The sequence below is a fragment of the Anolis sagrei genome, chromosome 1 (assembly GCF_037176765.1).
Source record: "Anolis sagrei isolate rAnoSag1 chromosome 1, rAnoSag1.mat, whole genome shotgun sequence".
Classification (NCBI taxonomy): Eukaryota; Metazoa; Chordata; class Lepidosauria; order Squamata; family Dactyloidae; genus Anolis; species Anolis sagrei.
In genome coordinates this window covers 340583489-340727667 of record NC_090021.1, presented here as the reverse complement: position 1 = coordinate 340727667, position 144179 = coordinate 340583489, and the positions used below count along the sequence as shown (strand labels likewise).

The 144179-nt window shown below is 44.3% G+C and overlaps 5 protein-coding genes across 6 annotated transcripts in view; 3 read left to right on the top strand and 2 right to left on the bottom strand.

Moving 5' to 3' along the window:
* The first annotated feature begins 56771 nt into the window (after positions 1-56771).
* On the top strand, positions 56772-59164 carry LOC137095845 (small ribosomal subunit protein uS14). The gene is made up of 3 exons (XM_067463146.1): positions 56772-56950; positions 57057-57156; positions 58645-59164. Exons 1-3 carry the CDS (start codon positions 56889-56891, stop codon positions 58651-58653), a joined length of 171 nt encoding a protein of 56 aa, XP_067319247.1. The 5' UTR covers positions 56772-56888; the 3' UTR covers positions 58654-59164.
* Positions 59165-63803: 4639 nt separating this feature from the next.
* LOC132783223 (small ribosomal subunit protein uS14) lies at positions 63804-67016 on the bottom strand. The gene is made up of 3 exons (XM_060788357.2): positions 66863-67016; positions 66670-66769; positions 63804-63938 (listed from the first exon to the last, which is right to left on the bottom strand). The coding sequence occupies exons 1-3, from the start codon at positions 66922-66924 to the stop codon at positions 63930-63932; spliced, it is 171 nt and encodes a 56-aa protein (XP_060644340.1). The 5' UTR covers positions 66925-67016; the 3' UTR covers positions 63804-63929.
* Positions 67017-73020: 6004 nt separating this feature from the next.
* On the bottom strand, positions 73021-97539 carry KLHDC1 (kelch domain containing 1). 2 transcript variants are annotated; one of them, XM_060788472.2, is made up of 13 exons: positions 97396-97539; positions 95282-95352; positions 94395-94512; positions 92274-92392; positions 91527-91605; positions 89574-89657; positions 89282-89365; positions 88908-88966; positions 87023-87135; positions 85454-85526; positions 78819-78903; positions 74431-74483; positions 73021-73452 (listed from the first exon to the last, which is right to left on the bottom strand). In XM_060788472.2, the coding sequence occupies exons 1-13, from the start codon at positions 97510-97512 to the stop codon at positions 73278-73280; spliced, it is 1230 nt and encodes a 409-aa protein (XP_060644455.2). In that variant the 5' UTR covers positions 97513-97539; the 3' UTR covers positions 73021-73277. The 2 variants fall into 2 exon arrangements, with proteins under 2 accessions (XP_060644455.2, XP_060644505.2); XM_060788522.2 differs by lacking the exon at positions 89574-89657.
* A 5744-nt stretch (positions 97540-103283) lies between these two features.
* Positions 103284-139523, top strand: POLE2 (DNA polymerase epsilon 2, accessory subunit). The gene is made up of 19 exons (XM_060752714.2): positions 103284-103386; positions 105087-105187; positions 105367-105442; positions 109982-110059; positions 111544-111637; positions 116555-116629; positions 116742-116825; positions 117028-117084; positions 118648-118696; positions 120755-120827; positions 122083-122255; positions 126487-126576; positions 126969-127023; positions 128082-128141; positions 128225-128302; positions 128454-128562; positions 133010-133186; positions 137048-137115; positions 138740-139523. Exons 1-19 carry the CDS (start codon positions 103319-103321, stop codon positions 138756-138758), a joined length of 1584 nt encoding a protein of 527 aa, XP_060608697.2. The 5' UTR covers positions 103284-103318; the 3' UTR covers positions 138759-139523.
* Positions 139524-143011: 3488 nt separating this feature from the next.
* The window catches only part of DNAAF2 (dynein axonemal assembly factor 2), a 31166-nt gene continuing 29998 nt past the window's right edge, over positions 143012-144179 (top strand). The window contains exon 1 of the mRNA XM_067463145.1: positions 143012-144179. This exon is cut by the window's right edge and continues 2205 nt beyond it. Coding sequence (XP_067319246.1) covers positions 143088-144179 — 1092 coding nt within the window. The 5' untranslated portion in view covers positions 143012-143087.

Genomic DNA, 144179 nt, shown 5'->3' with positions numbered 1-144179 from the left:
GGAAGAGAAGAAAGGAAGGAGAGAAAGAGTGAGGGAAGGAAGGAGAAGAGAAAGAAAGAAGGAGACAAAGAGGGAGGTTGGCCACAGCAATGTGTGGCAGGTACAGCTAGTCTCTTTATAAACCTCCTTCTATGCATTGTTGACTTAGTAGAAAATTTCTGCCTGTGTGCTTGTGACTATCAAAGCCACGAAATCGGTTGCTAAATGGGAAATCAACACTGATTAAGTCCCATCGATTCTTTAGTTAGAACTCCCCTCTGGTTTAATACCAGCAATTGAAGCTAGGCCTCCATAAGACCAAAGCAAAAAAAAAAAAAACCCATCTGAACAAATCCAGACAGCCCCGGAAATTCTTAAGAAATGAAGCTTTTCTGCAGGTGAAGCTGGTCTACATCCTATAGCTTAGTTTCCTTCTATAAGACTGAACTAAAAATGGCTCCCTCTCCTCCCCAGATCCCTGGGGAAAGGGGCAGAACCAAACACAACCATGATAGACAGGTGGCTAGCCCTATAACTGCAAACCAAGGGAAGTCACCTTTTTGCAAAACCCCTGAAATTTTGGAATGCATGCAAACATTAAATAGAAAGAAAATGAAGTTGGAGCTCCTGGTACAGCCGCACCAGCACACTGTGAGTTTGGTGAGGCGCCAGAACTCTTTGGCAAAGATGGCTAAGGACCTTGCAAAACTGCAGATCCCATGATTCCATAGCACTATATGCATGGCAGTGAAAGTGGTGCATTAATTCTACAGTCTGGATGAACCACCGGAGAACTGGGCTGCTTTGGACTATGCAGAAGGTAAAACTGACTAGCTGCGTGCGTTACCACTGCTGCAATCTTATTGTTATCTCTCCCTTCCACACCCAGCTGCATTGCTGGAGCGTTATACTTCTCCGTGTTGTGCCCTGAAGCATTTGCAGGTACATTAAACCCGCTCCGAGTGGGCCTTCTCTCTGCATGAGAACGCAACGTGTGTTTTGCCTGATACGACTATTAACGGTGTTGCTCTCGGCGCAGAAGGGGCCTGTCATTAAGCTTCATCACCGCTCATGGCGGCCTGCCTGAATTTACTTCACCTCCTAAGATCTAATTATGGAAAGTAAGCCTTGCTATCATTAGAGGCAGCAGGAGATTGGAACCAGGGCAGGGATGAGGATCCGGTTAGGGGTGCAGGGAGGCTCCCAAATGAGCGCATGCCCGCTTCTCATTGGCAAAGCTGTCAAGAAGATATGGTTCTACTCCTGCTTGCAGTGTTGTGGCTACATGTTGGTGTTCCTTTTGGGAAGATCCTCTACCAGGTTTGTGGGGTATATATTTCTCCTCAGGAGTTATACATCCACTGTTGTACCCCAGAGCAGGAACACCTCTGTACTGAATCACCACACCAGTAAAATCAGCAAGCAGTTTATTGAAGGAAATATGTAAGCAAAGCAGTAAAAATGGTAAAAACAGTATAGTCCAAAACAGTATAATCCAAAGATAATAGCTAATCCATGAGCTTCAAGGTTTGTTGTTGTTCATTCGTCAGTCACTTCCGACTCTTCGTGACCTCCTGGACCAGTCCACGGCAGAGCTCCCTGTCGGCCATCACCACCCCCAGCTCCTTCAAGGTCAAGCCAGTCCCTTCAAGGATGCCATCCATCCATCTTGCCTTTGGTCGGCCCCTCTTCCTTTTTCCTTCCTTTTTCCCCAGCATAATTGTCTTCTCTAAGCTTTCCTGTCTTCTCCTTATTTGGCCAAGGCTTCAAAGTACAAAAGTAAAAACACAAGATCCAAGGATGCAAAATCCACAAAAACAAGACAACATGAAAATCCAATACACAGAACAGGAACTTGGCAAAACTTGAAAAATGGAACTGGAAATCCACTTAGAAACAAGATGTTCATGAAACTCCAGGGTTGCCCAGACTGATCTGAAATCCTTTCCCCGTCTCATACAAAGCTTTTCCTGTCTCGTGAAGCGAAAGGAAAATATTCTGTTTACCTTTACAACCACATAGGCAACTCTTTTCTCTCTTTTCTGATAAATGGACGGACCTTTGGCGAGCTTGCAAACTCTCTCTTAGTTTACAAAAGTCTTGCCTTCCATCTTCTATCTCATTAACATCTGCACCTGACAATTCATCCTCAGAAGGCAATTCCCCAAAGAAAGGCTGCTGTGGGCCCCTTTCAGGAATTTGACCTTCTGAATCTAGAGGAGAAACATTCTGTTCATTTCCAAGTTGTGAAACCTCAGGCCTTTCAGCAAGGCCAGAACCAGGCCTTCCAGAAAATCCAGGACTTGAAAGTTCAGGCCCAGGAAAAACATCCAACCATCATCCCCGTTGACATCAGACACAATCACAGGCTGAACTATAATAGCCCTTGTGTTTAGAGGCGGTGCTATGCAACTCAACCCAGACACACACAACTGAGAAATAAGTGACCTCCTCGCAAGAATCCTTGCAAACCACCTTCTACCTATTTCAGAGGACACCCTCCTAGAATCCCAGAATGCCTTCCCTTCAGAGGAACAGTGGACATGATCTTCACTGCACGACAGCTCCAAGAAAAATGCAGGGAACAAAACCAACCTCTGAACATGGCATTCATTGACCTCGCAAAGGTATTCAACACAGTGAATCACAGTGCTCTCTGGACCGTCCTCCAAAAAATCAGGTGCCCTGACAAATTTATGAACGTCCTGCAGCTGCTCCACAATGACATGATGACAATAGTCTTGGACAGCAATGGCTCCCAAAAGCGACCTATTTAAGGTGGAATCAAGTGTCAAACAGTGATGCGTTATTGTCCCAACCTTATTCTCTGTCCTCATTGATATGGTACTGCCTGGCAGGAAAAGCACGAAGTACACCCAACAGATGGCCATCCAGCCTTTGTAATGATGATAATGGTGGTGATGATGGTGATGATGGTGATAATGGCTGGTGGTAATGATGATGGTGATGGTGGTGCTGATGGTGATGGTGATGGTGATGATGGTGATGATGGTGATGATGATGATGATGATGGTGATGATGGTGATGTTGGTGGTGATGATGATTGTGATGTTGATGGTGGTGGTGGTGATGGTGGTGGTCGTGATGATGGCGATTGTGATGATGATGATGGTGATGGTGGTGATGGCGGTGATGGTGATGGTGGTGATGGTGATGATGATGATGATGGTGATGATGGTGATGTTGATGGTGGTGATGATGATGGTGATGATGATGGTGGTGGTGGTGGTGGTGGTGGTGGTGGTGATGGTGGTGGTCGTGATGATGGTGATGGTGGTGATGATGATGCTGATGATGCTGATGCTTTTTTTTTTGTCGTGTCAGGAGCAACCGCTCCTGTTGTGAGAGAATTGGCCATCTGCAAGGACGTTGCCCAGGGGATGCCTGGATGATTTTTGATGTTTTTATCATCCTTGTGAGAGGCTTCTCTCATGTCCCCATATGAGGAGCTGGAGCTAATAGAGGGAGCTCATCCACCTCTCCCCGGATTCGAACATGCGACCTGTCGGTCTTCAGTCCTGCCGGCACAGTGCTTTAACCCACTGCGCCACCGGGGGCTCCTATGCTGATGCTGATGATGATGGTGATGATGATAGGAGCAACCCCTAAGGGCTCCTCAGAGAACAGTTTGAGAACCGCTGTTATAGACCATATAATACGGTTTCAAACATCATTATATGGCATTATAGTTGGAGTCTATGTCAATGTTCATATGGCAGCCCCAACTTCAGAAGATAAGAACATCAGCACAAGCTCATGAATAATCAAAACCTGCGAATGTGAATCCTGTGAAAGTGGAGAGTCAACTCTATTTCATCCTCCCCAACTCTTCCCACTGACTTTAGGTTTTAGGACCATTCCAGGATGATGGGAGAAAACCGTATTTTGATTCAGCCAGCACTGATCACTCCCATCAACGCTTATGCATTTTGTCTTTATTGTGAACCATTAGAGACCAACAAAATGGGATCTCACATCTGGACCGAAACCTCATTACTGTCGCAAGCTTCTGGGGAGAGGAGGGCTTTGGCTCCCGGCCAACTCCCAGCCGCGTTCGTCTTCCTGATTTACTCTCTTTTTGACCCACAGTCGATTGTGGGAGACCTCATTATCCACAGTTCAAATGCATCTGGTGAGGATGCGGATTTTGCGGGGTGGCTGTTGCGGCGGCTTCCCAAATAGATCTGTCTCGGCGGGGAGCAGAACGATTCATACAAGCTTTCCATGGGGGGGTCCCTCTTGCATGATAAGCAGCAGGCAGCTGGGCGAGGTTTGCACAAGTGCCAGGGACCGATAGGGGTGATCCATTCTGGTTTCTGGGGCGCCTCTGCTAATTTATCACACTTAGGCCGGACTCACGGCTGGCGTATCATTCCTTACACATTGCAAGAGTTTCAGCAAAAAGGTTTGCATGCAACCGCAGGCTTTTCTTCTTTTTTTTTCTTTTCACTGCTAAATCCACCAATTTCTTGAGCTCCGTCATTGCAGATGGGAAAACCGGATTCAAATCCCACCAATCTCTAAAGCTAGATGGGATTTCGCTTCACTAAGAACATCGAAATGGCTTGGCTAAACATCAATCCAGCCCAATGCAGTTATCACTTTCCAGGTGCTGCAAGTATAATACATCTGAAACAAAGAACCGCCTGCTGTTTTAGCGAAATCAGCACATTAACTGCCCCCTTAAATGCATGTATTAAAAAAATTCAATCAAATCTTATATCATGGGAATCAAAACTAAATGCTTTTATTAAAATATGTCTATCCCAGCTTATACTTACTTAGGCGATCCCTGGTAGTCCGAGGATGATGGTCCTGGGGGTGGGTTTGTAGGTGGCTGTGGAGCCCTATTTTTGACCTGCATGTTCTCCCACAGTGAGGGCATCGGTTTCCAGGTGGAAGGCAGTCCTGGTCAGGGTTGGCTTGATGTGCTTTCCTCTTGGCACATTTCTCTCTTTCACCCTCCATTCGTGCCTCTTCAAATTCTGCAGCACTGCTAGTCAAAACTGACTGCCAACTGGAGCACCTCCAACTGGAGCAGCAATGCCATCAGCCAACAACAAAAACAAAGCCAGCGGACCTGATGGGATCCCTGCTGAAATCTTTAAAGAGGGAGGACCTGAGCTGATATACCAACTCCACCAGCTCATTGAAAAAGTGTGGGTGACTGAGAAAATCCTGTTTCTCTCTTTCACCCTCCATTCGTGCCTCTTCAAATTCTGCAGCACTGCTGGTCACAGCTGACCGCCAACAGGAGCACCTCCAACTGGAGCAGCTCCAATGTGACCGAAGAGGTTGTCTCACAAATCCCACAACAACAAACCAGAGATGAGCTTGCAGCACTGCCTAGTTTGAAAGAAGTCAGCAATGCTATCAGCCACCAAAAAATAACAAAGCCAGTGGACCTGATGGGATCCCTGCTGAAATCTTTAAAGAGGGAGGACCTGAGCTGATATACCAACTCCACCAGCTCATTGAAAAAGTGTGGGTGACTGAGAAAATCCTGTTTCTCTCTTTCACCCTCCATTCGTGCCTCTTCAAATTCTGCAGCACTGCTGGTCACAGCTGACCGCCAACAGGAGTACCTCCAACTGGAGCAGCTCCAATGTGGCCGAAGAGGTTCTCTCACAAATCCCGCAACAACAATTCAGGGATAAACTTGCAGCACTGCCTAGTTTGGAAGAAGTCAGCAATGCCATCAGCCACCAAAAAAATAACAAAGCCAGCGGACCTGATGGGATCCCTGCTGAAATCTTTAAAAAGGGAGGACCTAAGCTTAACACATCAACTCCACCAGCTCATTGAAAAAGTGTGGGTGACCGAGAAAATCCCAGAGAGTTTTGTAATTGTAGTTCACCTACAACCAGAGAGCAATGTGGACTCAAGCAATGATAGATGTGGACCAAATTTGGCATGAATACTCAATATGCTGAAACGTGAACACTGGTGGAGTTTGGGGGAAATAAGCCTTGACATTTGGGAGTTGTAGTTGCTTGGATTTATAGTTCACCTACAATCAAAGAGCACCCTGAACCCTATCAATGATAAAATTGGGCCAAACTTCCCACACAGAACCCCCATGCCTTGAAGGGACTTGCTGGCATGAGCCTCCCTCAGGCCTCGCATGCTCTCCCTTATGTACACATGAGCACCATGCTGCCATGCGCGGAGCACACCTAGAATCATAGAATCATAGAGTTGGAAGAGACCTCATGGGCCATCCATTCCAACCCCATTCTGCCAAGAAGCAGGAATTTAAAGCACCCCTGACAGATGACCATCCAGCCTCTGTTTAAAAGCCTCCAAAGAAGGAGCCTCCACCACACTCTGGGGCAGAGAGTTCCACTGCTGAACAGCTCTCTCACCTGCTCTCCCGTCCCCACTTGGAGGCTGAGAATGGGAAGCAAAGGATGTTAGATCCATGCTCGTATCGCCACTGAAATATATAAAAAAGAAATATATGTTTTCTGATGGTCTTTGGTGACCCCTCTGAAACCCCCTCATGACACCCCCCCCCCCCCCAGGGTCCCAGCCCTCAGGTTGAGAAACCCTGGTTTAAACATATTCAGTATTTATTTATTTTTAAATGCAAACAAATGTAAATAAACAAGTTAAAATACTTTGAATGAAATGCATGTATTAAAAATATGCTTAAAAAGGTAAAGGTAGTCCCCTGACATTAAGTCCAGTCATGTCTGACTCTGGGGTGTGGTGCTCATCTCCATTTCTAAGCCGAAGAGCCGGCGTTGTCCGTAGACACCTCCAAGGTCATGTGGCCAGCATGACTGCATGGAGCGCCGTTACCTCCCCTTATATCATGGGATTTCGGGACAGCTTACAGGTTGGATCTGTTTAAACCTATTCAGAATTTGAAATATTTAAAAAAATAATACTTGGCACAAATACAAATAAACAACTCCAAATACTGTAAATTTAAATGCATTTATTTCAAATATGTCTATCACAGGATCTTGGGCAGCTTACAAGTTGGATCTGTTTAGACTGCTTAAACCTATTCAGAATTTAAAATGATATTTACGATAATGGCTTCAGGCAAAAGTAATGGGTATAAATAAACAAGTTAAAATAAGTTAACATTATGAGCCTGTGCCATGGAAATTGAGAGCCAGCCTAAGTGCAAATGATTGAGATTCCATCGGAACATGAGGAAGAACTTCCTGACTGTGAGAGAGAGCTGTTCAGCAATGGAACTCTCTGCCCCAGAGTGTGGTGGAGGCTCCATCTTTGGAGGCTTTTAAACAGAGGTTGGATGGCCATCCGACGCGGGTGCTTTGAATGCGATTTTCCTGCTTCTTGGCAGAATAGGGTTGGACTGGATGGCAGGAGGTCTCTTCCAACTCTATGATTTTATGTGAGATCTGTTCAGCAGTGGAACTCTCTGCCCTGGAGTGTGGTGGAGGCTCCTTCTTTGGAGGCTTTTACACAGAGGCTGGATGGCCATCTGTCAGGGGTGCTTTGAATGCGATTTCCTGCTTCTTGGCAGAATGTGCTTGGACTGGATGGCCCACCAGGTCTCTTCCAACACTAGGATTCTGTGATTCTATCTCCTTCTCTGGAGGTTTGTAAACAGAAGTGGATGTGCATCTGTCGGGAAGGCTTGGATGGTAGAAAGGGAATGGACTGAGTGTCCCTTGTGATCTTTTCCAGCTCTATGATGCTCAACTTTCAAGATGAAATTATCCAAATTGGACTGGATGTGGTTGACTCTCCATCTTTAGATATTTTTAAATAGAGTTTGGATGGGCATCTGTCGGGAGGGCTTTGATTGTGTCCTCCTGCCCTTGGGGTCTCTTCCATCTCTATGAAACTATGTGTTATGGCTGAGCTATTTTCTGACGATGAGGATGATGGGATTCAGATTCCTGCTGGATTTCAGCTTCCTCGCTCTTTCTTTGTGCTTCAAATCTCTGAGCCTGCTTCTGAGGCTCTCACAGACAGTACAGTGCCAACACAGCCGTTTTCACCAGAAAGGAATTTTAACGGAGGAGATAGCGAGCAGGTGCCTTCCCACGATGATACCGAAAGTGTAGATAGTGACTCGACCCGAGAAGCTCACCTTGATCTCCAGGTCAAGCGGAGTTCGCGCCTGGCAAACAGACGAGAAGCCAGCTCGGTGAAAGGTCGTCGCAATGCTTTTATGATGCTGAGAGCCTAATGTTTTGATGTGAGAAAGGTATATTTAGGCCTCTTGGAAACTCTGTGAAAACATCAGTTCAACGTAGCTTACTAGCCTGAAAGCTTCATGGAATAATCTTAGCCTGGAAAGCAGTACGCTTGGGATTTGTTGCATGGTGGATTCATGGGACAATTGTTTCATTGTTTGAACTTTGCCAATAGGATTATGTCTCCTGTTTTTGCCTGAAGATCTTTGGAACTATATTCTGCTTTTAACCTTAATCTTTGGACTTTTGCAATGCCTATTCTTTATTTTGACTTGGATTTTCTCCTCAATAAACTATTTATTTTATTTATTTATCGAGTCATCAGCAACCAGTCATTTATATTACATTTCTAACAGAACAAAGCAAACAAACAGACAAGATACAAAAATACAAAATACAGAATACAAAATGTATGAGTTTGGTAGTTGATTAAATGTCCTTTGACCAGTCTCTGGCCCCTTGGAGTGCTTCTGGTGTTGTTGCAAGAAGGTCCTCCCTTGTGCATGTGGCAGGGCTCAGGGTGCATTGCAGCAGGTGGTCAGTGGTTTGCTCTTCTCCACACTCGCATGTCGAGGATTCCACTTTGTAGCCCCATTTCTGAAGGTTGGCTCTGCATCTCGTGGTGCCAGAGCGCAGTCTGTTCAGCGTCTTCCAAGTTGCCCAGTCCTCTGTGTGCCCAGGGGGGAGTCTCTCACTGGTATCAGCCATTTGTTGAGGTTCTGGGTTTGAGCCTGCCACTTTTGGACTCTCGCTTGCTGATGTGTTCCAGCGAGTGTCAATAAACTATAAAGCTACAGCTCTTGTGTGGTGGTGTTTGGAAGCAAGGTGAAGCTTACTCTGAGTTGCAACACTATGGACCTTGCACTAAATGCATACATTGCTCTCTGGACAAAATGCCCAATGGAAGAGGAACTTCAGAGATGCCAAAAACTACTAATAGGCTCCCAGCCACCACATGCGATCCATCACCCATCACCAAATTGGGAGGGATAGCCAATAGTCCAGAGGACAGGAGCAGAATTCAAAACGATTTTGACAGATTAGAGAGATGGGCCAAAACTAACAAAATGAAGTTCAACAGTGACAAATGCAAGATACTCCACTTTGGCAGAAAAAATGAAATGCAAAGATACAGAATGGGGGACAATGCCTGGCTCGAGAGCAGTACGTGTGAAAAAGATCTTGGAGTCCTCGTGGACAACAAGTTAAACATGAGCAAGGAATGTGATGTGGCAGCAAAAAAAGCCAATGGGATTTTGGCCTGCATCAATAGGAGCCTAGTGTCTACATCCAGGGAAGTAATGCTACCCATGCTCTATTCTGCTTTGGTTAGACCACACCTGGAATATTGTGTCCAATTCTGGGCACCACAATTCAGGAGAGATATTGACAAGCTGGAATGTGTCCAGAGGAGGGCGACTAAAATGATCAAGGGTCTGGAGAACAAGCCCTATGAGGAGCGGCTTGGGGAACTGGACATGTTTAGCCTGAAGAAGAGAAGGCTGAGAGGAGATATGATAGCCATGTATAAATATGTGAGAGGAAGCCACAGGTAGGAGGAGGGAGCAAGCTTGTTTTCTGCTTCCTTGGAGACTAGGACGCAGAACAATGGCTTCAAACTACAAGAGAGGAGATTCCATCTGAACATGAGGAAGAACTTCCTGACTGTGAGAGCCGTTCAGCAGTGGAACTCTCTGCCCCGGAGTGTGGTGGAGGCTCCTTCTTTGGAAGCTTTTAAGCAGAGGCTGGATGGCCATCTGTCAGGGGTGATTTGAATGCAATATTCCTGCTTCTTGGCAGAATGGGGTTGGACTGGATGGCCCAGGAGGTCTCTTCCAACTCTTTGATTCTATGATTCTATGATTCTATGATTCTATTGCAAGGAATTGGACACGCTAAATAAGAAGAGACAGCGGCAGTCAATCAGGATAGAAAGGATTATGTTGTGTTCCTTTCCCTCTTTCTTTTCCTTAATTGATTGTGACAAAAATGTAAAGTGAGATTTGCATAATAAACATTAAGGAATTATATAATAACCTCCGCCGGCAAGGAATCGTCGCCCATCTTCCCCCCTGGAAAAAAGGGATCAAGTTGACATCTTTATGATTCCAGAAATGGGGAGTCCGAGGCTTTACCTTTCCATCTGGGGTGGGGGGAAAAAAATATGCAGAAATATTTCCATAATCGCCATCTTCTAAGATGTTTATTATTGTTCGCTGCGAATAAAGAACGATATTATAGCATTACAAAGAAAAGAACGGAAAAGCCGCCGCAGGAGATGTTTAATGGATCTATGTATCAGGTCTTAAGGGACCGAGCAATGTGGTTATTTGGGTGTTAGGCTGGGATTCTGGGAGATCTGGGCTCGAATCGCATTCTCTCAGCCTTGAAGGAAGGCAATGGCAAACCACCGCTGCAGAAATCCTGCTCCAAAAAACTCCCAGGATGGTTGTAAATCGGCATCAACTGGCATATGAAAACAAAGGCTCCGGAGAGGCATGTGTGCACTAAATTATTTACTAAAAAGAGGATAAATATACAGCTCGAGATGAATATGCTCATGGTTACGAGGTTTCAAGGCTTTGTGGTGACGGTTTTATGCTTAATCTATATAAATAAAAATGTCATGTTCGTTTGTGGGATTAACAGAACTCAAAAACCACTGGACGAATTGACACCAAATTTGGACACAAGACACCTCTCAGGCCAACGAGTGACCATCACTCATAAAAACAATGAAAAACACAACAGAAGGAACTTAAAAAGCAAAAAAGCGAAAAGACGCTACAGCGCATGCGCAAAATGACTCCCCCCTGGCAAACAACACACACAATAGCACATCCGCACACTCTTTCGGACTACAGCTCCCACCATTCCCTAGACCTGGCCCTTTAGGAGAGGAGGATGATCCAAATGCACTCCTTCCAAGATGCAAGCTTTCTTCTCCTTGGATTCCTTTGAGAGCATCCCAATTCCTGCATATTTCCATTTTCCTATTCCTGGACTGCAACTCCCAGCAATCCTCCAGATAGATAAGATAAGAAGGTAGGTAGGTAGACTGATCAGGAGGACTGATGGGAGTTGCAGTCCAAGAATAGGTAGAGAAGGAAGAAAGGAAAGAAAGAGGAAGGGAAAGAAATGGGGGAAGGGAGGAAAGAGGAAGAGAAGGAAGGAAGGAGAGAAGAGGAAAAAGGAAGGAAGGAAGGAAGGAAGGAAGGAAGGAAGGAAGGAAGGAAGGAGGGAGGGAGGGAGGGAGGGAGGAAGGGAGGAAGGAAGGAAGGAAGGAAGGAAAGAGGGAAGGAAGGAAGGAAGGAAGGAAGGAAGGAAAAGAAAGAAAGAGGGAAGGAAGGAAGGAAGGAAGGAAGGAAGGAAGGAAGGAAGGAAGGAAGGAAGAAAGCAGGAGAGAAAGAGGGTGGAAGTTTGGCCACAGCAACGTGTGGTGGATACAGGTAGTCTATATAAATAAAAATGTAATGTTCATTTGTGGGATTAATATAACTAAAAAACCACTGGGTGAATTGACATGAAATTTGGACACTACACCCCTAACAGACCAACGAGTGGTCATCACTCACAAGTCCTTCCCAAAAACAATGGAAAGGACTTTAAAAACCCCAAAAATCTAAAGGACGATAAAGCGCATGTGCGAAAATGACAACTCCCAGCATTCCCTAGACGAGGAGTTTTAGGGGAGGGGGATGATCCAAATGCACTGCTTCCAAGCTGCAAGCTTGCTTCTCCTTGGATTTCTTTTAGAGCAACGATTCTCAACCTGGGGGTCGTAACCCCCACAGGGTCACCTGGCCATTTTGGAGGGGTCGCGAAGCCGCCTCCGTTGGCCCCGCCCCAAGCCCGCTTCACCTGCCGCACACTCTCACCATCCGGCGTGGGCGCGATGCGGGCGAGGGGTCCTTGGCGCGAAGCCTGGCCTCATGCAAAGCCCCCTCGCCTGCTTTGCACTTTCGCCATTCAGCATGGGTGCAAGGCGGGCGAGAGGATCTCAGCGCAAGACCTGGCCTCGTCCAAAGCTCCCTCGCTCACCTTCCGCTTTTGCCATTCGGTGTGGGCACGAGGCGGGTGAGGGGTCCTCGCCGTGAGGCTTGGCCTCACGCAAAGCCCCCTTGCCCACCTCGCACTTTCACCATTCAGTGTGGGCGCAAAGTGGGCGAGGAGATCTTGGCGCGTGGCCTGGCCTCGCACAAAGCCCCCTCGCCCAGCTCGCGCCCACGCCCAAAACTCCATCTGTGTTTATATTTGGGCATATGGAGTATTCGTGCCAAGTTTGGTCCAGATCCATCATTGTTTGAGTCCACAGTGCTCTCTGGATGTAGGTGAACTACAACTCCAAAACCCAAGGTCAATGCCCACCAAACCCTTCTAGTGTTTTTTATTGGTCAGGGGAGTTCTGTGTGCCACGTTTAGTTCAATTTCATCATTAGTGGAGTTCAGAATGCTCTTTGATTTTAGGTGAACTATAAATCTCATCAACTACAACTCCGGAATGACAATTTGTGCCAAATTTGGTTCAATGAATTAAAATACAACCTGCATATCAGATACTGACATTACAATTCATAACAGGAGCAACATTACATGTATGAAGTAGCAATGAAAATAATTTTGTGGTTGGGGGTCACCACAACATGAGGAACTCTATTAAGGGGTCACAGCATAAGGAAGGTTGAGAAACACTGTTTTAGAGCATCCCAATCCCTACATATTTCCTATTTCCTATTCCTGGACTACAACTCCCAGCAATCCTCTAGATAGATAAGATATATAGATTAGCTAGAGATAGATAGTAGACAGGTGGACCAATCAGAAGGACTGCTGGGAGTTACAGTCCAAGATTAGGTAGAGAAGCCCTCTTTGGTCTTGTAAAACTACTGATCACAGGATTCTATAACATTGAGCCATTGCAGTTCAAGGGGTGTCAAACTGTGTTAATTCTGCAGTGTAGATACATCCAGAAGTGGGGAAAGTGCAAGTTTACCCTTCCCACTGAGTCACTGAACTACATAGTAGATGGGAGCAGACAGATGGTGTGCTGTCACGCGCTGGGCCTATAGCAGTTGGCTTTTGAACAGGATGTGCTCTTTGTGCCCAGCGGGAAGCTGGGGTGCCTCGAGTGAGAGGCCCTAAGGATTTTCCTATACAGAGTCTTTAGAAGCTTGAAAGGTTTAACAAAGTCCTTTATTATTGCTTAAGTCTTCAACAAACAATCAAATACTTCTTAGATCTTCAACAAATTAAACAAATGCTTCTTAACTTGTCTACAAAGGACAGGCACCTTGCTTGGAGAACTATTTCTTTCTTTAAGAGGAAAACCCTTTTTGACCCCTCCCGGGCAATCTGTTTTCTAAACTTTGCTGGTGTGGGCCCTACTCCCGGCTCCAAACTGCTTCTTGGGTCCCGAGTAGACCTACCAGTCAAGGCTTTGTAGATTTTCCCGCTGGAGTCCTTTTGGATTTTCTCCACGAATGGTGTGGATCTATGTCTTTAACCCAAACAAGGGTTGTGCTGTAAAATTGTTTTCCTTACAAGCTTTAGGGCTGTTTCCCCCGGATGTTGTGAGAAATGAAGCTTCTCTACAGGTGGGGAAAGCTCACGTCGTGTAACTGGGCGTCCAAAACTGAAAGATGGCCTGAAGTCTTTCTTTTCCCTCCCAGAGCCCTGGGGAAAGGGGCGGAACTAAAGAACATAATGATGATTGACGGGCCATTGGCCCTATAATTGCAAACCAAGGGAAGCCACCTTATTGCAAAATACATGGAACCTTGGAATACATGCAAACACTCAATAGAAAGAAAATGAAGTTGGAGTTCCTGGTACAGCTGTACCAGCACAGATTCGGAGGCCTCTTCTCTTGTTTTAGAGCAAACGATGGGACCAGGGTCTACTAAGCAAACACCCACATGATTCCTGTGCTCAGTTTAGGGCCACAAAGGACGAACGTCAACGTGCAATTATTCGTGGCAAGTCCATTTGCCGCTCATTCGGATATGTTCTAACTCATCCTCATGCCTTCCTTCCTTTCTTCCCCATCTGATTAATCTGAAGCTGTTCATCAGCTGTCGCCCAATTTTTATGGGGAAATTAGCTCTTTGAACGGCCGTATATCTGCCGAAGAGATGAAGAGAAGCTGCCTGACGTATCATCGAGCCGCGCTCATTCTTCCGGGCTCCGGATATAAAAGCAGAAATCAGTCTGCCAGGCAGTTTGGCCAAAAATATGGCGCTGTTAATTTGATCTAGCGCCTCCCTTCCGTCTGCTGCTCGGTGGAGGAGCAAGAGGAAAGCAAAAGGCCTCCGTCCCAAAAGGGGTCGGGAGAAGTCTCTACAGAATGGTTTTGGGAAATTGTATGCTTCCATTTCTTGCGAATCTCATATCTGCGACCACTGAGCACTTTGAAACAGTTGAAATCCAACTTACTAATGCCTTGAACAATCTCTCCAATTATTGCAAAGATAACCGCCTGATGCCTAACCCTGCCAAGACACAAGTGTGTGCTTTCCACCTGCTGAACTGTGAAGCCAACAGGAAACTGGAAGTCACCTGGGAAGGTCAAGAGCTTGAACACTGTTTCCATCCTAAATATCTCGGTGTCACCTTAGATCGAACACTAGCATATAGGAAACACTGCTAGAACGGCAAGCACAAAGTAGCTGCACGCAATAACATCCTGCGGAAACATACTGGCAGCACATGGGGTGCAGACCCAAAATTAGTAAGAGCATCAGCCCTGGTCTTAGAATCATAGAATCATAGAATCAAAGAGTTGGAAGAGACCTCATGGGCCATCCAGTCCAACCCCATTCTGCCAAGAAGCAGGAATATTGCATCCAAATCACCCCTGACAGATGGCCATCCAGCCTCTGTTTAAAGGTCAGAAGGCCGTTGGGAATCATAGAATCATAGAATCAAAGAGTTGGAAGAGACCTCATGGGCCATCCAGTCCAACCCCATTCTGCCAAGAAGCAGGAATATTGCATCCAAATCACCCCTGACAGATGGCCATCCAGCCTCTGTTTAAAGGTCAGAAGGCCGTTAGGAATCATAGAATCATAGAATCAAAGAGTTGGAAGAGACCTCATGGGCCATCCAGTCCAACCCCATTCTGCCAAGAAGCAGGAATATTGCATTCAAATCACCCCTGACAGATGGCCATCCAGCCTCTGTTTAAAAGCTTCCAAAGAAGGAGCCTCCACCACACTCCGGGGCAGAGAGTTCCACTGCTGAACGGCTCTCACAGTCAGGAAGTTCTTCCTCATGTTCAGATGGAATCTCCTCTCTTGTAGTGTGAAGCCATTGTTCCATTGCGTCCTAGTCTCCAAGGAAGCAGAAAACAAGCTCCCTCCCTCCTCCTCCCTGTGGCTTCCTCTCACATATTTATACATGGCTATCATATCTCCTCTCAGCCTTCTCTTCTTCAGGCTAAACATGCCCAGTTCCCTAAGCCGCTCCTCATAGGGCTTGTTCTCCAGACCCTTGATCATTTGAGTCGCCCTCCTCTGGACACATTCCAGCTTGTCAATATCTCTCTTGAATTGTGGTGCCCAGAATTGGACACAATATTCCAGATGTGGTCTAACCAAGGCAGAATAGAGCATGGGGAGCATGACTTCCCTGGACCTAGACACTATGCTCCTCTTGATGCAGGCCAAAATCCCATTGGCTTTTTTTGCTGCCACATCACATTGTTGGCTCATGTTTAACTTGTTGTCCACGAGGACTCCAAGATCTTTTTCACACGTACTGCTCTCGAGCCAGGCCTCATCGTCCCCCATTCTGTATTTTTGCATTTCATTTTTTCTGCCAAAGTGGAGTATCTTGCATTTGTCACTGTTGAACTTCATTTTGTTAGTTTTGGCCCATCTCTCTAATCTGTCAAGATCGTTTTGAATTCTGCTCCTGTCCTCTGGACTATTGGCTATCCCTCCCAATTTGGTGTTGTCTGCAAACTTGATGATCATGCCTTCTAGCCCTTCATCTAAGTCATTAATAAAGATGTTGAACAGGACCGGGCCCAGGACGGAACCCTGCGGCACTCCGCTCGTCACTTCTTTCCAAGATGAAGAGGAAGCATTAGTGAGCACTCTCTGTGTTCGTCCACTTAACCAATTACAGATCCACCTCACCGTAGTTTTGCCTAGCCCACATTGGACTAGTTTCCTTGCCAGAAGGTCATGGGGGACCTTGTCAAAGAAGGCCTTCCTGAAATCCAGGTACGCCACATCCAAGAGGCAACCAATCCACACTCCATTGTTACCAGGAAGTGGGATCAGAACGCCGCTCTGGGCAACGGCAGCCATTCATAAACTGGGAAGCAAAAACCCGCGAAACAGCGAGTCCGTTAAAAGCGAACCGCGAAGTAGAGAGGGAACACTGTAGTTTGGAATTGTACAGGTTTTGAACAATGTAAAAGCACAGGAAGTTTGTTTGTTTGTTTGTTTACTGCATTTCTATGCCGCCTTTTTTAGCCTGAAGGCGACTTAAGGTGGCTTACCCTGGGATGATTCGATGTCACCATGAACATAAACAAAATTAAAAACATTTAACACACATTATAAAAACCCTGTAAAAAAACATTAAAAGCATCAGACATCAGTAGCTTCCTATTAGCTCATTTTCCAAAGACATTGTCAAGCTGTTCCATGTTTATTCTTTCCTTGGTTCCATATTCATCCATCCAAAAGCTTGTTCAAAAGGCCAGGTTTTTAATTTTTTTCGGAATGTCAGGAGGGAGGGGGGATTTAATATTCCAAGGGAGAGAATTCCATAGCCGAGGAGCCACCACTGAGAAGGCCCTGTCTCCCGCATTTCCAACATTTGTTGGAGCAATCATACATCTTAGCTAGTCTCCCTGGAGAGAGATACCATCACAGGTGTATTTTATAAACATTTCATGCAACAAACACTTGTAAATGTATGTCTACTTAAATAGCCGAGGAGCCACCACTGAGAAAGCCCTGTCTCCCGCATTTCCAACATTTGTTGGAGCAATCATACACCTTAGCTAGTCTCCCTGGAGAGAGATACCATCGCAGGTGTATTTTATAAACATTTCATGCAACAAACACTTGTAAATGTATGTCTACTTAAATAGCCGAGGAGCCACCACTGAGAAAGCCCTGTCTCCCGCATTTCCAACATTTGTTGGAGCAATCATACACCTTAGCTAGTCTCCCTGGAGAGAGATACCATCGCAGGTGTATTTTATAAACATTTCATGCAACAAACACTTGTAAATGTATGTCTACTTAAATAGCCGAGGAGCCACCACTGAGAAAGCCCTGTCTCTCGCATTTCCAACATTTGTTGGAGCAATCATACATCTTAGCTAGTCTCCCTGGAGAGAGGTACCATCGCAGGTGTATTTTATAAACATTTCATGCAACAAACACTTGTAAATGTATGTCTACTTAAATAGCCGAGGAGCCACCACTGAGAAAGCCCTGTCTCTCGCATTTCCAACATTTGTTGGAGCAATCATACATCTTAGCTAGTCTCTCTGGAGAGAGATACCGTCGCAGGTGTATTTTATAAACATTTCATGCAACAAACACTTGTAAATGTATGTCTACTTAAATAGCCGAGGAGCCACCACTGAGAAAGCCCTGTCTCTCGCATTTCCAACATTTGTTGGAGCAATCATACATCTTAGCTAGTCTCTCTGGAGAGAGATACCATCGCAGGTGTATTTTATAAACATTTCATGCAACTAACACTTGTAAATGTATGTCTACTTAAATAGCCGAGGAGCCACCACTGAGAAAGCCCTGTCTCCCGCATTTCCAACATTTGTTGGCGCAATCATACATCTTAGCTAGTCTCCCTGGAGAGAGATACCATCACAGGTGTATTTTATAAACATTTCATGCAACAAACACTTGTAAATGTATGTCTACTTAAATAGCCGAGGAGCCACCACTGAGAAAGCCCTGTCTCCCGCATTTCCAACATTTGTTGGAGCAATCATACATCTTAGCTAGTCTCTCTGGAGAGAGATACCATCGCAGGTGTATTTTATAAACATTTCATGCAACAAACACTTGTAAATGTATGTCTACTTAAATAGCCGAGGAGCCACCACTGAGAAAGCCCTGTCTCCCGCATTTCCAACATTTGTTGGCGCAATCATACATCTTAGCTAGTCTCCCTGGAGAGAGATACCATCACAGGTGTATTTTATAAACATTTCATGCAACAAACACTTGTAAATGTATGTCTACTTAAATAGCCGAGGAGCCACCACTGAGAAAGCCCTGTCTCCCGCATTTCCAACATTTGTTGGAGCAATCATACATCTTAGCTAGTCTCCCTGGAGAGAGATACCATCGCAGGTGTATTTTATAAACATTTCATGCAACAAACACTTGTAAATGTATGTCTACTTAAATAGCCGAGGAGCCACCACTGAGAAAGCCCTGTCTCCCGCATTTCCAACATTTGTTGGAGCAATCATACATCTTAGCTAGTCTCTCTGGAGAGAGATACCATCGCAGGTGTATTTTATAAACATTTCATGCAACTAACACTTGTAAATGTATGTCTACTTAAATAGCCGAGGAGCCACCAGTGAGAAGGCCCTGACTCTCACCCCTGCCAGGTGCACCTGCAACGAAGGCAGGATCGAGAGCAGGGCCTCCCCAGAAGATCTTGAATTCCTAGCTGATTCAGGTAGGCTAGGCCGGAACCATTTAGGCCTTTATAGGCTAAAGCCAGCACTTTGAATTGAAGTTCTGCAGAAGGCGGTGTGTTGCAGCCCAATAACACCTGGAAGGGCGCCTTCTGCTTCTTCGTCCCTTTTCTCGTCCAACGCTTGTTTTCAAAACAGAAAGGAGGGGAGGAAGGAGCCCGCGGCGAATGTGTCCAAGGTAGCTTTAAATAGTTTGTTGCCTTAAAATAAATTGAATTTGACATTCCCATTATCCCGGATTAGCAATGACCATTGATGTTAACAGGCATTTGTCATTTCAGTGATGGCTCATTTACGGGAGGGCGCCATGCTGAGGGAGCCCTTTAGAATTGATTTGCTTTCCTAACGAGAGTTTTAAATGCATCAACAAAAGTGAGCCATTTTTGAAAGACGGAGGAGGAGGAAGAGGCAGGAGGAATATTAATAGGAGGAGAGCTTTGCGGCTCCATGATCTGCTTGGACAAACGCTCCTGATGAGGATAGAACAATTGAGTCCCATCGTTTTCTGCCAGGATAGGACTCAATTGTTGACGTTTCTGTTGTGTGTCTTCGCTTCCAACTTAGAGAGACTGTAAGGCAATCCTAAATCTATCATAAGTTTTTCCTGGCAGAAAAAACGAAATGCAAAGATACAGAATGGGGGACGATGCCTGGCTCGAGAGCAGTACGTGTGAAAAAGATCTTGGAGTCCTCATGGACAACAAGTTAAACATGAGCCAGGAATGTGATGTGGTGGCAAAAAAAGCCAATGGGATTTTGGCCTGCATCAATAGGAGCCTAGTGTCTAGATCTAAGGAAGTAATGCTCCCCATGCTCTATTCCGCTTTGGTTAGACCACACCTGGAATATTGTGTCTGTAATGTATATTTCCTTTACCCCTTTGAAAATTCCAACTTATTGCCTTAAAGGAATAACTCTTTGTGAACAATAAAACCTATTTTGAGTTATCTACAGTGTTTTGGTCCTTGGGAGTTCCAGTTCCCTAAAGGAAGGCAAGAAGCAATCCCTTGGGGGAAAGATGTCATGTCTATGTCTCTTTCACTAAGAGTGTTATAGCCCCCAGGCGCGATGGCATACTTACTATATTGTATATGTGTGTACTGGTATGCAGTTTTACTTTAACTCTTTGTGGTGAGAGGGGCTTCAGACCATGTGATCAGGTCTGGGCTCGTTCAGGACTCAGATTCCATTTTAGAACAGTTTGCTTTCAGATGCCAGCAGGAACAGTATGCTTAGACTTCAATAGAAACAGATGTATTCTTTTAGAAGTTAGTTGTAACAGACTACAGAGACTCTATTGGACTAGGTTGCTGTACATTTTTTGGGCTGTATGGCCAAGTTCCAGAAACATTATCTCCTGACGTTTCACCTGAATCTGTGGCAGACATCCTCAGAGGTTGCGAGGTCTACATGTTTAAAAGCCTTCAAAGAGGCAGCCTCCACCACATTCTGGGGCAGAGAGTTCCACTGCTGAACATCTCTCACCATTAGGAAGCTCTTCCCAATGTTTAGGTGGAATCTCCATTCTTTCCTGTAGTTTGAAGTCATTGTTCCATTGCGTCCTAGTCTCCAGGGCAGCAGAAAACAAGCCTGCTCCCTCCTCCCTATGACATATTTGCTTCACCTCTTGATCCATAGCCTTAATCATGTCTCCTCTCAGCCTTCTCTTCTGCAGGCTAAACATGCCCAGCTCTTCAAGCCGCTCCTCATTGGGCTTGTTCTCCAGACCCTTGATCCTTGGAGTCTCCCTCCTCTGGACACATTCCAGCTTAGTTGAGGAAGCAAGAAGCCATTTTGTTCCCTTCTACTTCAGGTAAGCCTTGTCTTAGAGGGCACTAGGAATCTGAGTGAGTGTTTAAAATTAGCTGCTTTGAGTGCTGCTTTGTTTGAGAGGTGGGGTGAGGCTACATTTTTTAGCCAGCAGTGCAGGCCAGCAATTAGTGGCTCATTGTTCTGCTTCCTGTTTACCCTCTATAAAGAGACATAGGGAAGTAATGCTACCTCTCTATTCCGCTTTGGTTAGACCACACCTGGAATATTGTGTCCAATTCTGGGCACCACAATATATTCCTGCTTCTTGGCAGGGGGTTGGACTGGATGGCCCACGAGGTCTCTTCCAACTCTTTGATTCTATGATTCTTAGAGTCAACATCTCCCTTCAATTGCGGTGGCCAGAATGGGACACCATGTAACTCCAAATGTTGTCTGACCAAGGCGAAATAGAGGGGTAGCATGACTTCCCTGGACCTAGGCACTAGGCTTCTGTTGATGCAGCCAAAATCCCATTTTGGCCTGCATGACATTGATGGCTCATGTTCACCTCCCTGTCCACAAGGACTTCAAGATCTTTTCTGCATGTCTTACTCTTGAGCCAGGTCTCATCCCCCATTCTGTCTCTTTACATTTCAGTTTTTTTCTACCTAAATGGAGTATCTTGCATTTGTCCCTATTGAATTTCATTTTGCGAGTTCTGACCAATCATCTCTCTCATCTGTGAAGACCATTTTGAATTCTGCTCCTGTCTTCTGGAGTATTGGTTCTCCCCAATTTGGTCCTGTCTGCAAACTTGATGATCATGCCTTCTAACCCTTCATCTAAGTCATTAGTAATGATGTCTTAGATGGCAGTGTTGTGAATCCACTATTTATTTTAATCTAAACCTTCTAGGTGTTCTGCAGGGTGCTGAGCCAGATCCCCAAAATAGGTTCATTCTTTTCAAATTTGGATCAAAACATGTGTAAGATCCAGCAGTTCCGACACTGCAGCACTCTATTAAGTTAGAATTAAGCAAATAACTGTAACTACTAAGCCTTAAAACCCTGGAACCATAAGCTTCTTCACACAAACTAATCTCGACCTGCTTGCTTATCTCCTGTTTGTAATCAATCACTTGTAATGTACACAGGAGTCTCTTGGGAGGCTTCAAGAGGACGCCGGCTCACAGCAATCCTCTTCGAGGGTTTTCTTGGCAGGGTTTCTGCAGAAGAGCTTTGCCATTGCTTTCCTCTTGAGCAAAGAATACGCTTTGCCCAAAGGCAGTCGGAGACTTCTGTGGCTGAGAAGGGATTTGGACCATTTGGGTGGCAGTGCATTTGGAATTTCTTCTCCTTGGATTTCTTTGAGAGCATCCCCATCCCTGCATATTTCCAATTTCCTATTCCTGGACTGCAACTCCCAGCAATCCTCCAGATAGATAAGATAGGATAGATTAGATAGAGATAGATAGGTATATCTATCCCTGTTATACGCCTGCGAAATATGGACTGTCTACAGACGTCACATGCAACTCCTGGAACGATTCCATCAGCGTTGCCTCTGGAAAATCCTGCAAATCTTTTGGGAAGACAAGCAGGCAAATGTCAGTGTGTTGGCAGAAGCAAAGACCACCAGCATTGAAACGATGGTCCTCCACCATCAACTCCGCTGGACCGGCCACGTTGTCCGGATGCCCGAGCGCCGTCTCCCAAAGCAGTTGCTCTACTCCGAACTCAAGACCGGAAAACGGAATGTTGGTGGGCAGGAAAAGAGATTTAAAGATGGGCTCAAAGCCAACCTTAAAAACTCTGGCATAGACACTGAGAACTGGGAAACCCTTGCCCTTGAGCGCTCCAGCTGGAGGTCAGCTGTGACCAGCAATGCTGCAGAATTTGAAGAGGCATGAACTACGAGGGATCGCCTAAGTAAGTAAGTAAGTAAAATAGGTAGATAGGTAGGTAGCTAGATTGGTCAGAAGGACTGCTTGGAGTTGCAGTCCAAGAATAGGTAGAGAAGAAAGAAAGGGGGAAAAGAGGAAGGGAAAGAAAAGGGAAGGAAGAGAAGGAAGGGAGAGAAGGAAGGAAGGAAGGAAGGAAGGAAGGAAGGAAGGAAGGAAGGAAGGAAGGAAAGAGGGAAGGAAGGAGGGAGGGAGAGAAAGAAAGAAAGAAAAAGAAAGAAAGAAAGAAAGGAGGAAAGAAAGAAGGAGAGAGGGTTGACCACAGCAATACATGGCAGGGTACAGCTAGTGTGTGTGTGTGTGTGTGTGTGTGGGGATCGCCTAAGTAAGTAAATAAGTAAAATAGGAAGATAGGTAGGTAGCTAGATTGGTCAGAAGGACTGCTTGGAGTTGCAGTCCAAGAATAGGTAGAGAAGAAAGAAAGGGGGAAAAGAGGAAGGGAAAGAAAAGGGAAGGAAGAGAAGGAAGGGAGAGAAGGAAGGAAGGAAGGAAGGAAGGAAGGAAGGAAGGAAGGAAGGAAGGAAGGAAGGAGGGAAGGAAGGAAAGAGGGAAGGAAGGAGGGAGGGAGAGAAAGAAAGAAAGAAAAAGAAAGAAAGAAAGAAAGAAAGAAAGGAGGAAAGAAAGAAGGAGAGAGGGTTGACCACAGCAATACATGGCAGGGTACAGCTAGTGTGTGTGTGTGTGTGTGTGTGTGTGTGTGTATACACATACACACACACACAGAGACATACAGAGAGAGAGAGAGACATACAGAGAGAGAGAGAGAGAGAGAGAGAGACATACAGAGAGAGAGAGAGAGAGAGAGAGAGTAGATGGGCATATAGTGGCTTTAAAGATGGAGAGGCCACATCCAAATTGTCCTTTGGAGACCTCCTTTTGGATATCTCCTCCTTTCTCTGAATCCATGCTTGTTCAAAGTCATCCATCACCCTGCTCTCTCCTGCTCCCCATTCCCCAAAAAGGCCTTCCATGAGAGCACCTGTGGATCATATACCTGAAAAATATGTCGGCCAGGGACCCATTTCAGCCAACGTCCAGGCGATAAATCCATGCATCAGAGGCAGAAACCTTGCTCTCTGCAAGAGTCATATCTCTTTGCAGCTTCCTCTTTACTGCTCCAAACCCTCAGGGCCATAAATCTACACCTTGCAACCTTTTATTATTTCTCGCCATGATTCTATATCAGCCATGGGCCAACTTGGGCCCTCCAGGTGTTTTGGACTTCAACTCCCACAATTCCTAACAGCCTACCGGCTGTTAGGAATTGTGGGAGTTGAAGTCCAAAACACCTGGAGGGCCCAAGTTGGCCCATAGCCAACATGGCCAAAATTTTCCCCAAAATTATGGCCAGCAAGAGTTTCCATAGGCATTCTCTCCTGATGTTCCACCTGCATCTGTGGCAAGCATCCTCAGAGGTTGTAAGACTTCTAGTACATGGCCATACTGCCTGAAAAAACCTTCAACAACTCAGTAATTCCAGCCATGAAATCCTTTGACATTACAAGGAGAGTCCTGATTTACCCCAAAATTATGGTGTTGCCATTTTCCAAAAGTTTGTGGAGATTTCTACATGGGATCATCCAGAGTTGTGGAGTTCGATGCCATCTGTATGCAGATGACGTCCAACTCTATCACTCCTTTCCACTAGATGCAAAGGAGGCTGTCCAAGTCCTGATGCGGTGCCTGGCCACTGTGATGGTCTGGATGAGGGCGAGCAAATTGAAGTTGAATCCAGACAAGACAGAGGTCCTCCTGGTAAGTCGCAAGGCCAAACAGGGTATAGGATCACAACCTGTGCTGGACGGGGTCACACTCCCTTTGAAGGCACAGGTTCGCAGCTTGGGGGTCCTCCTGGACTCATCACTGAGCCTGGAATCCCAGGTTGTGTGCCAGCTGTGCCTGTACCAAGTCAGACTTGGCCACGGTGGTCCAGGCTCTCATTACATCTAGGATAGACTCCTGCAACACACTCTACGTGGGGTTGCCTTTGAAGACTTCTCGGAAGCTTCAAATAGTCCAATGAGAGGCAGCCAGGTTAATAACTAGGGCGGCATACAAGGAGCACACCACTCCCATGTTACGCCAGCTCCACTGGCTGCCAGTTTGCTACTGGACACAATTCAAAGTGCTGGCCTTGCCCTATAAAGCCCTAAACGGCCCCGGCCCAAATTACCTGTCCAAACGTATCTCTCCCTATCCTTTCCTTTAGGCGATCCCTCACTTTCCGAGGATGATTGTCTTCCAATATTCTTGTGGGTCCGTATGTGGCTGTGGAGCCCTATTCTTGCTCTGCATCTTCTCCCGCAGTGAGGGCATTGGTTTCCAGGTGGAAGGCGGTCCCGGTGGGGGTTGGCTTGACGCGCTTTCCTCCTGGCACGTTTCTCTCTTTCACCCTCCACTCGTGCCTCTTCAAATTCTGCAGCACTGCTGGTCACAGCTGACCTACAGCTGGAGCGGTCAAGGGCCAGGGCTTCTCAGTTCTCAGTGTCTATGCCAGAGTTTTTAAGGTTGGCTTTGAGCCCATCTTTCAATCTCTTTTCCTCTCCTCCAACATTCCGTTTTCCGTTCTTGAGTTCGGAGTAGAGCAACTGCTTTGGGAGACGGCGGTCGGGCATCCGGACAACGTGGCCGGTCCAGCGGAGTTGGTGGCAGAGGACCATCGCTTCAATGCTGGTGGCCTTTGCTTCTTCCAGCACGCTGACGTTTGTCCGCTTGTCTTCCCAAGAGATTTGCAGGATTCTCCGGAGGCAGCGTCGATGGAATCGTTCCAGGAGTTGCATGTGACGTCTGTAGACAGTCCACGTCTCACAAGCATAGAGCAGGGTTGGGAGGACAATAGCTTTATAGACAAGCACCTTGGTATCCCTACAGATGTCCCGGTCCTCAAACACTCTCTGCTTCATTCGGGAAAATGCTGCACTCGCAGAGCTCAGGCGGTGTTCTATTTTGGTGTCGATGTTGACTTTGGTGGAGAGGTGGCTGCCAAGGGAGCGGAAATGGTCAACATTTTTTAATGTTACACCATTAAGCTGTATCTCTGGCATTGGAGAGGGATTGGCTGGTGACTGCTGGTGACTGAACCATCGTGGAGATTAAGATCCTCTGGGGAGGCCCTGGTTTCTGTCCCGGGAGAGGGAGAAGGTAAAAAGAAACCGTGCTTGCTTTGATAGACCTCAATGGAGGCCAGAATGCTGACCCCCCCCCCCCCAATCCGACTTCCCCTGTGGAATCTGTCGCGGCACAGGATTTCTAGACACCCTGTATATGTTTTCCCCCTTTTTAAATGATCGGAGTTGCTCATAAATGCAATTTCCTGGACTTAAGAGCCGGGCGCAGAATTCCCGTTAACAGTTAATATTTCTAATGTCATTCGCAGGAGATGATTTACAAGCGAGGAGGAGGAGGCAAAGCTGTATTTTCGGATTATAGAGAACCCAAAAGTTGTCATATTCCTTTTAGTAAGTCATAGGAACGCTCCAGCTGTGCTCCTTGAGCCAAGCCTGTAAGTCGGGCGATGGCTATAATGATCAATTTTCTCCTTCGCGTTTGCGTGCCAGTTTCCTTGGATTCCTTTTTTTTTTTAAGCCTTGGATTCATTGATCCATAATTTACGGTCTAGCGGTCAATCAGTCACGCAAGGCTGGATGCTCAACTGGACAGAACTGAGCTGATCTGAGCTCATCCGTATTGAAGGCAATGCAATACGGAGGCCTCTCCACTGCTCAGAGAGTGTCATCGTCTGACTTCTAATGGATTCGGTTCTCTTTTTAAGCTCCTAAAATAGGACGTAATGTGTATTTTCTTGGACCGGAGATCCTGTGCATTAGTGCACATAATGATCACTCTCAGGTGATTGGGGTGAAGTCCTAGATACCTTTAAAGGTACAGAATGAGGTGCAACATGTATTCCAAATGGTCTATTTCAAATTCTCTGGCTGAGATCCTGCATCAAGGAAACGGAGTATAATTTTACGCTCATGGAGTGGAATACTTCCTCATTAACTGAGAGAAATATAAGGTAATACACAGGCGTTGTGTGTTTTGCCATGCTCTAGCATCAATTTCTCCTGACGTTTTGTCTGCATCTGTGGCTAATGGCACCTTAGTTAGTTAGTTAGTTAGTTAGGCGATCCCTCGTCGTCCGTGGATGATGGTCTTCCAATGTCGGTGTTCTTGCGGTGGGTCCATAATGACTGTGGAGTAGGGCTGGGTAACCACGGAAAAAATTGTTTCTAAACTCGTTTCGTTTTTAGGGTGTCCATTGCGTTTCGTTTTTTTAAAGAATTCCGAATTTTTTCTTTAAAAACGTTCGAAATTTATGAAATTTCATAAATTTCGAATTGATTGGTTAATGGCGGACGCGATTGCGCAATATGCTAAAAAAACCTCCAAATGGGACAGGGGGAACTTCTGAAGCTTCCCTCTCCCTCTGTTGTTGACTGTTGGTGTGATAAAACAAATTATATTATATTATATTATATTATATTATATTATATTATAATTATATTATTATATTATATTATAATTATATTATTATATTATATTATTATAATATTATTATGTTATATATTATTATATTGTATTATATATATTATATTATTATATATTATTATATATTATATTATTATAATATTATAATATTATATATTATTATATTATATATTATTATATTATATATTATTATATTATAATATATCATATTATATATTATTATATTATATTATTATAATATTATTATAATATATTATATTATATATATTATATTATATATTATTATGTATTATATTATTATAATATTATAATATTATATATTATTATATTATATATTATTATATTATGTTATATTATATATTATATTATTATAATATTATTATATTATATTATTGTATATTATATTATTATAATATATTATATTATATATATTATATTATATATTATTATATTATATTATTATTATATTATTATATTATATATTATTATGTTATATTATATATATTATATTATTATATTATTATATTATATTATTGTATATTATATTATTATAATATATATTATTATATATTATATATTATTATATTATATTACGAAATAATTACGAAAATTGGAAAAATTGTTTCGATTCTTAATTACTCCTCACAGAATGGCTCAATATCGCATCGTAAGCTAATTTTAATACGAATTAATAACGAATTATGAAATTAACGAACGAAACTGCCCAGCCCTACTGTGGAGTCCTATTCTTGACCTGCTTCTTCTCCCGCAGTGAGGGCATCGGTTTCCAGGTGAAAGGCGGTCCCGGTCGGGGTTGGCTTGATGCGCCTTCCTCTTGGCATGTTTCTCTCTTTCACCCTCCATTAGTGCCTCTTCAAATTCTGCAGCACTGCTGGTCACAGCTGACCTCCAGCTGGAGCACTCAAGGGCCAGGGCTTCCCACTTCTCAGTGTCTATGCCAGAGTTTTTGAGGTTGGCTTTGAGCCCGTCTTTCAATCTCTTTTCCTGTCCACCAACATCTCGCTTTCCGTTCTTGAGTTTGGAGAAGAGCAACTGCTTTGGGACCCTGTCCTCCCTTCCTGAATCAGAATGCACCTGGCTCTCTGTAGTTTCATTATCAACAGCATCATCCTTGCTGTGGGAAACAACTGAACTTGTGTACCCTGCTGTTCCTTGTCTATCACAGGGACATTGCTTTGCACCTGACTGAATCTGAATCCATCATCCCCATCAGAATCATTGACACTATCACTCTGAGATTCCAGCTGACTCGCAATACACAACATATATAGACAGGCACACAGAGGCTATTTAACATTCCAGCTTTTTCATGAGGGTATTCTGGCCACCAGGGGAGCTGTCGCTTCACCGTCCATTTGTGACACTGATGAAGTACTTTCTCATTCTTTGCATGCTTGCTGGAGATTTTTATGGTGTCCTAAATTAGCCTCCCCGCATAAGCGGTACCTAAGTTTCCTACCTGACAGATGCAACTGTCTTTCAGGCTGCAAAGGTCGACAGCAAGCTACACAATTGGTCGGAAGCTCACTCCAACCCGGGCTGGCTCCTAACTCATGACCTTTCGGTCAGTAGTGATCTTAATGCAGCTGACTCCCATCCAGTTGCGCCACAGTCCCAGCACAGCTAGATAGGATTGGACTAGATGGCCCTTTGAATCCCTTCCAAATCTAGCATTCTATGATGCATCCAAAATGTGATGCAGCATCTAAAAAAGCCAATGAGATTGTGCTTTTCCTGCCTGGCAGAATGGGATTGAACTGGATGGCACTTCAAATAGTATTCTATGACTGTATAGCGCTATCAAGGTTAAGGCTTCCCTGCACACGTAGAAATTGATACTAGTCAACCCTAGTGTAGGATATTTTATTTCATGGTCTCAATATGTGCTTCCTTTGTATGTATATGTGTGTGTGTATGGGGGATGCAAAGCCTGCTCTAAGCACTCATAGAATCACAGAGTTGGAAGAGACCCCCAAGGGCCATCCAGTACAACCCCATTCCACTAGGCAGGAAGTCACCATCAAAGCTCTCCTGACAGATGGCCATTCAACAAGGTAGCCCATCATCCCAGCTATGGAGCCCCCGGTAGCGCAGTGGGTTAAACCCCTGTGCCGGCAGGACTGAAGACCGACAAGTCGCAGGTTCGAATCTGGGGAGAGCGCGGATGAGCTCCCTCTGTCAGCTCCAGCTCCTCACGCGGGGACATGAGAGAAGCCTCCCACAAGGATGATCAAAACATCAAAACATCCAGGCGTCCGCTGGGCAACGTCCTTGCAGGCGGCCAATTCTCTCACACCAGACGCGACTTGCAGTTTCTCAAGTTGCTCCTGACACGACAAAAAATAAATCCCAGCCATGTTGGCCTTTCCTAGCCCATTACCTGCCCTTCTATGATTGCATGCACCTGGACACAGAGAAAGAGCCGGCAAACCGTGACCTGGAAATGATGCCCGAGGGATCACTAAGCAGCTTGTGGAATGATTTTGGTGACACGGAAAGAATGAGCCAAGCAAACCACAATATTTCAGAGCAATAAGCCTGAAAGCGCCAAATGTCTCCCTCCGGAAGGAAACCAATTCCCCTGAAAGGCAATTCCGTAAATTCATGTGGCCTGGACTCCTGCAAGTGACTGGCACACATGGGAGTTTCCTGGCATTTTGGGGCATTTTTGCGAGATGCAGGAGGAGTCCGCAATGATTTGAAGGTGAAGGTTGTGGAAGCAAAACTCCATTGTGTGTGCAAGCACACCATCCGCATTGCAACGTTCCGTTTTACGCCAATTTGCAGCTTAGGTTGTGCAGCATTGCAATTCAGCCGGTTGTTTGTTTTGGTTAATCTCTGCCTGCATACTGGCAGAGCCCTGGCAACGTGACAATAAGAATGAATGGGGCCATGAGGTGATCTCCAGCAGAGCTCCAGATTATTGCAAATGTGGACCAACTTGGGCTGAATAGCTGAGCCAGGGTGCGTATGTGTGGAGGGAGTTGGGGCTAACGAAGTTGTGGGATCTGCTGCTGGTCCCGGGAGGCTCAAGGGGGGCAGTAGGGATGGTGACCATTGCAGTTCATTTGGCCCTCCGTCCTTGGGGAATTTCCTTGGAGACTAGGACGCGGAACAATGGCTTCAAACTACAAGAGAGGAGACTCCATCTGAACACGAGGAAGAACTTCCTGACTGTGAGACTGTTCAGCAGTGGAACTCTCTGCCCTGGAGTGTGGCGGAGGCTCCTTCTTTGGAAGCTTTTAAGCAGAGGCTGGATGGCCATCTGTCAGGGGAGATTTGAATGCAATATTCCTGCTTCTTGGCAGAATGGGGTTGGACTGGATGGCCCATGAGGTCTCTTCCAACTCTTTGATTCTATGATTCTATGATTCACAATCACCTGGACTAGGCCAGAACACATTCCCCAAATGAAGTTCTATATACAGTTAATGCATGACTCAGCATTCCCAATAGAAGCCTATTAGCAGTGCATGACTCAGCTATATTACATTGCAATACATTGTAAAACCTGACAGTTCACGAAGCCAGTTGCCTGTCCCTTGTGGACAAGATTAAGAAAGCCACCAGTTGATTCAAAGCCTTGAAGTATTTGTTTGACCTGTTGAAGATCTGAGAAGCATTTGATTGTTTGTTGAAGACCTAAGCAATAAAAAAAGGACCTTGTTAAACTTTTCAAGCTTCTAAAGCAGTGGTTCTCAACCTTCCTAATGCCGTGACCCCTTAGTACAGGTCCTCATGTGGTGGTGACTCCCAACCATAATATTATTTTCGTTGCTACTTCACAACTGTAATTTTGCTACTGTTATGAATGGTAATCTAAATATCTGATATGCAGGATGTATTTTCAGTCACTGGACCAAATTTGGCACAAATACCCAATACGCCCAATTTGAATACTGGTGAGGTTGGGGGTGATTGAGTTTGTCATTTGGTAATGCTGTAGTTGCTGGGATTTATAGTTCACCTAAAATCAAAGAGTCTTCTGAACTCCGCCAATGATGGAATTGAATCAAACTGGGCACACAGAATTCCCATGACCAAGAGAAAATACTGGGAAGGTCTGGTGGACATTGACCTTGAGTTTTTTGGAGTTGTAGTTCACCTACATCCAGAGAACACTGTGGACTCAAGCAATGATGGATGTGGATCAAACTTGGCACAAATACTCAATATGCCCATATGTGAGCACTGCTGGAGTTTGGGGATCATACACTTTAACATTTGGGAGTTGTAGTTGCTGGGATTTATAGTTCACCTACAATCAAAGAGCATTCTGAACTCCACCAACGATGGAATTGAACCAAACTTGGCACACAGAACTCCCACGACCAAGAGAAAATACTGGAAGGGTTTGGTGGGCGTTGACCTTTTAATTTTGGAGTTGTAGTTCATCTACATCCAGAGACAACTGTGGACTCAATGAAGGATCTGGACCAAACTTGGCACGGATACTCAGTATGCCCAAATGTGAACACTGGTAGAGTTTGGAGAAAATAGGCCTTGCCATTTGGGAGTTGCAATTGTTGGGATTTATAGTTCACCCACAATAAAATAGCATTCTGAACCCCACCAATGATAGAATTGGACCAAACTTTCCACACAGAACCTCCATGACCAACAGAACCTCCATGACCAGGTTGAGAAACACTGTTCTAAAGACTTTGTATAGGAAAATCCTTAGGGCCTCTCAGCTGAGGCACCCCGGCACGTCCTGTTCAAAAGCCAATTGCTATGAGCCCAGCATGTGACAGCACAGTTGTAGTTTTACAAGGTCTTTAGCCTACCTTGCCAAAGAGCGTTGGTGCCTCAGGATCACCTAGCATTGAACCGTGGCATCTGAAGTAGGTCAAACTGCAGTCATTCTACAATGTAGACTAGGCTTGGGCAAACTTGGGCCCTCCAGGAGTTTTGGACTTCAACTCCCACAATTCCTAACAGCCGGTAGGCTGTTAGGAATTGTGGGAGTTGAAGTCCAAAACTCCTGGAGGGCCCAAGTTTGCCCATGAATGGTGTATGTTGATTCCTTGTCTCTGCTACCTGTGGACCAATCTTTCCGCCGTTCTCCGTTCTTTTGACTGATGGGTTTTCAAACACCATTTTAATTGCGGCTTCCCTACATTTTTAATTTGATTCCAATTCATAAGACACCGCTTTGGGAAGCGGCTGTCTAAAAAAGCAAGACGGGAATTGAAGGAAGGAAATGTTAAATAATAATGTAAAGGACATCGGTCTCTGACGCTGGGGACGTGTTTCTTGTTTGCCGGCTTTGTTTTGAAACCGGGAGTTCTCCTTTCTCTAAATATCACTTCCCATTGTGGCAATACGAAAGCCTTTTGGAAGAAAAACCCCTTAACATTGCAATCCTTATGTTGCGTGATTCCAGCTACCGCTAAGTCGTGGGTCCGTGAGCCCGGCGTGTCACGCTGCCAGAAGGTCGAATGAGACGCAGATGGGAGTGAAGGCAAAATCGGAAGTCTTTGATCTCAGTGGCCAAAGTGGTTATCAGTACATCTAGTGCTCAGAATATTGATATACAGTATTGGGAAATAAAGATTATTATTATTATTTGAAGCACAATAAGTCTGACTTGGCCACGGTGGTCCACGCTCTGGTTACACCCCGTATAGACTACTGCAACGCTCTCTATGTGGGGCTGCCTCTGAAGACTGCCCGGAAGCTTCAACTAGTCCAACGTGCGGCAGCAAGATTACTAACAGGAGTGGGGTACAGGGAGCATACTACTCCTCTGTTGCGCCAGCTCCACTGGCTGCCAATTAGCTTCCGAGCACAATTCAAAGTGCTGGTGTTGACCTACAAAACCCTAAATGGTTCCGGCCCAGTTTACCTGTCCAAACGGATTCTCCCCTATGAACCATCAAGGTTGTTAAGATCTTCTGGAGGGGCCCTGCTCTCGGTCCCACCACTTTCATAACACATCTGGTGGGGACGAGGGACAGGGCCTTCTTGGTGGTGGCCCCTCGGTTGTGGAACTCTCTCTTGATAGAAATTAGATCTGCCCCTTCCCTCCTGACCTTCAGAAAGCTAGTGAAATGCTCTGGGATATAGCATTCTCAGAATGATTGGGAAGTTCAGCAATTAGCTAACAACTACTGACCACACTGGCAGATTGAGATGAACGTGGTTTTATCTTGGCGACTTGGTTTGTGTATTTATTCTGTTGTATTTAACTTTTTGATGTGATTATGTTTTTAATTATATTTGTGTACTAATTTATGCTGTAAGCCGGCCAGAGTCCCTCTATAGAAGTTGAGAAGACCGGGGTATAAAAGTTTTAAATAAATAAATAAAATGAGTCCACAGCAGACACTCTGCTGGCTGTTGTATTGGATCACACGTCGGACACTTCCCAAGTGTCTAGGACTGTGTGATGTATCGGCAAATAATGCGTGCAGATCCCACTAAGGTGGCCTTTTGCAGCTGGCAGATGGTGATTATGTCAGCACCGATTGTGTTTAAGTGCAGGCCAAGGTCTTTAGGCACTGCACCCAGTGTGCCAATCACCACTGGGACCACCTTTACTGGTTTGTGCCAGCGTCTTTGCAGTTCGATCTTTAAATCCTCATATCGTGTCAACTTCTCCAGTTGTTTCTCTGCAATCCTGCTGTCACCTGGGATTGCGACATCGACAATCCATACTTTATTTTTTAACATGACGTGAAGTCAGGAATCTTGTGCTCCAAAACTCTGTCTGTCTGAATCCGGAAGTCCCAGAGGAGTGTTGTGCTCCAGAGCAGGGAACGAGGCCCTAAGATAACTATCCACCACACTTGACTGTGAAAAACAATCCTTTTTATTGAAGAAAAATGATTACAAAATAAAGGAAAAATGCAAGTCAAAAGCCACAGCAAAATCAGCAAACATGAATTTAAATGGACAAAGCAAAACCAAAAGCCTCTCTGGGAAATACTGGAACCTGTTAGCAATCCACTAACCGTACTTGATATCCTAGAAATATTTCAATACCATGGCCAGGGAAACCGGGAGAACTGCCAAGGTCTTCATCAATTCTGAAACGATGCCTGAACTGAGAAAATCAGCCCGGCGGAAGGCAATTAAAGCCCAAGAATTGGTTCCGTGAACCGCCCTTCTGCTTTGAAGCCAATGTTTTTAATTCTTTAATTCGCGAAGACCTTTGCAAACTGAGTGATTTATCTCTTTCTTGCCAGATCTGGCCCCTTCTGTTGTCATTACAGTTACCAGGTGCAGAAGTGAGAAAAAGGTCAAGGCTTCCCTCTGAAGCATTCTCATGAACACTGGTACTTTCATTTTCCAAATCTACAGAAGTTCCTTCCTCACTAATTTCAGGAACATTGGCATTTTCCTAACCTACAGCAGTTTCTTCCTCACTAATTTCAGGAACATTGGCATTTTCCAAACCTACAGCAGTTCCTTCCTCACTAATTTCAGGAGCATTGGCATTTTCCAAACCTACAGCAGTTCCTTCCTCACTAATTTCAGGAACATTGGCATTTTCCAAACCTACAGCAGTTCCTTCCTCACTAATTTCAGGAACATTGGCATTTTCCAAACCTACAGCAGTTCCTTCCTCACTAATTTCAGGAACATTGGCATTTTCCAAACCTACAGCAGTTCCTTCCTCACTAATTTCAGGAGCATTGGCATTTTCCAAACCTACAGCAGTTCCTTCCTCACTAATTTCAGGAACATTGGCATTTTCCAAACCTACAGCAGTTCCTTCCTCACTAATTTCAGGAACATTGGCATTTTCCAAATCTACAGAAGTTCCTTCCTCACTAATTTCAGGAGCATTGGCATTTTCCAAACCTACAGCAGTTTCTTCCTCACTAATTTCAGGAACATTGGCATTTTCCAAACCTACAGCAGTTCCTTCCTCACTAATTTCAGGAACATTGGCATTTTCCAAACCTACAGAAGTTCCTTCCTCACTAATTTCAGGAACATTGGCATTTTCCAAACCTACAGAAGTTCCTTCCTCACTAATTTCAGGAACATTGGCATTTTCCAAACCTACAGCAGTTCCTTCCTCACTAATTTCAAGAACATTGGCATTTTCCAAACCTACAGCAGTTTCTTCCTCACTAATTTCAGGAGCATTGGCATCAAGAGGTACATTTTCATTAGCATCAGTAAACATATTTTCATTAGCATCAGGAGGAACAAAGAGAGAATCAGGTTCAAGTTCAAACTCAGGCTGAACCCCAACAAGGAGTTTGGCGTGTTTATTCTCTGTAACTTTTTCCAGCTTGTGGTCCCACCAGTTCTTTGTCGCAGGCAGATGGCATTTGTGGCACAAGTTCCAATGACTCATCTGAGCAACAGTGTTGTGCCTCTGCTTGTAGTCTGTCTGCGCGATCTTCTTGCAGCAGCTGAGGATGGGATCTATTGTTTCATCTGTTTCCTTGCAGAGTCTACACATGGGATCTGTTGTTGTTGTTATTATTATTATTCCAGACATTTGTATCCCGTCCTATCTCAACCTCCACAAAGGGACTCAGGGCGTCTTACAACCTGCACACCATGGTTGTTGTACAGAGCGTGTTTTAGCCAGGTCCAATTGCAAAAGACACACAAGCAAGAGGAAAAAGGAACAGAAAAACTTTACTCTTATTAGCAGAGGTAATAAACTTGCAGTGTTGCATACGTGTGTGTGCGTGTTTCTATAACATCCACATCCTTGAAATGCAATACATTGCTAATATGTTATTTGAACTATTAACCCAGCAATTATTTTCAATCCTTTATGTTTTCGAGTACAGCAGTGGTTCTCAACCTGGGGTCCCCAGATGTTTTTGGCCTACAACTCCCAGAAATCCCGGCCAGTTTACCAGCTCTTAGGATTTCTGGGAGTTGAAGGCCAAAAACATCTGGGTACCCCAGGTTGAGAACCACTGGAGTACAGAATACAATCCTACCGGCTGTTAGGAATTGTGGGAGTTGAAGTCCAAAACACCTGGAGGGCCAAATTTACCCAGGCTTGGGGTAGATGCACGCTTAGATTTAGAGAAAAGTTAATCAAAGAATCATAGAATCAAAGAACTGGAAGAGACCTCATGGGCCTTCATCCAGTCCAACCCCATTCTGCCAAGAAGCAGGAATATTGCATTCAAAGCACCCCTGACAGATGGCCATCCAGCCTCTGTTTCAAAGCTTTCAAAGAAGGAGCCTGAACATCCAACTGAAGTTGGTGGGATTTAAATAGCAGTAGCAAATTCCCAACTTCATTCGTGACTTCATTGATTTTAATTAGTTTGTTCCTATCAGCGGCTGTGTGTGTGTGTGTGTGTGTGTGTACATTACAGAGCAGGTTGTCCCCCAAGGCCTGCAAGCATTGCAATGCTGCTTATTATGTGCGGAGCCACGTCCGGGAGAAACAAGGCTCCGTTTGCAACGGAACAAGAAGACAACCGAAGTACAACAGAACGAGAATGTTCCATTTGTTGTTGTTTTAAAAGGGAACAAGATTAAGTCGGGAAATGCCTTGCGGCTTCAGATAATGGCTGATGGGGAAACCAGAGAGAGAATCCTCTTGTACAGGTTGAGTGTCCTCTATCCAAAATGCATTGTGTTCTGTTGCGCGCTGGGCCTGTAAATAGTTGTCTTTAAAACAGGACGTGCAACCTTTGCCCAATGGGAAGCCAGGGGGCCCAAGGAGAAGTTCTCAGCGGTTTCCACCACAAACAGTCTTTAGATGGCTTGAGAAGTACAACAAAGTATTTTATTAATGAACAATCAAACAGAAACTTCTCTTGTCTTCAGTAAAGTTAAGCAAATGATTCCAAGCTTTTAGGCAACTGGTGAATTCCTAATCTTGCCCACGAAGGACAGGCAACTGTCTTCAATAACTTCTTCTTTAAAGGAAAATCCCCTTTTTTTAACTTCTCCCAGGCTGGCTGTAATCTAACCCTTACTGATGTGGGCTCCGCTACTGGGTCGAACTGCGTCTCGAACGCCGAGTGGACCTACTAGCAAGGCAGTAGATGTTCTCCAGTTGGAGTTCTTTAGTCTTTAGGGCTGTTTTCCTGGAAATTCTCAAAGCTGTGGGGATGCTTTCCTGGAAATTCTTTCCCTGGAAATTCTTAGGAGACTCTTAAAGCCGTTCTCCCCTGGGAATTCTTAAAGGTTGAAGCTTTTGTACAGGGGAAGTTTACACACATCCTGTACATTGGCTTTCCTTGCTTGCTGAGACTAACTAAAAAATGGCTCCCTTCCCTTCCCAATTGCCCTGAGCAAGGGGCGGGACCAAAACCTAATGATGATGGACAGGTGACTTGCCCTATGACTGCAGCCAAAAGAAGCCACCTATCTGCAGAGTCCCTGAAACCTAGGACTGCAATCAAACATTTAATACAAAGCAAACAAATTTGGAGCTCCTGGTACAGCTGTACCAGAACACATTGGATTGCAGAAAACTTACAATTCTGGAATACCTGTATTTGTGTGGTGTGTGTGTGTGTGGATGTGCAGACACATACACACACACACACACACACACACATATATATATACGCACTATGTGTGTAAATATAAGTGTGTGTATGTGTGCTGGCACGGCAGTGCCAGGAGATTTGAATTCCTTTTCTTCCACTGCTAGTTTGCATGAATCTATTTAAGCCATGCATTTTGCAATAAGGTAGCTTCCCTCAGGTTGCAATCATAGGGCCAACAACTTGGCAATCATGGTTAGAATATTTAAACCCGCCCCCTTTCCCAGGGTTTTGGAGGCAAAGGAAGAACTTTGTTCAGTCTCACTGTTTGAAGCCTAACAGCAGGATGTGTGGGATTCTCTTTTCCCCTGCACAAAAGCTTCACTTCTCACAGTTCTGCTGGGGGAGTAAAGGAATTTCCACAGCTTTTGCTGGGAGAATACAGCCAGCTTTTGCTGGGGGTTAAAGAAATAGACCCACAGCTTTGCTGGGGAGTAAAGAAATAGTTCCTACAGCCTTCGTGGAGAAACTAAAGGACACCTTTCAAATATAAGTGTGTGTGTGTGTGCTGGCACAGCAATGCCAGGAGATTTTAATTCCTTTTCTTACACTGCTAGTTTGCATGAATCTATTTAAGCCATGCATTTTGCAATAAGGTAGCTTCCCTCAGGTTGCAATGATAGGGCCAGCAACTTGGCAATCATCATTAGAATCTTTAGACCCGCCCCTTTTCCCAGGGTTTTGGAGGCAAAGGAAGAACTTTGTTCAGTCTCACTGTTTGAAGCCTGACAGCAGGATGTGTGGGATTCTCTTTTCCCCCTGCACAAAAGCTTCACTTCTCACAGCTCTGCTGGAGGAGTAAAGGAATTTCCACAGCTTTTGCTGGGGGTTAAAGAAAAAGACCCACAGCTCTGCTGGGGAGTAAAGAAATAGTTCCTACAGCCTTCGTGGAGAAACTAAAGGACACCTTTTCAGCTTTGCAGATCTATAGGAACCTTGCCTGGTAAGGGACTACTCGGGCTATTCATAAAGCAGCGTGGAGCCGGGAGTAGGGGCCTCACGCCAGCAAGGTAAAGAGAGATTGCCCAGGGAGGGGTCAAAGGATTTCCCTAAGGAAGAAAGGAACAGTTTACCACCAGTTGCCTGCCCTTGCTAGCAGATTGAGGAAGCTACCGGTTTTCCAAGGTTATAAAGCGTTTAATTCATTTGTTTGAAGATTTAAGCCCAAATAAAGAACTTTGTTGAACTTATTCTGAGCCTCAATAGAACTTTGTGTTGGGAAATCTAAGGGGCCCTTCAGCTGAGGCACCCCGGCGTCCCGTTGGGCATACAGAAGGCACGTCCTGTAAACAGACATTATTTCAGGCCCAGCGTGTGACAGTACAGTATGTGTGTGTGTGTGTGTGTGTAGGGGCTATATATAGCTATATATATAGCTATATATATAGTATATATGGGGGGGGGGCGGTGGCGCAGTGGGTTAAAGCACTGAGCTGCTGAGCTTGTTGACCTAAAGGTCGCAGGTTCGATTCCAGGGAGCTGCGTGAGCTTCCGCTGTCAGCCCTAGCTTCCGCCAACCTAGCAGTTCGAAAACATGCAAATGTGAGTAGATCAATAGGTACCGCTCCGGCGGGAAGGTAACAGCGCTCCATGCAGTCATGCCGGCCACATGACCTTGGAGGTGTCTATGGACAACGCCGGCTCTTCGGCTTAGAAATGGAGATGAGCACCACACCCCAGAGTCAGATATGACTGGACTTAATGTCAGGGGACAACCTTTACCTATATAGCTATAGATATATATGTATACCTATGTATATGCATACCAATAGATAGTTAGATAGTAGGCTCACTTGATCCAAAAAAAATGGTTCAAAACTCGTTTTGGATGTAGGGGGTGCTGGTGGTTCAATTCTAAAGTCAATTCCAATTTTCACACAAAAAAATGTTCAAAACTTTTCGAAACTTCCGAGACTTCCGAATCCTTCCTTAATTGTTTGAAAGTGTTATTTCCTGTTTCCTTAGGTGGTCTTTACTTTGAAAGTAGTTGTTTTTCTCCAGAAGCGGAGGGGGGAGGAGCAAAGGGAGGAAATTCATCCACTCTGATTATGTTAGAGACCCTAAATTGGGTCTTTTTAGGTCCACGTCGCGGGAGCACGGAAGGAAGGAGACAGTCCCAATGAAAGATCAAAAAAACAAGGTTTTATTTTAGTTTCTTCATGAAGAAGACGGACAGCCTGATAGCATACGCAGATGCTATCCTTCAAGTGACTGCCGTCCCGTCTTGGCTTTTGACCACTTCAAGTAAACAAGAACATTTTTTGTCATGGAAAAGTACTCTCTTTCCAGCCCCCTCTCTTGACCTTTTGATGGAAAGTACCTTCTTGTACACGTGGCCTCTGTGCTTCAAAAACAACATTTGAAGTTAACCACAAGCATCCTGTGTAAGAAGTACCTTCTTTTTCTTTTTTTTAAATTTTTTGTTGTTGAAGTTTTCCAAATATAAATAGCACACATACAAATACATATAAATAGCACACTTATAAATACCTTGGTTACTTACAAAAGTAGGACTACAACCACCGATCTTGTCTTCCTCGCTTACAATTCTTGATTATCGATTGTCGATACATTTAGTTACATATATAGCTTAGATGTTATACATATTCACTAGTGGTTCCCAGTCCCTCTTGTATCCTCCTCTACTGTGGCCTATTATCACCTTCTAAATGTCACATCTTGTTTCTTCTGTGGTGCTCTACAGAGAAAGGGTATATCTCTCTTTTGCTGTTAATTTAATTCAAAGCCCCTTACTTAGTATTTGCAAATTTCTCTCAAAGACCCTTTCAGTTTAAAATGGCTTCTCAGGCTTGAGACAGAAGCGGGGGGAGAGGAAAGTGAGGAAATTCGTCATCATCATCCTCATTGGAGGAGTCTCACCTCCACTGGATCCCGTTTTCCCTTCTCTTGCAAGCAAAAAAGGATTATCCCTGCACACAGCAATCTCTACCCTGAACCAGGAGGATAACTGATGTTCGGGGCGGGATGGAAGGATTTCTGACATGTGTTTGATGTTCGTGGGATCAGGCCAAACGAATGGATTGTGGTGAAGTGCACAGACGTCGTCGGGATAAAAGCCATCGCTGAATGACAGCTCAGAGCAAGGCTGCGTCTTCCCACTTGCTTTTGCGCAGGAGGCTGACTTCAACCTGACAAGTCGTTCTGAGCCACAGGAAAGTCTAAAACGAAAAGGGAGGGAAAGCTAAATGAAGATGTCTATAGGAACGGCCCAGCAAGGGGGAAATGTTGCCTGTTGCTTTGAAATGGAAGGTGCAAAGAAACAGGAAAACATCACCAGGCGAGGCTGATCCAAGCTGAAAATAAGATATCATCCGCGGCAACTGGGGACTTACATGTTAATGGTGATTCCTCTCTGGGATTTAGTGCACCACCCAAAAAGCTGGGAAGTGCACCAAAAATACTAACACTATCTAACAAAATACGAACAATTTTCTGTTCCTACTTAAAAAGTGTTGTTTCCTGTTTAATTGTGCGGTACTGGAAACAGTTGTTCTACTCCAGGAACTTTGTTTTTTTGGCTGCCACAAACTAGGTTGAATTGGTGGAGACTCTGATGATGAGATATTCATTGCAACGCTAGAGCAAAACGTGCTGCAGGGTATCCCACAAAAACAAAGTTTTTGCATTCCAGGAAGCTTTTATGGCCAGACTCACTGGGTTGTTGTGAGTTTTCTGGGCTGTCTGGACATGTTCCAGAAGCAGGCTCTCCTGACGTTTCGCCTGCATCTATGGCAAGCATCCTCAGAGGTTGTGGGGTCTGTTGGAACTAGGAAAATTGGGTTTATATATCTGTGGGATCTAGAGAAGACAATTATGCTGGGGAAAGTGGAAGGCAAAAGGAAGAGGGGCCGACCAAGGGCAAGATGGATGGATGGCATCCTTGAAGTGACTGGACTGAACTTGAGGAAGCTGGGGGTGGTAACGGCCGACAGGGAGCTCTGGCGTGGGCTGGTCCATGAGGTCACGAAGAGTCGGAGACGACTGAACGAATGAACAACAACATCTGTGGGATGTCCTGGGTGGGAGAAAGAACTTTTGTCTGCTTGAGGCAAGTGTGAGGGTTTCAATTGGCCACCTTGATTAGCATTTAATGGCCTAGGTCTGGCTTCTTACTGCTTGGGGGACTTTGTTGAGAGGCCAGATTTTGTTCATTTCCATGGTTTCCTCCTTTTTATTGAAATTGTCAACATGCTTGTGGCTTTCAATGGCTTCCCTGTGCAGTCTGACATGGTGGTTGTGAGAATAGTCCAGCATTTCTGTGTTCCATTTCCGTGTGCGCATATCTACTTGTTACTCTAACATGGATTAGGGCCAGCTAATCATCTCCCAACAAAGGATTCCTCTAGGCAATAAGAAACCATACCTTAAAACTTCTAGGCCATTAAATGCCAATCAAGGTGGCCAATAGGCTTGTTTGATCCAAAAAAAAAAAAAGTTGAAAACTCATTTTGGATGTAGTTCAATTCTAAAGTCAATTCCAATTTTCACCGGAAAAAAATGTTCAAAACTTTCCGAAACTTCCAAGACTTCTGAATCCTTTCGTTGATGGTTTGAAAGTGTTATTTCGCAAGTTCGCAGCTTGGGAGTGATCCTGGACTCATCGCTGAGCCTGAAACCTCAGGTCTCAGCAGTGGCCAGGGGAGCTTTTGCACAGTTAAAGCTTGTGCGCCAGCTGCACCCGTACCTTGGGAAGTCTGACTTGGTGGTGCATTTGGTTGGACAATGTTGTCGCAACTCAGGGTAGTTTTCACCTTGCTCAAGACACCACCACACACCGAGGCTGTAGGTTTTGTAGTTTATTGAGAAAAAGCAAAATCAAAACAGAGAAATAAAGATGCAACAGATCAATAGGAAAAACAGAGTCTTAAATGAAAAGGCAAAGTTTCCAAGATCCAAAGGCAAGTAACATGAAGCATAATCCCTTAGCAATGGTCAAACAAGAGTCCGTGGTAGACAGGTAACATCAGGATCAAAATCCAAGTCTCAAAGAAGCCAGAAGCGTTCTGCAAGAGCTAAGGTAATTCCACAGAAGTTAGCCAGGAAAGAACAACATTGGACTGACAGGAAATGCCTGTCGGTGTTGCAACTCACCTTGCTCCCAAACACCACCACACAAGAGCTGTAATTTTATAGTTTATTGAGGAAGAAATCCAAGTCAAAATAAAGAATAAGCATTGCAAAGTTCCAAAGATTAAATGCAGAATATAGTTCCAAAGATCTTCAGGTAAAAGCAGGAGACACAATCCTATTGGCAAAGTTCAAACCAGAGTACAAGCAATGAAACAATTGCCCCATGAATCACAATGCAAGAAATCCCAAGCGTACTGCTTTCCAGGCTAAGAATATTCCATGAAGCTTTCAGGCTAATAAGCTACGTTGAACTGACACTTTCCCTTGGTTTGCAAGAAGCCTAAATACCTTTCTAACAAGAAAACATTGCATGAAATCATTGCGATGACCTTTCACCGAGCTGGCCTCTTGTCTACTGGCCAGGCGAAAACTCCGCCTGACCCAGAGATCAAAACGAGCCTGCTGGGTCAGGTCACTGTCAAGGCTTTCAGTATTTTCAGTATCAGCGTGGGAAGGAGGCGAATGCCTCCCCACCTGTTCACTATCTCCTTCGTTAAAATTCCTTTCTCTTAGGAACCGCTGTGTTGATGTTGACTCTGCACTGTCTGTGCTGTCTGTGGGAGCCGCAGGCCCAGGGATCTGAGGCCCAGAGATCTGAGGCACAGAAAAAGAGCCAGGAATCCGAATCCCATCATCCTCATCATCACAGAACATCTCAGCCACAACAGTCGGCTTCATCATTAAATAAGTTTCCTTGACATGAAAGCATTGCGTTGACCTTTGGCTTCACGCTTGCTGGCAAGGCGTGTGCTTCTGCGAACTCTTAATTGTAAATGATCCTGTCTACTCATTAATTCACTATTATCTTCAAGGCTGGTCAACTCATTATCTCGGCCCAGCTGGGCCTGATCACCCTGGGAACCAAAAGGAGTCTCCACCTGCAGTTGTGGAGTTTCACTATCTTTATCTAAAGGCACATTCCTTTCTCCAAGGAACAGACTTGCTGTTTCTTTCTCAGAAGCCACACTATCAGCCCCGTCTGGAACATGTACAGAAATCTGTAACCCATCAGCCTCCTCATCATCCTGCAGAAAGTCAGGCTCAGAAGGCCCAGAAGGCCCAGCATAAGGCCCAGACAGTTCAGTCTCAGGCTCAGACTGAGCCACAAAAAACGTTGACATTCGGCACAAGAGATATGTAGTGCAACTACTGTGAGAATAGCTGTGCAAACGACACAATCTTGATGAAGGGTCAGTGCTCAATATTGCGCATGACTCCAGAAGCAGAGGTTGCATTTGTCCATCGGAGCAAAGGAAACATCCCAAAAAGAGCAGCAAAGATATCTCGGCATGCAAATCCACCCCTTTTTTTCCCCTCCAGTGTCTTTTGGCCCCGGGAATTTTATTACATCAATTGAATTTCAAGTTTGTTTAAAGACAATTTGAGTCTCCAACAAGTAAACATTTATATAAAGTGAGCGAAGGGTTTCTCGGTGTAATCAAGGAGAGGCATCCAGTAGCAGCGTCCATAAATATTCAGTTATGGAAATGGCGCGATTTAAGTAGATTTCCTTGCCTGCCATAAATAAACATTGTTGGAGATGAATACATCCTTTCAAACAACCCACGAGGACAAAGAGGGATTCAATGATGTCTGCTGACAATCCAAACACAAGGCAACGTTTCCATTGAGAGGCGCATTTGGCATTATTACCCCCCGAAGAGCCTAAGTCGGATGGTGAATGCTGATTTGCACCTTGTGTTGATGGAGCTTCGGAGGCGGAGGACAGGTTGATGTCCTCTTTCATCCAGAGAGACCCTCCACCTGCACCAAGGTGAGCTTACCTGCAGCAAGGCAGGACCCGGATTGACAGGTCTTTGGCCCAAGTTTGGGAAAGAGAAATAAATCCAGGCGTTCCTGGTAGACACTGATTATCTAGATCTGCCACAGTCTGGCTTTAGGCCCGGACATGGGACTGAGACAGCCTTGGTTACCTTGGTAGATGACCTGCACTGGGAACTGGACAGGGGGAGTGTGTCCCTGTTGGTTCTGCTGGACCTCTCAGCGGCCTTCAATACCATTGACCACGGTATCCTTCTGGGACACCTCGCAGGAATGGGCTCCGGTCCTTTCTCGAGAGACAGTCTCAGAAGGTGTTACTGGGTGACATCTGTTCGGCCCCACAACCAATAATTTGTGCAGTCCCACAGGGTTCAATACAGTGCCAGGAGATTTGAATTTCTTTTGCTTGCACTGCTAGTTTGCATGAGTTTATTTAGCCATGCATTTTGCAATAAGGTAGCTTCCCTCAGGTTGCAATCATAGGGCCAACAACCTATCAATCATCGTTAGAGCCTTTAGATCCACCCCTTTCTTCAGGTTTGGAGGGAAAAGGTTGTGCTCCTTCAGGTTTTTAATACTAATTGAATGTTGATGGACAAGAAAAGAGATTGAAAGATGGGCTTAAAGCCAACCTTAAAACTGTGGCAGAGACACCGAGAGTGATCTGGGAAGCACTCCAGAACAGGAAATAGCCCCTCTGACTATAAACACACAACACGTTGAGTGAAGGAACAATCCTTTTTATTAAAGCTTAGCAAAAAAAAAAAAAAACCAGTCGAAATAAATGCTTGTAAAAATAGATAAGGTTTGAAAAAGCAACAAAGCTGTTGCAATCCAGAGCAGGGAACGAGGCCCCAAGATAACTATCCACCACACTTGGCTGTGAAAAACAATCCTTTTGTATTGAAGAAAAATGGTTACAAAATAAAGGAAAAATGCAAGTCAAAAGCCACAGCAAAATCAGCAAACATGAATTTAAATGGACAAAGCAAAACCAAAAGCCTCACTGGGAAATACTGGAACCTGTTAGAAATCCACTAACCGTACTTGATATCCTAGAAATCTTCCCAAACTATGGCCAGGGAACCGGGAGAACTGCCAAGGTCTTCATCAATTCTGAAACGATGCCTGAACTGAGACAATCAGCCCGGCGTATTGCAATTTAAACTCAAGAATCGGTTCCATGAACCGCCCTTCTGTTTTGAAGCCAATGTTTTTAATTCTTGAATTCGGGAGGATCGACGCAAACTGAGTGTTTTACTTCTGTCTTCCCAAATTTGGCCCCTTCTGTTGTCATTACAGTTAACAGGTGCAGAAGGGAGGGAAAGTTCAAGGTCTCCCTCTGAAACATTCTCATGAACACTGGTACTTTCATTTTCCAAATCTACAGAAGTTCCTTCCTCACTAATTTCAGGAACATTGGCATTTTCCAAACCTACAGCAGTTTCTTCCTCACTAATTTCAGGAGCATTGGCACCAAAAGGTACATTTCCACTAGCATCAGTAAATATACTTTCATTAGCATCAGGAGGAACAAACAGAGAATCAGGTTCAAGTTCAAACTCAGGCTGAACCCCAACAAAAGCATTCAAAGGCAGCCAGATAAAACAGTGTCTAAACGTAGCAATCCAAAACCATATCCAGAAAACATGAACATATAAGCTAAGGCATTGATATTCAGACAGGAATCAAACAAGGAGCAAGAACAAAGCAGACGCTGCTAGTCACCTTGAAAAGGTAGAAAAATCCATGAAAATCCACTTGAACAGGGATTCCATAAGTCTATTCTTGGTTTCCAAACGATACCTGATCTGACAAGGATTTTCTACAGGCAAACCTTAAATCCCAAAAACCGGTTTCGTTTTCCACCAATCTTTGACTTTAGTTGATGAATTCTTTCGGATCTACGTAAACATTGGGCCTCTTGTTGATTATGGCCAATCTCCAGCCGACAACTTGGCTTATCTGACTCATCATTAACTTTAGCAGGAGTTAGACTGCTTTCCAAACTAGAATCTGGAGGGCTCACAGACACAGTAAACCTTTCTCCCAAGACCTGACAGAAGCATTCTCATGAGAATCTGCCCTTTGCACTGAAGCCTCTCTGTCAGTGTCTGCATGAAACTCTTTAACCAAAGTGTCTCCGTCTTGCACCTCAGAGTCCGGCCCAGCATCCCCCTACATCAGAATCAACACGGGACTGATTTCCTTCCTCATTACCCAGATCAGACACAGAAACATCAGGAGACTATTTATTTATTGTGTCAGGTGCAACCAGACCATTGTATTACATTTCTAACAGAACAAAAGAAACAAACAGATTAAAAAACCCACAAAGTTTGCAAGCTTGGTAGTTGATTAAATGTCCTTTGACCAATATCTGGCCACTTGGAGTGCCTCTGGTGTTGCTGCAAGGAGGTCCTCCCTTGTGCATCATGTGGCAGGGCTCAGGTTGCATTGCAGCAGGTGGTCAGTGGTTTCCTCTCCTCCACACTCGCATGTCGTGGATTCCACTTTGTAGCCCCATTTCTTAAGGTTGGCAAAGCATATCGTGTAAATGTTGTGTAAATGTTGAACATGGATGGAGAAAGCACGCTCCCCTGAGGCAGGCCATTCTTCTGTTTCTGCCATCTGCTTCTCTGGCCCTGGAACTCAACAAAAAAGCTCCTGTTTTGTAGCAGGTTTCTTATGAGGCGGGTGAGGTCAGAGGAGACCCTAGGTAGTTTTCAATAGTAAGCAAACAGTATTTTGGCGTCCCGCCCCCCAACCAATCATTGATATATATTTTCTGTTCGTCGTGGGAGTTCTGTGTGCCATATTTGGTTCAATTCCATCATTGGTGGAGTTCAGAATGCTCTTTGATTGTAGGTGAACTATACATCCCAGTAACTACACTTGCCGCACTTGCTCCCTTGCCTGGCCCGCTTTGGGTCCGGAGGTGTGCCTGAAGAACCCGGCGCGTGCACCAAAAGTCACCTCTTCTCCTGACTTTCTCCTCAGCCATTGGGACCAAGAGAGAGAGAGAGAGACCATCTGTCAGGGGTGATTTGAATGCAATATTCCTGCTTCTTGGCAGGGGGTTGGACTAGATGGCCCGTGAGGTCTCTTCCAACTCTTTGATTCTATGATTCTAGGTGGAGATGCCCACCTTTCCTGAAGGTAGGCGCAAAAACAAAGGAGGGAGCGGTGGTGGGAGATACCTCCAGCCGGAGGGGCGCTCTCTCTCTCTCTCTTTCTCTTGGTCCCAATGGCTGAAGAGAAAGTCAGGAGAAGAGGCATCTTTTGGTACACATGCTGGGGTCTTCAGACACACCTCTGGACCCAAAGCGGGCCAGGCGCGGCGGCTCCGCCCCTTGGCCCACCCGCGGATTGGGGAGAGGAGAGGAGACGGATGGAGCGCTGGGGGATCGGGAAAGGGAGCCGGTCATGGGGAAGGGATCGAACGTGGAGAACGATTGAGCGCCGGCTCTGCTCGCGCACCCGGTGGCCGGGTGGAGCAGGAACGAGAGGGGCTAGGCGAGGCTCAAGGGTCCCTTTGGGAAGAGGATTGCCCGGCAGCGAGGCAAGAAAGCCGAGGCTCCCCCCGGACTGCTAGGGCTGTTGTGAGCTGAGGGGGCGCTCCTCAAGTGGTGGTCGAGGGGCATTTACAGAGGCGCCTCTGCGCCCCTGGCAAAAAAAAAGGTGTTCTGCGACCGCTTACTTCACATAATGGATGAACCGCCCCTGGGTGAGCTGGTAGTCCTTTGTGATATTATACATTTTTCTCAGGAGGAGGCGGTGGTTCACAGTATCATAAGCCGCTGACAGGTCTATGAAGACAGCTCCTGTGATCTGCTGCCTTTCAAAGCCATCTTCTATGTGCTGAGTCAGGTTCAGCACTTGCAATGTGCAGCTTTTGCCTTTCCTGAAGCCAGCTTGCTGTGGAATCAGACAGGGGTCTATTTTTTCGCTAAATCAGGAGATAAAACACATTCGCAGGTTCAAGCACAGGCTCAGGTACATCAATCACAGGCTGAGTCCCAATACCTGGTTGCTGGGAGTTGGAGTCAGAGACACCTGGAGGACTACAGATTTTGCACGCTTGATGTTATCCATTTTCAAAAAGCAATGTAGATGCTCCTTCTTCCTAAAACACACCAATCCACATGACCATGGTGCCACCTAGCTTCCAAAGGCGACGAGAAATACAAGATTCAAGGAACTGTTTCTTCTGAGCCAAACGCATTTGATTCTAGCCCAGCAAACAATTAACCCAGCACACGTCGCCAAGTGCCGAATATTTATTGCAGGGGATAATAGATCTCCCCTTCTCCCACGTCCCCCTCCCGCTTTAAATTAAAATAGCGGTTTGACCATTAGCCCGCCGTTCATATTTCCCCTGCGCGGAATACTGATGCCGCTCTCAAAACTAATTCACAAACCACACCACATTGAGAGATCGCAGGTCTAGCAGGGCTTAAAAGGCTGAGTACAGAGTTCAAGGTGTAGCAGGACTCCTCCTTGGAGTGGACAACGCCAGATTTTAGCAGGTGGTCGAATCCGCCCTGGAATGTAGTCCAAACTCTAAAGCAGGTCTGGGCCAACTTGTGCCCTCCGGGTGTTTTGGACTTCAACTCCCACAATTCCTAACAGCCTACCGGCTGTTAGGAATTGTGGGAGTTGAAGTCCAAAACACCCGGAGGGCCAAAGTCGGCCCATGTCTACACTAAAGGCACCAAATCCCATCTGAGTTCAACCATTGGATCACACAGTTTACAGAAAACCTACTTACTTACATAGGCAATCCCTTGTAGTCCGAGGATGATGGTCCTCCAAGTGTAGTGTCGTGGCGGTGGGTCCATAGGTCACTGTGGAGCCCTATTCTTGACCTGCATGTTCTCCCGCAGTGAGGGCATCGGTTTCCAGGTGGAAGGCAGTCCCGGTCGAGGTTGGCTTGACGCGCCTTCACCTTGGCACGTTTCTCTTTCGCCCTCCATTCGTGTCTTTTCAAATTCTGCAGCATTGCTAGTCACAGCTGACCTCCAGCTGGAGTGCTCAAGGGCCAGGGCTTCCCAGTTCTCAGTGTCTATGACACAGTTATTAAGGTTGGCTTTGAGCCCATCTTTAAATCTCTTTTCCTCTCCTCCAACATTCTGTTTTCCATTCTTGAGTTCGGAATAGAGCAACTGCTTTGGGAGATGGTGGTCGGGCATCCGGACAACGTGGCCGGTTCAGCGGAGTTGATGGTGGAGGACCATTGCTTCAATGCTGGTGGTCTTTGCTTCTTCCAGCACACTGACGTTTGTCCACCTGTCTTCCCAAGAGATTTGCAGGATTTTCCGGAGGCAGCGCTGATGGAATTGTTCCAGGAGTTGCATGTGACGTCTGTAGACTGTCCACGTCTCGCAGGCATAGAGCAGGGTTGGGAGGACAATGGCTTTATAAACAAGCACCTTGGTCTCCCTATGGATGTCCCGGTCCTCAAACACTCTCTGCTTCATTCGGAAAAATGCTGCACTCGCAGAGCTCAGGCGATATTGAATTTCAGTGTTAATGTTGACTTTTCTGGAGAGATGGTCAACATTTCCTACACACATTGATAGATCCTGATGGGAATTGGAGCTGTTAAGCTCAAAAATAGCCCTCACTGTTGCATCCCAGTTCAAGAAACAAGACCATAAGATTAAATCCACCACTCTGGACTGTAGGAAAAGCAATCCTTGTTTATTGATGAAAAATTGGTTACAAAAGAAAGGTAAATGCAGAGTCAAAAAACCACAGAAAAACACAGGAGTCAATAGGATCTCTGAACTTGAGCAAAACTTCAAAAGCCACAAAACAATAACCATGAGTCTGTTAGCCTTTTACTAACCATGAACTTGGAAACTACAAGCCTCTGGGATTACTGGCCATGGAACACAGGAATTCTGCCAAGGCCAGCCACAGTCCCGAACGTTCCTTGACCTAAAGAAGCACCCGGCAGGAACCCTCTTAAACCAAAGAAGCTATTCTTAGAAACGCCCCTTGACTTTTCTGTCTGGGCCTCTTTCTGCTGTAAGCGCTGTGACCTTCGTACTTAGGCGATCCCTCGTTGGACGAGTAAGATGGTCTTCCATTATGGATTTCCTTGTGGGTCCGTATGTGGCTGTGAAGCCCTATTCTTGCTCTGCATCTTCTTCCGCAGTGAGGGCATTGGTTTCCAGGTGGAAGGTGGTCCCGGTTGGGGTTGGCTTGACGCGCCTTCCTCCTGGCACGTTTCACTCTTTCACCCTCCACTCGTGCCTCCTCAAATTCTGCAGCACTGCTGGTCACAGCTGTCCTCCAGCTGGAGCGCTCAAGGGCCAGGGCCTCCCAGTTCTCAGTGTCTATGCCAGAGTTTTTAAGGTTGGCTTTGAGCCCATCTTTAAATCTCTTTTCCTGTCCACCGACGTTCCGTTTTCCATTCTTAAGTTCGGAGTAGAGCAACTGCTTTGGGAGACGGTGGTCAGGCATCCGGACAACGTGGCCGGCCCAGCGGAGTTGATGTTGGAGGACCATCGCTTCAATGCTGGTGGTCTTTCCTTCTTCCAGCACACTGACGTTTGTCCGCTTGTCTTCCCAGGAGATTTGCAGGATTTTCCGGAGGCAGCGCTGATGGAAACGTTCCAGGAGCTGCATGTGACGTCTGTAGACAGTCCACGTCTCACAGGCATAGAGCAGGGTTGGGAGGACAATAGCTTTATAGACAAGCACCTTGGTCTCCCTACGGATGTCCCGGTCCTCAAACACTCTCTGCTTCATTCTGGAAAATGCTGCACTTGCAGAGCTCAGGCGGTGTTGTATTTCGGCGTCGATGTTGACTTTGGTGGAGAGGTGGCTGCCAAGGTAGCGGAAATGATCAACATTTTCTAATGTTACACCATTAAGCTGTATCGCTGGCATTGGAGAGGGGTTGGCTGGTGACTGCTGGAAAAGCACCTTGGTTTTTTCAATGTTCAATGACAGGCCGAGCTTCTCGTATGCATCTGCGAAGGTGTTTAGAGTGGCTTGTAGATCTTCTTCTGAATGCGCACAGACGACATTGTCATCAGCATACTGGAGTTCTATAACAGATGTTGTTGTAACCTTGGTTTTGGCTTTCAGTCTGCTGAGGTTGAATAGCTTGCCATCTGTCCGATAGATTATTTCCACTCCGGTGGGAAGCTTCCCATCAACAAGGTGAAGTATCATAGCAATGAAGATGGAGAATAGAGTTGGGGCAATAACACATCCCTGTTTGACACCGGATTCCACTTTAAATGGGTCACTTTGGGAGCCACTGTTGTCCAAGACTGTTGCCATCATGTCATCATGGAGGAGCCGCAGGATGTTCACAAATTTGCTTGGGCACCCGATTTTGTGGAGGATGGTCCAGAGAGCACTGCGATTCACTGTGTCGAATGCCTTTGTGACCTTCGTACAGACGGAAACAAATCTATCTCTGACTATCTGTTCTCTTCGGTCCTCATTATCAAGCCCAGGTGGAGAGATATCACGGCTAACTTCCAAAACATTCTCTTCTAGCTGTTGGGTTTCGTTTTCATTCCCACTGACCTCTGCATCAACAACAGATTCCACACTGTCAGAGTCAGGGAGAGCTTGCTCAGTTGGAAAAGCTATCAGAGAATCCTGTTCACACAGATCAGGATCAGGCTGAACCCCAACACTCACTCAGGGTGATTCCACCATAAATATAGCAGAGTGCTAGAAACACACTTCATAACCAGCAGAAACTTACGTGTGGTGAGTCAGGATTAGCTTCTATTCAACAGAATAGCACAAGATTGCAGAGTCACAACTTTAGGTTCAAAATATGTATTGAAGTAAAAAGGAAATCCATTCTAGATAGAAAACGGTCTTGGAGCTAACTGTCGCACCTCAGAATAGATTCACCTTGCTGAAATCACCAGAACTGCTCACAGACTGAAGTCTTTGTAGTTTATTAAAAAGTAAAAGATGAAAAGTTTAAAAAGCAAGTAGCGTTCCAAAGATCAATCAAACATAGCACTGTAAAGCAGAATTCCAAATGGCACCAACGAAACAAAGTCCCATGGGAACATGACAAAATCCCAAGACCATGGACACAGGAACACGAACACAAGCTGCCTGGTTGAGTGAGAAGTTGTTATGACAAAGGTTGGTTTTCAAACACACTGCTTAATACCCTTTGCAATACATGAAAGCATTTCTTTGGCCTCCTTCTTGTTGGCTATTCTCACACTCCTTCGAACTCTGAATTCCAAATGGTCAGCCCGATCTAAGGTTCCTGTTTCATCAAGGTCAGGCTGCTCGTTAGTGTCAGCCTGGTTGCCTTCTTGCTTACTATCAGGCTGAGAACTGTCCTCCTTCTCTGAGTCAATTTGCACCTGGCTAGTTTCAGTATCAAAACCATCATTCCCTGCTGTGGGAAACTGAACTTGCACACCCTGTTCCTCATTGTCTACAACAGGAACATTTTGACACCATATAGCTCTATTTACTATTTTATATATATACATAATATATACACACATATATTTACTATTATTTTATATATCATATAGACACACCATATATATACACATCATATATATATACTATAATATTTATACACAATAGTAAATATATACGATATATACGTGTGTGTGTATATATACACACACCCTATATATCATATATACACCAACTATACACCATATACACTCAACATATATATACACAATATTTATTTATTTATTTATTTATTTATTTCAAAGTTTTCTATACCGAGCTTCTCACCTCTTAGAGGGACTCAGCCCGGTTTACAACCATAAAAACATACAATCAGTAAAATATCATAGTTCATAATTACAATAACACATTTAAAATAACAACTATATTTAAAACTACGATGGTCAGTCGTCATATTAAAAACAAGTATACCTCATCTTCCATCCACAATCCTAGGGTGCTGTCTCATTCGTCAAAAGCCTGTCTCCACAACCACGTCTTCACCCGTTTCCTGAATGTCAGGATAGACGGGGTGGTTCTGATCTCCAGTGGGAGAGAGTTCCAGAGTCGCGGGGCCACCACCGAGAAGGCCCTGTCCCTCGTCCCCACCAGGCGCGCTTGTGAGGCCGGTGGGACCGAGAGCAGGGCCTCTCCAGACGATCTTAGTAATCTTTATGGTTTATAGGGGAGAATACGTTCGGAGAGGTAAACAGGGCCAGAGTCATTTAGGGCTTTATAGGTTAACACCAGCACTTTGAATTGTGCTCGGAAGCTAATTGGCAGCCAGTGGAGCTGGTGTAACAGCGGAGTGGTGTGCTCCCTGTACCCAGCACCCGTTAGTAGTCTGGCTGCCGAGCCAAGGTGATAGATAGTCTGGCTGCCGATCTATTTACTATTTTATATATATACATAATATATGTACACATATATATTTACTATTATTTTATATATCATATACACACACCATATATATATACCATATATACACACCATATATATACTATAATATATATATACAATTTTTAATATATTTTTTGTCGTGTCAGGAGCGACCTGAGAAACTGCAAGTCGCTTCTGTTGTGAGAGAACTGGCCGTCTGCAATGATGTTGCCCAGGGGATGCCCAGATGATTTGATGTTTTGTCAAGGCTTGTGGGAGGCTTCTCTCATGTCCCCGCATGAGGAGCTGGAGCTGATAGAGGGAGCTCATCCGCGCTCTCCCCGGATTTGAACCTTCAGTCCTGCTGGTACAGGGGTTTAACCTACTACGCCACTGGGGGCTCCTATATATACAATATATTTACTATTGTATATATACAATAGTAAATATATACGATATATACATGTATGTATATATATATATATACACACACACACCATATATATCAAATATACACCAACTATACACCATATACGCACAACATATATATACACCATATAGATCTATTTGCTATTTTATATTTATATACATTATATATATCTACACATATATATTTACTATTTGATATATCATATATACACACCATATATATATATATATATATACACACACAAACACACACACACACTTTTATATATATATAGATAGATAGATATAGATATAGATATAAACACACTATATTATATATATATATATATATATATATATTATTTATTTATTCGAACTATTTATCTATTTCAATAGTAGACCTTAAAAATATTATTCGTAAACAAAGATACATTCTCTTGATAGATTTTTAGCAGAGGCTGGATGGTCATCTGTCGGGAGTGCTTTGAATGCGATTTTCCTGCTTCTTGGCAGAATGGGCTGGATGGCCCACAAGGTCTGTTCCAACTCTAGGACTCTATGATTCTCCTTGGGGTGCATCTACACTGTAACATTAATGCAGTTTGAAGCCACTTCCAGTGTCTTGGGGAAGTGAAAGGCTTCGTAAACAAAGATAAATTCTCTTTATAGCTTTTCAACCCATAGGTTGGATGGCCATCTGTCGGGAGTGCTCTGAATGCAATTTCCTGCTTCTTGGCAGAATGGGGTTGGACTGGATGGCCCATGAGGTCTCTTCCAACTCTAGGATTCTATGATTCTCCTTGGGGTGCATCTACACTGTAGCATTAATGCAGTTTGATACCACTTCTAGTGCCTTGACTCAATGTTATGGAATTATTGGGGGAGTGAAAGGGCTTTGAGAGGCCCAAAGGAGGGCGAAAGAGAACCTGTAGTATCCTTCCAGGGTCCCATAGCACTGAGGTATGGCAAGGAAAGCAGAGTGGATGCAGTGTGGATGCACCTTGAAAGTAGTTTCCTGGCCTGGGGCAACTTTGTCTTTGTTGACATCCTTTAGCGCTCTCCTTCCCTATCTGCCGCCGTGGCACAGCGCCTCCTAGCGCCGGCGGCGGGGAGAGGCGGGTTTTGTGCGCTGCAGTTGTTTGAGCGGCCGGGAGGGGTCGCTGTGGCGCGGAGGGAGAATGGCTTGGGGTGAATGGGAAAAGGGGAAGAATGGCCCTTCCTTGCAAGGGCAAAAGGTTTGAGGTCGGGTCTGGCTGTCTTGCCCAGGCTGCGCCGTGGCGGCTATTCACGGGCGCGGTCCCGCTACTGGTCGGCGCGGGAGTTTTGACCTGCTCCGTCTCCGGCCTGGGCCGGTTCACCCCTCCTGAGGCAACCTGGCGGCCCCCGGCTCCCCGCGGGCCCCCATATTGACGCCGGACTTAGCGCGGACACCCGATCGGCATAGCCCGCCGCGGCCCAGAACTCCTGAGCTCACGCCATCCGCCGCCCTCAGCCTCCGCGCAGCTGGATTACAGGCGCGCGCCACCGCGCCCGGCTGAAGGGAAGCGGGCACAAGAGGTACTTCAGCTGAGAGGAGGCGTGACGTCACCGCCAAGGGGGAGGGGAAGGGAGGGGAAACCACGCCCACCGCGCCAGGATGAGGGGAAATGGACGGAAAGAGTACTGCAGGCAGATGAAAGGAGTGACGTCACCTAATGGGCGGGGAAATGAGAGGAAGACACGCCCACCACGCCAGGATGAAGGGGAATGGACGGAAAGGGTACTGCAGGTAGAGGGGACGGGTGACGTCACTAGATGGGCGGGGAAAAGGGAGGGAGCCACGCCCACCGCGCCAGGATAAAGGAGAATGGAGAAAAATGGTAGTGCAGGCAAAAGCATAAGTGACGTCACTATGTGAGAGGGAACAGCCGAGCCAGACACGCCCACCGCGCTCTACTGAAAGGGAATGGACGGAAAGGGAACTGCAGGCAGAGGAGGGGTGACGTCACTATATGGACGGGAAAATGAGAGCAAGTCACGCCCACCGCTCCCGCGTGAAAGGGAATGGATTAAAAGGGAACTGCAGGCAGAGGAGAGGAGTGACGTCACTATATAGGCGGGGAAATAAGTTGGAGTCACGCCCCCGCGTGTAAGAGAATCGACAGAAAGGGTACTGCAGATAGGAGGGAGGGGCTGACGTCACTGGGTGGGAAGGGACATTCGCGGTAGCCACGCCCACTTTCCTCTCTCTCTCTCTCTCTCTCTCTCTGGCTGAAGGAGGATGGCCAGGAGTAGGCGTGGCTTCATTTGGTGAGAGGGGCCAGGAGAGGGAGCCACGCCCCCGTTGCCCTTTTCTTGTTGGAGCTATACTTCAGGCAGGAGGGCGTGACTACCTGACAAGCCACGCCCCCTTCCTCTCCCTCTGAGCCTGCGCAGTGGAGACCTCTATCCGCGGCGGCGCCCGACTGCCCGCTGGAGGCAGCAGAGGGTCTGTCCTGGCGGGCGCAGTGCATGCCGGGAGGGCCTGGTTCTCTTCTGCGCCTGCGCACTTCCCCGCGGCCTTTCTTTCTCGTCCTTCCTTTGGAGCCTGAGCCTCGCCGCCTTCTCTCCCTCGCTCTCCCCCCGCCATGGGCCACCAGCAGCTCTACTGGAGCCACCCGAGGAAGTTCGGGCAGGGGTCGCGCTCCTGGTGGGTTGCCCGCTCTCTCTCTCTCTCTCTGGGGTTGGGAGGCGTCTTGGGTGCACGTGGGAATGGACGGGCGGGCTGACGCGTGTCTTCTTCCTTCCTCCCTTAGCCGCGTGTGCTCGAACCGCCACGGCCTGATCCGCAAGTACGGGCTCAACATGTGCCGGCAGTGCTTCCGCCAGTACGCCAAGGACATCGGCTTCGTCAAGGTAGGAAGATATCAGTATTATTAGTCATTATTATTATGTTTACTTGACTTATTATATTATTTATTGCTCTTATATTTAATATATTAGTATGTTTATTTTCAATATTATTTATTTACGACATTTCTATGCCGCCCTTCTCACCCTGAATAGCGGCTTACAAGATATATATACATACAATACATTATATTATTAGCATAGTACAATATCAGCATTATATATACTAATAATATTACGATATAGCGGTATGGTGCAATATAGCAATGTTTAATGCTGGTATTGTACTATGCTAATAATATTTATTTATTTATAATTCGAACTTCTATGCGGCCACTCCCCTGGAGCTCGGAGCGGCTTACAATAACAGGCTAAAATCTTAACACAATTTAAAAGCAATTTAAAACAATTTAAAAACAGCAGTATCAAACATTAAAAGCCTGTCGGAACAGGTATGTCTTGCATGCCCTGCAGAAAGCTGGTAAGTCCCACAAGGCACGGACTTCAGGTGTTCCAGAAGTGATGGTGCCACTGCTGTGAAGGCTCTGCGCCTGGTTGCTGTTAGACGCAAGGTCTTGACACTGGGGACTTCCAATAGATCTTGGTCCTCAGAACGGAGGGATCTCTGGGGTTGGGAGGGGGTGAGGCGGTCCCTCAGGTACATCGGCCCCAGACCATGCAAGGCCTTCAAGGTGAGTACCATCTCTTTGAAAGTGATCAATGGGTAATCAATGCAGCTGCAGTCAGATTGGGGTGATGTGGCATCTCATCGGAATTCCCTCAAGAAGCCGAGCAGCTGCGTTTTGTACCAACTTGAGCTTCCGGATCACCGACAGAGGAAGGCCAATGTAGAGGGCGTTACAGTAGTCCAGTCTTGAGATGACCGTGGCCTGAATCACCGTAGCTAAGTCGTCCCTGGACAGGGACATCTAGCTTGCCGCAGGTGAAAGAAGGCAGTTCTGCTCACGGTGGAGACCTGAGCCTCCATCATCAGCAGAGGGTCCAAAAGGACTCCCAGACTCTTGACCATATAATGTATTGTATGTAATATATACCTTGTAAGCCGCTCTGAGTCCCCTTCGGGGTGAGAAGGGCAGCATAGAAAAGTCTTAAATAAAATAAATAAATAAATGAAATAAACAAATCAAAGAAAAACAAATGGATCATCTGCTTTGATAATTTGGTTTATATGACAGTGTAGAAGGAGCCTTAGTCTGGGTGGCCAGTGTGCAAAGGGTTCCTGGAGCAAGCCTTGGAGGCCAATACAGAGAAGGATTTTGGGCACAGCACCTTCCTTTGACTGAAGCCTGCCTTTGCAGAAGTGGAATTGGTCCAGAGAAGTGTTTGCTCCTGGATTCCTTCTCGCTATTGGTCCCAAAGGTGCAGAAATGGAGTTGGAGAAGCTGTTGGGTATAGTGTCAAAGGCAGAAGGGAAGACCTTGGCTCAAAAGGGAATAGGATTGCACTCACTCCCTTTGCCTTCTCTCTTTTCAGTTGGATTAAATGCCCGCCTCGGAGGCAGTGACCCAGCCTTGTCCCGGAAGCAGCAGCCGATGAAGCTTTTGAGGAGCCGGGCGAAACAGCAGCAGATGGGGAGCATTTGGCTTAATGAACTCTTGCTGTGCGTGTTAGTGCAGGCGTTGGCCAGCTAGGACCCTCCTTCTACGTGTTTTGGACTTCAACTGTCCAAAACACCTAGGTTGTTAGGAATTGTGGGAGTTGAAGTCCAAAACACCTGGAGGGAGGGCCCAAGTTTGCCCATGCCTGTGTTAATGTGTGCATAAAAAAGAAACACAAGATATGGCTTGTTTTAACATGGTTTCAAATGCAATAATTGATTTCTTTAATTTGACACAAAGCAAGAATCCTTCTAATTTTTGGAGAAAACCGTTTTCTATGTTCTTAAAAAAAAAAGTTGTGCTCTGATGTATTTTATACAGGAAACCGATTCCATTGTAAAAGCTGAAAAAAACACTTCAAAAATGAGCAAATATTAAAACATCCATTGAGTTAATTGTTGTGTTGTTTCCGAGTTATTCTGCCCTCAATGCAGACCCCATTGCTATATCTCAAGTTATCAATTTTTTTGTCCAGTAATGCAGCAGACTTACAACATTTCCAATTCAGATTGTATGGAAGGTGTCTAGCAAAATTGATAAATGGAGGAGATACTTGCCTCTGTATTTCAGGATTCCAAGGCTTCATTAGACAACATGACGGCAAGTTATTTGATATAATTTATATTATATTTTGTTTTGTTACCTAAAATGGTGATCATGGATTACACTGATTATTTGGGAAGGCAGGTTGTCCTTTTGCGGAAGATCCCACCCACTCTACAAGAAAATCAACAAACAAAAATGTTTTTTTGTATTGCCGAAGGCTTTCATGGCTGGAATCACTAGGTTCTTGTGGGTTTTTTTGGGCTATAGAGCCATGTTCTAGAGGCATTTCTCCTGACGTTTCACTACCTCTGAGGATGCTTGCCATAGATGCAGGCGAAACGTCAGGAGAAATGCCTGTAGAACATGGCCCTATAGCCCAAAAAAACCCACAAGAACCTAAAAATGTTTTTGTCAAAGGTGTGGGTGATTCCAGTCCAGAGGGATGGTGAGTGTGAAGCTGGCCCTTCATCGCCTTGCGTGCTTTTCTTGCTCAGTCCACATCGCCCAATGGCCACAGCTGCCAGTAGAATCATAGTTGGAAGAGACCTGGTGGGCCATCCAGTCCAACCCTATTCTGCCAAGAAGCAGGAAAATAGCATTCAAAGCACCCCTGACAGATGGCCATCCAGCCTCTGTTTAAAAGCTTCCAAAGAAGGAGCCTCCACCATACTCCGGGGCAGAGAGTTCTACTGCTGAACGGCTCTCACAGTCAGGAAGGTCTTCCTCATGTTCAGGTGGAATCTCCTCTCTTGTAGTTTGAAGCCATTGTTCCATTGCGTCCTAGTCTCCAAGGAAGCGGAAAACAAGCTTGCTCCCTCCTCCCTGTGGCTTCCTCTCACATACTTATACATGGCTATCATATCTCCTCTCAGCCTTCTCTTCTTCAGGCTAAACATGTCCAGCTCCTCAAGCCGCTCCTCGTAGGACCTGTTCTCCAGACCCTTGATCATTTTAGTCGCCCTCCTCTGGACACATTCCAGCTTGTCAATATCTCTCTTGAATTGTGGTGCCCAGAATTGGACACAATCTCAGGCTTTCCTTTTCCCCCTCAGCCACTTAAGGCCTGAGGCTGTTAGGAATGGTGGGAGTTGGAAGTCCAAAATACCTGGAGGACCCAAGTTTGCCTATACTTTCTATGTGATGGGGTACCAAAAAAAGCCAATGGGATTTTGGCCTGCATCAATAGGAGTGTAGTGTCTATCCAGGGGAGTCTGTTCTGCCTTGGTTAGACCACACCTGGAATATTGAATCTCCTGTTCATTCCATCTGAACGTTAGGAAGAGGCCCACCAGGTCTCTTCCAACTCTAGGATCCTATGATTCTACTGGCAGCTGTGGCTATTCAGCTTTTCAGCAGTAGAACTCTCTGCCCTGGACTGTGGTGGAGGCTCCTTCTTTGAGGCTGTTGGGCTTTAGACACCATCAGGAATGCGGGAGTGTTCACTCCCACAACATCTGCAGTTCCACGACATTCCTATCCTTGACTTCTCAACGTTATGATTTTTCCCTCCCTAAATATAATCAAAGTTGGAAGAAACTGCAAGGTCATCCAGTCCAACCCCTTTCTTTTTGCCAGGCGGGATAGAAATTATGTAAATAAATAAGCCTCCTTCCCATGATATGTCTTGTTTATGGAACAGCAGTTTAATATGTATTGTCAAAGGCTTTCATGGCTGGAATCACTGGGTTGTTGTAGGTTTTTTTGGGCTATATAGCCATGTTCTAGAGGCATTCTCTCCTGACGTTTCGCCTGCATCTATGGCAAGCATCCTCAGAGGTTGTGAGGTCTATTAGAACTAGGAGAATGGGTTTATATATCTGTGGAATGACCAGGGTGGGACAAAGGACTCTTGTCTGCTGGAGCTAGGTGGGAATGTTTCAACTGATCACCTTGATTAGCATTTGATGGCCTGGCAGTGCCTGGGGCAATCTTTTGTTGAGAGGTGATTCACTGTCCCTGGTTGTTTCCTCTGTTTTGCTGTTGTAATTTTAGAGGTTTTTTTTAATACAGGTAGCCAGATTTTGTTCATTTTCATGGTTTCCTCCTTTCTGTTGAGATTGTCCACATGCATGTTGTGGATTTCTTTGGCTACTACTGTCCACCTACAGAGCCTCGAATGCCCAGATCAGAGCAACTGTCCACTCACACATCTACCCGCCCATAAAGGGGGGTCCTTAAGGCGGTGCCTTCCTACCAACGTTAGATGTTCAAAGCTACCTTGTTGCACAATATTTCTCTCCCCATTTTATTTATTTATTTACTTTGCTTCTATACCGCTGTATCTCAAGCCCGAAGGCGACTCACAGCGGTTCACAAACAGTAAAAACAGTAGAAACAGCAGTGGTTCCATACAACATATAACAATTGACTTAACACATTATCCATAAATTACCAATAAGCAATTACAATGCACAATTATTACAAAAAACAACCGTACCCAATCTTCTCATCATCCAAGCGTAGTCCAGGTTCGTCGTCCATTGTTCCATTCCTATGTTCCATTACCAGATTGCACTAAATTACTCAAACGCCTGCACAAACATCCAGGTCTTCACCTTTTTGCGGAATACCATTAGAGATGGTGCTAGTCTAATGTCCGTAGGAAGGGCGTTCCACAGCCGAGGAGCCACCACCGAGAAGGCCCTATCTCTCGTCCCCGCCAGCCGAGCTTGAGAAGCAGGCGGGATCAAGAGCAGGGTCTCCCCGGAAGATCTCAAAGTCCTGGTGGGTTCATAGGCAGAGATGCGGTCAGATAGGTAGCTTGGGCCGGAACCGTTTAGGGCTTTAAAGGCCAACGCCAGCACTTTGAATTCAGCCCGGTAGCAGATCGGTAGCCAGTGGAGTTGGCGCAACAGGGGGGTTGTATGCTCCCTGCGCTCCGCTCCTGTTAAAATCATGGCTGCCGAGCGTTGGACTAGTTGGAGCTTCCGAGCTGTCTTCAAAGGCAACCCCACGTAGAGAGCGTTGCAGTAGTCTAAACGGGATGTAACTGGAGCGTGGACTACCGTGGCCAAGTCAGACTTCCCAAGGTATGGGCGCAGCTGGCGCACAAGCTTTAGCTGTGCAAACGCTCCCCTGGTCACCGCCGAAACCTGGGGTTCCAGGCTCAGCTATGAGTCCAGGGTCACACCCATGGCTTGATATCAACTTTCCTACCATTTAGGGATAAGAAGCATACTAACTGCACGGGAGTAAGAATGCAAAGCCCTATAACACATTCAATTACTGCATGGATGTAACAAATGTACGCAGATGATGTCCAACTCTGTCACTCCTTCCCACCCTCTACTAAGGAGGCTGTCGAAGTCCTGAACCGGTTCCTGGTTGCTGTGACGGTCTGGATGAGGGCGAACAAATTGAAGTTGAATCCAGACAAGACAGAGGTACTCCTGGTCAGTCGCAAGGCCGAACAGGGTATAGGGTTACAGCCTGTGTTGGATGGGGTCGCACTCCCTCTGAAGACACAGGTTCGCAGCTTGGGTGTGACCCTGGATTCGCCGCTGAGCCTGGAACCCCAGGTCTCGGCGGTGACCAGGGGAGCATTTGCACAGCTCAGGCTCGTGCGCCAGCTGCGCCCGTATCTTGGGAAGTCTGACTTGGCCACGGTGGTACACGCTCTTGTCACATCCCGCCTAGACTACTGCAATGCTCTCTACATGGGGCTGCCCTTGAAGGCCCGGAAGCTGCAACTAGTCCAACGCGCGGCAGCCATGATTCTAACGGGAGCAGAGCGCAGGGAGCACACAACCCCCCTGTTGCACCAGCTCCACTGGCTGCCGATTTGCTACCGGGCCCAATTCAAGGTGTTGGTACTGGCCTATAAAGCCCTAAACGGTTCCGGCCCAAGATACCTATCTGACCGCATCTCGGCCTATGAACCCACCCGGACTTTGAGATCTTCCGGGGAGGCCCTGCTCTCGATCCCGCCGGCCTCTCAAGCACGGTTGGCGGGGACGAGAGATAGGGCCTTCTCGGTGGTGGCTCCTCGGCTGTGGAACGCCCTTCCTGTAGATGTTAGGCTGGCACCATCTCTCATGTCATTCCGTAGAAAGTTGAAGACCTGGATGTTTGTGCAGGCGTTTGAGTAATTCAGTGCAATCTCTGGTAAATTGAACATAGGAAAGGAACAATGGACGACGAATTTGGATCACGTTTGGATGATGAGACGATCCGGGGTGCGTTTTTTGTGATAACTGTGTATTGATATTTGTTTACTGTTAGAAATGGAATTGTATAGTTTAACTGTTATGAGATATTGATTACTGCTGTTTTTACTGTCTTTGTTGTCTGCTTTCTGGAAACCGCTGTGAGTCACCCTCGGGCTTGAGATACAGCGGTATACAAGAATAGTAAATAAATAAATAAAATAGATGGCTCTAGTTTTACATCTTAAAAACTGATGCACAAAAAAGATTTTAAGATTTGTTTTCCCACACATTGCCAACCCAGTGGAATTCACACCCAAAGGCAACAGAGATGATCACAAGATGAACAAAATATTATTTATTTCCCATGAACATGAGAGCATGTACAGCCACAGATGTCCTCCTGGAAAAATTCCTCAGGATCCGCACATCAAGCCGAGGCTCGGCTGTTGTCTCAGTAGACTGGCGTTTAATCCAACTGGAAGGAGAGAAATCATTAAAAATCAGACAATGTGATTTTCTGGATGAGTTTTCTCATGTTGTCTCTCATAGTTGAGGTCTACCTCATCTTTTTAAGTGGGAGAACTTGTGCAATTGGTATCTGACTAAATACCTTTCCCCCACTGTAAATATGGCAAATAATAGATAATGTTCTGTATAATACTAATATATAAAATAAACGTAGCAATAGTAAACATGATACTACTGCTAATTATCTCTTGTAAAATACAAAGTAAACATATCTAATGTTATATATTTATAATATATGAAATAAACAATAATATTAATATTTTAATAATATACTCTATATACATATATTTGTAATATAATGTAATGCAATATACTACTAATAATATGATATTGTGATTATATAATATTCTATGATTCTATGATATATTTATATTACATGCAATATTACTAATAATATTACAATATAATGGTATAATACAATATAGTAATATTTCATACTGATATTGTATTATGCTAATAATGTAATATATAGTACGTATTCATATTTTTCGGGGTGAGAAGGGCGGCATATAAATGTTGTAAATAACAAATAATAATATAACAATTAATATAATAAAATAATATGATGTTTATTATTATATCGTTATTATCTATATAAATAAAAATGTAATGTTTGTTTGTGGGATTAACATAACTCAAAAGCCACTGGGTGAATTGACATGAAATTTGGACATAATACACCGAACAGTCCAATGACTGTCCATCACCCCTAAAACACACACATACACAACCCCAGTTGAACAAAATTTAAAAAAACCCAAATACATTATATATACATATACACTCATATACATATATACATGCACACGCGTGCGTATATATATGCACAATTACACACAAATATACACATATAAACAGAAATACACACACATATATGCATATACACATGCACACACAAATATACATATAGACATGCACACACATATACACAATATACGTGCATACACACACACACACACACACACAAAGCACATATACACAGACTGGGCCACAGCAACATGTGGCAGGGGACAGGCTAGTATTATATATAATTAATTATATTATTATGTATTTCATACTATTATAATTATTATTGTGTATTTCATATATTAGTATATACAACATTACATATGTTTATTTTATATTTTACTAGATATATATTTTACAGGAGATTTATATAAGGTAAACATGATAAAAATATATAATAATAATAATAATAATACATAAAAACCATGCTATTACTAATCCTTCCTAATCCTCCTCCTCCTGGGCCTACTTTGTTATTATATTATATATTATTAATCATATTATTGTTTATTTCATTTATTAGTATATACAACGTTACATGTGTTTAGTTTATATTTTACTAGAGATATATTTTACAGGAAATGTATATAAAGTAAACATGGGGTGGTCCATGCCTTGGTCACCTCTAGATTGGACTACTGTAATGCGCTCTACGTGGGACTGCCCATGAAAACGGCTCGGAAATTCCAACTGGTCCAACGGGCAGCAGCCAGGATGTTAACTGGTGCTTCTTACAGAGAGAGGTCAACCCTCCAGTTCAGAACAGCCAGGTCTTCAAGTTCTTTCTGAAGACTGCCAATGTAGGGGCCTGTCAAAGATCTTTGGGGAGGGTGTTCCAGAGTTGGGGGGCCACCACAGAAAAGGCCCTGTCTCGCGTCCCCACCAAACGCGCCTGCGATGCTGGCGGAATCACGAGAAGCTCCACTGGCTGCAGTTCATTTTCCGAGCCCAATTCAAAGTGCAGGTGCTGACCTACAAAGCCCTAAATGGTTTGGGACCATCCTACCTGCGTGACCGCATCTCCGTCTATGAACCCACGCGCTCACTTCGTTCATCCGGAGAGGCCCTGCTCGTGATTCCGCCAGCATCGCAGGCGCGTTTGGTGGGGACGCGAGACAGGGCCTTTTCTGTGGTGGCCCCCCAACTCTGGAACACCCTCCCCAAAGATCTTAGACAGGCCCCTTCGTTGGCAGTCTTCAGAAAGAACTTGAAGACCTGGCTGTTCCGATGTGCCTTCCCAGAATAGGAAAACTCCAACAACAAGTCGCAGAAGCACTTTAGTAGAACTAAGATTGCTGGCACATTGCACTTATGCTATAATCCTTATATACCACCTGTCACATCAGCACTTCTAATCCGTACCCATTACTCTGGCCAAGGCCCAGTTTTATTGTGTCTTAGTATATTGTTTATTGCTTGTGGTTTATTATTGCTTTAACTGTTTTTAATTTGCTTTAGGTGTTGTATTGTTGTGTTGTGTTTTGAGGCCTTGGCCTTTGTAAGCCACATCGAGTCCTTCGGGAGATGCTAGCGGGGTACAAATAAAGATAATAATAACAATAATAATTCATAAAATCCATGCTATTACTAATCCTTCCTAATCCTCCTCCTCCTGGGCCTACCTTGTTGTTATATTATACAGGGTTAGTCAAAATGAATAGGCCACAGTAGGTTACAGTAAACATACATATTGGCCTATTCATTTTGACTAACCCTGTATATTATTAATTATATTATTATTTCATATATTAGTATATATAACATTACATATGTTTATATTTTATTAGAGATATATTTTACAGGAAATGTATATAAGGTAAACATGATAATAATAATATATAATAATAAGACATAATGCTATTACTAATCCTAAATCCTCCGCCTGGGCCCACCTTGACGAAGCCGATGTCCTTGGCGTACTGGCGGAAGCACTGCCGGCACATGTTGAGCCCGTACTTGCGGATCAGGCCGTGGCGGTTCGAGCACACGCGGCTAAGGGAGGAAGAAGACACGCGTCAGCCCGCCCGCCCATTCCCACGTGCACCCAGGCAACTCCCCTCCCTTCCCCCCCGTGGCGAGACCCACCAGGAGCGCGACCCCTGCCCGAACTTCCTCGGGTGGCTCCAGTAGAGCTGCTGGTGGCCCATGGCGGGGGGAGAGCGAGGGAGAGAAGGCGGCGAGGCTCAGGCTTCGAGGGAGAGAAAGGCCAGAAAGAACTGCGCAGGCGCAGAAGGGGACCAGGCCCTCCCGGCATGCACTGCGCCCGCGAGGACAGGCCCTCTGCTGCCTCTAGCGGGAAGTCAGGCGCCGCCGCGGATAGAGGCCTCTACTGCGCAGGCTCAGAGGGAGAGGAAGGGGGCGTGGCTTGTCAGTTAGCCACGCCTCCTGCCTGAAGTATAGCTCCAACAAGAGAAGCGTAGGGGGCGTGGCTCCCTCTCCTGGCCCCTCCCACCAAAGCCACGCCCACTCCTTCTGGCCATCCTCCTTCAGCCAGGCGATTCTCACAGAGAGAGAGAGAGAGAGAGAGAGAGAGAGAGGAAAGTGGGCGTGGCTACCGCTAATGTCCCCTCCCACCCAGTGACGTCAGCCCCTCCCTCCTGTCCTCACTACCCTTTCTGTCCATTCTCTTACACGCGGGAGCGGTGCTTTCCGTCCCCTCCCATTCGGGGACGTGACTCCAACTTATTTCCCCGCCCCTATAGTGACGTCACTCCCCTCCTCTGCTTGCAGTACCCTTCCCGTCCATTCCCTTTGAGGAGAGCGCGGTGGGCGTGTCTGGCTCGGCTGTCCCCTCCCACATAGTGACGTCATTTAAGCTTTTGCCTGCAGTACCATTTTTGTCCATTCCCCTTCATCCTGCCGCGGTGGGCGTGGCTCCCTCTCATGTCCCCGCCCATCCAGTGACGTCACTCCTCTCCTCTGCCTGCAGTACCTTTCCCGTCCATTCCCTTTCAGGAGAGCGCGGTGGGCGTGGCTCCCTCTCCTTTCTCCGCCCACATAGTGACGTCACCTGTCCCCTCTGCCTGCAGTACCCTTTCCGTCCATTCCCCTTCATCCTGGCACGGTGGGCGTGGCTGCCTCTCATGTCCCCGCCCCTATAGTGACGTCACCGCTCCCCTCTGCCTGCAGTTCCCTTCCCGTCCATTCCCTTTCAGGAGAGCGCGGTGGGCGTGTCTTCCTCTCATGTCCCCGCCCATTAGGTGACGTCACTCTTCCCCTCTGCCTGCAGTACTCTTTTTGTCCATTCTTTCTCATCCGGGCGCGGTGGGCGTGGTTTCATCTCCCGTGACTTGCTCTCATGTCCCCGCCCACATAGTGACGTCACTCCTCTCCTGCCTGCAGTACCTTTTCCGCCCATTCCCCTTCATCCTGGCGCGGTGAGCGTGTCTTCCTCTCATGTCTCCGCCCATTAGGTGACGTCACTCATCTCCTCTGCCTGCAGTACTCTTTTTGTCCATTCCCTTTCAGGAGAGCGCGGTGGGCGTGGCTCTCTTTCCTTTCTCCGCCCACATAGTGACGTCACTCTTCCCCTCTGCCTGCAGTACTCTTTTTGTCCATTCCCTCTCATCCTGCCGCGGTGGGCGTGTCTTCCCCATCATGTCCCCGCCCATTAGGTGATGTCACTCTTCCCTCTGCCTGCAGTACTCTTTTTGTCCATTTCCCCTCACCCGGGCGCGGTGGGCGTGGTTTCCCCTCCCTTGTCCCCTCCCCTGTGCGTGACGTCACGCCCCCTCTCAGCTGAAGTACCTCTTTCTGCCTTTCTTGCCTTCAGCCGGGCGCGGTGGCGCGCGCCTGTAATCCAGCTGCGCGGAGGCTGAGGGCGGCGGATGGCGTGAGCTCAGGAGTTCTGGGCCGTGGCGGGCTATGCCGATCGGGTGTCCGCGCTAAGTCCGGCGTCAATATGGGGGCCCGCGGGGAGCCGGGGGCCGCCAGGTTGCCTCAGGAGGGGTGAACCGGCCCAGGCCGGAGACGGAGCAGGTCAAAACTCCCGCGCCGACCAGTAGCGGGACCGCGCCCGTGAATAGCCGCCACGGCGCAGCCTGGGCAAGACAGCCAGACCCGACCTCAAACCTTTTGCCATTGCAAGGAAGGGCCATTCTTCCCCTTTTCCCATTCACCTCAAGCCATTCTCCCTCCGCGCCACAGCGACTCCTCCCGGCCGCCCAAACAACTGCAGCGCACAAAACCCGCCTCTCCCCGCCGCCGGCGCTAGGAGGCGCTGCGCCACGGCGGCAGATAGGGAAGGAGAGAGCTAAAGGATGTCAACAAAGACAAACTTGCCCCAGGCCAGGAAACTACTTTAACGGTGCATCCACACTGCATCCACTCTGCTTTGCTTGCCATACCTCACTGCTATGGAGACCCTGGGAGGACAATGCAGGCTCCCTTTCGCCCTCCTTTGGGCCTCGCAAAAGCCTTTCACTCCTCCAATCATTCCATAACATTAAGTCAAGGCACTGGAAGTGGCATCAAACTGCATTAGTGCTACAGTGCAGATGCACCCCAAGGAGAATAATATAGTCCTATATTTGGAAGAGACCATGTGGGCCATCCAGCCCATTCTGCCAAGAAGCAGGAAAATCGCATTCAAAGCACTCCTGACAGATGGCCATCCAGCCTCTGTTGAAAATCTATCAAGAGAATGTATCTTTCTTTACGAATAATATTTTAAGGTCTACTATTGAAATAGATACATAGTACAAATAAACATATATCTCGATCTATATATGTAGTGCACATGTATTTATCGTATATATTTACTATTGTATATATATATTATATATATATATATGGTGTGTATATATATATATATATTAGGCCTGGGGCCTAAACGGAAAAATTTGTTTCTAAAATCGATTTGTATTTGGGGGTTTTTTTTGTTTCGATATTTAAAATAATTACAAAATTTTCCTTTTAAAAAGTTTGATATTTACGAAATTTCGTAAATGGTAAAAAATTAACGAATCGATTTCCGAAACAATAACGAATCGATTCGTTAATGGCAGGCGCGACCACGAAATACGCTAAAAAACCTCCAAAACCTTCTGAAGCTTCCCTCTCCCTCTGTTCTTGACTGTTGGTGTGATATTATAATTTTTTTTCACTAATTAAACCATAAAACTGGCCCAGACATGCGGAAATAATAACGAAACGACCTCAAAACAACAACGAAACGAATACAATATCGAAATACGAAGCATTTACAAAACGTTTTTGAAAATTCGTTTTTTTTAATAATTGCTCCAGAATGGTTCGTTATCGTTTTGTAATTGAAAAAATTAACGAATTATTAACGAATTACGAATTAACGAAACGAAACCGCCCAGCCCTAATATATATATAATATATATATTATATATATTTGGACCCTCTGCTGATGACGGAGGCCCAGGTCTCCGCCGTGAGCAGACCCGCCTTCTTTCACCTGCGGCAGGCTAGATGGCTGGCCCCCTCCCTGTCCAGGGACAACCTAGCTACGGTGATCCAGGCCACGGTCATCTCCAGACTGGACTACTGTAATGCCCTCTACATTGGCCTTCCTCTGTCTGTGATCTGGAAGCTCAAGTTGGTACAAAACGCAGCTGCTCGGCTTCTTGCAGGAATTCCGATGAGGTGCCACATCACATCCGTCTGACTGCAGCTGCATTGGTTACCCATTGAGCGCCGGATCAAAGTGATGGTACTCACCTTGAAGGCCTTGCATGGTCTGGGGCCGATGTACCTGACACTGCAGGCTCCCTTTCGCCCTCCTTTGGGCCTCGCAAAACACTTTCACTTCCCCATGATTCCATAACATTGAGTTAAGGCACTGGAAGTGGCTTCAAACTGCATTAGTGCTACAGTGTAGATGCACCCGGTGGAGAAATATGTCAAATATGTCAAGAGCTTGAAGATCTGGCTGTTCCAGTGTGCCTTTCCAGATTAGGAAACTCCTAGCATCATGTCCCAAATGCACTTTGTTAGAGATTTAAGACTGTCTGCACATTGCACCTACCTCTAAAAACCAATACATTCCACCTGTCATGTCCAGCACTTTTAAATTTTATTCATTACATTTGGCCTTTAGTTTTAAATGCGTCATGGTGTTATTGTTTTAATGTTTATTGTTCTTGCTTCAATGTTTATTGTTTTGCTTTATGAGTTTTATTGTTGTATTTGTTATGCTGTTGTTTTTATTGAAGGCCTTTGGCCTTTGTAAGCCGCACCGAGTCCTTCAGAAGATGTTGGCGGGGTACAAATAAAGATAATAATAATAATAATAATAATAATAATAGAGAAACCTTATCTTTCTTTACGAATAATACTTTTCAGATCTACTATTGCTTATATTGTTAATTATATACCTAGTTCGAAATATAACCAAAAGCAAACACACACACACACACACACACACATATATATATTTACTATTGTGTGTATGTATGGTTATATAGATATATAAAATAGCATGTGTGTGTGTATATATATATATATATATATATATATATATATATATATATGGTATGTTTCTTCTGCATATATATAAGGTGTATATATATGGTAAATATGTATATAGTGTGTATATATGTATGCTATATATATAGTGGAATCCCATTCTTGTAGTTTGAAGCCATTGTTCCTTTGCGTCCTAGTCTCCAGGGAAGCAGAAAACAAGCTTGCTCCCTCCTCCTCCCTGTGGCTTCCTCTCACATATTTATACATGGCTATCATCATGTCTCCTCTCAGCCTTCTCTTCTTCAGGCTAAACATGGCCAACTCCTTAAGCCGCTCCTCATAGGGCTTGTTCTCCAGACCCTTGATCATTTTAGTCGCCCTCTTCTGGACACATTCCAGCTTGTCAATATCTCTCTTGAATTGTGGTGCCCAGAATTGGACACAATATTCCAGGTGTGGTCTAACCAAAGCAGAATAGAGCATGGGGAGCAGGGCTTCCCTGGATTTAGACACTAGGCTCCTATTGATGAAGCCCAAAATCCCATTGGCTTTTTTGCCACAGCATGACATTCCTGGCTCATGTCCCCCTTCCTCCCCACTAGGATTCCAAGATCTTTTTCACATGTCCTGCTCTCAAGCCAGGCGCCCCCCATTCTGTCTCTTTGCCTTTCATTTTTCTGCCTAAGTGGAGTCTCTTGCATTTGAACTTCATTGTGTTAGTTTTGACCAATCATCTGTAATCTGTCAAGATCATTTTGAATTCTGCTCTTGTCTTCTATATAAAAAGGTTTTTATATTACGCTAGTCAATAAATAAAGATCCAAAGCACTCATGGTCCCAGGCATTTTGGAAAGGGGGTGTTGAACGGATATTATGTGATACCTTATCAAATGTGTTAATGAAATCCAAATAAGTGATATCCACAGCCTTTCTCCCTGCCAACTGCAGCAGAACATGAGCAATAACCATTTCAACCTGTTTTTCCTTCTGTGCCCTCCAAAGCATAGGACTTTTGGTCTGCAACAGTGGCAAAACTGTAGTGATACACAGAAAATATGGGCCAACTACCTTCTAGGAATACTAGATTTTGAACTCGAGAAAAATAAAGATAAGTTACTTTTCCACATGACGACGGCAGCGAGAATTGTATTAGCAAGGAAATGGAAGAATAAAGAGCTACCAACAGTAGAGGAATGGACAATCAAGCTTTTAGATATAATAAATATGGACTCTCTAACATGGCATTTGGAAAATAAACAGACGACAGGCATAGCCAGGACAGATTGGTCTCCAATCAAAAAATACTTCAAGATCAACTAGACTCAGACATGCGAGAATTAATGACTAGGAAATAATAAGGAACTAATAATAAGGAATAATAATAAGGAACTAATAACGTTTCTTGGGGCAAAATGGTTAAGTAAGACCAATAACTTTTCCCAGACCCATTCCCCAACCCTCACACTTCACCCACCCTCACACTTCCCCCATCCACTCTACCCCTCCACTCCCCTTCCCCTACCCCTAGTATCTGGTTTTATGTATAATTAAACTCAAGTTTAAGATTCTTGTGACTTGTATGTACCCCCCCCATCTTGAAAAACCTTGAATAAAAATTAATTAAAAAAATGTGGGCCAACACAATTTCTCCCACTCTGGACATTCCACAGATATATATCCACTCCACTTGCTTCACTTCCAACAGAACTCTGAGGATGCTTGCCACAGATGCCGGCGAAACATTAGGGGAGAGAATGGTTCTGGAACATGGCCATGCAGCCCAAAAAACTCACAGCAACGCATCTGAATCCTCATTGAAATGTTTAGCTTTAATAACCATCTGATCAACGGATCAATCTAGGAACAGGCTCACAAGAAGCAAGAATGAGGTTCCGTGCCTTCCGAGTGGAGCTGTTGCGTTGGTAGGACTTGCTTCGTGACACAACAAAGGAAATGCAACGCCTTCCAAGGCTTAGGTCTTCAAGCCCACCGGAGGGTTGAACAATAACACTTTCAAATAACGTCAAACAAGTGTCTGTAGTGCAAGTTTGTGCAAAAGGGTTTGCTAAGAGGTGCTGGTCTCCTCCAGGTCCTCTGCTTTGGCCTTTCTTCCTTGCCGGTAATTCGTAGCTGACCAAAAAGTGATTTTATCCAGCGCTTCCTCCAAGAGCCGAGGCGGAAGGTGGGCCATTTGGCTTTCCAGGAGGACGGCGTTTCGGCCAATGCAATCGAGGCTTAGTCTAGGAGGAAGAATGCCAGCATTACAACACTAAAAACAATCTAGGGATACAGCAGACATGGACAACCTTTGGCCCTCCCTCCAGGTGTTTTGCTTTATTTTATTTTTCTACTCTATTTTATTCTGATGTATATTTGTTGTCTGCTTTTTGTATTTTATTTTGCTGTATCGTACCTTTGGGCTTGGCCTCATGATAGCCGCCTCGATTCTCCTCTGGGGAGATGGTGGCAGGGTATAAATAAAGTTTATTATTATTATTATTATTATTATTATTATTATTATTATTAAACTTTATTTGTACCCCGCTAGCATCTCCCAAAGGACTCGATGCGGCTTACAAAGGCCAAGGCCTCAACACAACAACAGCAAAACAATAACAATACAATTCAAAGCAAATTAAAAACATAAGCAATAACAAAATAATAATAATAATACCTGGTGGTATTATTATTATTATTATTATTATTGTTATTTTGGACTTCAACTCATAGAATCATAGAATCCTAGAGTTGGAAGAGACCTCCTGGGCCATCCAGTCCAACCCCATTCTGCCAAGAAACAGGAATATTGCATTCAAATCACCCCTGACAGATGGCCATCCAGCCTCTGTTGAAAAGCTTCCAAAGAAGGAGCCTCCACCGCACTCTGGGGCAGAGAGTTCCACTGCTGAACGGCTCTCACAGTCAGGAAGTTCTTCCTCATGTTCAGATGGAATCTCCTCTCTTGTAGTTTGAAGGCATCGTTCCATTGCGTCCTAGTCTCCAAGGAAGCAGAAAACAAGCTTGCTCCCTCCTCCCTGTGGGTTCCTCTCACATCTTGATACATGGCTAACAGGAATTGTGGGAGTTGGGAGTCCAAAACACCAGGAGGGAGGGCCAAAGTTGGGCCATGCCTGTAAACTAGGCCATTTGGGTCTTTTCCTCCTGGAGAAGATGTGCTACTGAAAAGTAATGCCATCCATCCTCTTTCTTCAACTTACCTGAGAAGTGAGTATGGCTGTGTCTGAAAAATCAGTAAATCACTGCAGTGTCCCTGAGCAAGAACACAATAAACAAAAATTATTTGTCAATTTAAGCAATTATTTCAATTATATAAGACTGGATGTCCACAGTTCTACTCTGAGCATATATATATATATAATATTTATTTATTCAAGCCAGTATAGATGGTGTATAATAATAATATTAATATTGTTGATAAAAATGAAAGGAAAAATAAGTAATGCGAATTGTGTAGCAGCAACCAATACACTAAAGCAATGGGTTGCGGTGAGTTTTCTGGGCTATCTGGCCAGAAGCATTCTCTCCTGATGTTTCACCTGCATCTATGGTAGGCATCCTCAGAGGTTGTGAGGTCTGTTCGAAACTAGGTGTGCTGGTACAGCTGTACCAGGAGCTCCTATTTTGTTTGCTTTGCAGTTAATGTTTGTTTGCAATCCCAGGCTTGGGATTTTGCAGCAGGGTGGCTTCCTGTTATAGGCTGCAATCATAGGGTAAGCCACCTGCCAATTATAGTTAGGATCCCTGGTCCCGCCCCCTTTTTTGCTTTTTGGAGGGAAAGGGCCATTTTTCAGTTAGTTACAGCAAGGGAAGCCAAGGCAGAGGATGCGTACAGACATTCCTCCTGTGCAAAAGCTTCGTCTTTTAAGACTTCCTGGGAAAGAACAGATTAAAAGCCTCTACAGATTCCCAAATGGTTCCAGGGAACAGCTTCACAGCCCTGAGGACCTCCGGAGGGAATAACAGCTCTTCATCTTCAGCTAAGTGATTTCAAGCCTGCTGGTATGTCTGTTTGGTTCTGAGACGCAGTTCAGCCAGTAGCAGACTCAAACCAGTCAGGTTTAAGTTCACAGCAGCCTGGGAGGAGCTTTAAAGGGGATTTTTTCTGTTAAACAAAGTTTCTTGAAGATAGTGCCTGTTTCCTGTAAACAAGACTGCAAGAGCCAATAGACTATTTAGAAATCTTACAATTCCTGCTTGTTCGCTAATAAAGACTGTTGTATTTAAGTTCAAGTCTCCTAAAGCCTGCTTAGTAGGGAAAGTTCCTCTAAAGGCTCCTTCTCGGGCCCCCGGGCTTTCCGCTGGACGCAAGCCTTGCATCCTCTCTTAGAAGCATTTAATTTTAGCTTCAGCGGCGACAGAATACTAGGCATGAGGGGTTTGTATATTTGTGGAATGATGTCCTGGATGGGAGAAAGAACTCTTGTCTGTGGGAGGCAAGTGAGAATGTTGCAATTGGCCTGCTTGATTAACACTTAATGGCTTTGCAGCTTCAAAGCCTGGCTGCTTTCTGCCTGGGGGAATCCTTTGCTAACACCTCCTAACAAAGGAGTCCTCCAGGCAGGAGCACCAGGCTTTGAAACTGCAAGGCCATTCAATGCTAATCAAGTTGGCCAGTTGCAACATACACACCTGCCTCAAGCAGACAAAAGTTCTTTATCCCACCCTGGACATCATTCCACAGATACATAAACCCCACTTGTTTATTTTCCAACAGACCTCACAACCTCTGAGGATGCCTGCCATAGATGTGGGTGAAACGTCAGGAGAGAATGCTTCTGGAACATGGCAAGACAGCCTGGAAAACTCACCGCAACCAAGTGATTCCAGCAATGAAAGCCTTCGACAACACAAATTAAACCAATGTTTCACTAGATGTACTTGTTATCAGCTATTCCCATGGCCTTGAGTAGTAGTAGTAGTAGCAGTAACAATAATAATAGCAACATTTTTATTATTATTACTATTAATACCCCACTTCTTCTCTCTACAAAGAGACTCAAAGTGGCTTCATAGAATCATAGAATCAAAGAGTTGGAAGAGACCTCCTGGGCCATCCAGTCCAACCCCATTCTGCCAAGAAGCAGGAATATTGCATTCAAATCACCCCTGACAGATGGCCATCCAGCCTCTTCCATTAAAAGCATTTCAATACAATATGAAAATCTACAAAGAGATAAACATTAAAGCAGAAATAAGTGTCATTGGTATTTTTAAAAGGCAATGACACGCCATAAAATATATTCTCAAAACCTTCTGATAATGATGATACAATATACTCATATGTAGAAGTATTTAACATGTCTCTGTAATGCACATACTATAGCAGGCATGGGCAAACTTCAGCTCTCTGCGTGTTTTCGGCTTCAACTCCCACAATTCCTGGCCTCAGGCCTTTTCCTTTTTCCCAGGAATTGTGGGAGTTGAAGTCCAAAACACCCGGAGGACCAAAGTTTGCCCATGCCTGTACTATAGCCTGTGATGTTTCCCATCTTTCCCTTGATGTTTGAACGTTTATTGTTACTCTGAATGTTTATTGCTACCTGCCTCTCTTCACGGCTCAGGGTAAGGCACAACACAGTCAAAATACATCACCATAAAACAAAATGCATACAATGAAAACACATTACTATAAAATGCATAAAATATATGGTGCAGAGCATAATCATGCATGAGAACTTTAGGGCAGAAAGGTCCGCTGGTTGATTACAAAGAGCAACTCAATATGCCAAACAGCAAAAGAAATTGGGTTGTTCTAGGTTTTTTCGGGCTATATGGCCATGTTCTAGAGGCATTCTCTCCTGACGTTTCGCCTGCCTCTATGGCAAGCATCCTCAGAGGTTGTTGTTGTTCATTCGTTCAGTTGTCTCCGACTCTTCGTGACCTCATGGACCAGTCCACGCCAGATCTCCCTGTCGGTCGTCACCACCCCCAGATCCTTCAAGGTCAGTCCAGTCACTTCAAGGATGCCATCCATCCATCTTGCCCTTGGTCGGCCCCTCTTCCTTTTGCCTTCCACTTTCCCCAGCATCATTCCCTTCTCTAGGCTTTGCTGTCTCCTCATGATGTGGCCAAAGGACTTCAACTTTGTCTCTAGTCTCCTTCCCTCCAATGAGCAGCCGGGCTTTATTTCCCGGAGGATGGACTGGTTGGATCTTCTCGCAGTCCAAGGCACTCTCAGAACTTTCCTCCAACAAAATAGTTCAAAAGCATCTCTCTTCCTTCGCTCAGCCTTCCCGAAGGTCCAGCTCCCACATCCGTAGGTTCCTACAGGGAAGACCATGGCTTTGACTAGGCAATGGATCTTTGTTGCCAGTCTGATGTCTCTACGATTTTATCGAGACTGGACATTGCTCTCCTCCCAAGAAGGAAGCGTCTCCTGATTTCCTGGCCACAGTCTGCATCTGCACTCATCTTTGCGCCTAGAAATACAAACCCTGTCACGGCCTCCACGGTTTCTCCCTCTATTTTCCAGTTGTCAATCATTCTTGTTGCCATAATCTTGGTTGTTTTGATGTTTAGCTGCAGCCCAGCTTTTGCGCTTTCTTCTTTCACCTTGATTAGAAGGCTCCTCAGCTCCTCCTCGCTTTCAGCCATCAGAGTGGTGTCATCTGCATATCTGAGGTTGTTAATGTTCCTTCCAGCAATTTCCACCCCAGCTTTGCATTCATCCAGCCCCGCACATCCTCGCATGATGTGTTCTGCATACAAGTTAAAAAGGTTGGGTGAGAGGATGCAGCCTTGCCGTACGCCTTTCCCAATCTTGAACCAGTCTCCTGTTCCGTGGTCAGTTCTGACTGTTGCTCCTTGGTCCTTGTACAGATTCCTCAGGAGAGAGGGAAGGGGGCTTGGGATGCCCATACATACCACCAAGAACTTGCCACAATTTATTATGATCCACACAGTCAAAGGCTTTAGAAGAGTCAATGAAGCAGAAGTAGATGTTTTTCTGAAACTCCCTGCCTTTCTCCATTATCCAGCGGATATTGGCCATGTGGTCTCTCATTCCTCTGCCTTTTCTAAACCCAACTTGAACATCTGGCAACTCTCGCTCCATGTCTTGCTGGAGTCTTCTTCCTTGCAGGATCTTGAGCATTACCTTACTGGCATGAGAAATAAGGGCCACTGTACGGAAGTTTGAGCAGTCTTTCGCATTTCCCTTTTTTGGTATGGGGATATAAGTGGATTTTTCCCAGCCTGATGGCCATTCTTGTGTTTTCCATATTTGCTGGCATATGGCATGCATCACCTTGACAGCATCATCTTTTAAGATTTTAAACCTCTAAGGATGCTTGCCATAGATGCAGGCGAAATGTCAGGAGAGAATGCCTCTAAAACATGGCCATATAGCCTGAAAAAACCTACAACAACCCAGTGATTTCAGCCATGAAAGCCTTCGACAAAAGCAAAGCAATCAAAAGAACTCTCTTTCTGTGACTATGAGTATAAGAATCAAAACTGAATCCAAACAATCCAGTCTCATCTATTTTAGGTCATTTGCCCTAAAGCCAAATATAATTTTAAATTCCAAGGGGAGGCTCTATCAGGAAATATGCCATATTTAACCCATGTTGTTCTGCGTACGGACCGTGTCAAGGAAATGCAGGTCGTCTTTGCTCCCTCCAAAGACCATCACTTCTGCTTCTTTCCCAAGGCAGGCTGTGTGCCACAACCTACAAAATAGGTTAGAGTTATAATAAATTCTCAGGGACTTCCTTTTTTAAACTATCTCCATAGTTATTTACTAATGAGTCCCAGTTTTACTTTAATTTCTAGTAGTGCATTCCCTCCCTAATTTCCCAAAACAGATTTATTGCCACTGAGCAGTCTTTCTTGGCACGAATTAACTGACGAGTCCATTCAAATGGGTCAAAAAGACATTTTGACGCATTAGCCATGAATTGAGATTTGCATGTTGAGATTTGCAAGTCACATGTCAACATGCTAGCCTTTGATTCGCCAGACTTGCGCTTTTTTTTTTAAAGCCGAACTCAAGTATTAAGACTTTTGCAATGCATTTAATTCAATATTATCTCCAGCTCTAACACTCTGGTGCCGTTGAGAGACATTCAGGATAACATTCTTCCTTTAAAAATTAGAATTTAAAATGCACTTGGCCAAAAGGTTCTTTTTCTGTGGCCCACGTTATTGGCCTAGCCGTCTCCCAATATGGTCCCAAAATGGTTGGTGGCTATCAAAATGGCAAGACCTTCAGGGTGAGCACAGCAACCATTAAAAACCTACTTACTCAGTATTCAAGCTAAACCCAACTCACATACATGAGAACCTCTACTCTGATTAAGAGTCTCAATCTTTTTGGGGAAAGCAGGATATAAATCTATGTATAAAAGTCCTATGTTGGTTGATTGGAACGACAAAACGTGTCTTCTCTGTGGCTCGATGGATCTGGACCAAGCCTGGCATCCAGAACTGTCATGATTCAACTTAAACAATGGGGTTTGAACTAAAAATACTACCTTTTTGGGCCTAGAGCAGAAAGGAAAGAAGAACTAAGCTAACTGGCCGTGGTTGGGTGAAGTGGCCCTCTGTCATGTGACTGGGAAAGAAAGGGAATGAAGCAGGTTGCCTACTGCTAAGTGACATGTGTATGAGGGGAAGGGGGAAGAAAGGAAGGAAATAAAAAGGGAAGAGAAAGAAAAAGGAGGGGGGAGAGGGAAGGAAGTCGGGAGGGAAGGAAGGAAATAAAGGAGAGATGGTGTTGTGGCTGAGATGTTCTGTGATGATGAGGATGATGGGATTCAGATTCCTGGCTCTTTTTCTGTGCCTCAGATCTCTGGGCCTGCTGCTCCCACAGACAGCACAGACAGTGCAGAGTCAACATCAACACAGCGGTTCCCAAGTGAAAGGAATTTTAACGAAGGAGATAGCGAACAGGTGGGGAGCTATTCGCCTCCTTCCCACGCTGATACTGAAAGTACTGAAATCCTTGACAGTGACCTGACCCGGCAAGCTCGTCTTGATCTCCGGGTCAGGCGGAGTTCTTGCCTGGCCAGCAGATGAGAAGCCAGCTTGGTGAAAGGTCATCGCAATGATTTCATGTAATGTTTTCATGTTAGAAAGGTATTTAGGCTTCTTGCAAACCAAGGGAAAGTGTCAGTTCAACGTAGCTTACTAGCCTGAAAGCTTCATGGAATAATCTTAACCTGGAAAGCAGTACGCTTGGGATTTCTTGCATTGTGATTCATGGGGCAATTGTTTCATTGCTTGTACTTGGGACTCTGGTTTGAACTTTGCCAATAGGATTGTGTCTCCTGCTTTTACCTGAAGATCTTTGGAACTATATTCTGCATTTAACCTTAATTCTTGGAACTTTGCAATGCTTATTCTTTATGTTGACTTGGATTTTTTCCTCAATAAACTAAAAAACTACAGCTCTTGTGTGGTGGTGTTTGGAAGCAAGGTGACGCTTACTCTGAGTTGCAACAGACGGAAGGAAGGAAATAAAGGGGAGTGAGAGAAAAAGGAGGGAGGGAGGGAGGGAGGGAGAAAAAGGAGAGAGGGAGGGAGGAAAGCAAATAAAGGGGGAAGAGAGAGAAAAAGAAGGCGGAGAGAGGGAGGGATGGAAGGAAGGAAATAAAGGTGAGTGAGAGAAAAAGGAGGGAGGGAGGGAGGGAGAAAAGGGAGAGAGGAAGGGAAGAAAGGAAATAAAGGGAAAAGAGAGAGAAAAGGAGAGAGGGATGGAAGGAAGGAAATAAAGGGGGAGAGAGAAAAAGGAGGGAGGAGGAAGGGATGGAAGGAAATAAAGGGGGAAGAGAGGGATAAAGGATACAGGGAAGGAAGAAAAAGAAAGGAAGGAAAGAATAAAAGAAAAAAGAAGTGAAAAGAAAGGAAGGAAAGGGAAGAAAAATGGGATTAAGGGAGGGAGGAAAGAAATAGAAGAGAAAGAAAGAGAGGAGTGAAGGTGTATGCTGGATATCTAATGTATGCTAGTAATAGAATAGAATACATGATGCCCTTTCCCCTCTCTCATCTTTACGGTCCACTTAGGTTGATTTTCAGAGATGGATTTTGCTTAAATAGTATTGCCCCAAAGACTGCCGTGAAAAAAATAGGGATTTGGAACAGATAGCAGGGAGAGAAGTCATTCTGCAAACAGCACAATCAAAACAGACATGCACAATACACAAAAGCATATAATAATTCAACACGTTTCTCACCAAAACGTGCTTTTAGGAGCGCTTCCCTGCACTGAGTCACGTTTTCCGATTGCAACTTGCACAGAAAATGTTCCCTTTTAGTTCATGACTGCCAATAATAATCCGGGCAAGGTGATGGATGACTCAGTGCTCAAGAGTGCTTTCTGACTTCACTGCATTCCAGAATACACACACACATATATATATGCTCCGCACTCCTTGCTCTCGCTGTGTCCCACCTGTTCTCTTCTTCCTCCTCCTCCTCCTCTTCCTGCCTGAGGGTAGCTCTGTCTGCCTCTGTCTTATCTCTGCTCTGGGGAACTGGCCTGCGCTGGAGCTTCGCCTTTCCTGCCTGGCCTCTGTCCTCTGCCTTGACTCCTAGCTTGCCACCTGAGTGAGGCCTTTTTGCTACAGACTGACACAGGGTGTTCTGTCCTCTCACAGCTGCTCTAACTTAGCACCTAGACATTCTAATAAAGCATGTTATTGGCATCGTTAATCAGCTCAAGGAACAACTTACTTATCTTTCAAAAAAGCAAACCCTCCAACTAGAATAACACCTAATGCAATTCAAATACTATGAAGAAGGCATGAGCAAACTCCGGCCCTCCTCCAGGTGTTTTGGACTCCAACTCCCACCATTCCTAACAGCCTACAAGACAGGGAGTTGGAGTCCAAAACACCCAGAGGGCCAAACTTTGCCCGTGCCTGCTTTGAAGTCATATTCAGTTTTCTTTTCATTAGATAACTAGCCGTCCCCTGCTACGCGTTGCTGTGGCCCAGTCTGTGTATATGTTTGTGTGTGTATATATTTGTGTATATTGTGATTTTATATTATTTTGTTTGCCTATTCTGTACTGTTTTTTATTATTTTCATTATATTTATCGATGTATTATTTTATGTTGTATACTTGCTTTCAGTTCTTGTGGGGTTTTTTGGGCTATATGGCCATGTTCTAGAGGCATTTCTCCTGACGTTTCGCCTGCATCTATGGCAAGCTTTATTGTGATTGTTGGGCTTGGACTCATGTAAGCCGCCCCAGTCCCCTTGGTTTTTAAATTCTTGTGTTATATTGTCTATGAGTGAGTTATACTAATTGTATTGTTTTATTTGCTTATTGCTGTGTTGCTTTTACTGATATGTTGTTGGGCTTGGCCTCATGTAAGCCACCCCGAGTCCCCTTTGGGGAAATGGTGGCAGGGTATAAATAAAGATGATGATGATGATGATTATTATTATTATTATTATTATCTGCTGCCCAGTCAAGACCAGTTTTCCGCCAGCAAAAGAAGAGTGGCAGAAACTGAGCGGGTATTCAATGAGAGAAGCACCACTATGCCTTAGGAAAGACATAGCCACAATGGTAGCGGGATATAAATAAAACTTTATTTTTTTATTTTTATTTATTTATTTATTTATAATATGTGTATATATGTTTGTGTGTATATATTTGTGTATATGTGCATATATGTGTGCTTGTGTGCGTGTACATATAAATATATATGGTTTTGCGCATGCGTTGTAATGTGTTTTTTATTTTTATTTTTGACTTTTAAGTCCCTTCTGTTGTGTTTTTCAGTCTTTTTATGAGTGATGGTCACTCGCTGGCCTGAGAGGTGTCTCGTGTCAATTCATCCAGTGGTTTTTGAGTTATGTTCATACCACAAATGAACATTATATTTTGATTTATATAGATAGACTAGCCATCCTCTGCCACACGTTGCTGTGGCCCAGTCTGTGTATATGTGTTTTGTGTGTGTATATATATGTGTGTGTGTGTATCTGTGTATAGGTGTATATATGTGGTTTTGCGCATGTGTTGCAATGTATTTTTTTTTTGCTTTTTAAGTCGCTTCTGCTGTGTTTTTCAGTATTTTTATGAGTGATGGTCACTCGTTGGCCTGAGAAGTTTATTGTGTCCAAATTTGGTGTCCATTCGTCCAGTGGTTTTTGAGTTCTGTTAATCCCACAAACAAACATTACATTTTTATTTATATAGATACTAGGTTTTCAAGACACTGAACCCTTGTCTCTGAATGATGATGGGAGAAACCCAGGATGTGTGGATTCTTCCTCTCACCAAAGCAGAGAAGGAAGGAGAAAATAATACCTGTAGGAAGCGAGGGAAAATCCAGAGAGGAAAACCTTCAGGAAAACAGGAAGGTCTTAGCCAAATGCCAAAAGGGAGGTCTTTCTGGAAAGAACTTTCCACAATTGAGGTAGTCATCTAGTTCAGTGGTCCTCAACCTGTGGCTCCCCAGGTGTTTTGGCCTACAACTCCCAGAAATCCCAGCCAGTTTTCCAGCTGTTAGGATTTCTGGGAGTTGAAGGCCAAAACATCTGGTTGAGAACCACTGATCTAGTTCGTCTCAAACAAGCTACTGAAATGGTTCGTATGGACTTTTCATTTTGCAATATACATTCCCCCAAGGGATTGGAAATGTCCATCCATAAGGGCTTCACTCCATAAAAGTGATCAAGTAGACTGAGATTACAAAGGTTTGTGCTACTAACCTTTTACTCATCGTTAGTCTCAAAGGTGTTACAGCAGCCATGGGCAAACTTGGGCCTTCCAGGTGTTTTGGACTTCAGCTCCCACAATTCCTAGCAGCCAGTAGGAACCCCACCAGTTTTGGACTTCAACTCCCACCAGTTTTGGACTTCAACTCCCACAATTCCTAGCAGCCTACTGGCTGCTAGGAATTGTGGGAGTTGAAGTCCAAAACTCCTGAAGGGCCCAAGTTGGCCCATGCCAGGTTTCAACCCTCAGACCCTTCCCCCCCCCCCCCCAACCGCTTAAATGGAAAAAGAATGGGAAAAGGAAAGGGCCTGAGGCTGTTAGGAATTGTGGGAGTTGAAGACCAAAACACTTGGAGGCTCCAAGTTGGCTCATGCCTGTATTAGGCCATTTTGGGTCTTATTTCCTCCTGGAGAAGATGTGCTGCTCAAAAATAAAGTGGTAAGATGGAAGTCTGGGTATTAAATAGATAGCCTCTGTCGTTATGCTTCTAACAGATCCAACTGTAGGCAAAAGTTACACTCTAAATGTCTTCTCATAAACAGTCAAGGACCACATTGCTGGGGGAAAGGGACTTAAAATATATTAGTAATTCCATTAGAGATACAGGTTAAAGCAGTGTTTCTCAACCTTCCTAATGCCGTGACCCCTTAATACAGTTCCCCATGTGGTGGTGACCCTCAACCATAACATTACTTTCATTGCTACTGTAATTTCGCTACTGTTATGAATCGTAAAGTAAATATCTGATATGCAGGATGTATCTTCGTTCACTGGACCAAATTCACTGGACAAATACCCGCTACATCCAAATGTGAATACTGGTGGGTTCGGGGGAGGGAGGGGTGCAGTTTGCCATTTTGGGGTTGTAATTCCTGGGATTTAAAGTTCACCTACAAGCAAAGAGGATTCTGAACTCCACCAAGGATGGAGTTGAACCGACCTTGGCACACAAAACTCCCATGACCAACAGAAAATACTGGAAGGGTTTGGTGGGTGGGCACTGACCTTGAATTTTAGAGTTGTAGTTCACCTACATCCAGAGAGCACTGTGTACTCAAATAATGATGGATCTGGACCAAACTTGATATGGATACTCAATATGCCCAAATATGAGCACTGGTGGAGTTTGGGGAAAATAGATCTTGGCATTTTGAAGTTGTAGTGGCTGGAATTTATAGTTCACCTACAATCAAAGAGCATTCTGAACCCCACCAATGACCAAATTGGGCCAAACTTCCCACATAGAACCCCTATGACCAGCAGAAAATACTGTGTTTCCTGATGGTCTTTGGCGACCCCTCTGACACCCTCTCACGACCCCGACCCCCAGGTTGAGAAACACTGGGTTAGAACTATATAAATCAAAAACTGAGAACTGCATTCATTTCATGTTTTTTTTTAAAAAAAAATGGGATCATATAACTGGAAGACAACCCCCCCCCCCCCCATCCTCCCAATCACGCTGCATAAGGCCGCGATAAGCTCATGTTCTGATGTTTATACTTTCCTCAACTTCAGCAAATGTTGGCTAGCTTTTTTTATACCTAGGTCTACTTTTTGGTAAGTGTGTCAGTTGTTGCCATTCATTGCTTTTGACACAATAAATCCAGCCATCACCTGTAAAGAAAAGAAAGATGCTTGGATTAATGCTAATTATTTTGCTTTAAAAGAATTAATAACAGTTGGAAAACACATCACATTTTCTGATGAACATGAAAGAAGCCATGGAGTAAGTAAAAGCACGCCCATCCTGTTCAGGAGTCAGGAGCAGCTAGTGCTTGCCCACTGGACTTTGGCTTTGCCCCTTTTGAAAGCCTGATTTGCATGCCATATATTCCCTGGGTTTTTTTTTTTTAATTCCTCTTCATTGTAATAGAAGTTTTAGCACGAGGTGGTGACTGTTTGTATTACCTGAGGAAAGCAAGCCTTATGCCTTTCTAGGCTGACATTTTATGGCTAGGAGACCTGTCTTTCCTAAGGCATAGTGGTGCTTCTCTCATTGAATACCTGCTTGGTTTCTGACACTCGTCTTTTGCTGGTGGAAAACCGGTCTTGACTGGGCAGCAGATAATAATAATAATCATCATCATCATCATCATCATCATCTTTATTTATAGCCCACCCCCTTTCCTCAAAGGGGCCTCGGCGGCGGCTTACATTAAGCCAAGCCCGGTAATACATTACAGCAAAATAAATACAGAACGACAAAAATGACAACACAATAAAATAAGTAAAAACATAAAGTGCAATAAAACAGTGCAAAGTAACAAGCTGTGGCACGGCTGTCTGAGTGTCAGCTGCATTAAGATCACTTCTGACCATAAGAACATGAGTTTGAAGCCAGCCTGGGTTGGAGTGAGCTTCTGACCAATTGTGTAGCTTGTTGTTGACCTTTGCAACCTGAAAGACAGTTGCATCTGTCAAGTAGGAAAATTAGGTACCACCTATATGTGGGGAGGATAATTTAACTAATTGATGAGGCCATAAAAAAGACTCCAGCAAAGCATGCGGGGAAATGCGGAAGTACTTCATCAGTGTCGCAGATGGACAATGAAAGCAACAGCTCCCCTGGCGGCCAGAAAAGTTCAATCACCTCTGACTGTCTGTCTATATGTGTTGTGTGTCTTTGACACTGAATGTTTGCCATATATGTGTGCACTGTAATCCACCCTGAGTCCCATGCGGGGTGAGAAGGGCGGAATATCAATACTGTAAATAAATAAAAATAAATAAACAAAATGAAACATCAAACGCAATGGGTGGGCCAAATGTACGACATAAAATAATAAAACTCTGGATGTATCTTTGTAGGAGCTCATAGGGGACGGTTTAGTGGAGACAGGCCTTCAGACGGGTGGAGGGAAGTACATTATGAGGACAACATTATGGAAGGAACAACAAGAAAGAAGTATATGGTCACTCTCCAGATAAGGTTCAGGTTAAAGCTTGTAAAGGTTGTGCCAAGGACTCTGGGTGTTATAGGCTAAAAAAGTAACTTTTAAAAGCTCTGCTTCAGCTCTGAGTATTACCATTTTAGGCCATATATTACACCACCTCCACCTTGCACTCACTTTGTAATACAGCTTCAACAATTCTGAGCACAAACTACTTACTTAAGGGCACATTGTCTGAACTCAGTCCACCAAATAGGAAGAGCCTGTCATCCGTTACAGGGGTCAACGTGTGCCATGATCTGCTTCTGGGTTTCTCTCCAGTCGTATTAATTCTAGGCAACAAAAAAAGGAGTGGAACCCAAAACAGACATCATTCAGGAAACAAATAAAACCATAACTGTGATAGAATTAACACATTTATCAGGGGCAACTATGTTCTGAAGCCAGCGCTTAGTGCTTCCTTACTGCATGACTGCAACAAAGTCTGCTCCACATCTATTTATTTCCATTTGTATTAATTCATTTTTATTCTGCCTTTCTTCCAATATTCAGATTCATTGAGTTTGACACCACGTGAAGTGCCTTGGCTGAATGCTACGGAATCCTGGGATTTGTAATTTGGTGAGGCACAGAATCCTCAAGGCCTTGTAAAACTACAACTCTGAGGATTTCACAGCACAGAGCCACGTCAAACGTCAGTAAGATCAAACTGGATTAATTTTACAGTGTAGATCAGTGGTTCTCAACCTTCCTAATGCCGCGACCCCTTAACACAGTTCCTCATGTCGTGGTGACCCCCAACCAGCAAATTATTTTCATGACAACTTCACAACTGTCATTTTGCTCCTGTTATGAAGCATTATGTTAATATCTGGTATGCAGGATGTATTTTCATTCACTGGACTTAATTTGGCCAAAATACCCGATACGCCCAAATTTGAACACTGGTGGCATTGGGTGGGGGATTGATTTTGTCATTTGGGAGTTGTAGTTGCTGGGATTTATAGTTCACCTACAATCAAAGAGCATTCCAAACTCCACCAATGATTAAACTGAACCAAACTTGGCACACAGAATTCCCATGACCCACAGAAAATACTGGAAGGGTTTGATGGGTATTGACCTTGAGTTTTGGAGTTGTAGTTCACCTACATCCCGAGAGCACTGTGGACTCAAACAATAATGGATCTGGACCAAATTTGACATGACAATCAATATGCCCAAATGTGAACTCTGCTGGAATTTGGGGAAAATAGACCTTGATATTGGGAGTTGTTACTGGGATTTATAGTTCACCTACAATCAAAGAGCATCCTTAACCCCACCAACGATAGAATTGGGCCAAACTTCTCACACAGAACTCCATGACCAATAGAAAATACTGTTTTCTAATGGTCTTTGACGACCCCTCTGACACTCCCTTGTGACCCACCTCCCGACCCCAGGTTGAGAAACACTGGTGTAGATGCATCCCAAGAGCTATACTGTGTGCTGTGCTCCGCCCTGAGTCCCCTTTGGAGTGAGAAGGGTGGAATATAATTGTTTTAAATAAATAAATATAAATAATAAAGAGCCTTGGAGCTGTTTCTAGGTGTGAGATGGCCTTCTTCAGCCCTTCAACTTCACCAAGCAAGAAGGCAAACAGTAGGCTGCAAGCAGCGCTTCCTAATTTACAGCTCAAGAAAAGATGTGTCTGACTACTAAATACTGATTTTAGTGTTGTAAGAGAGAATGCACAACACTCTAGTTTTCATGTCCTTCCTGCTTTTCTGTTGAATCAGATGGAGCACCCTTAAAATCTGGATATTCTCCCTGATATTCACAACCATATATATCAGGCATGTTACGGGCTGTTAGGAATTGTGAGAGTTGAAAGTACAAAACACCTGGAGGGCCGAAGTTTGTCCATGCCTGAACTACGTCCATTAGATATAGCCTAACACTGTTTCCTTCATCAACATGTTTCTCCCAATTTTCAAATGTTAGCTGGGGAGGGGGTGGGGGTTGGCGAACTGCCATGCAATAGTCAAAATCCAATGAGAAAAACATTTAATGTCGTTTGTCATGCAGAAAAAAAGAAATGATGTAAGGCAAAACAACTTACTTTCCAGACCACACCCAGCTATCTAAATTTAGAGAATGTAAATCGTCCATCCGTGTTTGCTATTAAAAAAGAATTAAAAGGGCAAATGTGACCATACGATTCTTTCAAAGGATAGCAACATACAAGATCCAGCCTGATCCACTTCTGAATGCTGATACGTAACTTGCAACCTGAGTGGCATGGAAGAATTTTTTTCCATGTTTTGATGATAGAAGCAACTAGGAAATGACATTTATAATCCAGCAACAGAAACCATAGCATTACATAGTGGATGGTTTCAAAAAGATCTGCTTACTCCTTCTTATGTACTAAATCAACCACTTCCCCTACTTTTTTGTAATATATAAAGGAGTGAATGATAGACAAGTACAAACCAGAACCCGTCCTCCAAACACGTAGCCTTTATTTCCAAGGACGGCACAAGAATGCGCTGCTCGAGGCTGAGGAGGGACTCCATGCTGCAAGGAAAGATGGAAGGATGTAGACCAGGCATGGGCAAACTTGGGCCCTCCCTCCAGGTGTTAGGTTCAACTCCGGCTGTTAGGAATTGTGGGAGTTGAAGTCCAAAACACCTGGAGGGAGGGCCCAAGTTTGCCCATGCCTATTGTAAAGTGTTTATACCATTCCTACAACCAAACAGTGTCCAATGTGCCAAATCAGACTTACTTTAATTGTCGGCTGATACCAGGTTTTCCTAGTGGTATCAAAAACATGGACATCGTTGTGCCAACCCCAGAACATCTGGCCTTCCTAAAACAGGAACAGAATGGCCAGGATTTGGGATGACATGGAAGGTAAGGCAGTAGTGGACTGCTAATTACAAAGGCTACATGTCTTATGATGCAGCGTGCCTCTGAGTTATAGCTTTTGAGGAAGATGGGTGGGAGCACCTGTGGGTTTCCCACAGAAATTCCACCACTGTGGGAAGTGAACGTTGGGCCAGAGGATCCTTTGCTCTCTATACCCTTGGGTGGCTCCAGCCCAATTCTTCTTCTTGTGTCCTTGTAACAGAGCATTCCAAACGTCTCATGTCAGCGACACACTTTTTTGAGACATGCATCATTTCACAACACAGTAATTCAGTTTTTCTATCAAACCGGATGTTAAACTAATCCATCATAAGAGATACAGATGCCCGCACAAATTATAATAACTAAATGTATGTGGATAGAACATAGCTCATAAAACCTTTACCGTATATACTCAAGTATAAGCCGACCCGAATATAAGCCGAGGCACCTAATTTTACCACAAAAAACTGGGAAAAGGATTGACTCGAATATAAGCCGAGGGTGGGAAATGCAGCAGCTACTGGTAAATCTATATAAATAAAAATGTAATGTTCGTTTGTAGGATTAACAGAACTCAAAAACCACTGGACGAATTGACACCAAATTTGGACACAAGACACCTAACAACCCAATGTATGTCCTTCACTCAAAAAACCACTGGAAAACACAGAAGGGACTTAAAAAGCCCCTAAATCTAAATGACGAAAACCTAAATGACAATACAGAAAAAAGGAAAGAAAGAGGGAGGGAAGGGGAGGAAAGAAAGAAAGAAAGAAAGAAAGAAAGAAAGAAAGGAGGAAAGAAAGGAGGAAAGAAAGGAGGAAAGAAAGGAGGAAAGAAAAGAAAAGAAAGAGGGAGGGAAAGAAAGAAAGAAAGAAAGAAGGAAGGAAAGAAGGAAAGGGAGAAGGAAGCAGGGAAGCAAAGAGAGAAGGAAGGAAGGAAGGAAAGAAATAGAGAAGGAAGGAAGAAGAGAAGGAAAGATGGAAGGAAAGAGGGAGTGAAGGAAGGAGAGAAAGAAGGAGAGAAAGAGGGAAGGTTGGCCACAGCAACGCGTGGCGGGTACAGCTAGTTTCTAAATAAAAATAGATACCAATAAAATTACATTAATTGAGGCATCAGTTAGTTAAATGTTTTTGAATATTTACATAAACCTGTAATTCAACATAAGACTGTCCAACTCTGATTCAACCATTATTCTAACCTTCTCCAATGTAAATATGCTTACATATCCTTCCAATAATAATAAATAGAGTAAAATAATAGTAATAGTAATAATAATAATAATAATAATAATAATAATAATAATAATAATAATAGAGTAAAATAATGGAATGTAACAGTAACAGTGATAATAGAGTAAAATAATAAATGTAATAATAACAATAATAGAGTAAAATAATAAATGCAACAATAACAATAATGAAGAGTAAAATAATAAATGTAATAACAACAATAATAAAGTAAAATGACAACAACAACAACAACAAAGTAAAATAATAAATAACCCTGATTCGAGCATAAGCGGGGGAGACTTTTTCAGCCTAAAAAAAGGACTGAAAAACTAGGTCTATACTCGAGTATATACAGTATTTATATTTATTTTTAAAATGTGATTTATTGCTTATTTTACAAAGACTCGGAGTTTCTTGTTATGATCGCAAGACACACCTACACACTGCAGCCAACAAATGAATGTGTCACAACAAATAGTTTGGAAAGTTCTGCCTTTCAACAACAACAACAACAATTTTATTTCTTATCCGCCTCTTCTCATGTTTCGAGGCAGGCTACAGTTAATTAAAAGCACCGATAACGTTGCATCTCTTACCCAAAACGCATCATGAACATCAAAACAGTCACTCAGCTCACTCTGTTTCCTACAGCCATATCCTCCAAAATAGATTAGCCTGAAAAGATCAGAAGTAAAACCACCAATTAATTCTTTTCCTAAGAAATCTTTTAGTTTCGTCTGATTTGACAATAGGTTTTTTGTTTTTGTTTTTTGGCAGTCCTATATCACCTTTTATTCTTTGGGGCATCAGAATCTCCTTCTCTGGAGGTTGTTAAGCAGAGGCTGGATGGCCATCTGCTGTTTGTGCTTTGATTGTGTTTCTTCCTTCCTGGCAGAAAGAAGGGGGTTGGGCTGGATGTCCCTGGGGGTCTCCTGCAACTCTAGGGTTCTGTGACCCCTCATCCTACATTGTTTAAGGAGCTACTTGATCAGAGAATTTATTCTGGGAAGCTTGTGTCTCCCATATACTAACATTCCTGTGGAGATTTTTCCAAAAAGCAAAACCAAGTTTGCACCAGAATCACTTATTTGTGAGTGAGTGAAAATGTTAGCTGCTGTCAGTTAAGAGCTTTTTAAAGCTATTTTAAGGTATAAACTAGTTCCACCACGGTGTCTTACATATAACGTATGATTCCCATTTTATAAGTGGAAGAAATGAAGTTTGGGTAAAGGAAGAGCGCAGGGTAATGCTTATAATGCCAAACCGCAAGGACAACCGGTTGACCTGTCCCCCGCTAACGCCACCTCCTCCCCGTTTGCGAAGGAGCCCCGCGTGACAATTACCTGTCTTTATACACCCAGCAGGCCAGTTTGTCCCGTGGTGTAGGAGGCTGGCCTTTAAAGTCTGTGATTTTTTTCCACAAATAGGTTCCATTTCTTGATCGCAAATTAACATAATAGAGCTTTAAAGGAAATTAGAACACTTTCAACAGACAGCAATATCCGGGAAAAATGAACTGCTAATTGGCATAAAATGGTGACTGGAGAGAACAATTCATAACATTCACTTCTCTGTTGTTTTAAAAGCTAAAGGCTCAATACCTCTTCCTTCTACTTTCAAAACAGCTCTTTCCATTCCTAGTTTCCAACAGACCTCACTACCTTTGAGGATGCTTGCCACAGATGCAGGCGAAACGTCAGAAGATAATGCCTCTAAAAAATGGCCATATAGCCCGAAAAAACCTACAACGACCCAGTGATTCTGGCCATGAAAGCCTTCAACAATACTAAGTTATTCTCCTCTGTGATGGAGAGCTTTTGTGCTGCATGTGTTGTCTTTGAAGAAAGGTAACAGGCAGCCCACCGTCATGAAAAAACGGATATATTTTCAACTGCTTTTGATTCCTATTAAAGTGAAACTGCTTGCAATTTTTTAATAAGGACAAAGAAATGAGAAGCCAGCTAGGACCTAGGTATCGAACTGTCCATTCCCATTAATTTCAGAGGCACTAGGCAATCTAAATCCCATATACCAATTTTTAATTGATGAGTTCAGGATGCCTAACAAGTTTTCGATGGGTGAATAACTGGGGACTATGTTGGTTCTCGTTTTTATTGTCTTTTAAAGTTGGTTGTATTGTTTTTATCTACTACTGTAAACCGCTCCGAGCCAAATTGGGAGTGGCGGTATACAAGTCAAATAAATAAATAAAATAATCTTTCCACACAAAAAAGTTCAATTCCCTGAGAAATGCAAAATATAAATTGCATAAATAACAATTAAATTAAAAAAGAGCAATGACTTGGACAGATTCAGATGAAGAAGCAGGAAACCTGCTTTAGTTTTCAGGCCATAAGCAATACAGAAATTAATTATTGTGGGGGCCCTTTTTAAATGTCATATAATTTACTAAGTTCTTGTGGAGTTTTTCGGGCTATATGGCCATGATCTAGAGGCATTTCTCCTGACGTTTCGCCTGCATCTATGGCAAGCATCCTAAGAGGTGAGGTCTGTTGGAACTGGGAAAAGGGTTTATATATCTGTGGAATGACCAGGGTGGGGCAAATGACTCTTGTCAGTTGGGCTAGGTGTGAATATTTCAACTGACCACCTTGATTAGCATACAATGGGCTGACTGTGCCTGGAGCAAACTCTTCTTGAAAGGTAATTAGATGTCCCTGCCTGTTTCCTCTCTGCTGTTTTTGCTGTTGCAATTTTAGAATCTGGCTACCAGTATTTAAAAAAATTCTAAAACCTTTCAAGAAGAGTTTGCTCCAGGCACAGTCAGCCCATTGTATGCTAATCAAGGTGGTCAGTTGAAATATTCACACCTAGCCCAACTGACAAAAGTCCTTTGTCTCACCCTGGTCATTCCACAGATATATAAACCCATTTTCCTAGTTCCAACAGACCTCACTACCTCTGGGGATGCTTGCCATAGATGCAGGCGAAATGTCAGGAGAAATGCCTCTAGAACATGGCCATATAGCCCGAAAAAACCCCCACAAGAACTTAGTGATTCCAGCCATGAAAGCCTTCGACAATACGTCATATAATTTAATTACAGGTTTGGCCTAAAAAGGGGTCTCTTTGCCATCAAAGATCTGCAGCAATAAATTCTGAAAGGGGTGCAGCAGTCACAGTCACAAGTGAAAATATGGGTTCCCCAGAATACAAAGAATTGGTCTAGTCGTTGCCATGCATCAGCCTGCTCTGCATCTATGGCAAGCCTTTTTGGGAACTTGGCAGAAGCTTTAAAAGGACTTCTGTGATATTTCAATGGGAAGGTCTCGCAGCTAAAGGGGAAACTATTTAAAGCAAACGCTTGGGCATCTCAGAGTCTTTAAATCTGTATCTATGCTAAAATAAAACCATAACCTTACTCTTGAAGATTAATACATACATAGTACCCCAAGTGTATTAAATCTTTATTGGGAATTTATAAAAACAAAGGGGGCCAGTACCCGATTGCTGTAGCCTTTGTCGTCAAATCCTCCAAAGAGGAAGAAGTTTCCCTTAATGCAAGACCCGCAACTTCCAGACATGGATGGAGGGAGCTCCCCTTCCATTAAGTGCATCGACCTGCAGTTCAGCAAGCACAAGAAAACAATTTTCCACTGAGAACTACTTTAGAGAGTTTTTAGCCCTGAAAATCACCTGAATTAATAAAAGCAATGCATTTGACACATATAGATGGTGAACTGATATTTTTAAAACCAAATAGGACTACAATTTGGCAATAACAATAGCGTAAAACACTGGTTTCTACCCGGCTTCCTTTCTTGAATACATTGCTGGTTTCACTGTGTTTATTATTATTAATTTTTTTTATTTATTTATTTACTTTACGTGTATACCGCAGTTACTCAGCCCAACAGGCGACTCAACGCGACTCAACAAGGATAAGATCAATCAACGATATACAATTTAAAACCATTAGAGCACAATATACAATATTGACACAACAATAACAGCACAATGCATCTCATAACTCTCATCTCATATTATTATTATTTAATTTCTTATCCGCCTCTCCTTGAGGCTCGAGGTGGGTTACAGAATAAATTAAAACACTGTAAAAATACCACATATTAAAATGCATTTTTATAAAAGATACATAATAAAATGTATTTCTATAAAATACATATTAAAATACACAAAACAGACATTAAACAAAAGGTACAAGTTTAAAATTCATGCTTAAAAACTGAGAGAAAATGGCTTTTAAATTCCAACTGCTTATTTAGATATTTGCAATGCAATTTCTGACCATCAGAAATTGCCCATCTGCAACATTACAAATGTGGAACACATTGCAATATGAACAACTAAGGAAAATAATAGGGTTTACCATAATCCACTGTCAATTTCATAAATCCAGAGCTCATCATTGGGCAAATAAACTTCATTTTCTTCTACAGACTGCAGGAAAAACAGGGCACATAATGTTTAATTAATTATGCTGTAAATGTTCACTTTCTAAGAACCTGTCAACGTATTTTACATTTCGAAATTCTAAATGCTGAGCAAGTGATCTGGGTTGCTGAAGAACACAAAAGTAAAACATTCTTTACAATATCAAGGAGTTTCATGAGCTATGCAAAAGCCACCCAAGTCCAAGTTCGTGTAAGTGGTGAGTTATTCCTCTGAATTATTACTATTATTATTAGTAACTGTATTTACATCCTGGAAGCCTTCTGTTTTCTGAGGGTCACAGCAATTTACCTGGAGATCAGAACTGCCCCCTCCATTCTGTCGTTCAGAAAACAGGTGAAAACCTGGCTATGGGGTTTGGCTTTCGACGAGTGAATCAATATTTCTGTGATCAGATAGATGACGATGAATGATGGACAACGAATTCACTATGACGACTGACCATTGTTATTATGTGATTGCATTTTGCTCTTATAACGTTTTAATTGAATATGTTATATGATATTTTTAATGATTGTTTTGTGATTTTATTGTTGGAAACCGGCCCGAGTCCCCCGATAGAGTGGAGAAGACTGGTATACAAAATTTATTTATTTATTATTTATTTATTATATTAGCATACAACCCCCCTGTTGCGCCAACTCCACTGGCTACCGGGCTGAATTCAAAGTGCTGGCGTTGGCCTTTAAAGCCCTAAACGGTTCCGGCCCAAGCTACCTATCTGACCGCATCTCTGCCTATGAACCCACCAGGACTTTGAGATCTTCCGGGGAGACCCTGCTCTCAATCCCGCCTGCTTCTCAAGTTCGGCTGGCGGGGACGAGAGATAGGGCCTTCTCGGTGGTGGCTCCTCGGCTGTGGAACGCCCTTCCCACGGACATTAGACTAGCACCATCTCTAATGGTATTCCGCAAAAAGGTGAAGACCTGGATGTTTGTGCAGGCGTTTGAGTAATTTAGTGCAGTCTGGTAATGGAACATAGGAATGGAACAATGGACGACGAACCTGGACTACGCTTGGATGATGAGAAGATTGGGTACGGTTGTTTTTCGTAATAATTGTGCATTGTAATTGCTTATTGGTAATTTATGGATAATGTGTTAAGTCAATTGTTATACGTTGTATGGAACCACTGCTGTTTCTACTGTTTTTACTGTTTGTGAACCGCTGTGAGTCGCCTTCGGGCTTGAGATACAGCAGTATAGAAGCAAAGTAAATAAGTATACAAAATTGCTAAATACATAAATAAAATAAATAAATAGAACCGACTAGGACACTAAGATCGTCTGGGGAGGCCCTGGTCTCGTTCCCGCCTGCATCGCAAGCGCGCCTGGCGGGGACAAGAGACAGGGCCTTCTCAGTGGTGGCCCCTCGGATGTGGAATGCCCTACCTGCAGACATCAGATCGGCCCCCTCCCTGCTGGCGTTTCGGAGGAAGGTGAAGACCTGGCTATTCGAACAAGCGTTTGACTAAACAGTGAAATTGAACATAGGAATATGGAACAATGGATAGTGAGAGTGGGTTCTGATTTTATCGTTGAGGCGTTATGATTGTTACACTGTTGTTAATTGTTGACGTTATAATCTGTTTTAATTGCATTATACTGCTTTGTGATATTTTGCATTGTTGTGTAAACCGCTTTGAGTCTCCTAAGGGCTGAGAAAAGCGGTATAGAAATAAAGTAAATAAATAAATAATAGATAGATGCAACCCTGAGCGGCCTAGTCAACCTTTATGACAGGTAAAGGGGGCGTGGCTATTGGCCAGGAGCCGTGGACCAATCAACGATCGAGTTGGAGCTTCGCCCCGCCCACTCGGTTCCTAATGCTATCCTTTTTCGGGCAAAAAAGGGGGCGTGGCTATTGGCCGGGAACTCTGAGCCAATCAGCGACCGAGTTGGAGCTTCGCCCCGCCCACTGGGCTCCTGAGGTAAACTCGGGCGGCCTCTTCCTTTCCCGAATACTAGGCCATAATAAACAATACTTTTCTAACTATCTGTGGTTGTTGTTTATTCCGCCTCCCTTCCTTACCACGTATCCCCCCCAAACGTAGAGGTACCCCTCGTCCGCCACGGCGCAGTGCCCGCTCCGCTCCTCGGCCACGCAGAAGGGCTCCCGCGGCGGAGCTGCACCGGACGTGTCCGCCATCTTGGGAGCAGCGTCGCCTAGGCAACCGCGCCCGGCGCGCATGCGCAGTAGACTCGCGCTGCCTCCCCATCCTTTTGGAAGATGACATTCTTCATCCTCACTTTGGTTTTGCCTCAGTTTGAAATTAAATGAAATAGAAATCACCCTTCCCTTCTTGATGGATAATATATTATATATATTATCCATATATTATCCATAATATATTATATATATTATTATAATAATACTAATAATATTAATAAACAAACACCAAACCAGCTGTACTTCTCCACTAGGCCTCAGAAATGGATATGGGAAATGGATATAACATTAATATGGAAATATAATAATAATATTTCCACCAGAGTGGAAATCATCTATTGGATAGATGGGAAGCTGTTGAACCGCAGCGACTGAAAGACAAAACCAAGGTTACAACAACATCTGTTATAGAACTCCAGTATGCGGATGATAACGTCGTCTGTGCTCATTCAGAAGAAGACTTACAAGCCACTCTCAACACAGACGCATACACGAAGGTATTTGAAGGACTTATCTCCCTTGATGAACCCCTCAGAGCTTATTTTCCATCTTCATCACTATGATACTTCATCTTATTGATGGGAAGCTTCCCACCAGAGTGGAAATCATCTATTGGAGAGATGGCAAGCTGTTGAACCTCACCAGACTGAAAGCCAAAACCAAGGTTACAACAACATCTGTTATAGAACTCCAGTATGCGGATGATAACGTCGTCTGTGCTCATTCAGAAGAAGACCTACAAGCCACTCTCAATACAGACGCATACAAGAAGCTATTTGAAGGACTTATCTCCCTTGAACCCCTCAGAGCTTATTTTCCATCTTCATCACTATGATACTTCATCTTATTGATGGGAAGCTTCCCACCAGAGTGGAAATCATCTATTGGAGAGATGGCAAGCTGTTGAACCTCACCAGACTGAAAGCCAAAACCAAGGTTACAACAACATCTGTTATAGAACTCCAGTATGCTGATGACAACGTCGTCTGTACGCATTCAGAACATCTACAAGCCACGCTAAACACCGGAGTGGAAATCAAATGTCAGATAGATGGCAAGCTATTTAACTTTAGCAGACTGAAAGCCAAAACCAAGGTCACAACAACATCTGTAATAGAACTCCAGTATGCTGATGACAACGTCGTCTGTGCTCATTCAGAAGATCTACAAGCCACGCTAAACACCGGAGTGGAAATCAAATGTCGGACAGATGGCAAGCTATTTAACTTTAGCAGACTGAAAAACAAAACCAAGGTCACAACAACATCTGTTATAGAACTACAATATGCTGATGACAACGTCGTCTGTGCGCGTTCAGAAGATCTACAAGCCACTCTAAACACCGGAGTGGAAATCATCTGTTGGACAGATGGCAAGCTATTTAACTTTAGCAGACTGAAAGCCAAAGCCAAGGTCACAACAACATCTGTTATAAAACTCCAGTATGCTGATGACAATGTCGTCTGTGCTCATTCAGAAGATCTACAAGCCACGCTAAACACCGGAGTGGAAATCATCTGTGGCACAGATGGCAAGCTATTTAACTTTAGCAGACTGAAAAACAAAACCAAGGTCACAACAACATCTGTTATAGAACTCCAATATGCTGATGACAACGTTGTCTCTGCGCATTCAGAAGAAGATCTGCAAGCCACTCTAAACACCCAAGTGGAAATCATCTGTCGGACAGATGGCAAGCTATTTAACTTTAGCAGACTGAAAGCCAAAACCAAGGTCACAACAACATCTGTTATAGAACTCCAGTATGCTGATGACAACGTCGTCTGTGCGCATTCAGAAGAAGATCTACAAGCCACTCTAAACTCCCGAGTGGAAATCATCTGTCGGACAGATGGCAAGCTATTTAACTTTAGCAGACTGAAAGCCAAAACCAAGGTCACAACAACATCTGTTATAGAACTCCAATATACCGATGTTCAGACTTTCATATAAACACCCACAAAAGTGGCATCTGTAGACAGTCCACCTCTCACAGGCGTATAGCCTTACCCTTACCTTAGGCGATCCCTTGTTGGACAAATAGGATAGTCTTCCAGGATCAGTATTCTTGTGCATCCGTAGGTGACTGTGGAGCCCAATTCTTGACCTGCATCTTCTCCAACAGTGAGGGCATTGGTTTCCAGGTGGAAGCCTTTCCCAGTGAGGGTTGGCTTGACGTGCCTTCTTCTTGGTACATTTTTCTCTTTTGTCCTCCATTCGTGCCTCTTCAAATTCTGCAGCACTGCTGGTCACAGCTGACCTCCAACTGGAGCACTCAAGGGCCAGGGCTTCCCAGTTCTCAGTGTCTATGCCAGAGTTTTTAAGGTTGGCTTTGAGGCCATCTTTCAATCTCTTTTCCTGTCCACCAACATTCCGTTTTCCGTTCTTAAGTTCGGAGTAGAGCAACTGCTTTGGGAGACGGTGATCGGGCATCCAGACAACGTGGCTGGTCCAGCGGAGTTGATTGCGGAGGACCATCGCTTCAATGCTGGTGATCTTTGCTTCTTCCAGCACACTGACGTTTGTCCGCCTGTCTTCCCAAGAGATTTGCACGATTTTCCGGAGGCAGCGCTGATGGAATCATTCCAGGAGTTGTACGTGACATCTGTAGACAGTCCGCGTCTCGCAAGCGTATAGCAGGGTTGGGAGGGGAATAGCTTTATAAACAAGCCCCTTGGTCTCCCTATGGATGTCCCGGTCCTCAAACACTCTCTGCTTCATTCAGAAAAATACTGCACTCGCAGAGCTCAGACGATGTTGTACTTCGGTGTCGATGTTGACTTTGGTGGAGAGGTGGCTGCCAAGGTGCCGGAAATGGTCCACATTTTCTAATGTTACACCATTAAGCTGTATTTCTGGCATTGGAGAGGGATTGGCTGGTGACTGCTGGAACGGCACTTTGGTTTTCTCGATGTTTATTGAGAGGCCGAGCTTCTCGTATGCTTCTGCAAAGGTGTTTAGAGTGGCTTGTAGATCTTCTTCTGAATGCGCCCAGACGACGTTGTCATCAGCATACTGGAGGGGACTCAGGGCGGAGCACCAAGAATCTCTATGAAAATATAATATTAATAAGCATCTGCATGCAAATATGCTAATAATAATCATAAACATATGTGTGGAAATATAGTATTACTAGTAATAATAATAATAAATACCAATACAGCTTTATTTTATCACCCCACAAGGCTCCAGACTGTGAGAAATAGATATATTTATATGGCAGTTAATGGAAATTCAGACCAAGGGAGCATCTACACTGTGGAATTAACCCAGTTTGACTCCACTTGAACTGCCATGGCTCAAGACTGTGGAGTCCTGCTGTAGTTTAACAAGGCCTTTCGCCTGTTTCACCAAACCATGATTCCATAGCATTTTGCCATGATAGTTAAAGCGGTGCCAAACTGCATTAATTCTACAGTGTAGATGCATTGCACACAATGACAACTAGATTGACAGCTTATTCCTTCCTCCCTTCCTTCCTTCTCCTTCCTTCCTTCCTTCCTTCTCCTTCCTTCCTTCTCCTTCCTTCCTTCCTTCTTTCCTTCCTTGCTTCCTTCCTTCCCCTTCCTTTCTTCTAATTCCTTCTCCTTCCTTCCTTCTCCTTCCTTCCTTCTCCTTCCTTCCTTCTCCTTCCTTCCTACTCCTTCCTTCCTTCTCCTTCCTTCCTTCTCCTTCCTTCCTTCCTTCCTTCCTTCCTTCCTTTTTTCCTTCCTTCCTTCCTTCTCCTTCCTTCCTTCCTTCCCCTTCCTTCCTTCTAATTCCTTCCTTCTTCATTCCTTCCTTCCCCTTCCTTCCTTCCTTCTTTCCTTCCTTCCTTTTTCCTTCCTTCCTTCCTTCCTTCCTTCCTTCGCCTTCCTTCCTTCCCCTTCCTTCCTTCCTTCCTTCCTTTTCTTCCTTGCTTCCTTCCTTCCCCCTTCCTTCCTTCTAATTCCTTCCTTCCTTCCTTTTCCTTCCTTCCTTCCTTCCCCTTCCTTCCTTCTCCTTCCTTCCTTCCTTCCTTCCCCTTCCTTCCTTCCTTCTCCTTCCTTCCTTCTCCTTCCTGCCTTCTTTCCTTCCTTCCTTCCTTCCTTCTTTTTTCCTTCCTTCCTTCCTTCCTTCCTTCGCCTTCCTTCCTTCCCCTTCCTTCCTTCCTTCTTTTCTTCCTTGCTTCCTTCCTTCCCCTTCCTTCCGTCTAATTCCTTCCTTCCTTCTAATTCCTTCCTTCCTTCCTTCTCCTTCCTTCCTTCCTTCCTTTTTTCCTTCCTTCCTTTTTTCCTTCCTTCTCCTTCCTTCCTTCGCCTTCCTTCCTTCCTTCCCCTTCCTTCCTTCTTTCCTTCCTTGCTTCCCCTTCCTTCCTTCTAATTCCTTCCTTCTCCTTCCTTCCTTCCTTCTCCTTCCTTCCTTCCTTCCTTCCTTCCTTTTTTCCTTCCTTCCTTCCTTCTCCTTCCTTCCTTCCTTCCCCTTCCTTCCCCTTCCTTCCTTCTTTCCTTCCTTCCTTCCTTCCTTCCCCTTCCTTCCTTCTAATTCCTTCCTTCTCCTTCCTTCCTTCTCCTTCCTTCCTTCCTTCTTTCCTTCCTTCCTTCTAATTCCTTCCTTCCTTCTAATTCATTCCTTCCTTCCTTCTCCTTCCTTCCTTCTAATTCCTTCCTTCCCTCCCTCCCTCCCTCCTTCCTTCCTTCCTTCCTTCCTTCCTTCTCCTTCCTTCCTTCCTTCCTTCCTTCCTTCCTTCCTTTTCCTTCCTTCCTTCCTTCCTTCCCCTTCCTTCCTTCTCCTTCCTTCCTTCCCCTTCCTTCTCCTTCCTTCCTTCCTTCTCCTTCCTTCCTTCTCCTTCCTGCCTTCTTTCCTTCCTTCCTTCTTTTTTCCTTCCTTCCTTCCTTCCTTCCTTCCTTCGCCTTCCTTCCTTCCCCTTCCTTCCTTCCTTCTTTTCTTCCTTGCTTCCTTCCTTCCCCTTCCTTCCTTCTAATTCCTTCCTTCCTTCTAATTCCTTCCTTCCTTCCTTCTCCTTCCTTCCTTCCTTCCTTTTTTCCTTCCTTCCTTCCTTCCTTCCTTCTCCTTCCTTCCTTCCTTCGCCTTCCTTCCTTCCTTCCCCTTCCTTCCTTCTTTCCTTCCTTGCTTCCCCTTCCTTCCTTCTAATTCCTTCCTTCTCCTTCCTTCCTTCCTTCTCCTTCCTTCCTTCCTTCCTTCCTTTTTTCCTTCCTTCCTTCCTTCTCCTTCCTTCCTTCCCCTTCCTTCCCCTTCCTTCCTTCTTTCCTTCCTTCCTTCCTTCCTTCCCCTTCCTTCCTTCTAATTCCTTCCTTCTCCTTCCTTCCTTCTCCTTCCTTCCTTCCTTCCTTCTTTCCTTCCTTCCTTCTAATTCATTCCTTCCTTCCTTCTCCTTCCTTCCTTCTAATTCCTTCCTTCCCTCCCTCCCTCCCTCCCTCCTTCCTTCCTTCCTTCCTTCTCCTTCCTTCCTTCCTTCCTTCTAATTCCTTCCTTCCTTCCTTCCTTCTCCTTCCTTCCTTCCTTCCTTCCTTCTTTCCTTCCTTCCTTCCTTCCTTCCTTCCTTCCTTCCTTCCTTCCTTCCTTCCTTCCTTCCTTCCTTCCTTCCTTCCTTCCTCAGTGAAGAATAAAACCAAAGTTTCCCAAAACTCTGTTTGCAGGTACTTGGGACTCTATTTCCCAGGATGCCTCCTCATTGGTCAAAGCAGCTGAGGCTTCTGGGAGTTTCAAGACTAGGAACCCGCTTTTCTACCACAAGGGGGCGGGGCCTGTCAGGAAAGGGGCGGGGAAAGGGGCGGGGCCTCACCGTTGGCGCCAAAGTTCCAAAATGGCGGCGGAGAAGCTGAGGGGGAAAGTGGGCGCCGCCTTCAAGATGCACGGCCTGCTGCTCCGCGCGTGAGTAAACCCTTTCCTCGGGGTCGGGTGGGCGCCTCTCTCGTGGCCGTGGCAAGCGAGGAAGGCCTTCGTGGAGGAGAGAAGATCTACGGCTCAGTCAAGGCCAATCTCTAAGCCCCAAGTGCTTTTGGACTTCATTTCCCAGAAGCCTCTGCCACTTAGGCTAAGGAGATGGCATTCTGGGAAATGGGGTCCAAAGGCATGGAAAGGCAGATCTTGGGCAATACTGAAGGAAAGCAGCCTAGAATCATGCAATCTAGTTCCAAATGGTTCATGAGATTATCTAGTTTAATAATCTGGATTATGTGGCGGTGTAGACTCACTTAATCCGGTTCCAAACAGATTGTGTCATTACATAGTTTAATAATCTGGATTATATGGCAGTGTAGATTCATGTACCCCAGTTCCAAGCAGATCATGTCATTACCTAGTTTACTTATCTGGATTATTTGGTGGTGTAGACTCATGTACTCCAGTTCCAAGCAGATCATGTCATTATCTGTTTTAATAATCTGGATTATTTGGCACTGTAGACTCATGTAATCCGGTTCCAAGCAGATCATGTCATTACCTAGTTTAATAATCTGGATTATATGGCACTGTAGACTCACACAATCTGGTTCCAAGCAGATCATGTCATTACCTAGTTTAGTAATCTGGATTATATGGCACTGTAGACTCATGTAAATCATGTCATCTAATTTTGTAATCTGGATTATATGGCGGTGTAGACACACTTATCCGGTTGCAAGCAGCTCATGTCATTACCTAGTTTAATAATCTGGATTATATGGCACTGTAGACTCACGTAATCCTGTTCCAAGCAGATTATGTCATTATCTAGTTTAATCATCTGGATTGTACAGTCATGCAATCCAGTTCCAAGAAGATCACGTCATTTACCTAGTTTAATAATCTGGATTATATGGCAGTGTAGACTCATGAACTCCAGTTCCAAGCAGATCATGTCAATATCTATTTTAATCATCTGGATTATATGGCAGTGTAGACTCACTTAATCCTGTTCCAAGCAGATCAGGTTATTATCTAGTTTAGTAATCTGGATTATATGGCACTGTAGACTCATGTAAATCATGTCATCTAATTTTATAATCTGAGTTATATGGCGGTGTCGACACACTTACTCCGGTTGCAAGCAGCTCATGTCATTACCTAGTTTACTAATCTGGATTATATGGCAGTGTATACTTATGTAGTCTGGTTCCAAGCAAATCGTGGCATTATCTAGTTTCATAATCTGGATTATATGGCAGTGTAGACTCACTTAATCCTGTTCCAAGCAGATTATGTCATTATCTGTTTTAAAAATCTGGATTATATGGCAGTGTAGACTCAAATAATCCGGTTCCAAGCAGATCATGTCATTATCTAGTTTACTAATCTGGATTATTTGGCAGTGTAGACTCACCTAATCCGGTTCCAAGCAGATCATGTCATTATCTAATTTAATAATCTGGATTATATAGCAGTGTACACTCACTTAATCCTGTTCCAAGCAGATCATGTCATTACCTAGTTTAATAATCTGTTGAAATTGTCCACATGCTTGTGGATTTCGCCTTCGACAATAATCATCATCATCATCTGCCATAAATCTGCACTGTAGATGCACACAATGACAACTAGACTGACAGGTTATTCACACTTTGGGTATTTCTTCTTCTTCTCTCTTCCGTTAGTGAAGCTGCTAAATATCTCACAGAAGCTCTTCAAACAGCTAATGAAGTTGAGCTGGAAGACATGATAGAAAATATAATCGACGCTGTTGAAAAACAGCCTTGTAAGTAATGCCGTCTGTTTTCTACAATGGTTTAAGAAGGAAAGGGTGGGATACTTAACGTTTCTGTGGCTTCTGATGGGATTTGTGATTGTAAACTAGGTTTTGTCATAAGCTTTTTAAGCGTGCTCCTCAATAACTACATAGGAAACCATTTTGTATTTTTACATTCTTCTTTTCAGTGACATGTAACATGATTGAAAAGTCCATGGTGGAAGCAGCCGTCCTGGAGTGCAGCCAGTCTGTAGACGAAACCATGTATGTTTACATTCGTTTACTTCAAACAAGCAGGAGCTTTTGATGCAGTCTAGTTTGGTTGATTGTCTTGTTGACTTCCATTACTTTGATTGGCTGATATTTCAGATTTTAGTGTCATTAATATTCATGTACACCAGGCATGGGGAAACCACCGCCTCCTCCTGAGAAAAATGTACACTATCACAAAGGATGACCACCTCACCCGTCTCATAGGAAACCTGCTACAAAACAGGAGCTTTTTTGTTGCGTTCCAGGGCCAGAGAAGCAGATGGCAGAAACAGAAGAACGGCCTTCCTCAGCGGAGTGTGCTCACTCCATCCATGTTCAACATCTACACAAATGACCAGCCACTGCCAGAAGGGACAGAGAGCTTCATCTATGCTGATGATCGTGCCATTACCGCTCAAGCAGGGAGCTTTGAGATGGTAGAACAGAAGCTTTCCGAAGCTCTAGGTGCTCTTACTGCCTATTACAGGGAAAACCAGCTGATCCCTAATCCATCTAAAACACAGACATGTGCCTTTCACCTTAAGAACAGACAAGCATCCCGAGCTCTGAAGATCACCTGGGAAGGAACCCCACTGGAGCATTGCAGCACATCCAAATACCTGGGAGTCACTCTGGACCATGCTCTTACCTACAAGAAGCACTGCCTGAACATCAAGCAAAAAGTGGGTGCTAGAAACAATATCATACGAAAGCTGACTGGCACAACCTGGGGATCACAACCAGACACAGTGAAGACATCTGCCCTTGCGCTGTGCTACTCTTCTGCTGAGTATGCATGCCCAGTGTGGAACACATCAGACCACGCTAAAACAGTGGATGTGGCTCTTAATGAGACATGCCACATTATCACGGGGTGTCTGCGCCCTACACCACTGGAGAAATTACACTGCTTAGCCGGTATTGCACCACCTGACATCCGCCGGGAAGTAGCAGCCAATAGTGAAAGGATCAAAGCAGAAACATCTCCAGCTCATCCCTTGTTTGAGTATCAGCCAGCACGCCAACGACTTAAATCTAGACATAGTTTTCTAAGATCTACAGAGACACTCGCTGGAACACCTCAGCAAGCAAGAGTCCAAAAGTGGCAGGCCCAAACCCAGCACCTCAACCAATGGCTGATACCCAATGAGAGACTCCCACGAGATGCAGAGCCAACCTCAAGAAATGGGGCCACAAAGTGGAATCCTCGGTATGCGAGTGTGGAGAAGAGCAAACCACTGACCACCTGCTGCAATGCAACCTGAGCCCTGCCACATGCACCATGGAGGACCTTCTTGCAGCAACACCAGAGGCACTCCACGTGGCCAGATACTGGTCAAAGGACATTTAACCAACTACCAAACTCACAAGATGTGTATTTTTCTGTCTGTTTGCTTTGTTCTGTTAGAAATGTAATATATAATGGACTGGTTGCTCTGACACGACAAATAAATGGGGAAATTTCTGCCCTTTCTCCAGGTGCTTTGAACTTCAACCCCCACAATAACTTGTGAGAGCCAGTAGGCTGTTAGGAGTTGTGAGAGTCCAAAAACACCTGCAGGGAGGGCTGAAGTTTGCCCATACGTGGTGTAGTGTAATGTCAGTATTAATATGGCATCCATTCATTGATTTTTTTGCATGAGCAGCTAAATAATGTAGAGAGGGTTGACAGAATTTCCTGCAAATCCAAAGTTTGGGAGTTTATTGTTCAAATAATGTTGTCTTTGGATTAGTGAAGGCTTTCATGGCCAAAATCATTGGATTGTTGTGAGTTTTCCAGGCTGGCCATGTTCCAGAAGCATTCTTTCCTGACGTTTCACCTGCATCTATTTATTTATTTGTTTGTTTACGACTTTTATATGCCACCCTTCTCACCCAGAAGTGGACTCAGAGTGGCTTGCAAGAGATATATACTGTTTCAAGATTGGGAAAGGCGTCCGGCAAGGCTGCATACTCTCACCCAACCTTTTTAACGTGTATGCAGAACACATCATGTGAGGATGTGCGGGGCTTGAGGAATGCAAAGCTGGGGTGAAAATTGCTGGAAGAAACATTAACAACTTCAGGTATGCAGATGACACCACTCTGATGGCCAAAAGCGAGGAGGAGCTGAGGAGCCTTCTAATCAAGGTGAAAGAAGAAAGCGCAAAAGCCGGGTTGCAGCTAAACATCAGAAAAACCAAGATTATGTCAACAAGAATGATTGACAACTGGGAAATAGAGGGAGAAAACGTGGAGGCCGTGACAGACTTTGTATTTCTAGGCGCAATGATGAGTGCAGACGCAGACTGTGGCCAGGAAATCAGAAGACGCTTCCTTCTTGGGAGGAGAGCAATGTCCAGTCTCGATAAAATAGTAAAGAGCAGAGACATCAGATTGGCAACCAAGATCCATTGCCTAGTCAAAGCCATGGTCTTCCCTGTAGTCACCTACGGATGTGAGAGCGGGACCTGAGGGAAGGCTGAGCGAAGGAAGAGAGATGCTTTTGAGCTGTCGTGTTGGAAGAAAGTTCTGAGAGTGCCTTGGACTGCGAGAAGATCCAACCAGTCCATCCTCCAGGAAATAAAGCCCGGCTGCTCATTGGAGGGAAGGATATGAGAGACAAAGTGGAAGTCCTTTGGCCACATCATGAGGAGACAGCAAAGCCTAGAGAAGACAATTATGGTGGGGAAAGTGGAAGGCAAAAGGAAGAGGGGCCGACCAAGGGCAAGATGGATGGATGGCATCCTTGAAGTGACTGGACTGACCTTGAAGGAGCTGGGGGTGGTGACGGCCGACAGGGAGCTCTGGCGTGGGCTGGTCCATGAGGTCACGAAGAGTTGGAGACGACTGAACGAATGAACTACAACATATTATATTATTAGCATAGGACAATATCAGTATTAAATATTACTATATTGTACTATACCATTACATTGTAATATTATTAGTAATATTACATGTAATATAAATATATAATTATAATATCATATTACTATTATTGGAGCCCCCGGTGACGCAGTGGGTTAAACCCCTGTGCCGGCATGACTGAAGACTGACAGGTCGCAGGTTCGAATCTGGGGAGAGTGTGGATGAGCTCCCTCTATCAGCTCCAGCTCCTCATGCGGGGACATGAGAGAAGCCTCCCACAAGGATGATAAAAACATCAAAATCATCCGGGCGTCCCCTGGGCAACGTCCTTGCAGACGGCCAATTCTCTCACACCAGATTCTCAAGTCTCTCCTGACACGACAAAAAAAAATACTATTATTAGTATTATATTGCATATATATCTATGGCAGACATCCTCAGAACTTGTGAGTCTGTATGGCTCTACCGGAGAAGTCAGCCATAGCAGAGCCCTTGATGAACCAACCTGGACACAGCATATTATCTGAGTACACAGAAATGCTGGACCACTCTCACAACCACCATGTCAGGCTACACAGGGAAGTCACAGAAATCCACAAGAAGCATGTGGACAATTTCAACAGATAGGAAGAAACCATGAAAATGAACACAATCTGGCAACTAGTGTTTTTTTTTTAAAAAAAAAAAAACCTCTAAAATCATAACAGTAAATAAAGAACAACACTCAAAAACAGGTGAATTCCAGACAAGAAACAATCAGGACCAGTTAATCACTGTCAGTGACATCAGCAGCACAACAAGACAGGAACAGATCAATCACAGTCACCTAGGCTACAAAAATGACTTTATTCTTACAGCTATATACATTAGAAGCTACTTAACAACCAACACATCATAAACTTGCTTCTTTACAGTCCAATCATAACATCACGAACTCTTCAACTGTTATCAGTACTAGTCCACACCTCCTGCATTCCAGCTGCCTCCATTTGTTCTACACACTTAATTTATGACATCTCTAGGAATGCCGTTCCCTCCATGGTTCAGTTAACTTTTTCCACACAGGAATACATTTCACTTGGCACATAGCTACTGCATTTTAAACATACATGCATACTTTGAAATCTACATTATAAATTGCAAAAAGCCTCAGCAATCACCTCCCAACAAAGGATTCCCCCGGGGAGTAAGAAGCCAGACCTTGAAACTGCTAGGCCATTAAATGCTAATCAAGGTGACCAATTGAAAAATTCACACCTACCTCAACAGACAAGAGTTGTTTCTCCCACCCTGGACATTATTCCAGAGATATAAACCCAATATTCCTAGTTCCAACAGACCTCACAACCTCTGAGGATGCCTGCCATGGATGCAGGCAAAACTTCAGGAGAGAATGCTGCTCGAAAATAGCCATATAGCCCAGAAAACTCACAATAACCCAATGTAGTCTTTTATAACTCAGCAATCATCTCTGATTTAAAGCGAGTTGGTGATCCTGGCTTAGATAGAAACAGCCATTGAATGGTAATTCCAGGTTCAGACATGTTTCTGCCTGCTGTGTTTATTTCAAATGATTCAATTGCATCTGTAGAAACAAGATAATTGGCACAGCAGAATACTGTACCAAATTATTTTTCATGATTTTTGTCCCCCAAATAAAGCTTTCCAATATCTTTCCTTGTGCATATGATTTCTCCACAGGGAACACATCTTCAACATCATCGGAGCTTTTGATATCCCGCGATATGTTTACAATTCGGAGAGAAAGAAATTTCTACCGTAAGTTTGTGCTTTGTAAGTTTGGATCCCAAGCTGTGATGATGTGTATTTTTATTCCTATGGTTATGTGTTGTTTAAACAGTAGTTAATAAATGGTAAGTATGTAGGATTATATTTTGTTAGAGATGGTGTCTGGTTTGGCTTGAGCTGAGTTGCCATAGAAACGGGGGTGGAGCCAACTGTCACCTAACTGCATATCTGTTTGAAATAGGCAGTCTGTGACCGTTAGAGTTACAGAGAAGACTGAAATCTCTGGTGGGAGATTCAGGGAACTAGTCTGTGACCAGAGAGTTACAGGAGAGGTAGTTGATCCTGTGGTGTGTGGAAAACCAGCAGGAATCCTACAGTTAGAGAACTATAGGGAAGACTGATTCTTTAATATTAAGAATCAGGGTTTGGCTGTGAGCCAATATAGTTAGATAAGTCAGGTGGCTTATTTGTAGTAAAAGAACGCTTGTTGAAGAAAGATATATCTACTCAAAGAAACCTTTTGAAGTCTGTTTAGTACCTAAAGTTATTCAGGAAACCTTATCAATGTAACTAACTAAGTTTGCGCCTCTAATGAAGTAAGAATTGAATCTGTTATACTCCTGTTAAATAAATTTGTTACTGTTTTCCTCAAGCCTTGCCTGATACAGTTTCTCCTAAGTCAAACAGCCCCACATAAGAAGTAAGACCAAATCAGGGACATTAAATATCAGCTTCACTATCAAATAAATAAATACTTCTGTAAATAATAGTCCCTTTATAAACCAGCTCCTAAGCTGATATTGATCATTGCCCGGCTTTCCTCACAAATTTGGTGGCAGTAGTTTTACGCTCCTTTACACAAGCCAATTTACATTTCGTAGAATCATAGAATCAAAGAGTTGGAAGAGACCTCATGGGCCATCCAGTCTAACCCCATTCTGCCAAAAAGCAGGAATATTGCATTCAAATCACCCCTGACAGATGGCCATCCAGCCTCTGCTTAAAAGCTTCCAAAGAAGGAGCCTCCACCACACTCCGGGGCAGAGAGTTCACATTTTAGGAAAAGAGATTCCACTTAAACATGAGTAAGAATATACTAGCAGAGCTGTTCAAGAGTGGAGTCTGGTGGAGTCTCCTTCACTGGAGGCTTTTAAACAGAAGCCGGATGGCCATCTGTCAGGAGGGTTTGGATTGTATTTCCTACATGAGCATAAATCTGCTCTAAAGAAAGCTTAAGAGTGTACTGGTTTGAGTGTTGGAGTTCGTGGTTCAAATGGCCACCTGCTGTTAAAACCCACGGGGGAGTTTAGGCAGGTCACACTCTCTCAGCTTCAGAGGAAGGCAGTGACCAACCTCCTCGGAATAACTTTGGAGTTAATCGTGTTGGGAGTTTCTGGGATTGGGTTGCTGTAAATTGGGTTCAGGTTGAAGACCCCAAACAAGGAGTAGAGGTTTTCATGTTTCTGTTTTTGTGGGACCCCATTTCACCCAAGTCTGTACAATGTTTCTTTCAGCCTCTCGATGACCAGCCACCCTCCGCCCAGTCTGTTAGGCTCTGCCAGGGATAAAGCAGAATTATTCCGGGAGCGTTACGTCATCTTGCAGCAGGTGAGGTAAAAAAGATTAAGGGGATTTAGTCCATTTTGCACTGTGAAAGGTTACTTTGTTGGACAACAGCTCCCATCATCCCCGGACAGTATTGCCAGCAGCCTGTTATTTAATTGAAAAACTTAATTCTTCCAACATCTGATTTATAGCTTTAGAAAGTCCCACGAGTTCAGAAATATGTGGACAGAAATATGTGGACAGAGTTTGGAATCGGGACGTGAAGTTATATGACTCTCCCTCCCAAGGGAAACTGTCGTGACCCACAGAACACAGAATGTCTTAAACAGCAGTTGAGGTGCAAAATAGTAGTATTTTAATGCAAAACAAACTAAATGAGGCACTTTAAGAGTCAGTGCAAACAGTTCAAAGGATGTTTTCAAACAGGAACACAAAATGCTAGATAAGCAGGCTTGAATTGCAGCCAAGAAATAACAAGAGATACAATGAACTAGGAGCAGAATACAAAACAAAACAGTCTTTAAGGGTTGCAAGGCATGGAGCAAAATCCGGTAGGCAAACGCGTAGTCAGTCAGTTCCAAGGGTCAAGAAGCCAGATGTACACTCACGAGCAAAGGTTCCAAGGTCCGGAGCATGGCAGGGAAAACAGGATACTGGGAATCCAAAACAAGATTAGGCAGAGAACAACACGAAACAACACTTTGTCGTCTGCAAAGGAATAGGTCCCAGAGTGCTCATTTTATTCACTATCAGAAGAATGAGATTCATTGCTTGCATCTGATTCTGCTCCCACAGCTGAAGCATCTACACCACGCCAAGCCTGCCACCTTTGCTCTAGTGCCTGATCCTGCCAATCAGTACTCTCATTCCCATTATCCCTAAAACCTTCAAAATCATCACTTGATGTTGCTTGATTGCAAATGTCTCTAATGTTCTGAACCAGAGTCCAGTCTACAGCCTCCTCCAACTCATCCTCACTATCACTGGAGTTATCTGCTGTGTCTCTAAGCCTCTTAGACATAGTGTCACTCTCACTGCCAGAATCACTAGCCACTCTCTTCACTCCCCTGTAATCTGCTTCCATAGCCTCCTCTGGCCTGAATCCTGCAAAGTCTTCTTCATCACTGGGAGCCAGAAAGATGTCACGAATGCGTTTCAGCTGGCGCTGATTCTCCTCTGTTTCTGCATCACTCCTTCTTCTCCTACTACTAGTAGTAGGTATGGTGTCAGAATGCTGACTCACAACAGAAACACTCATAGATAATAGATTTGTATTTGTGGGGAAATCGCACTACGGATAGGAAATATTTTCTCTCAAAATGAAAAGTTGCCTTAATTTGAAAACAAAAGAGAGAAATAAATATATCATCAAATAGAGGGCTGCAGTGATCATCATTTTGATCTTGCTGCTGTTTGATGTTACCAGACCAAGGCTGGATCTACATTGCCATATAATGCAGTTTGGGATTGAATTATGTAAATCTACGCTGACCATACAATCTGCATTATATAGAATCATAGAATCAAAGAGTTGGAAGAGACCTCATGGGCCATCCAGTCCAACCCCATTCTGCCAAGAAGCAGGAATATTGCATTCAAATCACCCCCAACAGATGGCCATCCAGCCTCTGTTTAAAAGCTTCCAAAGAAGGAGCCTCCACCACACTCTGGGGCAGAGAGTTCCACTGCTGAACGGCTCTCACAGTCAGGAAGTTCTTCCTCATGTTCAAGTGGAATCTCCTTTCTTGTAGTTTGAAGCCATTGCTCCATTGCGTCCTAGTCTCCAAGGAAGCAGAAAACAAGCTTGCTCCCTCCTCCTCCCTGTGGCTTCCTCTCACATATTTACACATGGCTATCACGTCTCCTCTCAGCCTTCTCTTCTTCAGGCTAAACATGCCCAGCTCCTTAAGCTGTTCCTCATAGGGCTTGTTCTCCAGACCCTTGATCATTTTAGTCACCCTCCTCTGGACACATTCCAGCTTGTCAATATCTCTCTTGAATTGTGGTGCCCAGAATTGGACACAATATTCCAGGTGTGGTCTAACCAAAGCAGAATAGAGCATGGGGAGCATGACTTCCCTAGATCTAGACACTAGGCTCCTATTGAGGCAGGCCAAAATCCCACTGGCTTTTTTTGCCGCCACAAAAAAGTGTAGATCCAGTCTTAGTCTGCAAACCAAAACATATCCCTTAGGAAGTATGTTTTCTGGAAACTTGGTGGGATTTATTTCCAAGTGAGTGTACATAGGACCACGCCATTAATCAGGATAGCTGTGCCGGGCTGCAATTTAGCAGTAAAAAAACTAGAAGTAATCTTACATTGTGGTATAACCTTCCATGGTGTAGAAGGGAATTCTGAAGGCTGACCACAGAATTGCATTGGAGGACCTAGAGACTCCTAGAGAGGTTTTGTTAATCTTATGGTTATGTTTTTTACTTTGTATGTTTTGTGATGTTACCTGGGAACCGCTCTGAGACCCCTCGTGGAGATGGAGCAGTATATAAATAAAGTTTTATTATTATTATCATTATTATTATTATTGAAATTATTTTTATTGAAATAGAGTAAGAATATAATATCCATGTAAAGAGGGGGAACATAGTGTTTATAAGAAAAGTAGGAAAAATAGAAAAATAGTTAGAATGGGAAAGGTCAAAAAGGGGAAAGTAAAAAAGGGTGAAAAAAAAGAGAACAATTAAAAATAATATAAAATAAAAAGTCCGGCAACTTCCTTCTAATTCTGCACGTATTTCCAATTTATTGTCGATACACTCCTCCCAGTCTAACAATATCCACTTCTATGCTTCTTAGATAGTAAGTAAGTCCAGTTACATATCCTTGTATCTTCTTTCAATATAGTCCTCAATTAATGACCAATTTGTTTGTTTAACCAGATTGCCTGTATTTCTTTTTAATTAAAAAGTTAGTATATCCATGTCTTTAATTTTGTTTATCTTTTTTATCCAGTGGTCCTTCTCGGGTATTTCCTTTTGCTTATTATTATTATTATTATTCACCCGAAATCTCTAGTTCCTCCAGGAACTCCTATCAATACAGAATTTGTCAAACAGAATATGGCCTTGTAGTCCTATTGGAAAAGTTAAGACTGACAAAAGGACGTGTTTGAAAATACATGTGCAAAAATGATATTGAATCTAAGGCAACAAAACAACCAAGAAAAATTGTGGATGGATGATCAGAAAAACACCTCCCAACAATTATATATCACTAGGTTCTTGTAGGTTTTTTCGGGCTATAGGGCCATGTTCTAGAGGCATTTCTCCTGACGTTTCGCCTGCATCTATGGCAAGCATCCTCAGAGGTGTGAGGTCTTTATCCAAAGATTTTCTCTGAACTTAATCATGAACTCATGGTCTTTCTCCCGAATCTCATTCATTTTGTTTATCAGTTGCTGAGCTTCTTGCTCCATATTTTCAATTGTTGAATTCTGGGCCATGTAGACCTGCTGTCTGACGAGAAATAGGAATTCTGGACATCGAGGAAGACAGACCTGTTGCCAGCCACAGGAAAGAAAGAATTCCTATTTCTCGAAAAAAACCCACAAGAACCTAGTGATTCCAGCCATGAAAGCCTTCGACAATACATTATATATCACACTCAGTAACATGATTTTTGTTCCTGAATTATAAACGTCGTTTCCTAAATGGGTTCTATCATAAAGACATGGAAAAGATTTATTAAACTGTAAAAACTTTGTTTTCTGTGGGAAGGACATCCTGCAGCACATTTTGCTCTAGTTTTCCAATGACTGTCTCAACCCATTCAATCTAGTTTCGGGCAGCCACAAAAACAAAAAAAGTTTCTGGAGGGAAGCAATGACTTTCAAAGTAAGGACTGCACAAATAAACAGGAAATAACACTTTCAAACCAGGAACAGAACATTTTTCAAATTTTGTTACATAGTGTAATGGATGAAATTAGAATCATTAGAAGTAACAGAAGTAACAGAACTGTATTTGTGTAAAGCCGTATGTGTGTTTGGGGTTATTTATTTATTTGTCGTGTCAGGACAACTAGTCAAATTATATTACATTACTAACAGAACAAAGCAAATAAACAGACAAAATACAAAATTTTGAGTTTGGTAGTTGATTAAATGTCCTTTGACCAGAATCTGGCCACTTGGAGTGCCTCCGGTGTTGCCGCAAGAAGGTCCTCCCTTGTGCACGTGGCAGGGCTCAGGGTGCATTACAGCGGGTGGTCAGTGGTTTGCTCTTCTCCACACTTGCATGTCGTGGATTCCACTTTGAGGCCCCATTTCTTGAGGTTTGCTCTGCATCTCGTGGTGCCAGAGCGCAGTCTGTTCAGCGCCTTACAAGTCGCCCAGTCCTCTGTGTGCCCAGGGGGGAGTCTCTCATTTGGTATCGGCCATTGGTTAAGGTTCTGGGTTTGAGCCTGCCACTTTTGGACTCTCGCTTGCTGGGGTGTTCCAGCAAGTGTCTCTGTAGATCTTAGAAAACTATTTCTAGATTTAAGTTGCTGACGTGCTGGCTGATACCCAAACAAGGGATGAGCTGGAGATGTCTCTGCCTTAGTCCTTTCACTATTGGCTGCTACTTCCCGGCGGATGTCAGGTGGTGCAATACCGGCTAAGCAGTGTAATTTCTCCAGCGGTGTAGGGCGCAGACACCCCGTGATAATTCAGCATATCTCATTAAGAGCCACATCCACTGTTTTAGTGTGGTGAGATGTGTTCCACACTGGGCATGCATACTCAGGAGCAGAGTAGCACAGCGCAAGGGCAGATGTCTTCACTGTATCTGGTTGTGATCCCCAGGTTGTGCCAGTCAGCTTTCGTATGATATTGTTTCTGTGATGGGGGTGGATACCTGAGAATAGAAGGTGTAATCATGCAAATGTATTGTGTTAAAATGTTTTGTGGGTTTTGAAATAAATTTTAATTTTAAAAAAAACCCACTCCTATTCATTGTTTGCAGAGAACCCACAGGCATGAATTGTTCACACCGTCGGCTATCGGTGCGCTCCCAGAGGAAGGCAGGAGTAAATTCCAGGTAAATAGAGCATGTTCCTATCATGCAGGACGGGGTGGTTTCCTATATGTAACTATCCATTTTAAAACCTGGTCCAGGCAGCTTGAATTTATTTATTGCCTTTTGATTCCAGCTCAAAACTATAGAGACTCTCCTGGGCAGCTCAGCCAGAATTGGGGAAGTGATCGTCCTTGGGATGATAACGCAGTTGAAGGAGGTGAGCTCTGTGGACGGATGAGTGATGGTAACGCATAGGATTTTGTGTTCAATCAACCGAGAGAGAGGAATTTTCCAAATTCCTTCATGAATTAGATGTTGAAAGAAACCAGAGTAAGAACAGGCTTAGTTCATTTGCAGTTCCAAGGGGAATATTGAAATGGGATCGTTTGATCTTAATTGCTTGTATCTGTATTTTTAAGGGCAAGTTTTTCTTGGAAGACCCCACCGGCGTTGTCCAGCTGGACATCAGTAAAGCAATATCCTTTCCGTGTGTGTCCACTAAGAACAATGACTTCTCAGGCTGGATCCACACTGTCCTTATATCCCAGGATATAAGGACGGAATGCTACCTCTATTCCGCTTTGAGTAGACCACACCTGGAATATTGTGTCCAATTCTGGGCACCACAATTCAAGAGAGATATTGACAAGCTGGAATGTGTCCAGAGGAGGGCGACTAAAATGATCAAAGGTCTGGAGAACAAGCCCTATGAGGAGCGGCTTAAGGAGCTGGGCATGTTTAGCCTGAAGAAGAGAAGGCTGAGAGGGGATATGATAGCCATGTATAAATATGTGAGAGGAAGCCACAGGGAGGAGGAGGGAGCAAGCTTGTTTTCTGCTTCCTTGGAGACTAGGACGCAATGGAACAATGGCTTCAAACTACAAGAGAGGAGATTCCATCTGAACACGAGGAAGAACTTCCTGACTGTGAGAGCCATTCAGCAGTGGAACTCTCTGCTCCGGAGTGTGGTGGAGGCTTCTTCTTTGGAGGCTTTTAAACAGAGGCTGGATGGCCCTCTGTCAGGGGTGCTTTGAATGCAATATTCCTGCTTCTTGGCAGAATGGGGTTGGACTGGATGGCCCATGAGGTCTCTTCCAACTCTTTGATGCTATGATTCTATGATCCCAGATTATCTATTTTAAACTGGATTATATGAGTCTACACTAATTTACGAGGCCATAAAAATCTCCAGCAAGCATACAAAGAATGAGGAAGTACTTCATTAGTGTCACAAACAGATGGTGAAGCGAAAGCTCCCCTGGTGGCCAGAAACTGGAATGTTTAATAGCTTCTGAGTGTCTGCTTATATATGTTGTATGTCTATGTCATTGAATGTTTGCCATGTACATGTACATTGTAGTTCGCTCTGAGTCCCCTGAGGGGCGAGAAGGGCGGAATATAAATACTGTAAATAAATAAATAAATACACTGGTAGATAATCTGGGATAAAAAATAATCTGGGAACAAATCCTGGGATATAGAGCAGTGTAGATACAGCCCTATTGGGAAGAATGTAGCTTAACCTCTTGCATTTCCATTTGTATTTTCTACTGGGTGTCTTGCAGTCTTTTTTTCATATATTGTGGATGCATTATTTTATCAATGAGAATCTGGGCTTAAAGGCGCCTTCTACACTGCCATATACAATCCTGATGATCCACTTTGCACTGGATTATATGGCAGTGCAGACTCATATAATCCAGTTCAGAGTACATAATGTGGATTATCTGCTTTGATAATCTGGATTACATAGCAGTGTAGAAAGGGCCTAAGTTTATGTTTACATGGCGAGTCAGAATTTGCAGACTCCCTCTCTGTTTGCCAAAATTAATAGATGGTATTGTGAACTTGTGATTCATGTTGGTTGTTTATTTTTTTGTGTTATTGTTTTTACACTTTTTGTAGTTTTTGTATTTTGTGTTTTTTGCATCTTTGAGTTCTATGTGAGAAATCCATGTTGTTACTGCTCACCTGCTTTGCTTCTAATGCGTGTTTCTGCCGCACTGCCTTAATTCATATCACCCTTAACGACTTTGCACCAGTTCCACAGCGGCTTATATACAGAATCGTGCTTCGTTTTAACGGAAGGTAAGGCAGACAGCTTTCTTCTCATGATGGTGGTTGATTCATTTTGGCAAAATGACATTTGCAATCCCAGCAAATCCATAAGAGGCTGGCTCATAGGCCAGTCTTCCTCCAATAACAAAGAGCTCTGAAGTATTAAAAATTATGAGCAGTACTGAGATGAAGAGAACAAGAATGGCTCTTCAGGCTTTGCCTATGTTTTGATCAGAAGCTGCAAACAAAGCCATTTCTCTTGACATGGTAACTATTGTTTGTCAGTTAATGTGAGGTGTCAGTTGCACTTTCATTGTGAGATAATCTATATAAATAAATATATAATGTTCATTTGTGGGATTAACAAAACTCAAAAACCAATGGACGAATTAACACCAAATTTGGACACAAGACACCTCTCAGGCAAATGAGTGACTATCACTCATAAAACACTGAAAAACACAACAGAAGGGACTTAAAAAGTAAAAAAAAAAACCCAAAAATTACATTACAGCGCATGCGCAAACCCACATATATAAATGGAACCACACATATACACAAATATATACATACACATATACACATACAAAATACATATACACAGACTGGGCCACAGCAGTGTGTGGCAGGGGACAGCTAGTATAAATAAAATGTAATGTTTGTTTGTGGGATTAACATAACTCAAAAACCACTGGGCGAATGGACACCAAATTTGGACACAATAGAACTATCAGGCCAACGAGTGACCATCGCTCATAAAAATGCACAGTAGACGAGACTTTAAAAGCCAAAAATTACATTACAGTGCATGTGCGTATACACAAATATATATACACACACAGACACAAAGCACATATATATAGACTGGGCCACAGCAACGCGTGGCAGGGAACTGCTAGTAAACCAATGAAAAGTAATGTTGTATCACTATTCTGGAAACGGCCAACTTTATGGATCTCTCTGTTGGAGTCCAGCCTGTGAATGTGTTTCAGGATCAGGGTGCTTTGGATGTGGGAAGTGATGACAATGAATTTCAAAATGGCAATGGTTTCGTCAATGATACTGATGTAGAGAAGGTCCGAGAGACTCCTGTGCAAAGTGTAGTTTCCCATGAGAATGTCCCTGAAGGGAGTACAACAGATAGTATATTCCCTGAATTGCTACCAGAGGGTTCCCAGGATTTGTAGCTTGAAAACAACTGGGCACCTGGCCCAGCTGTGAGACTTAATGAGCAAATAGATAGGCGAGAGGAAATTAGTCAAAACAGGCCAAACATTCTGCCAGGCTTCAACAGAAAAAGATAAGGGGATCTCAAGTAAAACGAAACCAATTCCTGTGTGTGTGGAATAGCTTAACGAGGGGATAAAAAGTTCCAGGTATGGGAAATATAGTCAGATGAAGCGTCATTTGAAATCAAGTGTAGTTCTCGTCCTTTGTTTCATTAAGCTTTGCTTGGAGGATTCTTGTTTAAGTATTTCTTGTTCATGTTTTGGACTCTTGGAAGGTATGAATGCCTACTCATGCCTTGGATTAATGTTTCCTGTTTTCCTGAATTATATTAGAGAAGTGTGAACTTTGCTTTTATGAACTTTGCTGAACTTTACCCTGGACTATTTTTGCTCCTGCTTAACTTCTTACCTAATTGGATTTACCTATCTCTTTTAAGTGTTTTTTACTTTCTGCTTTTTAATTATTTTCAATAAAAGGATTGTTTTCCATTAAATGGTGTGGTGTTTTAAAATCAGAGGTCTTTTTCTGTCCTGTAGTGCTATACTCTCTTTATTTTCCATGAATTAACATTTTTTCTAACATATTAATAGTTTGTGGGATTGGAAAGCAGTCTTTGCCAGAGTTACCCATGCCAAGGGGATAGGGAACAATTAACAAACATTATGACTGAATTAAAATATGATGACGCTTATTGTAATTGAAGTGGATTAGAATGTAAATTCAGAGATCCTGAGCCTCTGGTTGAAGGGTGTCATATTTACTGCCTCTTATTTCTTAAGAGTATAAGGACCCATTTGATGTATGAGATGTCATACATTTTCCTGCTGAGTCAGAGGCACTTCTGGTTTTACTTCCTAGGCTGGTATGAAGACGAGGTCTTTCACGTCAATGCTTTCGGGTTCCCACCAACAGAGCCTTCTGCTACAACAAGGTATTTATATGCTTGACTTATAAGAGCTGTTAGACGAGGTATAGAGAAACTTGGACCCTCCAGGAGTTTTGGACTTCAACTCCCACAATTCCTAACAGCCTACCGGCTGTTAGGAATTGTGGGAGTTAAAGTCCAAAACACCTGGAGGGCCAGAGTTTGCCCATTCCTGCACTAAAGTATAATAATTCTTATGCCTAAACTGTTGTATATCGACCTGTTCAGCCTGTGATTATGTCTGATGTTCATGTTGGGAATGGTGTTCCTGAAGATGGGCCTGGGGATGATGGTTTGATTGGGCCTGAGTTAAGTTCAGAAGAGACGCCTGAGTTGTTTCAGGAAGATTCCCAAGGCCACATTCCTGGGAGACACCTTTCACCGCTTTTCTCAGAGCAACTTCTGAAAATGATGCTGAGATTGATTTGCCAGGTGTAGGGGTTAATAGGTGTAGGTGTAGGCGAAGATAGTGAAACCTTGGGCAGAAAGCTTCGAATGCATGTTAGTAAACAGAGGAAAATGGGTTTATATATCTGTGGAATGACCAGGGTGGGACAAAGAACTCTTGTCTGTTGGAGCTAAACTCTAAAATTACAACAGCAAAACAACCGAGAGGAAACAATCAAGGACATCTAATCACCTCTCAACAAAAGATTGCCCCAGGCACTGCCAGGCCATCAAATGCTCATCAAGGTGTTCAGTTGAAACATTCACCCCCCCTAGCTCCAACAGACAAGAGTTCTTTGTCCCACCCTGGTCATTCCACAGATATATAAACCCATTTTCCTAGTTCCAACAGACCTCACTACGACTGAGGATGCTTGCGATAGATGCAGGTGAAACGTCAGGAGAGAATGCCTCTAGAACATGGCCATATAGCCCGAAAAAACCTACAACAACCCATGAGAAAAGTGCATTAAACTGCAGACATTTGTTGCAGTCTGCACATTGATAGGTTAAAAATGGTATTAATTTCATTAAGGATCATTACAAACAAAGTGTCTAGACTGAAGGAAATAACAATACTACCCTCAGCCACAAAAGCAAAGTTTCTGGAGTAGAACAATTAATTTTAAAGGAAGTGCCGCACAATTAAACAAAAAATAACACTTTCAAATCAGGGGTGGATTTTTTTTCCAGATTTTGTTGCATAGTGTAATGAAGGATTGGGATCTTAAATTGTATTTTGAAAGAAGACTTCAACTCCAAGGCTGACCAGAGAGAGCTTCCTTTTCTAACCGTCCCCTGCCCTTCCTTGCAGGGCCTATTATGGAAACACCAACTTCTTTGGAGGCCCTTCCTCGACCTCCGTCAAGGCTTCGGCCAAGCTGAAGCAGCTGGAGGAAGAGAACGAAGACACCATGTTTGTCTTCCTTTCAGACGTTTGGCTGGACCAGGCAGAGGTCTTGGAGAAGCTCCGCATGATGTTTTCAGGTACCTCCATTGATCTGTAAGCTGACTATTGGAAGTTCAGGATGGTTCTGTTCCAAGAAACTGCAACTTTAGAGGAAGTGAAGGGGAAAGGGGTGCCGGATAATCAGTCAGTCAGTAGCCTTTATTTCGGTCAACAAACCATTGGCTAAGTCAAGTGAAAGTAGAACGATGAAATACAACAATTAACAATGAATAACATCACATTTGGCTTATAATTAATAAAAACAAGTATCCCCATTCGCTATCGGATGAATGGCTGTCTATATAATCTAAAACAGGAACTGATTGCAAGTTAATAGTAAGTCTCCCGAGTACTCTTTGTTACACTCAGCCTTTACAGGTTATTCATGAAGCACTTGCGGCTTTTTGCCGCTGCAAACAGAAATTTGGCCACCTGTTCCGTTACCCTTTTATCAAGATCAGACAGTAAATAAGTGCAGTACCCACTTAGGGATCTTCCTGGCCACTTGGTGAGTAGAGGGGATATTAACCTTAGTCTATCATCCTTGTAAATTGTGCAAATAAAAAGTACATGTATTACAGTTTCAATTTTACCCTCCCCGCATGGGCAAACTCTGTGTTCGTAATCAGTCCCTTTGTATCTACCCTCTAGTATGGCTGATTTGAGGGCATTGAATCTGACCCAACTGAAAGCAAGGCGAAATTTTGGAATGTTTAAATTTTCTAAGTATTTGGCACCTCTCAAAGAATTAAATGTTAGGCCTAAACTCAATGGAGAGCATGTGGAGCGCGCCAGAGACATTGAGTCCTGTTTGTCTATGTCACTGATTCATTCCGCTAAGATCTGCATTAACTTTTTATGCTCAAAACTGCTCAATATATTCTCTGAGAGGCCCATCTGCCTGAGTTTCTGATTTAGCGCTTTGATTCGGTGGGATTTAAAGAGGTCTTTTTGAATCAGATATGTATATCCCGCTTCAGGCCCTTTGTGCACCCTCTCCATCCAGTATCCTAGGGCCCTTCTCCAAGCCAGTGATTTGAGTGAGGTTGTTCCTGATTCCAGTCTTAAAACAGCAGATGGAACACAACTGGGGACAGCAAACAGTTTTCTAAGAAACCCTGATTGAACTTGTTCTACTTTAGATGTGAAGCCTGTGATCCATACCGGAATTGCGTATAATAATTGGGCTGTTACCTTTGCTTGGAAGACCTTTGTTGCTGCTGGTATATACTGGCCACCTTTTACTGGTGTAAAAAAAGCGAATTATTGCTTTACTACTGGATAGGGCATTTTGAACTGCCATTTTTGGTGGCATCCCCAGGAACCTGAGGCTTGGAAGGTAACCCCTAGATATTTAAAACTGGAAACTTGTTCAACTAAGTTGTTTCCTATGTACCAGTTATGCCTGGCTCGCTTCTTTGAGAACACCATGATTTTGGTTTTACTATAGTTTATCTTTAGCTGGTTTTTCTCACAGTATTGGTAGAATGCACTCAGCACTCGCTTGAGTCCTACCTTGGTGTAAGATATGAGGGCAGCATCATCTGCATATAACAATAGCGGTATATTGGTGGATGAGATTTTAGGGGGATGTCCATTTGGTAGTGAGACATGGGTGGCTAGATCGTTCAGGAATAGGTTAAACAGAATAGGGGCCAGGATGCACCCCTGGCACACCCCCCTATTTACTGCTATTGGTTTTGAGAGGTTGCCTTGTACTCCACATCTTACTTGTGTTGAAGTGTTTGAATATAAGCTCTTAATTAACCAGAGCAATCTTTTGTCAATTGTGGTCTTCTGTAGTTTTTGCCATAGTAAATTTCTTGGAATAGAGTCGAAGGCAGCTTTTAGATCTATAAACGCGGTAAATAGTCCTTTGTAGGGAGGGGCTTGGTATTTTTCTGCTAGGTGGCTTAACACGATACAATGGTCTATGGTAGACCTCCCGGGTGCCGGATAATGGAAAAGTAGGGTCCAGGAAAGGGAAAAAAAGAACGGGAGAGGGAAATTTTGGCTTCTCATCTTCTCATTTCTGGAATATATTTATTTATTTTATTTATTTACAGCTTTTACATTCCGCCCTTCTCACCCCGCAGGGGACTCAGGGCGGATTACAGTGTACACATATATGGCAAACATTCAATGCCAATTTTTGACATACAACATATACAGACATACACAGAGGCTATTTAACTTTTTCTGGCCGCCAGGAGAGCTGTCGCTTTCCTCGTCCATCTGCGACGCTGATGAAGCACTTCCGCATTCCCCGCATGCTTCCCCGCTGGAATGCTTTGCTGGAGTCTTCTTTATGGCCTCATAAATCAGTTAATTTAGCCTCCCCACACTTATTTTAATGTGGTACCTAATTTTCCTACTTGACAGATGCAACTGTCTTTTGGGTTGCAAAGTCGACAACAGACTACACACAATTGGTTGGAAACCCACTCCAACCCGGGCTGGCTTCGAACTCATGACCTTTTGGTCAGAGTGATCTTAATGCAGCTGACACTCAGCCGGCTGCGCCACAATATCTTCTTCTTTCCACTCTTCATGTGTTTTGTTGCCTCTTTTTCTTCAAAGGTTGTAGGGATAAGTACTCTTCTCCACATAACATTTATATCCAAATTTCCATTTTTTCTTTCTTTCTCAAAATCTTATAAAAAGGGGAGTCAGAGCGGCTTACAAGTAAAATGTAAATACAATATATTATATTATTACCATAGCACAGTATTAATATTATATATTATTATATTGTACTATAACATTATACTTTCTACATAGCATTGTTTATTGGAATGGTTTTTTTCTATGTAATTTTGATGATGTTGTTTGTAGTTTATGTTTTTGGTTTTATTCCACTGTAATATGTTGTCCGGGCTTGGCCCCATGTAAGTTGCTCCGAGTCCTGACTGGGGAGATGGTGGCGGGGTATAAATAAAGATGATGATGATGATTATTATTTTCTATGTTAGTAAGGGTTGTAGATCAGAAGCACCTCTAAAGGCCTTGGCCTAGGACTTGTTTAGCTTTCTGGAGCTTTTCTACTGTGTGCATCTTGTGTCCTTGGTGCACAGTGTTGCAGAGACTTAGTTGGGTAAAATACAATTTGGAGGTGGCCTTGATTCATGGGGAAAAATCTCCTCCTGCACATGTTTTTGTGAATGTGTGTTTGTGTGTCAGAGAGAGAAGTCAAGCAAGCATGCTCTGGGGTGGGTTGTTGTAGACCTTTCGGGCTGTATGACCATGTTCCAGAAGCATTATCTCCTGACGTTTCGCCTGCATCTATGGCAGACATCCTCAGAGGTTGTGAGGTCTGTGGGAAACTAGGAAAATTGGGTTTATATATCCAAAATTTTATATCTATATCTCTCTCTATATATATACATACATATACACACATACATATATATATGTATGAAAAGAAAATTGGGTTTATATATCCCAAATTGTATTTTTATATATATATAATAAAAATTTGGGATATATAAACCCAATTTTCTTTATACACACACACACACACATATATATATATATATAAGAAAAGAAAATTGGGTTTATATATCCCAAATTTTATATCTATATCTCTCTCTCTATATATATATACACATACATACACACACACACACACACACATATATATGTATGAAAAGAAAATTGGGTTTATATATCCCAAATTTTATTTTATATATATATATATATATATATAAAAATTTGGGATATATAAACCCAATTTTCTTTATACACACACACACACACACACACACACACATATATATATAAGAAAAGAAAATTGGGTTTATATATCCCAAATTTATATATATATATATATATATATATATATATATATATATATAAATTTGGGATATATAAACCCAATTTTCTTTTCTTATATATATATACACACACACACACACCAATTTTCCTAGCTTCCATCAGACCTCACAAACTCAGAGGATGCCTGTCATAGCTGCAGGCAAAACATCAGGAGATAATGCTTCTGGAACATGGCCATACGGCCCGGAAAACTCACAGCATGGCAGTATTCCTATTTGTTGTTATTTTATGGGTAGAAAGAAGGGGGAGAGAAAGAACATTGGCGTCAGACAGCCCGGAAAACTCACAACAACCCAGTGATTCCAGCCATGAAAGCCTTTGAGAATACAAGGCTCTGGGGTTCTTATACTTGAATGTTTGCATGTCACTCGTAAGGCAGATAGCCGGCTTCCATGCAAACCAAATTGGAGTAACGGCCTTTGTTTCGCCATCCAGGTTACTCCGCTGTCCCTCCAACGTGTTTTTTCTTCTGCGGCAACTTCTCCTCGGCCCCTTATGGGAAGAACCAGATCCAGTCACTGAAAGGTACTTGAGCTCAATCACTTGTGTTTTGGTTTCTGAATTAATCCTGCATCGGTCACTATTTTCCTGTTATTTAGCGTTTGTGAACCACTATAGCAGACACGGGAAAACTTGGGCCCTCCGGGTGTTTTGGACTTCAACTCCCATAATTCCTAACAGCCGGTAGGCTGTTAGGAATTGTGGGAGTTGAAGTCCAAAACACCCGGAGGGCCCAAGTTGGCCCATGCCTGGTTTAGAAGCTTAACCTTATAACAAAGGAGACTAAAACATAATACAAGCAGCTCTGCACCACTGTTTTTTAGTGTCAAATGTTTGACATTCCTGTGGATGAAACGAGAAACAATTATACTGTTTCACAGGCATTTTTTGTTTTGTTTTTACTGTTTCCCCTCCAGGTTCTTTGAAAGCCCTTGCAGATATAATCTGTGAGTTCCCCAGTATACACGAGAGGTACGTGCTGCGTTATTATTTGCTCAACGAAACATTAATACAACAGATGTTGTTTACATTGGTGTGTTAGAAAATACTGCACTCAGGAGAATATTGGGTGGACTTTGAACCTGCTTTGAGTCCCAAAAGTATGGGCATGGAATATATTCTTTGGGCCTGCATCTTACAAATCTGCAAGGAATTAAGAAATTATCCTGTGTTTAAAATCAGAATATTTTCTACTATAGGTGCTCTGTGTTTATCCCAAAAAAAGAGGAAAAAAGAAAATTAGAAACAAACTATTGTCGAAGGCTTTCATGGCCGGTTGTTGTAGTTTTTTTCAGGCTATATGGCCATGGTCTAGAGGCATTCTCTCCTGACGTTTTGCCTGCATCTATGGCAAGCATCCTCAGAGATAGTGAGGTCTGTTGGAACTAGGAAAATTGGGTTTTATATATCTGTGGAATGACCAGGGTGGGGCAAAGGAGTCGTTGTCTGCTGGAGCTAGGTGTGAATGTTTCAACTGACCACCTTGATTAGCATTTGATGGCCTGGCAGTGCCTGGGGCGATCTTTTGTTGAGAGGTGATTACATGTGCCTGATGGAAATCCACAAGAAGCATGTGGACAATTTCAAGAGAAAGGAGGAAACCATGAAAATGAACAAAATCTGGCTACCAGTATTAAAAAACTCTAAAATTACAACAGCAAAACAACAGAGAGGAAACAATTAGCCACATCTAATCACCTCTCAACAAAAGATTGCCCAAAATACCTTTGAGGTCTTAGGTTGACCTCTCCTCACTTTGCAAAATATAATTCTTAAGAGGTAATCATAACTCATCAAAGTGAACAACATCACTCCCTCTGAGGATGCTTGCCATAGATGCAGGCGAAACGTCAGGAGAAATGCCTCTAGAACATGGCTCTATAGCCTGAAAAAACCCACAAGAACCTAGTGATTCCAGCCATGAAAGCCTTCGACAATACATTATTACATTTTACCATTGGCTGTGCCGGAGCTTCTGCTTTAACCCATCTGTTGTCCTAACCTTGGTTTCTGCATTCATCCCTTTACAGCAGTCGATTTGTGTTCGTTCCTGGCTCTGAAGATCCCGGCCCAGGCTCCATCTTGCCCAGGTAGGTTCGTAGCAGTTACAGGTGCAGGCTCTGCTACTGAATGTGGTGCTATTTGCAAATGCTTGTCTGGCGTTCCTTTCCAGGCCTCCCCTCACAGAGAGCATCACCCAGGAATTTCGGCAGCAGGTGCCATGTTCAGTTTTCACAACAAACCCTTGCAGGTAAACGTCCCGATTTCATACCTGGGAGTTGCCGAGGCCTGTGGTGTCCCATTTGTGCGGGACTGGTCTTCTGGGAGGGGTTTGCACACATTCCTGTTGATGCTGGCTGCATCTCCTGGGTGCTCATCCTAGAACTGTTTCTTCCTCTCAGGATCCAGTACTGCACACAGGAAATAATCATCTTCCGAGAAGACTTGGTAAACAAGATGTGCCGGAACTGTGTCCGGTTTCCTAGCAGCAACTTGGATATTCCTAATCATGTGAGAAACATCCTCTTACATTTTGTTAGCCTACTTTTTTTTACAATTAGGCACAGTGCAGTTTTTCCCTTTCCTTTCCTGTATGCAAAATTGTTTCGAGAGAGCCAAAGAGGGAAGGAAATTGGAACGACTCTTATCTCTAGCTACAAACCTTATATGTACATAGAATGTCAAACTTTCTACACATTTTCATAGAATCATAGAATCAAAGAGTTGGAAGAGACCTCATGAGCCATCCAGTCCAACCCCATTCTGCCAAGAAGCAGGAATATTGCATTCAAATCACCCCTGACAGATGGCCATCCAGCCTCTGCTTAAAAGCTTCCAAAGAAGGAGCCTCCACCACACTCCGGGGCAGAGAGTTCCACTGCTGAACGGCTCTCACAGTCAGGAAGTTCTTCCTCATGTTCAGGTGGAATCTCCTTTCTTGTAGTTTGAAGCCATTGTTCCATTGTGTCCTAGTCTCCAAGGAAGCAGAAAACAAGCTTGCTCCCTCCTCCTCCCTGTGGCTTCCTCTCACATATTTATACATGGCTATCATATCTCCTCTCAGCCTTCTCTTCTTCAGGCTAAACATGCCCAGTTCCCTAAGCCGCTCCTCATAGGGCTTGTTCTCCAGATCCTTGATCATTTTAGTCGCCCTCCTCTGGACACATTCCAGCTTGTCAATATCTCTCTTGAATTGTGGTGCCCAGAATTGGACACAATATTCCAGGTAAAGTGGTCTAACCAAAGCAGAATAGAGCATGGGGAGCATGACTTCCCTAGATCTAGACACTATGCTCCTATTGATGCAGGCCAACATCCCATTGGCTTTTATTGCCGCCACATCACATTGTTGGCTCATGTTTAACTTGTTGTCCACGAGGACTCCAAGATCTTTTTCACACGTACTGCTCTCGAGCCAGGCATTGTCCCCCATTCTGTCTCTTTGCATTTCATTTTTTCTGCCAAAGTGGAGAAAATTAATTTATATTCTCTCGTTGTGTGCCTCCTCCCAAGTCATTCCCAATGTAAATGCATCCCTAGGACAAACCGATGACAGGGTTTTCTTGGTAAGGTTTTGTTTAGAAGGGATTTGCTATTGCCTTCCTCTCAGGCTGAGGAAATGTTTCAGTGACGGAGTGCAGGATTCAAACCCGAACAAATTTGTTTATACAGTGTTCCCTCACTTATTGCAGGGTTACATTCCAGGACCTCCCGCAATAAGTGAAAAACCACGATGTAGGGACGCTATATTTATTATAATACTAGCCGTCCCCTGCCACGCGTTGCTGTGGCCCACTCTGGTAGTCATGGGGTTTCTGTGTGGGAGGTTTGGCCCAATTCTATTGTTGGTGAGGTTCAGAATGCTCTGTGATTGTAGGTGAACTACAAATTTTAGCAATTACAATTCCCAAATGTCAAGATTCTATTTTCCCCAAACTCCACCAGTGTTCACATTTGGGCATATTGAGTATTCATGTAGAGTTTGGTCCAGATCCACAGTGCTCTCTGGATGTAGGTGAACTACAACTCCAAAACCAAAGGACACTGCCCATCAAACCCTTCCAGTATTTTCTGTTGGTCATGGAAGAACTGTGTGCCAAGTTTGGTTCAATTCCACTGTTGGTAGAGTTCAGAATGCTCTTTGATTGCAGGGGAACTATAAATCCCAGCAACTACAACACTGTATTTTGCTTCCATGCTGGGCTTCTTTCTCATGCAGATAAACAGCTTCGCTCTCACAGAGCCTCCTCTCACACCGAAGTTACACAGGAGCTTCACACAGTTGCTTTACACACAGCAGCCTTCACACTGGAGCTTCTCTTACTGAAGTTTTTCACACCAGGGCTTCTCACACTGAGGCCTACCTCACACTGAAGCCTTTCTCCCACTGAGGCCTCTCTCACTGAAGGCCTCTCTCACGAGGCCTCTCTCACTGAAGTCTGCTAACACTGAGGGCTCCCTCAGACTGAGGGCTACTAAGCTGCAAGCACCCCTTCTTATATAAACAACTTAGCTCTCACAGAGCCTCCTCTCACACTGAAGTTACACAGGAGCTTCACACAATTGCTTTACATAAAGCATCCTTCACACTGGAGCTTCTCTCACTGAAGCTTTTCACACCAGGGTTTTTCAGACTGAGGCGTACCTCACACTGAGGTGTTTCTCCCACTGAGGCCTCTCTCACTGAGGTCTGCTAACACTGAGGGCTCCCTCAGACTGAGGGCTACTAAGCTACAAGCACCCCTTCTTATATAAACAGCTTTGCTTTCACAGAGCCTCCTCTCACACTGAAGTTACACAGGAGCTTTACACACAGGAGCTTTACACACAGCAGCCTTCACACTGGAGCTTCTCTCCCTGAAGGTTTTTACACCAGGGCTTCTCACACCGAGGCCTAGCTCACACTGAGGCCTTTCTCCCACTGAGGCCTCTCTCACTGAGGTCTGCTAACACTGAGGGCTCCCTCAGACTGAGGGCTACTAAGCTACAAGCACCCCTTCTTATATAAACAGCTTCGCTCTCACAGAGCTTCCTCTCACACCAAAGTTACACAGGAGCTTCACACAGTTGCTTTACACACAGCAGCCTTCACACTGGAGCTTCTCTCACTGAAGCTTTTCACACCAGGGTTTTTCAGACCAAGGCATACCTCACACTGAGGTCTTTCTCCCACTGAGGCCTCTCTCACTGAGGTCTGCTAACACTGAGGGCTCCCTCAGACTGAGGGTTACTAAGCTACAAGCACCCTTTCTTATATAAACAGCTTCGCTCTCACAGAGCCTCCTCTCACACCGAAGTTACACAGGAGCTTCACACAGTCGCTTTACACACAGCAGCCTTCACACTGGAGCTTCTCTCACTGAAGCTTTTTACCCCAGGGCTTCTCACACCAAGGCCTACCTCACACTGAGGCCTTTCTACCACTGAGGCCTCTCTCCCACTGAGGCCCCTCTCACTGTGGGCTCCCTCAGACTGAGGGCTACTAAGCTACAAGCACCCCTTCTTATATAAACAGCTTCGCTCTCACAGAGCCTTCTCTCACACCGGTTACACAGGAGCTTCACACAGTTGCTTTACACACAGCAGCCTTCACACTGGAGCTTTTCACACCAGGTTTTTTCAGACCAAGGTGTACCTCACACTGAGGTCTTTCTCCCACTGAGGCCTCTCTCACTGAGGTCTGCTAACACTGAGGGCTCCCTCAGACTGGGGGCTACTAAGCTACAAGCACCCCTTCTTATATAAACAGCTTTGCTTTCACAGAGCCTCCTCTCACACCGAAGTTACACAGGAGCTTCACACAGTTGCTTTACACACAGCAGCCTTCCCACTGGAGCTTCTCTCACTGAAGCTTTTCACACCAGGGCTTTTCGGACTGAGGCCTTTCTCCCACTGAGGTCTGCTAACACTGAGGGCTCCCTCAGACTGAGGGCTACTAAGCTACAATCACCTCTTATAGGAACAGCTTCGCTCTCACAGAGCCTCCTCTCACACCAAAGTTACATGGGAGCTTCACAGAGTCACTTTACACACAGCAGCCTTCACACTGGAGCTTCCCTCACTGAAGCTTTTTACACCAGGGCTTCTCACACTGAGGCCTACCTCATACTGAGGCCTTTCTCCCACTGAGGTCTCTCTCCCACTGAGGCCTCTCACACTGAGGGCTCCCTCAGACTGAGGGCTACTAAGCTACTTACTTACTTAGGCGATCCCTCGTTGGACGAGTAAGATGGTCTTCCATCATGGGTTTCCCTGTGGGTCCGTATGTGGCTGTGGAGCCCTATTCTTGCTCTGCATCTTCTTCTGCAGTGAGGGCATTGGTTTCCAGGTGGAAGGCGGTCCCGGTCGGGGTTGGCTTGACGCGCCTTCCTCCTGGCACGTTTCTCTCTTTCACCCTCCACTCGTGCCTCCTCAAATTCTGCAGCACTGCTGGTCACAGCTGCCCTCCAGCTGGAGCGCTCAAGGGCCAGGGCTTCCCAGTTCTCAGTGTCTATGCCAGAGTTTTTAAGGTTGGCTTTGAGCCCATCTTTAAATCTCTTTTCCTGTCCACCAACGTTCCGTTTTCCGTTCTTAAGTTTGGAGTAGAGCAACTACAAGCACCCCTTCTTATATAAAACTGCGGCTTTTGCTGGGTCATTGTATTCATTTAACCCTTTCAGTGCTTGACTCATATTTTTATAATTAAAATACCTAGTTAATGTTTTATATTTTCGCCTGAGAGCTGAGAACAGCGGTATACAAATAAAGTAAAGTAAATAAATATTTCTGACAGTGATGTATATATATTTTAAGGGGAGAAAAAATGTACTTGGACCCTCCCTCCAGGTGTTTTGGACTTCCTAAGAGCCAAAGTCCAAAACACATGGAGAGTGGGCCAAGGTTGGCCCATGCCTGGCTTAGGCAAACACACAAGAGTAGGAGAGATGGGAGCCAAATGCGACTGTCCTTTGCCTTGCAGTTTGTCAAGACGGTGTTGTCCCAGGGCCACCTGAGCCCCTTGCCTCTGAGCGTCAGCCCCGTCTTCTGGGCCTACGACTACACCTTACGGACCTATCCTCTGCCGGATGTGATCGTCTTCGCCGACAAATACGACCCGTTCACAGTGACAAACACCGAGTGCCTTTGTATAAATCCCGTAAGGAGACACCTTTGATTGAATTCACACAATTTTTGTTCCTGGGTTAATGTCATTTTCTAGTTATTCTGTCATACAAATATGGGAAAGGTTTTTTAAACTGCACAAACTTTGTTCTTGCGGGAGGGACTTCATCCTGCTATAGTTCATTTTGCAATAGTTTTTCAATGAAGACTTATCATAGAGTCTCAACCAATTCAACATAGTTTGTGCCACAAAAACAGTGACGTTTCTAGAGTATAACAACTACTTTCATAGTAAGGACCACACAATTAAACAGGAAATAACACTTTCAAACCAGGAACAGAACATTTTTTCTTCAAATTCTGCAACATAGTGCTATCTTCTGTTGCTGCTGTGAGGATCCCATGAGTGGCAGAAACCAGTAGCCAACCCTTCAGGTCTTTTCCTAAACTTCTTCCCTTTGTCTTGACTGAAATTAACCCTTCACTCCTCTCCAGACCTTTAATTTTCTTGGGCTTGCTTCCTGTCAGAGAGGTGTGCAAACAGAAATCCAATACATTTATTTATTTATTTACTTACGATATTTATATGCCGCCCTTCTCACCCGGAAGGGGACTCAGAGCGGCTTACAAGTAATATGTAAATACAATATATTGTATTATTAGCATAGCGCAATATTAGTATTATATATTACTACTAGCCGTCCCCTGCCACGCATTGCTGTGGCCCACATGGGGGTTCTATGTGGGAGGTTTGGCCCAATTCTATTGTTGGTGGGGTTCAGAATGCTCTGTGATTGTAGGTGAACTATAAATCCCAGTAACTACAACTCCCAAATGTCAATGTCTATTTCCCCCAAACTCCATCTGTGTTTATATTGGGGCATATTGAGTATTTGTGCCAAGTTTGGTCCAGATCCATCATTGTTTGAGTCCACAGTGCTCTCTGGATGTAGGTGAACTACAACTCCCAAACTCAAGGTCGATGCCCACCAAACCCTTCCAGTATTTTCTCTTTGCCATGGGAGTTCTGTGTGCCAAGTTTGGTTCAATTCCATCATTGATGGATTTCAGAATGCTCTTTGATTGTAGGTGAACTATAAATCCCAGCAACTACAACTCCCAAATGACAAAATCATTTTTTGAGTGATGGTCACTCCTTGTGTTGTGAGACGTTTTGTTGCCAAATTTGGTGTGATTTCGTTCATTGGTTCTTTTGTTTTTAAGGTACTCATTATGCACAGAACATTTATATATATATAGGTATTGTGCTATATTATTATACTGTAATATTATTACTAATATATATAATTATAATATTTTTATAAATACACGCCTTTTGTATGTATTTTTTTAAAAACTTGTGCATGCTGGTATTCCCTGTGTTCCTTGGGAATGACTCAGAATACCAGAGTCGGAAGAGACCGCAAGAGCCATCTGCTCCACATTCTTCTATCATGCAGAAATATACAATACAGGCCCTCTCAACAGATGACCATCCAGCCTCTGCTTAAAATCCTCCAGGGAAAGAGACTCCATTGGACTCTTGGGCAGCAGAAGATTCCACTTGTCAAGAGCCTTTCACTGTCACGAAGTTCTTCCTAATGTTCAAGTGGAATCTCTTTTCCTGCAATTTGAACCCATCCTCCATTTTTGCATTTCATTCTTTCTCAGTGTAGTACCATACATTTCCTCTGTTTGCACTCATTAGCTGCCCCTCGTGACAATTTCACATCTATGGAGAACTGGGGATGGTTTGTGTTTCTGTTTCACCTCCATGGGGTGTTGCATTTCAAAGAGAGACCTCTCAGTGTTGACATTAATTCACATTCAGTCACATAAGCTGCTCCCAGCAAGATATTACAAATAACCATGCAATAATACACTTTTTTTGTACACAGTTTTGCTTCGTGGCACACAGGAAATAAAAGCAAGACATTACCAGGCTCTAGTAGATTATTTATTCATTTATTTACAACATTTATATGCCACCGTTCACACCCCGAAGGGGACTCAGAGCGGCTTACAAGATATATATACATACAATATATTATATTATTACCATAGTATATTAGTATTATATGGCCATCAGACTGGAAAAAATCAACTTATATCCCCATACCAAAAAAGGGAAATGCGAAAGACTGCACCAACTTCCGTACAGTGGCCCTTATCTCTCATGCCAGTAAGGTAATGCTCAAGATCCTGCAAGGAAGACTCCAGCAAGACATGGAGCGAGAGTTGCCAGATGTTCAAGCTGGGTTTAGAAAAAAGGCAGAGGAACCAGAGACCAGATTGCCAATATCCGGATGCTGGATAATGGAGAAAGGCAGGGAGTTTCAGAAAAACATCTACTTCTGCTTCATTGACTATTCTAAAGCCTTTGACTGTGTGGATCATCATAAATGGTGGCAAGTTCTTGGTGGGATGGGCATCCCAAGCCCCCTTCCCTCTCTCCTGAGGAATCTGGACAAGGACCAAGGAGCCACAGTCAGAACTGACCACGGAACAGGAGACGGGTTCAAGATTGGGAAAGGCGTCCGGCAAGGCTGCATACTCTCACCCAACCTTTTTAACTTGTATGCAGAACACATCATGCGAGGATGTGCGGGGCTTGAGGAACGCAAAGCTGGGGTGAAAATTGCTGGAAGAAACATTAACAACCTCAGATATGCAGATGACACCACTCTGATGGCCGAAAGCGAGGAGGAGCTGAGGAGCCTTCTAATCAAGGTGAAAGAAGAAAGCGCAAAAGCCGGGTTGCAGCTAAACGTCAAAAAAACCAAGATTATGGCAACAAGAATGATTGACAACTGGAAAATAGAGGGAGAAAATGTGGAGGCCGTGACAGACTTTGTATTTCTAGGCGCAAAGATGAGTGCAGATGCAGACTGTGGCCAGGAAATCAGAAGACGCTTCCTTCTTGGGAGGAGAGCAATGTCCAATCTCGATAAAATAGTGAAGAGTAGAGACATCAGACTGGCAACAAAGATCCATTGCCTAGTCCAAGCCATGGTCTTCCCTGTAGTCACCTACAGATGTGAGAGCGGGACCTTAGGGAAGGCCGAGCGAAGGAAGAGAGATGCTTTTGAGCTGTGGTGCTGGAGGAATGTTCTGAGAGTGCCTTGGACTGCGAGAAGATCCAACCAGTCCATCCTCCAGGAAATAAATCCCAACTGCTCACTGGAGGGAAGGAGACTAGAGACAAAGTTGAAGTCCTTTGGCCACATCATGAGGAGACAGCAAAGCCTAGAGAAGGGAATGATGCTGGGGAAAGTGGAAGGAAAAAGGAAGAGGGGCCGACCAAGGGCAAGATGGATGGATGGCATCCTTGAAGTGACTGGACTGACCTTGAGGGAGCTGGGGGTGGTGACGGCCGACAGTGAGCTCTGGCGTGGGCTGGTCCATGAGGTCACGAAGAGTCGGAGACGACTGAACGAATGAACAACAACAACAACATATTACTATATTGTACTATGCCATTATACTGTGATATTATTAGTAATATTACATGTAATAATAATATCATATTGTTATTATGATGTTTTGTGTTCATATGTTTTGGACTTTGTTGTGCCTCGCCTTGAGCCATCAGAAGAGGCAGGTAATACATTAAATACATAAAGATTACTATAACAGTCCTGACTGCAGGTTCTGTAGGTGCCCCAGTCCCCCCGGCGTTTGTTTATATAGCTAGTTAACACCATTTAAGCAATGTCAACTTTGCATTTAACTGCACTATTCTTGAAAACAGCACTTCCAGGTGATACTCAAAGGTGTCTGATGTAAATAAATACTTGAAAATAGTTATGCGATGAATGACATCTGCTTGAGAAAAAATGATAACAGATTTTGAAAGTGGAATTATTTATTTCTTTTTTCTCTCCATTCATACTAGGGATCTTTTCCAAAGAGCGGCTTTTCGTTTAAAGTATACTACCCATCAAACAAAACAGTTGAAGACAGGTAAGATCTTGTTTTTTTGCTTTCAAATAATAATAAATAATAATTACAAATCTTTATTTATATTCCTCATTTCTCCCTAACAGAACCCAAAGCGGTTCACAACATAATACAATACAAACCAAAGCATATTTAACATAAAATACAAGAGAAAAATCATACAAGGCATAATAACATCCAGAAATAAGATATAAATTAATATTAAGCATTAAAAACATTTTAAACCAATTACAGTTATTGGAGCCCCCAGTGGTGCAGTGGGTAAAACTGCTGAGCTGCTGAACTTGCTGACCAAAAGGTTGCCAGTTCGAATCCAGGGAGTGGGGTGAGCTCCTACTGTTAGCCCTAGCTCCTGCCAACCTAGCACATGCAAATGTGAGTAGATCAATAGATACTGCTCTGGCGGGAAGGTAACGGCGCCCCATGCAGTCATGCTGGCCACATGACCTTGGAGGTGTCTACGGACAACGCCAGCTCTTCAGCCTAGAAATGAGCACCACACTCCAGAGTCAGACACAACTGGAGTTAATGTCAAGGGAAAACTTTTACCTTTTATCTACAATTATTGTGAAGACTCATCACGAATGCCTGAGTGTTTCCAAGCTTCTCCTTTTAAATACAAAAGGCCATTTATTTATTTATTAACCTTTTGGTCAACAAGTTCAGCCATAATAATATCATTTATTTGTTTATTGTGTCATCAGCAACCAGACATTTGTATTACATTTTTAACAAAAACAGACAGACAGACAGACAGACAGACACAGATTTTGCAAACTTGGTAGTTGATTAAATGCCCTTTGTCCAGTATCTGGCCACTTGGAGTGCCTCTGGTGTTGCCTCAAGGAGGTCCTCCCTGGTGCATGTGGCAGGGCTCAGGGTGCATTGCAGCAGGTGGTCAGTGGTTGGCTCTTCTCCACACTCGCATGTCGTAGATTCCACTTTGTGGCCCCATTTCTTAAGATTGGTTCTGCATCTCGTGGTGCCAGAGCGCAGTCTATTCAGCACCTTCCAAGTTGCCCAGTTTTCCGTGTTCCCAGAGGGGAGTCTCTCATTTGGTATCAGCCATTGGTTGAGGTTCTGGGTTTGAGCCTGCCACTTTTGGACTCTTGCTTGCTGAGGTGTTCCAGCGAGTGTCTCTGTAGATCTTAGAAAACTATTTCTTGATTTAAGTCGTTGACGTGCTGGCTGATACCCAAACAAGGGATGAGCTGGAGATGTCTCTGCCTTGGTCCTTTCACTATTGTTGCTACTCCCCGGCAGATGTCAGGTGGTGCAATACCAGCTAAACAGTGTAATTTCCCAGATAAGTGATACCTATTGATCTACACATATTTGCACATTTTCAAACTGCTAGATTGGCAGAAGCTGAGGCTAATAGCAGGAGCTTACCTCGTTGCCCGGATTCAAACTGCCAACCTTTTGGTCGGCAAGTTCAGCCATAATAATATTACAGTATATTATTAATAATAATACATTAATAATAATAATAATAATCTCCTTTGAAGTGGTTAGTCCTATTCCCTAACTTTTAGTTAAGCACCAAGGAGATGGGGATATAAATTGGTTTTGAGGAAACATGTATGTAGTTCCTGCAACTTTAAAATTACTTTTAATTATTTTTCAGCAAACTTCAGGGTCTTTGAAGCCAAGGAGGAGCAAATCAACGTCCTGGTTTTGATACTATTTGAGCTCTGCTTCTGTGGATGACAAATTACTACAACATGTAGATTCTTTGAAGGGTGCAAATCCTCAAATAAAAGGTATGAAATAAGGATGCAGTGTATTTGCATCCTGGGAATTGAAGATCCTACAGAAGACCAAGATCTCAATGGATTTCCATTTAAGCCGAAAAGGAGAAGCCCTGGAAGAATGGGATTTCAGGCGTCTTTCTTCTCATCTGCCTTCAAGCATCATTGAAATGAATAGCATCGCAAGCTACACAAATTTGGTTTGAAACCTGGGAGAGAAATGGGAGTAGATGGAATGAATGGAAGAGATAAGAAAGGGGATTGAGACTGAATTCCTTGCTCCTGCAGAGGCTCATGTGTTTCCTCTTTAGTCTCCTATGCAGAAGTCTGTAGTCCATTATGGCTACTACTGTGATTGGCCACCCATACACCATCCAAACTGCCATGTTATAGCAGTTTCACACCACTTTTAACTGCCGTGGCTCTGTCTCGAGATTTGAAGCTTGTGACATCAGAGCTCTCCCACACAAAAGGGTAAATGTTTCACAAAACTACAACTCCCAGCATTCCACAGCACTGGACTACAACAGTGAATGTAGTGCCATAACTTTCAGTTAAATCAGAGTAAATTCATGTTCTTAATTTATAAATTTGATATATATTTTTTTCAGTGTATGTACAATGTTTTATGTAACAATTCCAATAAAGTGTTTAGTTTAATGGTTTGGAATGGTGGTTTTTTAACATTTCAAATAGCAGTTGGCTCCCAAGTCTTTAATATGTCACCTGATCTGTCACCGGCTAAACTAAATTCCCTAAAAACGAGCACATTTGAGGAAGCTGCACATTTAAGAAAGAATGCAAGATACTCCACAATGAAGTTCAACAGGGAAAAATGAAAGATACTCCACTTGGGTAGAAAAAACGAAATGCAAAGATATAGAATGGGGATGCCTGGCTCGAGAGCAGTACGTGTGAAAAAGATCTTGGAGTCCTCGTGGACAACAAGTTAAACATGAGCCAACAATGTGATGTGATGGCAAAAAAAGCCAATGGGATTTTGGCATGCATCAAGAGGAGCATAGTGTCTAGATCTAGGGAAGTCATGCTCCCCATGCTCTATTCCGCTTTGGTTAGAGCACACCTGGAATATTGTGTCCAATTCTGGGCACCACAATTCAAGAGAGATATTGACTTTAATCTGGAATGTGTCCAGAGGAGGGCGACTAAAATGATCAAGGGTCTGGAGAACAAGCCCTATGAGGAGCGGCTTAAGGAGCTGGGCATGGTTAGCCTGAAGAAGAGAAGGCTGAGAGGAGACATGATGAGGGTCATGTATAAATATGTGAGAGGAAGCCACGAGGAGGAGGAGGGAGCAAGCTTGTTTTCTGCTTCCTTGGAGACTAGGACGCGGAGCAATGGCTTCAAACTACAAGAGAGGAGATTCCATCTGAACATTGGGAAGAATTTCCTGACTGAGAGCCGTTCAGCAGTGGAACTTTCTGCCCCGGAGTGTGGTGGAGGCTCCTTCTTTAGAGGCTTTTAAACAGAGGCTGGATGGCCATCTGTCAGGGGTGATTTGAATGCAATATTCCTGCTTCTTGGCAGAATAGGGGTTGGACTGGATGGCCCAGGAGGTCTCTTCCAACTCTGATTCTATGATTCCCACCATTCCTAACTGCCTCGGGCCTTTTCCCTTTAAGTGTGAATGTTGCAATTGACTACCTTGATTAGCATTGAATGGCCTTGCAGCTTCAAAGCCAGGCTGCTTCTAGGTAAGAGAGAAAGGGAAGGGGCCTGAGGCAGTTAGGAATGGTGGCAGTTGCAGGCCAAAACTCCTGCAACTATATTACTATATTATTTCTATATTGAAATTGAATCCAGACAAGACAGAGGTACTCCTGGTCAGTCGCAAGGCTGAACAGGGCATAGGGTTACAGCCTGTGTTGGACGGGGCTACACTCCCCCTGAAGACGCAGGTTCGCAGCTTGGGTGTGATCCTGGACTCATCGCTGAGCCTGGAAGCCCAGGTCTTGGCGGTCGCCGGGAGAGCTTTTGCACAATTAAAACTTGTCTGACTTGGCCATGGTAGTCCATGCTGTGGTTACATCCCCTTTAGACTACTGCAACGCTCTCTACTTGGGGTTGCTCTTGAAGACTGCTTGGAAGCTTCAAATGGCAGCCAGGTTGCTAACAGGAGCGGCACTCAGGGAGCATACCACCCCTCTGTTGCGCCAGCTCCACTGGCTGCCAGTCAGCTTCCGAGCACAATTCAAAGTGCTGGTCTTAACCTATAAAGCCCTAAACGACTCCGGCCCAATTTACCTGTCTGAACGTATCCTCCGCTATGAACCATCAAGATTGCTAAGATCATCTGGAGGGGCCCTACTCTCAATCCCGCCAGCCTCACAGGCGCGGCTGGTGGGGACGAGGGACAGGGCCTTCTCCGTGGTGGCCCCTCGACTTTGGAACTCCCTTCCACTGGAGATCAGAACTGCCCCTTCGATCTTAACATTCAGGAAACAGGTGAAATCCTGGCTTTGGGGATTGGCATTCAACGAATGAGCCATGATCCTGTGATACGGATGGATGATGACGAATAATGACTTTGATGACGACTGACCACTGTAATTATATGATTGTATTTTTGCCATTTTAATTGTTTCAATGTTTTAGTGTGATTTAGAAATATGATGTTTTTTTAAAAAATACTTTTTATTGAGGTGTATTCTTACAGATATATAGATAAAAAAACAGATTGGGGGTTGGGGATTAGGAATGTTAAGGTTGAGGGGAGGAAACAGAAGTTGGAAGGGATAGATTGGGTTGGAAAAGGTGTGTGGCAGGGTTGGGAAAGGATGGTATGGAAAGTGTATGGGATCTGGGGTGGAAAGAGGGGTATGGTGAGGGTTTTCTGACTTCCTTAATCTCCTTCTCTCTGGTTCCGTCTTTTTTGCTTTCTTCTTTTTTCTGAAAAAAATCATTCTTCCTCTTCTTTTGTATCTTTCCTGTTTCGATCGTCTAATAGGTATTCCTCGAATAGCTTCCAGTCTGTTCTTCTCAGTGGCTTTCCGTTTGAATCTTTTAGTGCAAAAGTCAGTTTGTCCATATCTTTGATTTCCTTCACCTTGCTTATCCAGTCCTCCTTTGTGGCAACTTCTTCTTCTTTATGATGTTTTAATGCCGGTCTGTAATATTGATCAGTTCTTGTGGGTTTTTTTCCCGGGCTATATGGCCATGTTCTAGAAGCATTCTCTCCTGACGCTTAGCCTGCATCTATGGCAAGCATCCTCAGAGGTCGTGAGGTCTGTTGGAAGTAGGAAAAGGGTATTGTCGAAGGCTTTCATGGCCGGAATCACTAGGTTCTTGTGGGTTTTTTTCGGGCTATAGGGCCATGTTCTAGAGGCATTCTCTCCTGACGTTTCGCCTGCATCCATGGCAAGCATCCTCAGAGGTAGTGAGGTCTGTTGGAAATAGGAAAAGGGTATTGTCGAAGGCTTTCATGGCCGGAATCACTAGCTTCTTGTGGGTTTTTTTGGGCTATAGGGCCATGCTTTAGAGGCATTCTCTCCTGACGTTTCGCCTGCATCTATGGCAAGCATCCTCAGAGATAGTGAGGTCTGTTGGAAATAGGAAAAGGGTATTGTCGAAGGCTTTCATGGCCGGAATCACTAAGTTCTTGTAGGTTTTTTCGGGCTATATGGCCATGTTCTAGAGGCATTCCCTCCTGAAGTTTCGCCTGCATCTATGGCAAGCATCCTCAGAGGCAGTGAGGTCTGTTGGAAATAGGAAAATGGGTTTATATATCTGTGGAATGACCGGGGTGGGACAAAGGACTTTTGTCCGCTGGGGCTCGCTGTGAATGTTTCAGCTGATCACCTTGATTTGCATTCAATGGCTTGGAAGCACCTGGGGGGAATCTTTTGTTGAGAGTGATTTTATGTGCCAGCAGACAAAGAGTCCTTTGTCCCACCCTGTTCATTCCACAGATATATAAACCCATTTTCCTACTTCCAACAGACCTCACTACCTCTGAGGATGCTTGCCATAGATGCAGGCAAAACGTCAGGAGAAAAATTGCTTCCAGAACATCTTGAACTGAACCGCCGCTTTCAACTTCCGCCGGGCGCCATCTTGTTTGCTGGGTAACCATGGCAACGACGTATCCCGCTCTGCTTGCGCCGGGCGCCATCTTGTTTCCTGCGTAGCCATAGCAACGCCGCTGAGCGCCGCCATTTTGCTTCCTTCCGTCTCCTTGGCGACGACGGGCCTTCCCTGAGAAAGATGTCTTCTAGGCCGCGCTCGTCCTTGGAAGACCTGGACTTGACGGGCGAGGAGGCGTCGCGGCTGGCGCAGGCCTTCCAGGACGAGGAGTTCCGTCGCCTGTTCGCGGAGTACGCGGCGGAGCTGTCCGACCCGGCCCAGCGCGCCATCTACGAGGCCGAGGTGTGCGCCTTGGAGCGGGAGCGCGGCGTGGAGGCCCGCTTCCTCCGCCCGGAGCCCGGCTGGGCCTTGAGGACGAGCCAGGGGGGGTCCCGCAGGTGCTACCTCAACATCTGCAGCAACGAGTTGGTGGGGAGGCCCGAGGCGGAGGCAGGCCGCGGGGGAGTCACGTGGCGGCTGCCGCATTGCCTGTCTCCCGGGAGGGAGGAGCTCAGCCGGGGGAAGGCCCACCAAAGGGAGCCCCGCAGGAGTTGGGTGTACGACGTGCTCTTCCACCCGGAGGCCCTCCGCCTTGCCCAGAGGGAGCCCCGATTCCGGGAACTCCTCCACCAGACCGCCCTCGAGGCCGTGGAGAAGCACTACGCGCCACAAGGCCTCGACAAGGCCAACGCCAGCGTGCTCCGCGGAGTCAAGTACAAGGGAGTCCCACAGGCATCGCTGCTTAGAACGCCCCTGCCTCAGAGAGAAGGAGGGGATGGAGATGGAGGAGAAGGGGGTCCCCCTTCCCCTCTCCCGTCCTTCCCCACGCCTTACGCCTACCCCCCTCCGCCCCCAGAAGCGGAAACCGACCTCACCCCGCCTCCAATGGAGTCCCCATCCGCCACCACCCCGCGCTGGACCCTCCGCCACCGCTCCTTCCTGGACCTCCAGGACTTCCGCCCGGATTCCACGCCCAGCACCGTCCCCCGCGAGCTGGAGCTCTCCGTCGAGCTGCCTCTCCTCCGCTCCGCCGCCCAGGCTCGGCTGGAAGTGCGAGGGAGGCTCCTGGAGCTCGACTCGCCCAAGCCGGCGGCCTACCGCCTCCGCCTGACGCTGCCCTACGCCGTGGACGAGGCCGCCGGGAAGGCCACCTTCGACAAGGCCAAGCGGAGGCTGGTCGTCACGTTGCCCGTCCTCCCGCCGCCCGCCAGGCCCTTCCCCGGGGAAGAGGAG

Excerpts from the sequence above, each read along its gene's own strand:
- LOC137095845 (XM_067463146.1), top strand. The coding sequence starts at position 56,889 with ATGGGCCACCAGCAGCTCTACTGGAGCCACCCGAGGAAGTTCGGGCAG. Across the intron at positions 56,951-57,056 it reads GGGCAGGGGTCGCGCTCCTG|CCGCGTGTGCTCGAACCGCC; the intron begins GTGGGTTGCCCG and ends TTCCTCCCTTAG.
- LOC132783223 (XM_060788357.2), bottom strand. The coding sequence starts at position 66,924 with ATGGGCCACCAGCAGCTCTACTGGAGCCACCCGAGGAAGTTCGGGCAG. Across the intron at positions 66,770-66,862 it reads GGGCAGGGGTCGCGCTCCTG|CCGCGTGTGCTCGAACCGCC; the intron begins GTGGGTCTCGCC and ends TTCCTCCCTTAG.
- KLHDC1 (XM_060788472.2), bottom strand. The coding sequence starts at position 97,512 with ATGGCGGACACGTCCGGTGCAGCTCCGCCGCGGGAGCCCTTCTGCGTG. Across the intron at positions 92,393-94,394 it reads ACAAAGGCTACAGCAATCGG|CTCTATTATGTTAATTTGCG; the intron begins GTACTGGCCCCC and ends TTTCCTTTAAAG. Across the intron at positions 88,967-89,281 it reads TGTTTGGAGGACGGGTTCTG|CAAACACGGATGGACGATTT; the intron begins GTTTGTACTTGT and ends CTTTTTTAATAG.
- POLE2 (XM_060752714.2), top strand. The coding sequence starts at position 103,319 with ATGGCGGCGGAGAAGCTGAGGGGGAAAGTGGGCGCCGCCTTCAAGATG. Across the intron at positions 116,630-116,741 it reads AAGGCAGGAGTAAATTCCAG|CTCAAAACTATAGAGACTCT; the intron begins GTAAATAGAGCA and ends TTTTGATTCCAG. Across the intron at positions 126,577-126,968 it reads CCAGATCCAGTCACTGAAAG|GTTCTTTGAAAGCCCTTGCA; the intron begins GTACTTGAGCTC and ends TTTCCCCTCCAG.